Source organism: Capricornis sumatraensis, chromosome 1 (assembly GCF_032405125.1).
Source record: "Capricornis sumatraensis isolate serow.1 chromosome 1, serow.2, whole genome shotgun sequence".
Classification (NCBI taxonomy): Eukaryota; Metazoa; Chordata; class Mammalia; order Artiodactyla; family Bovidae; genus Capricornis; species Capricornis sumatraensis.
The window spans coordinates 173,634,771-173,778,648 of NC_091069.1; the positions used below are offsets into that span (position 1 = coordinate 173,634,771).

The window sequence follows — 143,878 nt, forward strand, 5'->3', positions numbered from 1 at the left end:
TGAATGTATCCGTTGTATGAATATACCACAATTTATTTATCCCTTCACCTGGTAATGGATGTTTAGACTATATCTGATTTTTTGGCCCTTACAAATACAAGTGCTATGAACATTTGTGTCTTTGTATGGAAGTATACTTTCCTGTCTCTTCGGTCAATATTTAGGAGTGGAATGACTGGATTATAAAGTAAATATATGTTTATTTAAGAAGCTGCCAAACTATTTTCTGAAGTGGTTGTCCCATTTCACATTCACACTTGGTATGATCAGTCTTTTCCATTTTAGCCATTTTGATAGTTGTTATGGTGCCTCACTGTGGTTTTAATTCACGTGTTTTTCCAATGGCAAATGGCATGTTTCCACATGTTTATTTGGCGTTCATCATCTTTTTCTGGGGAAAGGTCTTTCAAGACTTTTGCACATTTATTCTTGGGTTCTTTGTTTTCTTGTTACTGCACCTTGATAGTTCTTTATATATTCTGGATTTACCAGTGTTTTCTCTTCACCAGTGGATTACCTCCTTTTTTTCCCTTTGGCCACACCACGTGGCTTGTGGGATCTTAGTTCCCTGGCCAGGGTTTGCACCCAAGCTTTAGGCAGTGAAAGCATGCAGTGCTACACTAGATCACCAGGGAATTCCCAGCCCAGTGGATTATCTTTTAACTCTTTTAACAGGGTCTTTCCAAGAGAAGTTCTTTATTTTGATGAAGTATGATTTAGCAGTTTTCTTTTACAGACTGTGCTTTGAATGTCATATAAAATCCTTGCCTACCCCAAGCTCATGAAGATTTTCTCCTATTCTTTCTTCTAAACATTTTATTTTTATTAAATTTTGTCAAAACATTACCAAATACCATAAATCCATACTCATCTTTTACATTGATGCATTACTTGATTACAAGAAAAAGATGAATATCATCGCTTCCTTGTTATCATTGCCAACTTCTCTAATGTTCTAAATTCCTGCCATAGATTTCAATGTCCACATTCTACTGGGAGTATATTGTGAATTCTTCTGTAAAAAAGGCACTTGACAATAATTACTGATGCATGCTTTGTAAGCCCTAACACACTCACTCTGTCTCTCTGCTGTTAAACTTTCTCATTCTAGTGATAAATTCTAAACTGCTGCCCTCTAAAACTTAACTTTACATTTAATAATAGTCAAATTTCAAGTATCTCTATGTTTGATGTTAATAATAATCGTGGTATCTTGATCCCGAATAATTTTTAACTTATACTTTTTAAAAATTAGCATTTCTTTTCACAGATATGTTTTAGTTGCAAAGTATGATAGTGCAAACAATAAAAGACTTTCAAGATTAAAAGTGTATTACATTAGTGTGAAATTCTGTGGGAATATATAATATTCTGTGGGAACATACCCATTCAAAGGGAAAAAGGAACAATGAAAAATTTCCAATCATTAAAGGAGAGCTTTTCCTGTATTTTTTTTTAATGCTTTGTTTTTTCGATGCTACTGTTAAGTCACTTGAGTCATGTCTGACTTTCTGTGACCCCATGGACCGTAGACCGCCAGGCTCCTTTGTCCATGGGATCTCTAGGGAAGAATACTAGAGTGGGTTGCCATGCCCTCCTCCAGGGGATCTTCCCCACCCAGGGATCGAACACACATCTCATGTCTCAGACATAGAGACATTCAGAGAATGGTTCCTGTGTTGGCAGGAGGGTTCTTTACCACAAGCACCACCTGGGAAGCTCTTAGATGCTATTAGTTACATTTAAAAGAATGGTTTTATTTTTAAATGGCAGTATTTTCAATATGCCAGAAATTACATCCTTTGTAGCACTTTAAGCTGTGATGAAAAAGTTAGATGTCAATGTAAAAATTATAAGGGTGTAACTAAAGTTTTCACAATTCTTTCAGAAAGTATGTTTTGTGTTTTTTTTTAAGGCAATACTACCACTGCTACATTTAACCACCGTACTACCTCTCACAAAAGAACTAGCGGTGGAGGCCAGTGCTGGCTGAGTTCTGGGCGTGCTCCTGGGAGAGGCAGATCCCATGCTCAGAAAGTGGATTTACCTTGGCACATTGACTGTTCCTGGAGGGGCCCGGGCAGCAAACCAAACATCTCAAACTCCTCTTTTCTCTGAAAGGAAATTTAAAGGTGAAGGTCACAGGCCAAGTCAGTCTTATACCCTGTGGGTGGAGACTCTCCTCAGCACGGTACTTGGGAGGAGGCAGGAGGCAGGAGAGAACAACAGCTGGAGAGTGGAGTGTGCCCCCCAGTTAGAGAATCCCACCCTCGCAACCAGCTCAGCCACTTTCTCTGGCATTGCGGTCTGCTCCTTTCTTCTATTGAGGTTAGTCTTAACTGTAAGGCAGTGTCAACCGTCACACTGAAGCTGGATTCTGCTCATCCAGTTAAGAGAACGGAGACCCAGGAAACCTTGGATATTGAGCAGACATGGTTTGATGACAAAAAAGGAACAGGAGTGGTGGGGGCCCTCAGAGGGGTCTGACCAGGTACCTGGGGGACAGGACCACAGTGGGGGGCAGAGAGAAGGGAGCACCTCGGAGATGTGTGCCTCTCTGAGATGAGTGATCACATCTGGGATTTTAGGAATTAATCTAAAATCTCATCACAAAGAATGTAATTATTCTTATAATTTTATGATTAAAATTAAATTAAATGATTAATATTACATATTTAAATTTTAAACTTGACATCACAGTGCAGGAAGAATATTAATAATTGCTCGTTGTGGTCAGCTGCAGTTTTGTGGTGCTAAATAGATGCTCACTTCACTGAGAACAGTAGAGAAACCAGGGATGTTTTTGGATATTATATTTTCCTGGACTTTTTTCTTTTCTCCATTCCTTTTATGTTCTGTATTATGTCTAGATTAAAGGTGATTTGCCATGGATATTATACACACTTTGGTAATATTTTCTGCCTACAAAATGTTGAAGTTGAAAAACTGACATTCTTTTCTAAAAATCCATTTTGATAAGATGTGAATTCCCAAATAGACTTTATTCTTGAAAAGCTCATAACCAAAATGGAATTAAATACCAACATTTAAACATAATGGTTAAAGATTATTTTGTTTAACATAATGAATGATAGATACCAAGCCAGTTGGCAAATATTAGAATTATGATTTAATCAAATCTCTATTTTTCTGCCCTGTATTATTTTAAATTAATGGGCTTCCCAGGTGGTACAGTGGTAAAGAATTTGCCTGCCAATGCAGGAGATGCAAGAGACACAGGTTTCCATCCCTGGATTGGGAAGATCCCCTGGAGGAGGAAATTGCAACCCAGTCCAGCATTCTTGCCTGGAAAATTCTATGGACAGAGGAGACTGGTGGGCTACAGTCCAGAGGGTCGCAAAGAGTTGGACATGACTGAGTGACTGAGAACACAGTTCACAAAGACTATAATGTTCTTCCTAAAGTTATCTAGCTACCATTGTCTCTCAATATTCTTTTAATTGTTTAATTGTCTTGTTCTCTATTCATTTGCTAATTTTAAAGGGCATAATTGTATTTGAACATAAAATTAGCAGCTTTCACAATCATTATAATTGAAGCATTTTACAGTAATAAATATGCATATATAGTTCAATCGACTAATTGAATTTCAACATATGAAGTATAGAGATTTCACTTCAAGATTCATCTAGACATTTATAGTGAGTGTGATCTATTAACAATAAATCTAAATGGTGTGCCCTATGCATGTCACCAGAGTTGACAAGCTGAATTGATATAATGGTAACCTATTAACCACAGCTGTAGCTCAGGCACAAGCTCGGGTGCTTTAAGTGATGAAAAAGTGCACACTTATGTTATTGAATGCAAGTCCGTGTGGCTGCTGCACAGTGAAGCCAAACAATATCAAAACATTGGAACTTGGAGCAGAGAAAGGTTTACTGCAGGGCTCCAGAAGGAGCTGGGTGGCTCATGCCTTAAAATCCCCAAACTCCCTCAAAGCTTTCAGAAAGCCCTTTCCTAGGAAAGGTAAGGGAGATGCATGGTTAGTTGTAGCAAACATCTCGGTGTCAGATCCTTTGTTCTGCAGGTCAGTCACGGTCAGGTAATAATGTTCCTTTACATCTCCATCAAGCAAATGTTACTCTCTGTTCTGACAAGAAAGGACAAGGCCCCAAGACTCAACTTTCACCCTCCAAGGTCCAGTTCTGGTTAAGAGCAGGGGGTCCTTGTGCCTGCCGGTTACCCCGCTGGGGAGCACTCGTCCAGCACCCAATCTGGGTCCTCCCACCAGTGCCCAGGCCCTGGTGAAGAGGCAGATCTCAGCTGGCTGATAATGGGCATGTGCTCTGCCCATGTTACAATTAAACTTCCAAAAGCTGGGGCTGAAGGTCAATTCACAGATTTTTGGCTGAATATCAAGTCCCTTGGACAGCGAGGAGATCAAACCAGTCAATCCTAAAGGAAATCAACACTGAATATTCATTGGAAGGACTGATGCTGAAGCTGAAGCTCCAACATTTTGGCTACCTGGTGTGAAAAGCAGACTCATTGGAAAAGACTCTGATGCGAGGAAAGACTAAGGGCAGGAGGAGAAGGGGTTGACAGAAGATGAGATGGTTATTAAATAGCATTGCTGACTCAGTGGACATGAGTTTGAGCAAACTCCAGGAGTTAGTGAAGGACAGGGAAGCCTGGTGTTCTGCAGTTCGTGGGGTCACAAAGAGTCTGACATGACTCAGTGACTAAACAACAATAAACAAGGTCAAAGGCAAGCTTCCAGTTCAGTTCAGTTCAGTCGCTCAGTCGTGTCCGACTCTTTGTGACCCCATGAATTGCAGCACACCAGGCCTCCCTGTCCATCACCAACTCCCAGAGTTCACTCAAACTCAAGTCCATCGAGTCGGTGATGCCATCCAGCCATCTCATCCTTTGTCGTCCCCTTCTCCTCCTGCCCCCAATCCCTCCCAGCATCAGAGTCTTTTCCAATGAGTCAACTCTTCGCATGAGGTGGCCAAAGTATTGGAGTTTCCGTTTTAGCATCATTCCTTCCAAAGAACCCCCAGGACTGATCTCCTTAAGAATGGACTTGTTGGATCTCCTTGCTTTGGTGACATACAAACACACATTATATACATGTGTATCCATTGTCTACCCTTCATCTGCCTCAGGGAAGTGGGGAACTTGGAGCCCAGGGATCAAGGATGGCAGACTGAGAAAGACATTTCCCCAGGTTCCTGCATGAGGACAGTGGGTTCAGGGTACCTGGTTTCCCCTGAATATGACCCAGCGCCGAGTAGCACAGCACACTCTGAGACAAGTTAGAGATCCCAGAGACGGGGCCCAAGCAACACAGGAACACATGGCTAGCATCAGAGAGGAAAAAGCACCATGTGCAAGAATTTTTCCCAAAGCTCTAGTAATCACAGTAGTTGGTAGGGACCCTTGGCCCAACCCTGACATTACACAGACCAGAAAACTGAAACCAAAGAGGGAAGAGATTTGCTGAGATCACACAGGTGGTGAGAGGTAAAGCTGGAGACAAGAGTCCTTGACAGTCTGTCCAACACCCATTCTCCAACACAATGAATAAGCAGAATGGGTACGACAGGAATAGAGCCTGTCCATTGCCAGATGTCAAAGCAAGTTTGGTCAGTATCCTCTCTGTCCAGGTGACATGTGCTAAATCAAACTAAAATTTAACTTGAATATAGAGGCTTAAATTGTGCTGTCTGACTTTGGAACCAGGTCTTGGAATCCAACCTCTAGTGGGGGAAGCCCGGGTGTACCGCCTCACCTGCCTGACCGTGTGGGAAGATAATCTCTTTGCATTGTTAATGGGCTCCTAACCTTGGCTGCTTAAGGGTTACAGTTGAGCTGCTCAAGGACTGGGCTATGAGACAAGAACTCTGTACTCTGGGTCCCAATAACTGTCCACCACATGGCCAGTGTCTGCCAACAGAGAAAGGAGGCCAGTTTTTGTTCTGAATCTCATCTGTCCTAACAGGAAAAAGGTGCCCAGCTCTATTTCTTCATCCTGGAGAAATGAACCAAGCCCTCTCTTTTTAGGCTCCTACCTTAACCCCACCTTCCCTGATACTTTATTCTTCCAACTTCTGATTCCTTCTGAAATTGAGTGCTCAGGTTTGACCCACATCCACCCTACTAGATGATTGCTGTTCCTTCATCTGCTTTCTGTCTTCATGTATTATGATTTGGGATTACAGATACATCCTAGTTTTATTGAAAATAGTGACAGAGCTTTTGGTTTTTGTTCTCTATATTTTTGGAGTGATGTTGAGATACCACATTTATTTATATTCCCCAAGTCTCTGCTTTGTTTTTCGACATAACTGTTAATTGTACTTTTTGGTTTACTGAATTCTCTAAATTTTCCACAGTGAAAATATATTACTTTAATAAGAAGAAAATGCACACACATACAGTGTTATTTTGAGACAAGAGGGCCCAAGAAGGCTTGGAGCACCCAACCTGGCATCTTCCTCCCTCTTGCTGGAGCTTCTTGCTGAGCCAGCTGAGCCAGTGAAGCCCCTTCTTCTTTCCCACTTTAGCTCCCTGATACTATGCAGCCATCCATGTGGCCTCAAGCACCTGCCAGAGAGCATCACACCCTCATCAGGGAGCACATTTCTGTTTTCCTCAGTTCTGGGCCAGGCTATGAAGTAGCCTGTGCCATCCATGCAAGCTAATTGCATGCAGTGTGGATCCTTTCCAGAGTTATGAATGGTCATTCCTCCAAAAACACAACAGGTTTTATGAACAAAGAATTCAGTGTGTGTATGTGTGTGCGTGCGTGCATGTGTGGTGTGTATTTTGCCATGACACATGGGGTTACCTCCCACTGTTGCCATTCCAGTCCCAGTGGCTGGGCACGCCACAGGAATTCTCCATGACTACTTCCTCCAGACCTGAACCATACCAGGCACATATGAGTGACCCCTGTGAAGCAGGCACCCTGGGCCCTGGAACACTCTTGAGCTTCCCTGTCTCTACAAAGTCCAAGGGAATCCAAAGCCCCAAGATCTAGCACAGACCCCTACAAGCTCTGCATTCACAGGGTGAGCAGGAATCCCCAGAAAGGCTCATATGTCCGCTGAGCTCTGACTGGGCTCTGCCTCAGCCTGAGGCCACTGCTGTCGCCCTTGTCCCGGTGAGCACAAAGTTCTCCAAGACACATGGGCCTGGAATGCTCTTTTCTTCCTCCCCCTCTCCTCCCCAAGACTCTCTGCCTCCTCTTTCCCCAGGATCTCACACTTTACAGCCTATCCTACAAGTAGATTTTGCTGGGAATCCTGTAAGAATTGATCCAGCCAATTAAGTTACGAAATTGCTCTCTAAATTTATCATGTCCATCAGTCTCATCCAAAATGGAAGCACTGATTTCCTGGGCTGAGACTTTGAGGCTATTTTGATTTAATCCAGCAAAAACTACAGCAGGCTTCCCCCACCTCACAGGCTTACTCATTTCTCAGTCAATTTTGATTTATTAAACTCAGCAGTGTAAATACCTCATAAAATACCCCTTATTAATACTCCCCTGCGGGACTCAGATATTTCCACTGTGGAGCCTGACAGTGCTGCTAAGGGAACAGGCAGGCATTTCCTGTTGTACTGCCTTGAGTTTTCTGTGTCCCTACTTGTGAATTTGTTTATCTGTAACCTCTTTTCCAACAAGGGTTTAGGGCAACATGTGTGTGGAGATTTATTCACAAATGGCAACTTATCCTCTATTAAAGTCAAACTCTACCTGGGTCATCTGCCCCACCATGAGAAGACCATCTGTCACCCCAGTGCATTACCCTAATTGATCAGACGATGCCAAGAAGAGCCCACAAACATATGCACAAAGACAACGTTACATTTGGAGACTGGGTATCATCTTTAATTAATCATGCCACAGCCTAACATCCTTTTTGTTGCTGTAGCAGATTGTGATTGTGTGTGTACGTGTGTGTATGTTCCTGAACAGATGAGGGGCCAGCACAGACTCCCAAGCAGGTCTCAGCCAACAGCTACATCGAGCAGCAACGGGAAGGCAGTCTCCAGAGCAGCATGGGGACTGGACTCCCGCCTTCCTTGCTCCTGGGCTACCATTTGTGCACTCTGAAGGAAAGGCTGAGGGATGTGCCAGCCCAGATTAAAGGACTTCTCAGCAAAGATCAGCCTCCAGCCCCTAGTCCCCACTGCCTCTGACCGGAGGGACGTCCCTGGGCCATGTTCAGACTGCTAGGAGAAGGTGGACAGCCTGGGCCAGCCTTGGTCCCCATGTCATACTGGGGCAGCACCACGATGGCCCAGCCCTGGGCAGAGAATCCAGAACTATTAGGGCCATTAGATTAGTTTCTTTCCAAGATAATCGGGATGCGCCTCAGGCCCTTCCTGGGGCCAGCCAGAGAGGGGCAGACTCAGCCCATGAGAGCCACACAGGCCATCATTTCCAGCCCAAACCTAAGAGCCTGCCTTCCTGATGCCTCACACTCCAATTCCCTCACACGCCTAGCAGGTCCACAGCCCAGACATGGCAGGGGAGATCAGCATGATGGTGGGTTGCAAGCAGGCCATGAGAGACCTGGGCTGAGCCAGAACTGCAGCCACGTGCCAGCCTGAAGCCAGCCCTCTCCCCCATGGTCACTGCCAGCCAGAGCTCTCTGAAGCCGGATGGGACCCCTGCAAGGCAAGGCAGCAAGTTCCTGGCCTACTGCAGAGGGAGAACACCAAACTGGCTCCACCGTCCCATCGCCACCTGCTCTGTGCCTTTGGAAGGCAAGGAGCCCAAGTCCCCAGGACAGTGATATCAGCTGTTGGGGAAGCACCGTTGTCCAGGTGAGGCCTCAGGCCGGAAGCTGTGTTTGTTCAGTGGGCTTGGGTAGTAGGTGGTCGTGTACACGTTGGTCTGCTGCAATGGGTAAAAGTTGGCTCTGTCATCAGGGATCAGGTTATTCTTGTTCAGGGTCTGTGGGAGAAGGAAGGAACCAGAGAGGAAAGGGTGAAAAGGAGAGATGGGGCAAGGGAACAGGCCAGAGCAAGGAAGTCGGGAGCCCGGCAATGAGAGAACATTCTGGCTGTTGACACAGTGTTCTATTTATAATACCACTGCCCCCTCTGAGAGCCCATCCCAGTGATGCCCAGCTTAGGGCCAGGACCCCTGCACCCTTCACCCAGCCCCTGCTTCTACAGGAGGGCTCCCACCTTGAATTCCATGGGTGTGTACTTCTCATTCTTGGGGGTGCCCCCACCCTTGTAGTGCAGGTGGTTGGGGGTGGCGGGATGGACGAGCGTGGACTCCTGGGACTGGTGCTGGCAATGTTGGCAGGACAGGTACACCGCCAAGGTCAGCAGCCCAGAGCCCAGGAAGCAGGAGATACCTGTGGCCACCAGGTGGATGAGACTGAACCCTGGGAGAGCAAGAGGCCAGAAGTAAGGAAAGGGCCACTGTGAAGACCCCCCCACCAACTGCCTTCTGAGAGGAGGCTCTGAGACATAAAGGGCTTTCAGGCCAGAGCTATCAGAAACAAGAGGGCCAAGTGGCCTTTTCAGCAGGGACCTGTCTCACAGGACCACCTGTGGCTTGGGTCAGAGGCAGCCAGTGGTGTAGAGTTGCGTGACTCCCCTTGAATACAGACTAGACAACCACTTCTTAGTTGGGGGACAAGGGTGGAACTGCCTGGACTCCCCTACATATGGTCTAAAGCAGTGCAGGACCTCAACAAGGTCTGCGTGTCTAGAGCAAGAAGTAGACTCCAGATTTTGGAGTAGGTGGGCCTCCTCCTTGTAGGGGCGGTGGTGGGTAGAAATACAGCGTTGTGAGCTGGGGCAGGTTCCTTTTACCTGCACAGCTGGTGGCCTCATCTACACTGGAGGCAGGCAGGATCACTGCACAAAGACAAGCAGAGTGGGTGTCAGAGGCAGGGAGGGGAGGGGATGGGCTCTTAGGGCTCAGTATGTCTCTCTCGAAGGACCCCTGGGTCAGCAGTAACCTGTGGGACTGGGACTGGCGACTTTCACTCCCCTTTGTGTCCCCCGGAACCTCACCTCTAAGAAGGGTTGGCCCATCCACTAGATGAGAAGGGACAGAGGCCCAAAGTGTGTGGACGTCCCACTCTGGTGTTTCATCCCGCAACCCCCAGAATAGTTCAGAAGGGGAAGGAAGTTGGGGACTCAGAGCAGAAAGGGTGGGTGTGAAGGTGCTGGCTAGAAGACCCACCGGGAATCTCGCTGTAAGGGCAGGGGCGGCTCTGGCTGCTGTTTCCAGAACAAGCGCTGGGCCCAGGGACCAGCTCCTCACAGTGCCTGTCACGGCTTTGCACTCCGTCCTCAGCGCATGCACTCCACTCAGACCACGGTGACCAGCCTTCTGTGGGTTGTGGGTTGGGATGAAGTTAACTCCTCAGATCTCACAGTGGGGATGGCCAGGCTCCACAGTTGCTCCCCAGATCCTGCCAGATGCACTCAGTACCTGGGCAGGCCTGTGTGGCACACAGCGCCTCCTCCGTGTGCAGCCCGAGACAAATGTCCTCGCCGGGGGAAGGCGCGGGGCTGGTACAGGAACGGGTGCGTTGGTAGTGGCCGCCACCGCAGGAGGCGGAGCACGGGGACCAAGCAGTCCAGCAAGACCAGGCACCCCTCACTGCAAGGCATGGGGTGTGTGAAGAGGGGCCGCGGGTGCAGGCAGGGCCCAAGGCAGTCTTTTCCCCGTCCCAGGTCACTCTGCCTGGGCCACCCCACCCCTACAGCCCACTGTGAGGGAGTGCCCCCTTCCTTCAGGGGAGGCAGGGGAAATGCAGGCTGCAGAGAAGACCCCCAAAACCAACTCCATGTCAAATTAAGCACCTTCTCTGGCTAACCCATTAGGGAAGAGAAAACAGCAGCACAGAGGGTGAGGAAATGCCTGGTCCCTGGGAGTTGCTGCTGTGTCCATTTTCAGGGGCCAAAGAAATTGCTCTGGGGCCCCGTGTGCAGAGTGGGCGGGGAGGAGTGGTCTCCACGCTTGAGCTGAGGCCTGGGGATGCCTGGGAGTTCCCTGGGCGAGAGGTTCCCTGGGCAAGATTCCTTGGTGGAGGGTTACCTGGACAAGCGTGCGGGTTGCAGTCCTGATACTCGGCGGCGTCACCCACGCAGGGCAGGCCACCGTTGCGGGGCTCGGGGTTCGTGCATGTTCTCTTGCGGACGCGGAAACCCAGCTCACAGTCCCGGGAGCAGGAGGACCACGGGCCCCAGGCGGCCCAGCCCCCGCTCACCATGAGCGGGGAGGCGCCCCCGCTGCGCAGGAGATCCTCTACCAGGGCTGGAGGAACAGAGGGGGCTGGCTTTAGCCAAAATGTTAAGTCGCTTCAGTCGTGGAGTAGGCTGCCATGCCCTCCAGGGAATCTTCCCAACCCAGGGATCGAACCAGCATCTCTTACATCTCCTGCATTGGCAGGCATGTGCTTTACCACTAGCGCCACCTAAGCCTTCTCCCAAACCACAACCCTTCCCCGCCCACGCGTCCCCCAGCTCTCACTCCACCTCCCCCTACTTCCCCGCCCCCATCGCCCTGGGGCTGTACCGTCAGTGTCGCAGGCTCCTGAGCCGTCCGCCGGGCAAGTTCGGGTTTCCATCCTCCTCCGGCCAAACTGCAGCCCGTGAGGATCCGGCAGCGGCGCGCGGCAAGTGAAGCGGAAGCGCTGCTCCTGCCGCGCCCCGCCCTGGGTCACGTTCACCGGCAGCCACGGCGTCCACGGCGTGTTGCGCCGCACTTCGGGGCAGGCCTCGGGGTTGCACGTCTTGAACTCCTTCGGGGTGAGATCCGGTGCTGTTTCACAGGCGTGCAGACCCTGGCCTGCCCCTGCGCTCCGATCCCGCCCCGTCTGCCCTACCCGGGGCTGCGGGTCCAAGCATCCCGCGCCCGCCCCCGCCTCGGCCGGACCCTCACCACGCCGCAGCCCGGGCAGGAGTTGCCGTTCTCACAGGTCCGGCGGCGCGACTGCACGCCGCCCCCACAGTTGCTGCTGCACTTGCTCCAGGAGCCCCAGGATGCCCAGAAGATGGGCACCGGGCAAGGCGTGTTTTCGTTACAGAACCTGAGGTGCAGAACGGGAGGAGTCATTACTCCTCCTTTTCCTATGAGAGGTCACTGGGATTGTGAGACTTGGGAAAATTGGGAAAACGAGGGTCCATTGGATCACCCGGAGAATCCAGACCACCTTCTGGGGGGCCCGGGAAGTCGGGGACCTCGGGGCTGGCTTGTCGCGGAAACCTCCAGCCACACCCTAGCTCACCGCTCCTCCCGACTCTTGCCCACGCAGATGCGGCCCCCGTGGCGCGGCGCAGGGTTGCTGCAGCTTCGCTGACGGACCTGGAATCCGATCCCACAGGAGGTGCTGCACAGGGCCCAAGACGACCACGGTGTCCATGCCCCGTTCCTGGTGGGGCCAGAGGGGGCAGAGACAAAGACCCTCTGAGTCCTAGCCTCGCCCATCTAATCACATCTGCATAGATGAGTTCTGTATTGTCAGGACTTGCCATTCACGGGAAATACAATAGCTCCTAACCAAACCATCTCAGGAATGACGTACTCCTGCATTCATTTGTTCATTCCTCGAACATAGACTGAAGCCTTCTTCTAGACATCAGGCTGTCCTCATGGTTAGAGCACAGAGACAGGACATGGCCTCTACTTGCAGGACAAAGGACATCTTCTCTAGAGAAGCAGTCCTTTCCCATCTGAAGCCTTTGTTTCAGCCTTGTTGGCTGGCAGACCTTACAAATTTTGGTTCTACAACTAACTGGGTTTTTTTTAAGGCTGGGCGATTTATCCAAATCTTCTGTGTTTCATCATGCTCTTACCTTTAAAGTAAAGATACTGATTGTATCCTACTCCATGAGGGTGTTGTGATGGTTAAGTTAATAAATGGATATGAAATTATTTTAAGAGTGTCTGGAATTATGGATTATTTATTTTAACCACTTTAGGGAGTCCCCAGGTAGTAGGCGGCTCTCTCTCCCTCTCTCTCTCTACATATATATATAGAGAGACTCATTTAACCCTCCCAACAACCTTCAGGGAGGGCACCGTAACCCCCATTTAGAGAAGCTTAGAGTGATAGGTGGCTACCGCCATCCCATGCTGTCCTTCCAGTTGGGGACTGCAAGGCTTATTGAGGCTATAGATCGTCTGGGAGTGACTCCCACGCCTATCCAGACTTCCTCTTTGTGTGCAAAGCACCACCAGGCAGACACTTCTCTCCCGCTGGCGTGGAGACTCTCCCAGTGCTCGTTTCCTGCCTCAGACCTCAGCCACCTGTCCAGTCTCCTACACAGCCCTGAAGTATTTTCTGTGCCTTAGTGCATACACCTGGCTGGGATGATGCCCCATTTGCTCCATTCCCCTTACTCCATCCCAAGGCCACCGTGGGCAAGCCCTGTATCCTCACATACCTGGAGCAGTTGGCAATGTGAATGGCTGGCCCCAGGCAGTCGAGGCCCCCACAGCGGGGTCGAGGGGAGTCACAGGCTCGGGACCGACACAAGCAAGAGCCTGAGTTGTCCCCATCCAAGTGCTCACATGGTTGCCACGGTGACCATGGGCCAAAGCCCCCATCCCGAGTCACATTTCGCACCTGTGGACACACATTGGGAGCAGGACCCTGTCACCCAAGGCAGGGGCAGGGAAGACACAAGGTCCTAGGGCTGTGGGGACACTGATGGACAGTTGGCCTGAATTCGGGGGAAGAGGTCCCTGGTAGGGGCTACAAAAGGGTGCTCACAGGACATGCTGTGATGTTCTGGGTCCAGAGGCTCATGTTGGAGCTGTCCTCGAGAGTGCTGCAACGCTGCTGCTTTCCATCCCAGCCGCAGTATGGGTCCCGTGCCCCCAGGCAGGCCCTGCCAGACAGAGGTCCGGAGCCTCAAGCCCACTGGACTCCCACCCTCGTCTGCATCCCAAGAATATGCCTGGACACTCCTCTCTGGACACCCCTCTCATCCAGGTGTCTTCCACAATAGTAACTAAGTTCCTTGGCTACTTACTGTGTGCCAGGCATCATTTTAAGCACTTTAACAAGTGTGAATTAACTCAATGCAACAACTCAGTGAGGAAGGTACTGTTAATATCCCCATGTTATATGGAGGAAAACCAGAGCTAACCCTGGACTCACACTCTTACCCTCCAGAGCCCACACACTTAACCAAGAAACTACTGAGTCTGAATACTTGCCTGAGTCAGGGGCTCCACACTGCACATTTAGGGCCACAGGCGAAGATGTGGTGAGCAGAAACCCAAAGAGGCAGTACCTCCCTGCCAGACGCTATGATTATAGTGATGGAAAGGACCTTACAGATGATCTGAATCAGTGGTTCTCAACCCTGGCTGCACATCAGAATCACTAAAGGAGCTTTTTGAAAAGTACTGATACTTGGGCCCATCCCAGACTCCCAGAATCTCTGAGTGGATGGTAGGGGGTTTAAAAGCTTGTGGATGATTCTAGTGGGACCCAGGCTGGGAATCGTGGACATCCATAATACAACCTTTTTGTTAAACAAAGGAAGAAACAGTCACAGAGAAGGCAAGAGGTATTTCCCGAAGATCACACAAATTTTACATGACCGAGCTGGGGTTAGAATCTAGGCACCCCCTACCACCACCACCACCACCACCACCACCACCACACTCTTCCCCTTGCGCTTCTGCGTCCCAGCTGGAGGCTGTATCTGACTTCACACACCCATGGGCCCATGCCTTAAAGCATAGATGCAGGGGACATAATCCAGGGTCACCTGGACATCCACATGCTTGAGCTGCTCAGTGGCAGGGCCCAGAGTCCAGTGCACTAACATCATAAGAATAAGCTCAAACTGGGCTGGGGCAGGGGTCACATCCCAGGTCCCCCTTCCAGGCAGGCTGATCTCGTCGATCTTCAGTAAGCCAGGAGAGGAATGGTTCACACACCGATGCACGCCTCAAAGCCCCCGCTTCTCACATCCTAGGCTCCTCTCTTTCCTTTCTCCTTCTGACTTAGTCATTGTATCCTCTATAGTTTTTAACAACAAAAAATTGTATCTCTACCAATAAGACTTCAAGGAGGGAGGAAAAGAGTATGGGAATTAGGGAATCAGGATGTGCTATCCATTGCTAAGTAAACACAATCTCAGCTTCTGAAGCTGAAGGAAGTTCCCTCCAACACCGAGAGAGCCCACCGCCAATCTCAGGGGATACCCTGGGTCCCTTCTGCCTTTCTTTCCCCAACTCCCACTCCCTCTAACAAGGCCTGGCTGCTCCACAGCAGTGGGCCTGCTGCGCACAATCTAGGAGCGCACTGAGAGTGGAGCAGAAATCGGCGGGTAGAAAGCAGAAGAGGCTTGGGGTGAAGGCGGTGCCGCACGGCAAAGAGGGTGGGGGAGCCCACGCCACGACCTCAGTCCGCAGAGGGATTTTCTGTTGGCCAAAGGCTGCCTGGCACTGAAGGGACACACAAAGGAGTCAAGGGGCTGACGCTTTTCGTGTCTCTAGGATAGAATCTTCCTTTTCTCTTGAAGCTTCAGGGAAAATCACCTGTCAGGGGAGTTCTTTATTTTCGGTGAGTTCAGTAGGCCATATCAGGCTCCAGAGAGAAAAGAAGTTATATGAAGACCTTATAAAGAAGAGAGTGGGGCTCCTCTCCTCGCCAGAGGAGATCAAAGACAGTGCTGTCTCTTGCTCCAGTAACTTATGACCTCATATAAGTGAGACAATGCCTGGGGTTTCAGTGACTGCCAGCCTCGATGATTGCCAGTAAGCACACCATGGCCCACCTGGAAATCCAGAATGCTCATCTGTTGCTATGTTGCTATGTTTCCCCTTTGTTCTCTCAAGGAAAATTTGTGTAAATTATACAATGTACAGGTGCTCATGTTTTCATTCAGGATCAATGGTTTGGTCTGGGGGTGTTTCACCAGCAAATGAGTCAAACTAGACGTCATGGGACTAAATACAAAACATGTGCAAAAGTAGTCCTAGCAACCGGTGCTTTTGAGGTTCTGCTTGCCCGCTGATGTTTGGGCCAAATTTGCTGTGAGCAGATTCAGTCAATCAGAACGCAGTAAAGCCCATTCCTGAGTGTATTTGCCTCAGCTCTCAGAAATGGGTATCAAACTCAAGAAGCACTGACATGGTACTCCACAAGCAGTACAGATTAAATAATAAAAAGAGAACTAGCCATGACTAGTGATTAATAATATGATTCTACCCATCAAAAACAACCATATGCTAGAAGAGAGAACGGATAAGAGTAGAAATTTGAATTGATTTATACAAGGTAAAAACAGAAGATTCTGGAGGAATGCACTTTGCCTCACGCTACTGCTTTCATCTAGGGCCTAACCAGTTCTAGAACAGTTGTTCCCCGTCTTGAGTACAAATTAGAATCTCCTGGGGATTTTTTAAAACAGCTTAAGCAAACAAAACAAAACCCCTCCTATTTCTGGGCCTTCAGGACTGGAGTAAGCCCAGGCACTGGCGCCTTTGAAATATTCCTCAGGTGATTATAATGAATAAGAGCCTTTAGAATCGCTTTTCCAGGGCCACTTTTGTCAGGGTTCCCAAGTCAAGAGATGAGGTATCCTGTATTTCTAACCCATGACAAGATAAAGAGCAAAGAAACACACAGAGCAGATGCTGGCCCCAGCCCCTCAGTCAGGATCCCTCACCCTCAGCCTCTCCTGCACTCAGTCCTCCCAGAGAAGAAAGGAGAGCAGATTCTCCACGGACACACCTGCCCTGCCCTGGCCCAGGTTGCCCGAGGGGACCTGCGAGCCTCCCCTGGCACCAGCGCCTGAGCTCTTTGCTTGTCCACATTTGCTGCTTTCGACCAAAGGCCACTTCAAAGCTTCCAGAGCAGAGAATGTCCTTAAGAAAATTAAAGCTCCAAGCAGAGGAGAGTTAAAGTGTGTCTCTGATGGCAGGAATGGGTGGCAGTTAAGAGTTCCTTTCATAAAGTTAGCCATCAGACCAATAATATATCACCATGTCTTTTTTACTGCAGTGTCTCAAGCAGTCATTACAAAAGGGAACAGGTTCATTCCATGGGCTCAGAAGTAGGACAAAGATGGATGGTGGAATTTACAAGGAGGCCGATTCCAACACCGTGTAGCCATAGTTTCACAATGGGAGCTGTCCACGGTGGAGCGTGGGAGCAAGTGGCCATTACTTAAAATGGCAGTGGAGGGAGCCCAGACCCTCTGCCAGGGAGGGAGGTTGGGATAAGCTGGCAAGACAGGCCCCTCACTCCAGGGCGGCTTGAAGGAGGAAGGGGGCTGTTCTTCAGGCATAAAACACTGCTTCGTAGATCTAGTCAGCATTCATTCCTTCTGCTCCTTCTCCTGTGAGCCCTGGTCTCCCTGTGGTCAGCTCAGTGTCCTTGTCATGCCCCATGGGGCTGAAGTTTGCCTGAGTGAAAGGAGGGATCTAGAGACAAGTCCCTGGATTCTGGACAGAGGAGGGGCCCTGAAGGAGCCTCTGCTTACCTGTCCTCAGCTTCTTGCCAGCTTTGGAAGAAATGAGGAAAAAGGAAAGAAATGTCTATCGTGGAACACAGTAGAACCCTGGGACAAACTGCCTCGCTCCAGCACACATTCTGATACAGTGTGATGGGCAGGTGGCTCCCAGACTCCCGGAGTGCACAGCCTGCTGGCGGCACGGGCTTACTCTGTTCATCCTGTTAACTTCTCATTAACGAGACCACACGTTTTACATCCACCTGCAGCAGTACAGTAGAGTTTCTACTGTGCACACCAAGGCCTCTTATCAGAAGTATTAGATTCCGAACTGACCTCTGTCTATCTCTCTGTCCCACCCGGCCATGCTCCGTGACCTCCCTGTCCCCCGTCTGCAGCACCACGTGCATGGGGAAGCAACTGGCACCATCCTTCCTTTCATCCACTGCAGCCCCCATTACATCATATCTGGCCCAGAGCCACAGCAGCTCACCCTGGCCAACCATCTGCCCTGCAACAACGCTGCTCGCCACTGTCTGCTTGATCTTTGTAAAACACCTATTCACACTGCCCATCACTCTACTCCCCTGCTCAAAGACCACTTCAGTGCCCCCAGTCACAGAATTCAAGTCAAAATCCTCCCTTGGCATTCTTAGCTGGCCTCAATCTACTTTCCAGTCCCACTCCTCTCCTGCACCAACCTCCTCTCAAGGCCAAACAATCAATCAGCTTCAGGATCAGTCATGTGTGGAAGGCCACTTTGCCTGGGGCTGGGTGTGGCCCCCCTGGTGGAGTATAGAAAATACTGGGACACTGGGTTTACCTTCGAGGATTTACATCCCCTTAAAGAATAGGGTATATGTGAAAAGTTTAATAATGACACAAGAGTTAAAGAAGACAAGATACGAGGGAAACACCATGATTCATTGCCAAGCAGTGCTGTCTGTATTCAATGTCACAGATCCTGAGACTCCAGAGAGCCCAGGAGGCTGATGGCCCCTAAATGCATTTGCAGAGATAAAAAAAGGAACTAGGACACTAGTTACCAATGATGACTCACTTGCTGGACTAGGTACTTCGTAAGCATTATTCCCAATCCTTACAGTTTGTTTGCCAAAATTAAATAGCATGCGTCTTAAGTCACTTCCCTGGTGGCTCAGATGGTAAAGCATCTGCCTGCAATGCAGGAGACCCAGGTTCGATTCCTGGGTTGGGAAGATCCCCTGGAGAAGGAAATGGCAATCCACTCCAGTATTCTTGCCTGGCAAATCCCATGGATGGAGGAGCCTGGTGTCCATGTGGTTGCAAAGAATCACACATGACTGAGCGACTTCACATAAGTCACTTCAGTAGTGTCTGACTCTTTGCAACCCTATGGACATAAAATGGGTCCGTGACCTGCAGGAATAACTATTGAGGTGTGTTTGGTGCTTGAACTCCGAACAGTATACTCTTACATACTTTATCCAGCTGATTCTCCAGTACCTCCTGGAGCTGATTTTGTACATGTTAGAGGTGGGAAAGGCAATGGCAACCCACTCCAGTACTCTTGCCTGGAAAATCCCATGGACAGAGGAGCCTGGTAGGCTGCAGTCCATGAGGTCGCGAAGAGTCAGACACGACTGAGAGACTTCCCTTTCACTTTTCACTTTCATGCATTGGAGAAGGCAATGGCAACCCACTCCAGTGTTCTTGCCTGAAGAATCCCAGAGACAGGGGAGCCTAGTGGGCTGCCGTCTATGGGGTCACACAGAGTCGGACACGACTGAAGCAAATTACCAGCAGTAGCAGCAGAGGTGGGAAAACTGAATGTCTGAAGATCTGTTCAGCTATTATGGCCTAAAATGTATCTCCCAAATTCATGCATTCAAGTCCTATCCCCTGGTATCTCAGTGTGTGTTAGTTGCTTCAGTCATGTCTAAATCTTTGCGACCCAATGGACTGTATCTTGTCAGACTCCTCTTTACATGAGAGTCTCCAGGCAAGAATACTAGAGTGGAAAATTAAATTGTTTCATCACAATTTCCCCCTATTTTCACACTGAGAAAGCCAAAGTTCAAAAGGTTCAGTAACTTGCTCAAGATCATACAGCTGGTGGAGCCCAGGTGTATCCAATTCCACCACTCAAGCCCCTTGCATTATACCCCTGTCTCTGCCCACACGTCAGTCAGATTAACCTCAAGGCTTCTCTCACCAACCAGAGTCCTAAGAGAAACAAGTGTTCCAGGCCTTGTTTCATCTGGCCTCCCTCTTCTCACGCTGACAGCCTGCAAAGAACTCTGAGCGCGGGAGGGCTTAGCACGTTTGGTGCTTTGCTGTTGGAGCCCTGCATTAGGACTGAGGGAAGTTTGGGTGTTTGCCCACTGCCTTCCACTCCCAGCCCACCCCCAACCCCACCCCCTGTCAACCCATGACCTTCCAGCCTCCTCTCCAGCCCTCCAGGCCCATCCTCAGGTCCTAGCACCCTCCACCGGGACTGGACAACAGCCATTGGCAGCAGGCATGCCATTTGTCTCCCAAATCTTGAGAACAGATGGGCACAGCCAGGAGGTCCCTGTGTTGCAAAGGCCACAGGAGCCCACGGGGCCTTGGCTATACCAGCTGCAGGCAATTTTTTATTATCTCCATAATGGGGGAGGGGGGGCAGCTCAGGGTAGCCTCCAGTGGTTAGGAGTCTGAGATACATCTGTGTTTGGCTTTGGGACAGGGTTTGTTTCCCCCTTAAACGCCAGTGTCATTGTTGTCAAATCTGTGGATCCACGAGAAGCTAAGGTTTGGAGAACTGATGGCAGAAGCAGCCAGGATGTCGGGTCTCCACTTGGCTCCTCACCTCCACCCTACCCACGCCAGATCTCTCTGCCTCTTCTAAGTGGGGAAGTTAGAAGGGCAAACTTGGGGAGCATAGCCTCCCATCTGCCCTCACATCTGGGTAGTAAGTGCTGTGGTTTCAAAGATAAAGGCCCCTCTCTGAACTGAAGGGACTTGAGAGTAAATCGGCTGGAGATGGCCGCCAGGCCTTCACTATGGGCTTGACAACAGGGATAACAACAGCCACCACCTTGTGCTCAACACATCCTCCTCCTAGGGAGAGTGATAAGTGGTTTGCGCAGATTACCCCAACCAGCTTTCACAAAAACCCTGCAAAGATTTATGAGGAGGAAACCGCGGCTCAGAGAAGTTGAGTGACTTGTCCAAAGGCACACAGTCCGTGACTGCGTCAGGATGCCACCCCAGGGGGACCTTGACTCCGAAGCTCCATCTGTTGGATCTCCAGTTCCCAGGGAGATCGACAGAGATCGGCGCTGGGAATCCGGCTCGCCAGCCCGCCCGCCGTGGCGCGGTGCCCACTCACCCCTGGCTGCGGTAGGCGGCACACCTCTCCAGCGGGACGCGCAGCACGCCATCGCTCAGCCCCACGAAGAGCGCGCGGGCGCTGTGCACGATGCGCAGGCTGCGCAGTGGCTCCCGGCGCCCGGGGGGCAGCACGTGCAGCTCCTCCAGGTAGCAACCGCGGAGGCTGCGGCTCGTCGTGGACAGTGCCTTCAGGATGGTGCCCGACTCTGGAGGGACCAGATCAGGGTGGCCTTGAACCTCAGGGTGGCCCTGGAACCTCGCAGCCCAGTCGCCCACCCCTCCACCCCCTCCCACCCGGAGCACCGGCGGGGCGGGGTGGCCTCACCCGTGCCGATGTAGAGCACGTGGTAGAGCGTATCCTTGGTCTGCACAAGGTCCACCACGAGGTGTGAGAAGCGCACGCTGTCTTGGGTGACGCAAGGCTCCGGTGTCACGGGCTGCACAGCCTCACTCATCAGGAACAGGCGCTGTGCGTCCTGCAGGCTGCGCTCCGTCAGATTCTCGTTGGGGCCCACCTCCGGCAGGGTGCCGCACTGCGGCGGGGAGCCGGTCACACGTGCCCAGCCGCCGGGCTGCCATGATCCCGGGTCCCCTCCTTCTTCCTCCCTACCCAGTCCCTGATTCTCCAAACCCTGCTCCCCACCCCCAACATCCCCGCTAGGGGTCCTGCACTCTCTTCCAGGAAGATACCTCATCTTTGGGAACTAAGGGACAGTAAAGCTGGGAAAATGGGGGAGGAGGGATGTACCAGGAGTGGAGAGGGCAGGGAGATGAAAAGGAGGTTTGATTATCCAAAAGCTGATCATATGAGTGTAGATAACATGTGTCCTGTTATTTTATGCTGTCTCTGTCGGTGCACTCCTCATCCCGCCACGTTGGGCCAAGCCCTGCCTTCCCTCTCCCGTGTCCCTCTCATCTCAAAGTTCTTACCCCTTCTAAACCAAAACTGGAGGGCAACTGTCATTTACTGAGCATGTCAGGTGCGTATCATTCTAGGGATCCTGGTCAGGTGCATGTCAACCCTCCAACGTATCTATGAGGTTGGTGGTATTATCCCAATGTGCCAGATCAGGGTAAAGGGACTCACGGAGGTTGAGTGACTTGCCTAAGGTCACACATAGAGAGGGCTAGATCTGGGTCAGGACTGTATGACTGAGAAGCCTGAGGTCTTTCCCTGCTCCGCTCTGTCCCCTGGGCAGGAAGTTGGACGGATATGAAAGTCAACCATCTGTATTTTTCTTTGTCCTGTGGCTCTTCCTGCTTCTCCATCACACACTGGGGATGCTCATACCACCCTGTCTAGGCTCTGACCAGTCCTGGTACTCAGAGACCTTCTGGGCATCACTACCCATGCTGGGTAGACTGAGAGCAAACTCCTGGCCAGACAGCTTGTGAGTGTGCCCCACACCCCCAGCCCCCCATACTGAGGAGGGCTGAGGTCCAACCTCCCTCCCTGTCAGGAGGTGAGGGGTCACAGTTAGAGATCGCTCAGAGCAGGCCGCCTTGCTCTGCATCCCATCCGCTCTTCCTTTCTCGCTCCACAGTCTTGAGGTTTCCACCCTCTTAGGGAACCCCTGCAGACCTCACAGATGGGCATAGACCAGCAGGGACACATTTGGCAGTTACACTAAGTAGTTGGGCATCAGCTTGTGGCTGATAGTCTGGGGCAGGGTGGTATGTGATGGGAGGGAAAGGGGAGGAGAAGCAGTACCTGGAAATTGGGGATGGGGTTGGCGATGGGGAGCCAGGCAGCCCTGGGGTTCTCCTGGTAGCGAAACGGGCCATTAAAAGCCTGGGAGATGGCACTGAGATTGAAGGCGCAGACAGCAGACGCAGCGATGCTGTTTCTGAAAGGCAAGAGATGGCGGGATGCTGCCTTCTCTGGAGGCCTCGGCACCCTCCCCTAAATCCAACCTCCAGCTGTCAAGTCAGTGTGGCACAGCTCCAAGGCTTACTAAGCACCTAGGTGAGTCTGGGGCCTTCTGTATCACGGGGATCTCACAGAAGGAGGAGATATGGTCCTTATGCTCTGGAAACCCCCCAGGAAAAAAGGAGCCATGGATGAGAAAAACTGGTGGATCCTTCTGTGCTTCTCATCCCCTTCCTTTATTCAGTGGGAGGGCAAACAAAGTCAATGGTTTTCGAACATTTTAGTTCATGGTCCACCATACATTTTATATGACAACTCAGTATGACACACACATACTATAGACATACACATTTGCAATGCGTTTTCATGAAACAATGTATCACCTTACTAAATACATTATCCTCTGATTTTTTTCCAGTCAATTCTGTTTTATTATTTTATTAAAAAAATAAAAACAACAACCTGGTTACCAAACCAGTGTTCTATGCTGCAGCTCAACACCTGCAGCCAGATGACCTCTCAGATCCCTTTCAGTCATAGAAACAAATGTTTCTCTGAGTCTGATGTGGACAGTTTGGAGAGAGGATACCAGTACACCAAATGTTACCAGGCTGTTCTCTGCACTTAGTCCCTCTCCCAAATATGTGCCTTTCACCACCACCACCCTCCCCCCCCATTCCCCCCCCCCCACCGCCTGGTCGCAGCCCCCACTCTCTTCCAGGACACCACACTGTCCCTGCACCATGTCCAGTTTCCTCTAATCCATCCTGCAAGTGGGAGCTGGAGTGACTTGCCAAATGCACATCTGAGCTAGCCCTTGTCCTGCTTCAAACCCTCCAATAACTTCTCCTTACCCTTAGGATATAGATCAATACCCTTAAAGCAGTCTACAAGGCCCTCCTGTCTATAATCCACCCATGCCTGCCCTTCAGCCAACTCTCGTGTCTTTCTCCTCCTCACCCACCAGGTTCCTGCCACACAGGTCTCCTCTCAGTTCCTCAAACATTTTTCCCCACCTTGAAACTTTGTGCATATTGTTCCCTCAGGCTGGAATGCTCCTGTCCCTTCGTTAATTCCCAGCCATCCTGTAGATATCACTTCCTACAGGAAGCCTTCCCTGATTATCACCCCTCCATAGTGATCATAGCTTCTCTGCACACTGCCCTTTCCCTCTGGAGATTTTCTTGCAATTAAAACTGGGCATTTAATAACAACCCTCTCGAGAACATAAGCTCCTTATAGGCAGAGTCAGGTCTGCTCTTGCTCACTGGCCTGTCTCCCACCCTCACCTCCATTTGACAAGAACCTGGGACATGGAGAAGGCACACAATACATAAACAGTTTGTGGTTTATACTAACATTGCTATTTTCCCCTGATGCCTTGCCCGTGACTCCTGCCCTCTGCTCACAGCTGCCTATCTTCTGCTGCTGACGGTGGACTGGTCACTAAGCCCCAGCTGTCAGCGCCCAGCTCCCAGCACATGGCTGTGTCGCATGTCTGTCCCCTAGCTTGGATGGCTTCTCTGTTCCAGCTTCCCTGCTTTCCCCTCCCCCTGTCCATCCCCTAAACCATCCATTCTGTGGCTAATCTGGCTCTCATCCAGTGCTGCTAGCTGGGCCCTAGGTAAGCAAACACCACTCTCTGCATCCTGTATTTCTGATGTCCTTACTGAGAACCCCCCTCAGCATGCTGGACAGCAAATTCATTTCTCGGTCTTTGCTGCCCATTCAGCATTCTCTGTACAAAAGTCACCTGAATGGATCAGCCTATACACAGAAGGAGGCAGTGGAGGACAGACTCATAATCTCAGTGGGGGGTTACCCTTCTAATTCCCAGCCTGTGTTTTCCAGGGCAGTCAGGATTGCGACAAGACTCTGCTGGTTAGATTTAGTGGGATCATGGCGTCCTGAAGTTGGAAGGGTAAAGTCCTCTCTGAGTGTCTCCTGTGGGCAGCTGGAGGACCCTCCCAGGGCTGTCACCCCCTCATCAAAGACAGCCTGCTGCACTTTCATCCCCAGCAAGTTCTTCTTTCATGGAGTCACAATCCAGCTCCTTTTATTTTCCTCACATCTGGCCTAGGCCTGCCCGTCACAGCAACCCAGAACAAGTGCTCACCTCTCAAGAGGCAGTGAGCCACAAAATCCTCAAAGGACCCAGGGCAGAAGGCATGGCCATCCCCATTTTACAGAAAGAGAAACGAAGACAGGGACTTGCCCGAGGCCGCCAGGCTGTGACGGCAGGTCAGAACTGGTCCCTGACATCCAGGGGAGAGTAGGAGGGAAGGCAGGGACTCACACGTTGGTGGTGAAGACCCCGTAGATGAGGTCCTGCTCGGGCAGGTGGAAGGCGCTCTGCAGCTCGTTGTAGTAGAAGGGGACCTCACCCGGGCGGGAGCAGTTGAGCCGGGCCTTCATGAACGTGGTCCAAGTGTCCTCCAGCAGGAAGCGGCCTCCCACATCGTTCTTGCACACGCGGGCCACCCGAGAGTACACGGTGCGTCCACAGTCGTGCTCCACTGCGTTCTCCCGCAGGAAGAAGTATGCAAACAGCCCGATGTCATAGGCTGCAACAAAGTTTGGCTCTGGGGACAGAAGAGGAACAAGGGGTGGGTCAGGCCACGAGGGAGGAAGAAGACAGAGCTGGGAGCACTCGACCACTTCCATTTCCTTAAATGGGCATCCTACAGCCCCCGCCAGCTTGGTGACCTGGGGGCGCTAACCCTGTTCCCGCCCTCAACACAAAGTGCAGTTACAACGATAGTTGACATGTATGACTGAGCACTCACGGTGCTCCAGACACTGCTGTACTTTATATGGATTAGCCCATTGGATCCTCTTAACAAGCTACATACTACATACTACGATTGTCCCCATATCACAGATGAGACCATTGTGGCACAGAGAAGTCAAGCATTTGCTCAAGGTCACACAGCTCATTAGTGGAGAATCAGGGATTCAACTCCAAAGGGCAAGAAACTCCTAATACCATCCCCCAATCTCTTCTTTCCTGTAACCTTTCCTCCTCATCAATTCCTAACTCTCTCTCCCCCCTCATAGTCTGCCGTCCATCTGCTCTGCATCCTCAGGACATCCGAGATTTCATCCAGAGTCCATCTGTGACTTGCTGTGGTCCTTGCGCAAATGTCTGCCCTACCCTGGTTGGGCAGGAAGGAAACTGATGGGGGTCAGGGTGGGCTGGCTGGATTAGAACCAGGGGAGCCCTAGGGCTGGGTCTGCTTACCATTAAGCCACTTGGAGTTATACTGGGCGGTGCGAAGTGGTGGCCGGCTGCCCAGGCTGCGATAGATAGCAGGGTCCCGACCTGAGAAGTCGATGACTGTGGCAGCGTAGAGCTCCCCCTGAGAGGAGATGACGGCAGTGGAGTTGTGGCGTGGGTCATAGGGGCAGCGGGCCACACCATTGATCTTCTCCACCGTCCGGCTGAGGTTCCCCACCTGGGGACAATGGGGAGATGGGGCTATTTTCCTGAGACCCTGGGGCTGCCTGTTCTTTCCCTGGAATTTTGCTTTCTCCTGGGTCCCTGGTCTCTCCGGACCTCTCCTTCCCTCCACCTCCTTCTCATTGCCCCCCACAGTCCCTCTGAGGGAGCAGTCATCATGGAGGGCAGAGGCTGTTCCCAGAGTTAGGACCCTCCAAGGTGAGGTTGAATTTTGATGAACAATGAATAGTTTTTAGCATAAGTATATCCCAAATCTTGCATGGGACATACTTATACCAAAATACTGTCTGTTTTTAATCTGAAATTCGAATCTAACTGGGGATCCTTTTTGTTTTCATTTGTGTGCTGACTGGCAGCTCCATCCTGAGGCTGTGTGCCTGAGTGAGAGAACCTCTTGGTGTCCCCCTCTGTCTGCCCGACCCCATGCAGCCCCCACCTGTCTGCTGGAGCACACTGGGGAAAAGGCATTGGTCCCACACATGAACACTTTCCGGCCAGTGACAATCAGGACTCGCACGTAGTTCTGACACTCCTCCTGAAGCAAAACAAGGGAAGCAATAGAGGGACAAGCTCTCCAACTGCGGAGCTAGGTGTCTTTCCCTCACTCCACTGTGCCACAAATATTCGAGAGCATTGCTCTGCCCCAGATGCACCCCACTCCACAGTGGAGGGAGCATCTGTGACTGTCCCCCTCCCCCACCCCTCCCTGCCAGGCCAGCTCTCTGCCTCACCGCCCACTCAGATGCTGAGGCTGCCTTCTTGACTACACCAGGAGCCCCTGGCTCATCCAGGCTGGGTCTCCCATGCAGGTGGCCTCGTGCCCACACAGTCACCCTCTGTGCCCCCCACCATGGGCCTCCTGCCAGCTCCAAGCCAGGCCCCTGCCTACCAAGGCCACCTACCTCGGTCTTCCCTTTGCTTTGGCAGGAGCGGCGCGTGTCCTCATTGGAGGCCCACTCTGTGGCCTGTGGGAGGAGCACACAGACATCACACAGCCATGTCACTCACAGCCAGGGCAGGCAGTGGCCGGGCTGGAGGAGACCGAGAGCTGGGAGATGGCCAGCCACAGCCTGCAGGGTAAGGTTCCTCTCACAACATCCTTGTGGGCCAGCAGGGCTGCCTGACCTCCTTACCCAGAGACATCCTCTTGGCCCAACACCCTCCACACCTGCTCGGGTCAAGGAAGCCTGGAGTAACAACCCCTTCGTCCCCCATCATCCCCGTGCGGCTCTGGCCTGGGGCCTCCCCCGCCCTTCCTCCCCCAGGTCAGCTGGGGAGAAGTAAGTGGCCAAGGAGGACCCCCAGTCCCACCCCAGGCCCTGAGGAGGAGACAGGAAACATGCCTCAGTTATATACCAGATGTTCCTTAAATGAATGGGAAGCAGAGAGGCTGCCAACCTTAGCTACAGAAGAACAATGTCACCTTCCCACTGCAACCCTGCAAAGTCCTCTATGACTTGCTGCTGGGATGTGGGGGACAGAGACTGGAACCCCCATTCCTGGTTCAAAAGCTATGTGTGCTTTTTTCCTCTTTATCCCACTGTCTCGAGGACCTAGGACTTCCCCTTTTTTACTTGCTACCCTCCGCCCACCCCTGTGCAGGCAGCTTCTTTGTTTCCCTGTAGCATCGCTCATGCTCTATTGTGGAATGATGTTTGGGGGACACAGCTTCAATTCAGGGCCCCAGAGGACATGTCGTGTTCTCAAGTGCCCTTGGCATGAGGACAGAGCTGTCCCCACCCAGGAGGCCTCCTTCCCCTGTGTCTACTCCGCCTGTACTTCCTGAGACCCCTCCCAGCCACTGAAGAGCAACTGGGGAGGAAAGATACCCTTCACATCCAGGCAATGTCAGCCCCGGAGTGTGGTTCGTTACATATTTCTGGGTCACATGTATAAACATGAACTGCCTACCTGTCCTGGGAGAGGGAGCCCTGAACAAGCAGCTCCTCCATCCAAACGAGCAAAAAGAAAAAAAAAAAAAAACCCACCTGCTTTTAATTTCTAACAGAAGCCTTCTAGGCTTGCGGTCACTGTTTACTGAATTCCCAGGGCCTAGGATGTGGGAGGGGAAGGGGTGACAGGAGCTAGAGTGGCAGAGCTGTTCTCTGCTGTCCAAAGTCGCAGCCCCAGTGCCCCTGGGCAGAGGGAGAGCTGACTTTGGCAGACCCCAGATTTGGGAGCTGGGTGGCAAGTTTGGTTGTGCCCCCATCAGACTGATGACCAGGCTGGGCTTATTCTGCCATGCCATGCCTGGAGCTCAGGCCTCTGCTCCCAGACTTTCCTTGGAGAAAGGCAAACGACCCCTGGCATCTGGACACAGAGTCGTGGGCTTCACCTGGACAGCAACAAGGGAGCCTTTGTCATACTCAGCACCCATCAGCTCCCAAACTGAGCCTGATGTGAGAGGAAAGAGGGACATAAGCAAACTCAGGGCCTCTAGGGGCAGAAAAGCACAAAGACCCACATACACTGCAGATGTCCAGGCCTAAAACTCTGGACATTGGGCTTGTGCTGCAGGGGGGCAGTGTGGACAAAGGGGCCTCACTGGGGCCTTGGGGTCCCTGAGCACAGGGGCATTTCAAAAGGGTCAACTTTATTTCTAAGGGGATGGGAATCCCACTGTGAGGGTTGGGGGCTCATGGAGGACAGGTGTGTACAATCAGGTGTTAGACAAAGTCACATGGAGCTGAGCACTGGGACAGAAACTTGACACACCTGTCTCTTCATTTTACAGGTGAGGAAAAGGAAGCTCAGAAAGGTTGAACAGTTTTCCCGAGGTCACAAAGCTGGTAAGCAACAAACCCAAGATGCAAACCCAGACAACTGTAACTAAGCTCTTTTTGTTACATCGTGCAGCCTCTCACTGTGAGTAGGTTTCTCAAGCCAAAAGTTAGAACATATGGCCTGAAAAGAATATGTATATTTATAATGATTACAGCACAGAACTGGCTTGAGTCATTTTATTTATTTTTATTTTATTTCAAAAATTATTTTTATCAAAGCCATGATGCACAGAGTTGAAAAAGTTAAATAGTATGAAAAAATAATTTAAAAGACTCCAGGAACAACTCCTCTCACACACCAATCCATTTCCCAAGGACAATTATTTTAGACTCTTTAATTTTTCTATATAAAGAAAGATGAGCGTGGAAGAATTGATGCTTTTGAACTGTGGTGTTGGAGAAGACTCTTGAGAATCCCTTGGACTGCAAGGAGATCCAACCAGTCCATCTTAAAGGAGATCAGTCCTGAATACTCTTTGGAAGGATTGATGTTGAAGCTGAAACTCCAATACTTTGGCCACCTGATGCAAAGAGCTGACTCATTTGAAAAGACCCTGATGCTGGGAAAGACTGAAGGCAGGAGAAGAAGGGGACGACAGATGAGATGGTTGGATGGCATCACTGACTCAATGGACATGAGTTTGAGTAAACTCCACTCTGGGAGGTGGTGATGGACAGGGAGGCCTGGCGTGCTGCAGTCCACGGGGTGGCAAGGAGTTGGACACGACTGAGTGACTGAACTGAACTGAACTGATTTTTCTATACATGTTTTTAAAAATCCAATTTCTCAAAAATATGTATCAATCTTAGACTTCATCTTCTGACTTCCTGTTACGGAGGTGAATATTTTTTTTCCACTTACCCATCTCCATTCTCTCCCACCCCTCTCCTCTCCCCGTCCTCCCATTATAATTATGTAATATAAATTATTTAATATTTTAATATATTATGCTTTAAAATCAACACCGTTATTTACATCACTATGAAAATTATTCACGGCTACCAACTAGAACCCTATATTTGACTGAATGTAGGACACCTTGATTGTAATATGAATCATTAAGAAAGAAAACATGCTGGCAAATTCCTTTATTACTTACATTTTTAATGTAAGCTTATTGGAAGTATTTTTACTTAGATATATATTTAATCATACATTAATTTTATGCATACAAAAAAGAAAAATGTAAGCAAAATTTACTCAGTATTTTTAAACCTTCTTTGAATTCAGAGTGTTCATCTCTTCTGAGTCACTTTTCTATTCCATCATCAGTGCTCATTTTTTGTTGTTTTGTTTGCTTGTTTTAAACCATCATTTTATGAACTGCCCAGGAAGCCAATGGTGCAGCAATTCTTCAAGAATATTTCTCTTTGGTTTCCAGAATTTTCTTCCAAGTTATTGCCCCCCACTTGACAGGTTGGATGCTGGTGCTTTCTTGATCTTATCAGCAGGTCTCCACAGAAGGTCTCTGACAAACCAAGACTGATAGTCCCTCCTCGTATGATCCCTAAATGGTTTGTGAACTGAAATGTCAGTGGCTTGCTGTTGCTGGATGAGCACACCAGGAATAATGACCAAGTTCATGCCTGTACGGTTAGAGACAACTCCATCAAGACTGCAGTCTGCCAACGGTGACTGTAAAATGCCTGTGATAGAAAGCCGTGGCCTGATTTCAGCCTCAGTAAAATGTGAAAACATATGCCTCTGAGAATCAATGAAATATGCCTATTCTGACAAGGTTTCCATTCTTGACCAACTTTTTGTTTCTCCTGGGCTGATTAGTTGTCTTGATTTTCTTCATTGGCTTGTTTTATAATGTACCTATCACTGAATTTTCCCAAATGTCCAACATTCTCTCTCAATATTATTTGCTAACTGTACACACAAATGGTTCAGATAACCTATTAGTTCCCATTGCCTTCCTCCTGCCCCAACGTCCTGCCTCCTGCCCCAGTATGGACTGGTCCTCCTGTTTGGCTGTTAACCTGGGACTTACCTCCTCTCCTCTCCTGTTTGCTGAATCCCATGTTTCCCTCTTTCTTGAATTATTGGCTTATTTTGGTAGAACACATCTTCAGTATCTTCCTATGAAAAGGAACATGGTAGATCAATTTTTTAAAATTCCTGCATGTCTTATTCATTCTATCTTCATACTTGATTGATTCTTTTGGTATAGAATTCTAAGGTGAAAGTAATTTTCACTCAGAATTTTAAAGACATTTATTTCTCCATTGTCTTCTAGATTCCAGTGTTGCTATTGATAAGTCTGGTGTAATTCTCAGTCCCCATCTTTTGTAGTGACCTTTTTCTTTTTTGCTTTAGAAAAGAATGCTAGAAACTTTTAGAATCATCTTTTTGATCACAGTATACTGAAATTCACACTGATGTGCCTTAGTGCTGGTCTCTTTTGGGAACTCAGTCAACCCTTTCAATGTGAAGACTCATCCTCTGTTTTGGCAAGTTTTCTTATGTTATTTCATCCTTAATGTCTTCCTTATCTTTTCCTCTGTTCTCTTTTTAGTAATGCTTATTAATCCAATCCACTGTTCGCCCTTGCGCACTGATCCTCTGGTTTTCTGTTATTTATTTCTCTCCTGCTTTTCATTTCTTGTTTTTTGTTGTTGTTCTAATTTCTGAAAGATTTTTCTTCAACTTTATCTTCTAATCCTTCAATTCAATTTTTATTTGCCCAGTCACTCTTTAAATTTTCTTTTTTGTTTGTTTTATAAACAAAATAATTTTATATCTCAGAAAACTAGTTTCTAAAATTAATTTCAAAAGTGTTTTCTTGTATTTCTTGCATTACCCCTGTTCTTACAGCTTCCTTCATTCTGGTTGCTTGCTTGTTTTTATCTTTCTCCTTGACTTTAGAGGCTTTCCTCAAATGTCTGGTGAGTTTCGGCTGTTTATATTTAAAAATAAATCACTAACCATCTCCCACTGAAAGGAATCAAGCTTTCTTGGAGAAACAGCTAATTCCAGATCTAGGGCAGGAAATGTACAAGCTAAGCCTAGAATATCACTTCATACCTATAGAAAGCAATAAAAAACCACTAGGGTCATAGTGTCATAGGAGTCAGCTTGAAGAGGCTCCTTACTGGCAAAAGATGGGATAGTCATGAGAGACAACTGCAATAGGTTGAAACATCCACAATGTTTAAAGCCATGAGTCTGTAGCAAAAACAGTAATACAATATAAAATTCACTAATCATCATTGACAGATACTACAAAGTCTGTTCATTATTTGAAAACTTCTGAATAAATACAGAGTATCAAACATTTATCTTATCTTTCTGTACAACTGTTTCATCAGGTAATCAAGCAGTAAATAAGAAGTTTTTCCTTGTAAAAGTAGTCTGGCTAATGCATTGTAACCTAAAGAATTAATAGATCTAGGTAAAAATCATCAATGACTGCTAACACTAAAAAAAATACAGAGAAAATCAGATACTATGCACCTCCTAAAAAAATACATGCTAACATCTCTGAAGTAATTTTGCCAGAATCTAAACTGAATAAAGTCTTCACATCTGAGAATCAACTTACAGATGGTACAGGGAACAGAGGAACGTGTTAAATTATACCACTTGGACTACAGTCAGCAAAATCCAGACTGTAGGGAACTCTAAAGGACAAATGACCAGGTTTCTTCAATAAATAAACTGCACAAAAATAGAAAAAGGAGAAATACTGTTCTAGTCCCATACCCCATTGGTGAGATTTCACCTTTCCTGGAGTCTCCAGATTTGAAGACTCACTAGTTGGGTCTTTAAAGAGAGAGTCTTAGTTTTCCTTTTTTGAAGTGAAGTGAAGCGAAAGTCGCTCAGTCATTTTCGATTATTTGCGACCCCAATGACTATACAGTCCATGGAATTCTCTAGGCCAGAATACTGGAGTGGGTAGCCTTTCCCTTCTCCAGGGTTCCCTTCTTGGGGAGGGGTAAAATGGAGGAAGGATTACTGTGTGGGATGGGACAGGAGATCTGGGTTCCAGCTTCTCAATTTAGATAATTTCAACCATGTCCCCCTTTTAGACTTGTGCCTCATCCTCACATTCCACAATACCCAACAGCCCAATTTCTGAGGCCTTCTGGGGAGTCATCGTGCTTCTCTGCTTTATCTCCCTTTATAAACCGTTCTGCTCCACTGCATCAGTTGTGATTCACTCCATCCACTTTCCACCTCCCCAGAATGCATTTAGTCTTTTCTCTGCTGACATCTCTTTTGTTCTCTCTGTCATTGCGGATCTGTATCTTTTAAAAGTTCCCATTGTCCTTTTAGTGGAATTTTGTGAAGGAGTGGAAATAAGATGTGTATAATCAATCGACCACACAGAATGCTTTAAACTAGGAATTCCAGGATAGCAATCCCTAGTAAAGAGAAACTGCATGGTTTTCTGCTATGGGAGAAAGCAGTCAAGAGAGCCAGGAACTGGATAATCTCCTTATAGATTCAACAACTCCCCTGGACACCAGAGACCACAGCTGAACATGAAAACGTCTGAGCATTAAGTCCACCACTCAGCAGAGTTTAGACTTCAAACAACTCTGGAGCTGCCAGCCTAGTTTGGACAATGTGCAGATAACTAGAAAAGAGCTCAGAATCAGCCTCGCCATCTGCCCAGGCACAAACAAAGCCCCATATGTGTCCTGATGCTTATGTACATCACAGTCCTCATTTCTGTGCTTGCAGGACATGTGGCAGCCCAAGACCATGAATCCGTGGCGATTAGGCCTCCAGCCACGTCATCCCCTGGTACTGCTCTGGCACAGGTGGCTCATGATCTCCTGATTGACAATCCAAGTAAGCTTACCATTCAGCAGCCCCCTGACCCTGTCGACTACTGGCCACCTTTTCTTTCCCACAGCCAGCTTATTAAGTTACACTGAAAGATAACAATCACTGGTGAACTGATTTGATTGCCCCTCCCCCTCTGCAAGCACAGGAGTGCACACACACATACGCACATGCACACACATCCACACTGCACACACATACCCTCCTGTCTCTGCTGCTGCCTGCATCTTTCCAATCTTGCTGCTTGGAGAATTGGGAAGGAAGCTGAGTTTTTCTTTTTTTTTTTTCTTTTTTTTTGAGGAACGGTAGTTTACACAAATTGTTTAATAGGGGTTAGGCACTTAGAAGTCCTTTTAATGGACACTAGTTTGCATAAAGAGTTTGCATTTAGATTTTTCTTTAAGGGATGTTAATTATTTAAACTATCAATAAAACACTGCATTTAAGTTTGGTTAAATCATATCCTGGGGCCACGTGGGAGGAGCAGTTGGCTATAAATGAGAGTTACAACCTTGAGCATACCCCAGGCAGTAAAGACAGTCGAGGAAGCTGGACTGGGGAGCGGGGAGGCCTTGGCCCTGCCTCATCCTGTCAGGAAAGTGGTGGAGCTCATTTTTGGCCCTTAGTTGTTTTGAGCCACTTCTGATAGCAGATGCTGAACATTTATAAAAAAGGACCCAAAGCCCCAGGTAGGGCAATGGAGGAGGACTCAGTGAAGTCCAGCTTTTATGGTCAAAAGGCAGGGCTTTCTCATCAGAGGACAAACAAGGAGACCAGAGGCTGTGGTCTACCTCCAGCCTGGTCAAGGTGATGCTGGACGGCCCTCTCCAACTTCTCTGTTGTTTCCTCTTCTTTGTGACCAGGTGGGTCCCCCTATGGTGGGGAGGTGAGGATGTGAACATGAAATGCATTCATTTATCTCCTAGGTTCGATTACAAAGAATCCAATCTGAACTCCTGGATTCAGGCCCCTAAGATACACCCTGGGAAGGTGGTAAAACCAGTTCCTGGTTCACTTGGCTGGTGCGCAGGACCCTTCAGAAAAGCCCCTGAGGCCCGGTCCCTGCCTCAAGCATGAGTGATGGAGCTGGCAGAAGATACCTTCCATGGTGAGACCAGATCACCCAGAGCTGAATGAACCAAACATCAGGCCTCAGCATCAGGCTAGACAGTCCTAACATCTGGTAAGGTAGGGGACCCAGGTCCTGCAGGTCAGCTGTCAAGGACACCTGGGGAAGCCAAACCAGTTGGGCAACATCTATAAGGACTTTCTTAACATCCTAGAGCAGTGCTTCCTAAATCTGGCTGCACATCTGGGAGCCTATAAAAATCCCAGTGCCCAGCCGCACCCTAGAACAGAATCTCTGAGGATAGAATACAGGCGTTAGTGCTTTTTTAAATCTCCCCCAGTGATTCTAGTGGGCACCCAAGAGAAAACCAGTGTCTAGAGTCAGGCTAGCTCCAGTCAACTCCTGGTTTATGCTACTCAGCTCTGCAACCAGAAGGCAAAAGGTACCACTGTGGTCTAAGCCTCCGCTAAACCCTCCAGGGTTGTCTCCTTCCCAATTCTAGGGGTCACCTTCACACAGAAAATAACATGCCCCGTCTTCTCTGGAGCTCTGTGATGCTGTGTCTGCCACCTGAAGATCAATTCCTGTCTTCTCTCCATCCCCAGTCTGCTGCCTTAATTCAAGTCTCCCCATCAATCACCTTACTGCAGTTTCTCCTAACTAGCTCCTCCACTAATCCATTCTCTGCAGGACCAGGTGATTGGAACACTAAACATAATCATATCACTTTTCTGATTAAACCTTTATACCTTCAAAATAAAATATGGATCCCTCTGAAGAGCCTCTGTGGTGCAGCCTCTCTCATCCTGGGCCTCATCTCCCATCGTTATCCCACACCCACCCTGTGATCCTCCCATACTGCCCCACTCTGTGCTTCATGCTACTTCACATCTCTGTGTCTCCTCCTTAGCTACCTGGCCAACCTCTGTCCTTCTAGCTCCAGCCCAAAGGCAGCTCTCTGGGAAGACTTTTCAGACCCTGCTGAGCTGAGGGCTCCTTGTGCCTCGGCCACCACTGCACCCAGTGTGCCCCGCTCCCTACATGCCTCCCACAGCACTGTCATTATTTCTGTGCATCTGTTTCCCTTTCCTCACTTGGCTCCCAGAAGACCTTCATTTACAGACCATGGGAGCTTAATAAAAAGCCAACTGCCTGGGCTCAGGGAAGGACCCCTGGATCTACTTCCTCCCACCCACATTGGACCATTTCTGCACTGGCTTCCCCTAGACTCTGGCCTGTGGGGCTTGGCATCTTGGCTTCATTTTCCATGAAAACCACTTGGAACCTAGGCTCTGGCTGGGCTCCTCTGACTGACCAAGCTGGCAGGCCGTGGGATGCTGCCTCTGGGAATTTACTCTACCTTGCTTTAGCCCAGGCCCCAGGAACATATCCCATCCAGTAAAGGAAATCATTTATAATTTATGTGCTTGCTCCTTGAGGCAAGGACTGAGCGTGATTCCCCTTTGGATCTCAAATACTAGGACTGGACCCAGTGTTTAGTAGTTATTCAGTAAATGTTTACTAATGTTTATTATAGATAGATAAATGGCATTTCTTTTCCATTTTCTCTAATTCTTCCTGGACTCTCCCTTCTGAAGGTCACTTTTTTTTTGCTCGCTTATGCCTCCTCTGTGGCTACCACCTGCAGTGGCCCTGGGAGTCTAGAACAGTTTCTAGAAGAAACTAGACCAGAATATCACACTAGCTCACCAAGGAGTTCTCCCCTTCTCCAACTTCCCTTTGTAGTGAAACGCTATACTAAATAGCCCCATATACTAACAACCATTCTCTAATTAGATTTTGTGTATCACTCATCATGTTTTTTTCTGGCTCTACTGTGAGCCCTAGAGGCCAGAGATCAGTGTGTCTATAGCCCCTCTGCCTCCAGCTCACTTGTGATACACAGTAAGCACTCAATGAACGCCCCATCACTGGAGACCAGCAAGCCTCCCCTGGACACAGGAACTGAAGCTTTCAGGTGAAGAGATGGCCTTCCTTTCTCTAGAGTGTTCAGCCCCTGCAGAGATGATTTGGCATCTGTTTCTCAATCTGGGATAAATGTTCTGGATCAAGGATTCCCATTAAAATGCCTCCCAAAGCACTTAGGGAATTATGCTTGGGGAGTCCTTCTTGGCAGCAGATAATAAATCAATCACAGCTCAGTGAAAATGCTAAGCTAGAATGGGACCACTCAGGCCAGGCTAAGAAAGCAACCAGGGACACCCTCTCCCTCAAGGCCCGAATGCAGACACCTTCCTGTGGATTTAGGCTCTGCACTTAGAATGACCAGCTGTTCCAGTTTGCCCAGGACTGAACTGCTTCTAGTGGAAGTCCTGCATCCTGGAGCCCCTCAGTCCAGGAAAACAGGAGCCCCCAGCTCCTGTCCTCACAATGCAGGAGCCCTGTGTGTGCCCCTATGTTTACGTGGCCGCGACCCCCACTCCCAAATACCTTCCCAGCTGTCACCCCGACAGCTAGGGTGAGTCCACAGCCGCTGATAAGAGCACAGCATTCCTGTTTTCAACCCTAGAGGCTGAATCTCACTCCTTGTGCTGCCCTGGCCCCAGCCCCTAAACACCAGGGAAATTACAGGGAGGGGAAGCAATGTACCTGAAGGAGGGAGACATTGGCAAGGCTGAGTCTGAAGAGGTAGTTCCTGTGAAAACAGAAACAGAGGTCGTAAGTCAGGCTGGCTTTACAGGCAGGTCCCCAGGAAGTGGCTTTCTGGCTCCTGCCTCCGGGTGCCAGGACTGGGTGCCAGGACAGGGTGCCAGGACTGAGTGTCAGGACTGGGTGCCAACTGCAGAGAGCCGATGGTGGGCCAACCCCAGGGAGAGCTTTACCTACGTTAGCTCATTTAATCTGCACAGCCATCCCGGAAGCAGAGAGAAAATGCCATGTTACAGATGAGGAAACAGCTGGGGTAAATGGACCAAGTCAGAGAGACAGTATGTGGAAGAGGTGGGATAGAAATCCAGACTCATGCGCCCCTGGAGGCCCACAGGCACTGTGGGTGGACCTGGAGGGTGGCAGGACCCCCAGGTCAGAGAACCGCATGGAAGTGAATACGGGCTCACAGAGTAGACCCTGCTGCAGAGACAAGGAGAATTCCACTTGCTGGGGGTCTCCTGAGGGCCTCAGTGTCCACATCTGTAAAATGGAGACAGTAACGCCTGTCTTCCTTATTTCATAAGACCCATGGAGACAGGAATGGTGTGATGCATGTTAAAAGGTTTATTAATGTCAAACAGATATAAAGTAGTGGTTTTCCCTAAGAATTTTCTTTCCTTCTTATACCTTCTTTTGGCTGTTCCTCTTTTGGTTCCTGAAGTTTTTGGAATAACTGCTTTAGAAAGTTTTGGCCTACCTATGCTGTGCTGAGAAATGAGAGGAAAGGTTGTGGAGTGGGCCAGAAACAGAGGGAGTGGCCCCTGCTGAATGGATCCAGGGGGCTGAAGAAGATGCCCCTGGCTCCAAGCCCAGGACCCACTCGACTGCTTTGCTGTCCTGGTGGGCCTGGCCAGGGGATCTTGGCTTCAGGCCTCCGACATCCCTCCCCAGGCTCCTCGCCTGCACCCACCCGCCCAGACTGGAGACAGATGGGCTCCAGCTTATGGCTCTGCCCCAGCTGTCTGCTCAGGTAACACAGGCATCTGCTCACAGCTTTAAAAAATTAAGGGAAACACTGCATCACTTTATACATTTTTATCCCATCAAAAATCATTCATCACAACTCGAAGTTTGCTCTTCTGGAAGATGAGAACAGAGAGAAATCTCTATAGCCTGACCCACCCTAAACCCTTTATGGAACAAGGCGGGGTATAAATGAATAAAAAATTTCCCTACCCTGAATTCCAGAGGCCTAGGGTGTCCCACAGAGAAGTGGGAAACTGTCAGGCAGAAGAGAAGGAGGAAGGAAAGATGATCCTAGAAAAAGGGTTCTCTGCAGGCATAACCAGGCCAAGTAAGGGAGGAGGAGCGGACCAGGGAGGACAGTGTGAGCACAGGCGGGAGACTTAACCCTCCCAGCTTTCTGGTCCAGACAGTGGGGATCATCCCAGAACCTACTGCCTGGGGTGATTTATTGTGAAGATTAAGTGATTTATTACATGTTTCACATATCTTGCAGGCTTCCCTGGTGGCTCAGATGGTAAAGAATCTGCCTGCAGTGCAGGAGACCTGGGTTTGATCCCTGGGTCGGGAAGATCCTCTGGAGAAGGGCATGGCAACCCACTCCAGGATTCATGCCTGGAGAATCCCATGGACAGAAAAGCCTGGTGGGCTACAGTCCATGAGGTTGCAAAGAGTCAGATACAACCGAGCGACTAACACTTTCACTTAGATATTTTACCACATATTTGATACATAAAATAGTGCCTGAGACATGCCGGGTACAGAATGAATGGCAGTTTTCAAAATGCTTCCACAAGGTTCAGAGCAAAGGCATCAGGATTTATGTATTTATTTGTTTATTTAAGGTCTAGTTGATTTACAATATTATAGTAATTTCAGGGGTACAACTTAGTGATTCAACTGTTCAAAATATTGGCTTTATTTCCCTGCACTGTACATTATATCCTTGTAGCCTATTGTGTACATGGTAGTTTCTCTTAGTCCCCTACGCCTTTCTCGCCACCACCACCCCTGCCTTCTTCCCTCTCCTCACTGGTAGCCACTAGTTTGTTCTCTATATCTGTGAGTCTGTTTCTGTTTTCCTATGTTCATTCAAGTTATGTTTTAGATTGCAAATATAAATGATAACTTTCAGTGTTTGTCCTTCTCTGTTTCACTCAATTCAAAGGCATCGGGATTCTAAAAGCTACATATGTAAAACTGGTACACCCTGAATCAGGTGGGAAAATGGCATTAGTGCCAGCTTCCTGGCTGCAGTGTTGTACTATGGTTAGGCAAACTGTTACCACTGGGGAAAACTGGGTGAAGGATATAAGGATGGGATCTCTCTATTATTTTTTTAGAACTGCAAGTAAATCTACTATTGCGTGCACACTAAGTTGCTTTAGTCGTGTCCGATTCTTTGAGACCCATGAACTTGTAGCCCTCCAGGTTCTGCTGTTCCTGGGATTCTCCAGGCAAGCATACTGGAGTGGGTTGCCATTCCCTCCTCCAGGGCATCTTCTTGACTCAGGGATCAAACCCACGTCTACTGAGGCTCCTGTGTTGCAGCTGGATTCTTTACCGCTGAGCCACCTGGGAAGCCCAAATCTACCATTATCCTCAAATAAAAAGTAAAACAATGACTCTCTTTGCTAGGAAAATAAGGTTCATACTCTTAGATACTTGTACCTGTAGAGATTACCTCAGAGAGGACACACAAACTCATACACAGCATGCCTCCGGTGAGGGGTCCTGCCTAATGTACTCGGGGGGCAGCTCTGCTTTTCCCTTTTGTGCCTTCTGAATGTTATATCGTAACACATATCTGATACAAAATAATAATTTCAAAATAAAACAATAAAATGCATTCAACCCTAGCTTCTTTTTTTAAATTAATTTATTTCTTACTGAAGGATAATTGCTTTACAAACCCTAGCTTCTTAATAGCCCTGTCATGTTGGCAGCCCAGAGACTGTAACCCAGACTTTATAGATGAGGAAACTGAGGCTCACAGGTCAAGGTCACCCAGGACAAGAACACAGCTCATCTGGTCCAGAGCTCTGTCCTTTACACATGGCAAATGAAGGGGTGGGCCCACTCAGGAGAGCCCCAAAGTCAAGGCTGGTCAGCTACAGAGTGCAACCTGGAGGTACCCAGCCCCTTGGCCGTCCTCCCTTGCCCCAGACCTGCACAATCAGAACCCCCAGGGCAGAGAGCTTCTGAGAAACACCAATGCAGCTGGAGGTGGTAACGTAGGTTGGCAGAAAACCTCGAACCCTGGGGTTCTAGGGGGCCTAGATTCTAAACCCAGACTCTTGTTATCTTGCTACGTGATCTCAGGAAGGTCACTTTCCCCTCTTGGGCCTCTGCTTCCTCTTCTTTAAACTGAGGGCAACTGGATTAGGCCAGTGATTCTCAAACCTCAGTGTGCACCAGGCTCAGCTGGAGGGCGTGCTAACACACGGGCTGCTGGGCCCCACCTCCAGAGTTTCCGATTCATCAGACAGGGTCCGAGAATTTGCATTCTAACAAGTTCTCCAGTGGTGCTACTGCTGGTCCTATTGGAACAGACCATCTCTAAGCTCTTCCCAAACAGAGCTGATGGTCAAAGATTTTGTGAGAATTCTCTCCTCCTAATCCACTCTGCAAAGTTTCCATAAGTTCTTCAAGAGTGTATTATCCCTAAATACTGGACCTGGGCCTTGGGGCTAACTGATATGGCAACCAGGAGGTCCTTCATAAAAGCACACGGCCTATGTCCCCTGTCCCAGGTGCAGGCAGCCGGCCGGCCAGCAGGGGGCACCTTCTCCGCGTGGAGCTCCCAGGGAGGACACCAGCTAGGTAGGTTCTGGCATGATTGCTGGGATGCAGGCTAGGAGGTTGACAGCAGGCATTCTTGCCCTTAATAACTGCCAGACCCTGGGGAATGTGGCTTGCTGAGATGTGGTGGTTACTTCCTTGTCACTCCCCCCAATGCTGGGGGACAGGCATTCAGGCACAGAGAGAATGTCTGGGAGAGAGGGACAGAGACCCAGGATGAGGGGTTGCCCACAGAGGATCATCCCAAATAATATTCCCTCTGCTCAGTGTACTTAGAATCCATCCCCCAGTCCTGGCCCCAACCCTCCTGTACCTCATTACCTGGCTCCCACGATGAGCTGGTTTCTGGAAGGATCCAGAGCGAGCTGGGAGAAATCTTGGGCTCCAGGGTAGGTGAAGTTAGAGACCCATGGCTTCAGATCTGGGGGAGGGAGAGGCAGCCTTTCAGTTACTGTTGGACTAGGGGCTCCCAGCTGCATCAGCACTGGACCCAAGAACAGAAGGGCTGCAGTGAAGTGGGGGCACCCTGGAGATCTGGGCTCCACCTGCCCACCTCTGTGAGCAGACAGCTAGGGGACAGGGAGTGGGGGTGTTGTCACTGCTCCTGCTTTGCTCCCTAGCTCAAAGAAGGGCTCCACCCATCCCTAGCTGCACAAAGGAAACCTGCAACCATTCTTGACTCCTCAAGACCCTCACCAGCCGCACCAAAGGCCTATCCTCTGAAATCCAGCCATCTTGCCCCTGCACCCTATCCCCCCCGGCAAGCTAGCATCATCTCTTGTCAACATCCTAACTGGCACACCTTCCACTCCTGCCCCTCCAGCCCATTTCTCGCAAGGCAATCAAGCCATCTTTCTAATATGCAACTCTAGTTGGGTCACTCCCCAGCTTAGAACCCTTTGATAGTGCCCAGTTTCCTCCGGGAAGTCACAACTCCTGTGAAGGCCTTCGGTTTCTGGCCCCACTGTCCTCCCAAGTAGAATGAATTCCTGGCGCATCAGTTATCCAGTGATCCACTGAAAGAATGACGCTTCAGCTTATACATTCCTTCTCAAACCCTCTACCCCAGCCACCCTCAACCAGTGCACATCTCCAGGTCTATCCCACAAGAGCTCGAGAACCTTTGCAATTCTATTCTCCCTCAGTGCAACAGCTCCTAGTTGTCCCCATCCTCACCCCACCTCCTCCAAGAAGCTTTCTCTGACTCCCTCACACAAGGTGATAGGCTCCCTAGACCTCTACTTGACTGCCATCAAAGCCCCTATCTCACTGGGTGTCTAATCTGGTAGTTTGCCCTAGGGGACAAGGAAGATCTTGCTTCTGGGATCTCTAGCCTCTGCCTAGCACCCAGCAGTATTTGACTAAATGTATGAATAATTGTCAACTGCCTTTTGTACAAGAAGACTCAGGTTTTCAGACAAGACTCCACAGAGGTGGAAGAAAGGGAGGATGGGTGGACAGTGCCCATCTCTGTCTCCAAGGAGGATCATCCCAGCCAAGGCCAAAGTCTCTCATGAGGACTGGGTGGGCAGAGGAGACCTTGCAGCCCTCTGGATGGATGGGGCACTGGTCATGGGAGGGTACATCTGGGGAACAGTGCCCAGATAACTTTCCCTCCAAATGGAAGCTCACTTCCCCCATCCGGGCTCACAGCCCCTTCATAGCTTTCTTTCAGCCTCTTCCTCATGGATGCGAGGGAACTGACTGGTGAAGTGAGAGTGCTGTGGGCAGAGGAACTTTCACACTGGTAGGGTAAAGATGATGGGGAAATGTGAGGAGGCCCTGAGCTTCCTTCCTCACAGTGCATTAGTAACTGGCTCCCAGAAGGCCCAGGGGAGAGGGGAAGGTGTGTGTGTGTGTGTATGTGTGTGTGTGTGCAATCCAAGGGAAATAAATCATTGCTCATTATCCCTCCAACTACAGAGTAAAAGCAGCCCTTCATTTCTGCATGACAGGCAAACACTTAATCGCTCCCTGGAGCACTGAAGGTTTTGCAAGTTGGATGTTTTTCAGAAAACTGTGATATGCACCACACAAAAAAAAAAGGAGAAGAAAGAAATTCTGCAGCAAAATGAAGCAGACCCTTTGTGTCTGCCTCTGCCCTCAGCATGTGGCTATAGACTGGCATGGGCCATCATGAAGTTGCAGTGGCATTTGGGCAATCTCAGTATAGGGAGTGGATCTGGAGCCAGCGAGGCTGGGTTTTCAGTTGATCCAGGGCCACTCTCAAAAATCCGGAAAGGATATCATAGTACCTTAGAGACTAAGCCAAGGGTCCTTCGCCTCCAGGAAGCCTTCCTGGATTATAACCTCTCCACCCTGATCTTATTTTGTTCTGTGTTCTCTCTACCCTTCCAGTTCCATTCACATTGTATGTTTTTGTCGCTCTGAATGTGCTCATCTGTTTTCGGGTGGTGTGTGTGTGTGTGAAGGGTTTGCCTTTGCCAGCATACTGGGTGCTCTCCAATAAGAGCAACAAGTTGCACTTTAATCCCCTTCTTCCCTTCTGACAGGGATGTTCCAGATGCTGAACAGAGGAAAAGGTGGCATGACTGGTCTGCAGCAAACCAGGAGAAACTCCATCTGGAGGTGGCTCAGCTCAGCCTTCATTACAGCCCTTTCTTGAGGTGAGGGGAGAGGAAGAGGAACGGGGCAGGATCCAGGATGACAGTGGGAGGTGGGTGGAGGAGGGGTGGCCCCTTCCAGTTTCTGACCCTCTTCCTTACCCGGAAGTGACTGACAAGGGCAAGAGGGAAGGGGCGAGGGAGGAGATGCAGCGGGCTCAGCGTGGTGATCCTGGGGGAGCCGTCTTGGGAAGGGAGCCAGCTTCCTCTTATTAAACAGGCAAAGAGGACCAGAGGGAAAGCTGTCGTTAAAACACCAAGCACGTTCTGAGCACCGTGTGCAGTGAAGGCTTTGGATGGCGACTTTAAGAGAAAAATGACATTCTCCATGACGCGCCTGTGATTTTAATTATAGTCAATTCAATTACCCGCTTTGTGGATTAACCACTGTTAGTGTTAACCCCATACTGGCTTCTCCCTGCCACCTAGAAAGGCCAGGCTGTGGTGAAAGGAAGAACATGCAGGCCAGAGAGAAACACAGGTGGAGCCCCTGAAAAGAAACCAATAGGAGAAAATTCAGCCTTACAAAACAAAAACACGGCTGTCAGATTCTGCAAGTGGCAGCTCCTCTGGGGGTATTTAGGGGTTATTCACAGATCAGCCAGGTGTCAGGGCAGAGGGAAACTCAGAGCTACAGGGTTAGAAGCTTACTGATCAGTCAGAAGTAAAGTGTAACATCTGAGGGGGTCCTGGAAGCTGGGGCTTGGTGCTGGGCTGGATTATGGCAACTGGAATACGGCATCACCCAGAACAAAGTCACCTAATATGAATGGAGTCCCTAGTGCGTGCCCTGCAGAACTAAGGGATGGTAGGGGGGCGGTGGACAAGGGGACCAGCCCTGGCCCAGGACTAACTGCGCTGGGGGACCAGAAGGAGTGACATTTAAGGAACAAGAAACAGGAGTACTCAAAGGAAACTCTCCTTCACCTCTGAGGCCCCACAAAGTCCAGCACTGTGCCTAGAGTCAGGTATTGGGTCTAGAGTTGAAGAAAAATTTGGCGAATAGACAGGAAAACTCAAAATTGTCAGAAAAATGGAAGGGTTGAATTTCAGGGAGACCAGAAGGCCTGAGGAGGGAAAACAAAGATGACTCCACTCTCTGGGGCTGTCAGTCTAGGATGACAGACTGGCTCCGTTCTCCTGGGACTCAGGGAATTCCTGTCACTCCACGCCAACTGTCTGTGTCACTCCAACCTCATTCCTTCCTTCTGAAAGGAGGTGGGGTGGGAAGTCAGTTTCATTCAAGTACTTTACAGCTGAAGATCAGAACCGGTGTCCAGGAAGCCAAGTTCTTAAGGAACACGTCTTTACATCTCTCCACCCTCCTACCATCACACCCAGTTTGTACCAGTACAGACCAGCCTGGCTGGGCAACAGGGATTCCCCTGCTCTCCTTCCACTGTCTCTGCTCCCAGATCCAACCATGCCCCAGCAAAGCCCCTGAGAAGAAAGGGTTCATTAGGAGCTGCCACAGGGGGGTCCTCATATGACAAGGCCACCCTCAGAATCCTGGTCCTTGGTCCTTCCCATCAGCAGCAGCCACCAGCATGCCAGGAGCCATCAGAAGTCTGAGGGTGTGCGTGTGTTTTGTAGGTTTAAGGACACTGCTAATTTACTTTAATCCACTTAAGCCTTCAAAGCCTCGATCCGAGGTCCAACAAGACAGCACAGAGAAGACGGCTGGAAACCCTCCTCCCTGAGCAGGAACCAGCACACAGCTGGGAATCCCGCACATCTGAAAGGCCCCCAGCCTCCCCAGCTTGCTGCCCCAGCTCCTATCCATACTGCCTTCCCCACCCCCCAGATCCCATGCCTGCCTCGGTCTCATGGGTTCATTTCTCCACTCTGGTCTCTATCTTGCCCCATAAGCTGGCTGTGTGGAACCTCACCGGATGGGCTGCCAGGGCACCCGAGGCTGGAGCACCTGCCCTCTGCCCCAGGAAGTGGGAAGAGCCCCACATGGGAGTCTGGAGGCCAGCACTGAGACCCAGCTCTGACAAATCCCTCTAACCGTCTACACCTCAGCCCACCCGTTTGTAAACAGAGATGAGTTCTTGCCCTGCTGTGCTACCAGGATTATTGTGAAGAGGAAAAAGCAGATAGTTTATCAAGCTTAAGAACCTGGGGACCCCTGAGACCACATGGGTGATGGATCCTAACACCCCTAGTGACCCCCAAACTGGCTAACAGGTCAAGGGAGAACATGCAAGATGCTCTGGTATTTGTTTTATTTTTAGATTATCATCAAATGTATATCCTCATTTTAGAAACTCTTATCGAGAACTTATGGACCCCCCTCAGAATGTGTCCAGTGATTCACAAACCCCAGCTTGGGAAAGACTTTAACAGGACACTCTCACACCCTCCCTTGACAGGAGTGAGGAGTCATCAAGGCCCCTTTCCCTGGGGGCTTCCGGGGCCTCAAAGACAGGCATCCCTGTAGCCATCTTAGAGCAGAAGGAAGCTTTCGAGATCTCTAGGCATTCCCTCATGTGTGAGTCACCCTCATTCTTCCCCGGGGAAGCCAAGAACCAGGGCTCATGCTGCCAGAAGAGCCACAGCTGAGATGACCCACCAACCCCTGGCCACCCCACCCTGGGCAGCCACAACCTCATTCTCCAGCAGTGGAATTCCAGGGAAGGACCCCAGGGAAACATGGAGAAAGTGTTGAAGGAATTGTCCGCAGACAAAATCAGATCCTCGAGCCCACTGCTACCCATTCCTCTTACACCTACCCCCAGAGGAAGAGTCTTCGTACCCTACAGGAAATGACTTCCAACATCCAGAGAGACCCTGCAGAGGGCCTGCCTACGTCCTTCAGGACACAATTATTGCAAAAAAGGACCCAGCGGGAAGTGGCTCTCACCTGCAAAGGCCACGATGGGGTGTTCCCTCAGGGAGCACAGCTGCTGCTCACCGCTGGCTTCACCGGCGACATCCTGGGAGCAGACGAGGTGCACTACAAGCAGTGTGACAGCCAGGGGTCCGGGGAACACCATGGTGGGCCCCTCTGTGGTGCCGGCTCCTGAAGGCAGGCTGGGGGAAGACCTGCAATGCAAACGCTCACTCTCACCACGCTCTCCCTCGGCAATGCCCACCTCTCCCAATTTCCTGTGTGCTTGTCGGTGGCCCCACAGGATTTGTTTGTTTGTTTAAATACAATTTATATTTTATTTATGATACTTAAGAGTTTGCTCTGCTCCAGTAATGTAAAGTTATAGATCATATCTTGAAAGCTAATTTCCCTTGTAATGGTATTCTGGACAAAACTGACAAATTATAGAGCTTTTTCTAAATGATCCCAAATGGTTTAAAATTTATTTTAATGATAAAGGTGGTATCTTAGGGATGTTAATAAATGGAGTTAGGACAAGTGGGTAGCCATTTGTAAAAAGATAAATTTAGATCCATAACTCTCACGAACTAGGGAAAATTTCACTGGATGAAAGATTTAAACGTTAAGGATAAAAGCAGAAAAATACTAGAAGAAAATGTGGGCAGAATTCTTTATAACCTTGGAGTGGAGAGCCATGACTCAAAATCCGGAAGCTATTAAACAAAAGACTGACAAATTTAACTACATAAAAATCATGAACTTCTGCAAGCTCCTCCCCAACCCCCCCCACAAAAACCAAACATCCATCAAAATCAAAAGGCAAACGACAAACAAGGGAAAAGATTAGCAGTCTGTGGCAGACACAAGGAGCTAATATTCCTAATATATAAAGAATTCCTGAGAATCAAGGGGAAAAAGGCGACAATCCAGTAGAAAAATGGCAAAGGATATAAATTCAAACAGGGCTTAAAAATATGAATGACACTATTCTCATTCATAATAAGAACAACTCAGATTAAAAGTTGAACTGAGGTAAGGCTGCTCACCTATCAGTTCTGCACACATTCAAGTGAGATGACAACTCTTGGGGGGCAGTGGGAAAGGGGTGCTCCTAGGCTGCTGGTGTACACGCATGCTAAGCCACTTCAGCTGTCTCCAATTCTTTGTGATCCTATGCACTGCAGCCCACCAGGCTCCTCTGTCCATGGGGATTCTCCAGGCAAGAATACTGGAGTGGGTTGCTGTGCCCTCCTCCAGGGGATCTTTACGACCCAGGGATGGAACCCATGTCTCTTGTGTCTCCTGCCTTGGCAGGCAGGTTTTTTACCACTACCCCTTACAACGCTGGATGGTGTACAAAATGATACAATACTATGGAAGGGGACCTGGCAACATCTGGCAAAGCAACAGAGGCATGACCCCCCTTTGACCTAATTCCCTGGAGTAAACCAGTGCTACTCGAACTGTGGTCCACAAGCTGTGACCACACTGAGGTAAGATAAATAATTTGGATAGTGTTTTTTAAAACCGTTATAGTAATGTGACAGGGTGATTTTTATGTCTATTGGATCTAATAACAAAATATGTGGACTTGTATTTTGCCTAGTTTTTTCTTTCAATTCACTTAAGAAATTTGCTTTGATTGAATTTTATGTAAGTATCCATCTGCAGCAGATTGCATAGTGAAAAGTAAAACCTGCTCCTTCACCACAGTTAGTTAAGAAACAAGAATAGGTGACTGCTGCTGCTGCTGCTGCTAAGTCACTTCAGTCATGTCCGACTCTGTGCGACCCCATAGACGGCAGCCCACCAGGCTCCCCTGTCCCTGGGATTCTCCAGGCAAGAACACTGGAGTGGCTAGCCATTTCCTTCTCCAATGCATGAAAGGGAAAAGTGAAAGTGAAGTCGCTCAGTTGTGTCCGGGACACCTGCAAAGTGACTTATACACGAGATTATTCCTTGTGGCTTTTTTTTTTTTTAATGACAAAAGACAAGCCACAACCAAATATTCAGCAAATGGAGACTGCTTAAATAAGCCATGGTGCATCTTAGTAATGGAATATGATACAGCTACAGATAAGAATGGGGGTTGGTCTTCAGATTTTGTTATGGAGGAGTCTCCAGGTATATTAAGTGAAAAAAACAAGGTGCACAAGAGTGTAATAAATATAGCATGCTACACTTTGTGTAAAAAAGAGGGTAGAAATAAGAATATATATTTATATTTGTTTATGTTAGCATTACAATACAGTGGAAAAATAAACCCAAACTAATTTTTTAAAAAAAGGTCACTTAAAAGTAGCAAAATGTTGATCCAGGTGTCTCAATATATACTTTTTTATATAATAGTTTCACCATTGAATATTAAATGTGCTTAATAATATCTATTCAATTAAAAAAGCTGGCTTAAAGCTCAACATTCAGAAACTAAGATCATGGCATCTGGTCCCATTACTTCATAGCAGATAGATGGGGAAACAGTGACAGACTTTAGTTTTAGTTTCTTGGGCTCCAAAATCACTGCAGATGGTGACTGCAGCCATGAAATTAAAAGACAAAGTAGAAAAACTATGACCAACCTAGGCAGCATATTAAAAAGCAGACATATTACTTTGCCAACAAAGGTCCATCTAGTCAAAGCTATATGGTTTTTCCAGTATTTATGTATGGATGTGAGAGTTGAACCATAAAGAAAGCTGAGCACCAAAGAATTGATGATTTTGAAATCTGGTGTTGGAGAAGACTCTTGAGAGTCCCTTGGACTGCAAGGAGAGCCAACCAGTCTATCCCAAAGGGAATCAATCCTGAATATTCATTGGAAGGACTGATGCTGAAGCTGGAGCTCCAATACTTTCGCCACCTGATGTGAGGAGCTGACTCATTGGAAAAGACCCTGATGCTGAGAAAGGTTGAAGGCAGGAGGAGAAGGGGACAACAAATGATGAGATGGTTGGATGGCATCACTGACTCGATGGATATGAGTCTGAGTAAGCTCTGTGAGTTGGTGAAAGACAGGGAGGCCTGGTGTGCTGCAGTTCATGGGATCGCAAAGAGTCAGACATGACTGAATGACTGAACTGAACTGAACTGATTCAATAAAAATTTTAAAAATTAGTGTTGGTTCCCTAAAACTTCTAATACACAGAGTTGCCCAAGAGTTCCTCTGGAGCCTGACTCAGACACTCTGTATCACTTCCCACCTCTCTCCTTCCCCAGTCCATCCAATGTGTCATCAAGTCCTGCTGACGCCACACCCTTTACATGTCCCTAACGAGAATCCCATGGACGGAGGAGCCTGGTGGGCTGCAGTCCATGGGGTCGCGAAGAGTGGGACACGGCTGAGCGACTTCCCTTTCCCTTTTCACTTTCGTGCATTGGAGAAGGAAATGACAGCCCACTCCAGTGTTCTTGCCTGGAGAATCCCATGGACGGAGGAGCCCGGTAGGCTGCAGTCCATGGGGTCGCAAAGAGTCGGACACAACTGATCGACATCACTTTCACTTTTCATTTTCATGCACTGGAGAAGGAAATGGCAACCCACTCCAGTGTTCTTGCCTGGAGAATCCCAGGGACGGGGGAGCCTGGTGAGCTGCCGTCTATGGGGTCGCACAGAGTCAGACACGACTGAAGCAACTTAGCAGCAGCAACCCACTAAGTGGCCTCCTTGGTGTCACTTTCATTATCTATGAAGTGAAAGGTTGAACTAGATCAGGGATTCCCGGCTGCAAATCGGAATCACTTCCGCTGGAGGTGGAGTCCTGGGACCAGTAAGTGAGTGATCCCCAAGCTGATTCTGACAAGTCTCCCCAAGGCTGAGAGGCCCCTGGGGTTCCTTGATGCTCAAGATCCTTTTTACCCCTAATCTCTCCTCTCTCTTCCCTCCTCACTGCCTCTACTTACTCCAGGTTTGGAAAACTACAGCAGGATGTCTCTTCCTGTTTCCTCACCTGTGTGTAAAATAAGATAAAACCTATCAGTGCATTGCTGCAAGGCTTCCAGGAAGCATCCCTGTGACCACACGGTCCTTGCACCTTTACCCTGCCCCATCCCACACCTCACAGGTCATTAGCCCCCAGAGCACCTCTTTAATCTCAATCTCAGGCTCAACTGGCTGCTCCTTCCCAGGAGAGCCTGGCCATCTCTCTGAGCAGAAACCCTCTGGGCGGGAGATTTGGCCCAAACTTACTCCCTGGAGCTAATTTTCATACAGCTGTTCACAGAACTTATTCCTCAGTGCTAAGCTGGGTCCTTCCTGCTGCGAAGGGAGTGGCACTGCTCTCCTGTCCCTGGTGCCAACATCTCCTTTCCTTGACACTGATTTCTGGCCTCAGGAGACTGAGGGATCAAGAGGCAGGGCCAACTCTAGAGCCAGTCAACCTGAGTTCAAATTCCAGCCTTCTCCTTACCAGCTGTGCAACTCTGGGAAAGAATACTTAACCTCTCCCTGCCTTAGTTTCCTCAAATTGGGAGTGAGAATAACAACATCAACTCCCTCAGCATCTGTAAAAGCTAGGGAGTTACAGGTGGCTGTACCTGCGGGTTCTGCATCTCACCAACATGGATGGAAAATATTCTGGAAAAAAATTCCAAAAAGTTCCAAAAAGCAAAACTTGAATCTGATGTGCCCCCAGAAACTATTTACATAACATTTAAATTGTATTTACAACTATTTACATTTCATTTGCATAATATTAGTAATCTAGAGATGATTTAAAGTGTACGGGAGAATGTGCATAGGTTATAAGCAAATACGGTACACCATTTTCTATAAGGCAGTCGAGCATCTGAGGGTATTGGTATAGGGACTGGTCCGGAACCAGTCCCCCATGGATGCTGGAGTGTACTACCTCTTAAAGGCATAGAACATAGGCCTGGCAGACAGTGAGCATTAATTAGAGCTATTCTGGTGCCCTGAGGGAAGAGGAGCAGGAAGGCCTGGGAAATTCCCTCATGTCCTTGGGCTGGAGGCCTTCTGTTTTCTCCCGTACTCTTTTTCCTTCTCCTTGCTGTGGGCCTGGACTGCATCAGGGGCCTCCTTCCCTCTGGTCAATAGGGGACACAGGCAGAAGATGGGGAGGGGGAGGCGTGGGTGGGCAGGAAGCAACAGAGTGGGTGGCTGCATCCCCCCACGGAAGGTCAGAGCTCCTTTCCTACAGCATCTCTGCCTCCAGGTTTCAACATCACTCCCTCCTTCCTCCCTTCAGGCCTAGGGATGTACCATACCCCTGGTTATCAGCCCCAGGGTACTGCACAGTGAGCCTTCCCATATATGGTTCCCCAAGCGCTTCCCACCCTCTATAAACAGTTCCTTTATTAAACTGCCCTCGCATGTCCCAATTTGCGTGTGCCATCTGTTTCCTGTGGGGACCCTGGCTGATATTAACACCTAATTGGCGATGTTCAATACATATGCAAATATCATCCTTTCAGACTTTAGCTGGGGCTTTTCTTCTATCAGACTTTAGCTGGGGCTTTTCTTCTATCGGAGAAGGCAATGGCAACCCACTCCAGTACTCTTGCCTGGAAAATCCCATGGGCGGAGGAGCCTGGTAGGCTGCAGTGCATGAGGTCGCTAGGAGTCAGACACGACTGAGCGACTTCACTTTCACTTTTCACTTTCATGCACTGAAGAAGGAAATGGCAACCCACTCCAGTGTTCCTGCCTGGAGAATCCCAGGGACGGGGGAGCCTTGTCTCTGGGGTCGCACAGAGTCGGACACGACTGAAGTGACTTAGCAGCTTAGCAGCTTTCTTCTATCAGCTCCTCAGGACATCCAAGGCAGTATGATAACTGCTCTCCCCCCATTATTCCCAACCCTCCCCTTGTCCGATGGTTCTTTCCCAGGCTTCTGTGCCACCCCGAGTCCCCAAGCACGGCCCTCTGTGTGGCCAGATTCTGGGTTCCTCCAGCCTGAATTAGGCGGACATTCTGGGGCTTCCCAAATAGTGTTAGTGGTAAAGAACCTGCCTGCCAATGCAGGAGACATAAGAGACTCAGGTTCCATCCCTGAGTTGGGAAGAGGAAACGGCAACCATTCCAGTATTCTTGCCTGGAGAATCCCAAGGACAGAGGAGCCTGGCAGGCTACAATCTACAGGGTTGCAAAGCATCGGACATGGCTGAGGTGACTTAGCACACACACATGCTCTCCCCTGGACCCCGGGCCTAAAAGCACCTAATTTCTGCAGCAGAAGTTCTGCTCATATTATGGTTTTCATGTAAATTTGTCCTCCAAGTCCCTCCTGAATGCATAATTACTTGGTGAACATCACTGTGGCCACCTGGGCCCCAGCACAGCACGCCTGCCGCTTGAGGAGCAGGGAAGGGTACACAGCACAGGACTGAGGGTGGGAGGGACGGGGACCGAGGACAGGACCCAGATTCTAGATCTCCTTTGCTCAGGTGAGGGAGGAGGAAAACGGGAGAGCGAGTGGAACAGCTTTCAGATATGGGAGAGCACACAGACCAGAGCTGCCCAGAGACAGGCAGCCTGAACACTCATTAGGGAGGAGACAGGAAGAGTCTTTGTTGAGGTGAGTGTTTCAATCCTGAGGATGCGCGGTGGTGGAGATGCTGACTTCAGGAATCCCACAAGGGCCGTGCCCAGCCTATTTGTCCGTCACCTTCAGGGACCTCCTCTGCCCTTGGCAAGAAAGCCAGGAGACCTTAAGAGGGGTTCAGAAGAGGGACAGAAGGAGCCCAGAGGCAGGGAATGGTGTTGGGAGTGCACACAGCCAGGGCTCCATGAACCAAGGCCCGAGGACATCAGCAGGGCAGGGGCTGCCATAGTGAAACAGGAGAAGGTGGTCAACCTCTGGGTCACAGAGGGTTACAGGATCTGACTTTCTGAGCTCTTTCTAGATACCTGGGGTTGGGGCTGACTTCCCAACTCCCAAGAAGCCCCCATCTTTGGAAATGATCTCTCCATCCACATATCAAAGGGATAGGCCCCCAGCAGGCTCACACGTACCCTATCCCCACCCCATCACAGCTGCCTGCACCAAGGGAAGACCAATCAGATGCTCTCCCCAGCCATTTGGGCATACAGTCCCTACCCCAAGCCTAGAGTCAGGTTGGTCATTGTAGAGGGACATGGAACACTAATGGCCCCATGGAATGCCGTCTCCCACCCATCCTGTGGGCTGAGAGGAGCAGAGATGATCTGAAATCAGAGACCAGAAGAGAGCAAAGACTCCCTGGGATGCTGCCAGCCTTTCAGTTCCCAGTTCTAACCCTTTCCTGAGTGAGGTCTGTGTTCTACTTCCACGAGCCGCCCCCTCCCAGATCCTTGTAATCAAACTCCCTGTTTTGCCTGGAGTCATGTCAGATAAGGTGTCACCTACTCAGTATTGTCTCCTCAGTGTCCATTCTCACCCTCCTTCTTCCTAAAGGAGCCTGTGCATCAGCAGGGGTAGGGTGGGGGCAGTGTGCCCTGCTCAGGTCCTGTCCTGGTCTTCCAGACTGAGTGGCCCAGTGAGACACTGGAAAGTCGCCTGGGGCCTGCAGGGAAGTGGCCCAGAAGGCTCCCTTCCTGCCTGACCTGTAGGTATGGGCAGCCTTGCAGCTTTAGGTGACCTCTAGCCACATGTTAAGGATCATGGTGCAGAAAGACAGATGAAATCTGGGCTGCTGCTGACAGAATGAGCCCTGCTCTGCCTACCTCCAGGCTTCTTTCCCATGTTCGATCATCACACTTTGGGGTCTGTCCCTTGTCTGTAAAATGGGGAGAGTAATCCCTCCCTCACAGAGTTGCTGCAAACACTTAAGGAGTTATTTTATCTAATAGGCTTAGATCAGCACCTGCCACAAAGTAGGAGATGTATATGTGCTCAGTTGCATCCGACTCTTTGCAACCCCAAGGACTGTAGGCCACCAGGATCCTCTGTCCATGGGATTCTCTAGGCAAGAATACTGGAATGGGTTGCCATCTCCTCCTCCAGGGAGGCGCTGTATAAAAGTTGGCTATTGTTATTATTATTTTTGAATAATTCACTCCTAATTTATTTAAGCCCTTGTTTTTTAGGTCTCAGGTACCATTAACCAAGCACCATTCCTATTTCACACAATTGGATTTCTCATGCCTACAACCCACATGCCTAAGACAATCAGGAATTTCTATTTCTAATATGTTTGGGTGGTCTGACATTAAAATAATCATAGGATTTCTCCACTGGCAGTGTGTAGTGGAGGTCATGTCACCTTCCTGAGGCTTGCAGAGTTCCACAGAAAGCCCAGAGCTTGGGAGGCTGCCAGACCTGGGTGCAAACCTTAGTTTTGTCACCTGTAAAATAAGGCTAATATGTCCTTGCTTTGGATAGAATGCTTGTCACCACGCTCCCAGAACTAAGTCTGGCACAGAGCAGGCCTTCTATGAAATCCATTTGTATAAATGTTTCATGTACATAAAACACTCACCTAGTCACCTAAGTGTCTTCCAAGGTTCTCCCTGCATTTGTTTATACATACTTCACTGGGCATTTGCTGAATGCCTACTACGTGCAGTTTCCTATATAGATAAAGGAAGTGAGGGAGGTGGAACACCCACAGTACAAAGGCTTGGTCCCTGCTTTCGTGGAGCTTACGGTTCACTAGGGGAGAGGAGACAGTCTCCCGAGGAACAAGCAGTCACCAGGCAGAGACAGTGACCTGGTCCTGGGGTCTGGATGCTAAGGGGGCACAGAAAGCCTGTGCTTCTCCCTGTCTCCAAGTGCGTGTCACTGGCACTGGGTGGGGTACTCTAGAAGAGGGGGTTGGAGAGCAGCACCAGCAGACTCCTGCTATTTGGGGGACCCTCTGTGACGAGGAAGGCATGTTCCCAAAGCCTTGGCCAGACATTCTACTGTTTTCTTTCCCGCTGCTGCCCCAGTTCCCTGTGGTCCTCACTATGGGGTCACTGTAACGGTGCTTGGAAGCATGTGAATGCATGTTTGTGTATGTGTGTGTGTGTGTGAGAGAGAGAGAGAGACAGAGAAAGAGAATGCACACCCACGTGGGCTGCCCCTTGAGGACTCCTCGCCTTCATGGGACTTCTCCAGAGCTCATTTTCCCAGCTCAGACAGTGGGAGGAGGATTAACTACAACTGTGGGAGGGGATGAAATTGCTGACTGAGAATGAAGGAAAGAGAAAAAAGGGCAGAGGGCCAGGCCCAGGGTCCAGGAAGGACCGCAGTCCTACAGGGACCTTTGCTCCTCTCTGGGGAGAAGGATGAGGGACACAGGGGTGGAGATTGTGTGTGTGAGCTGACCCCCTACAGAACCCACACTGACCCCCCAGCACACTCCCTGCACAACCATGCCCTCCCTGCTTGCAAGGCCTGCTGTCCAGACCTGCCTCTGGCAGGAGAAGCTGAAAAATCACACCGAGGACCATCAAGTCATCCATCATTCCATTCAGTAGGAGGATAAACAGAGGTGGGTGTCCCAGCTCCCCTGCTGCTTATGGTCCCACAAAAGAGAAGGAAGTATGAAGAGGAGATGAGCAGGAAGCAGAGTCCAAGGTGCCCTGGGAAAGGGAAGTGAGAGGATGCCAGTGGGATGGAGGTCTAGACCCTCTATAAAAGGAGGAACTCAAATAGGGCCTTCAGGAAAGAAGAGGAGCTCTCCCAGCCATCGGGGAGAAGAGCATTCCAGAACGTTGAACTGGTAAGGGCAGAGGCAGAGACACGGCCGTGGTCCATCCTCGCATCATCTAGCAAGGCTGGAGAAGTGGGCAGCAAGAGACGAGTCTGGAAACGAAGACCGAGGCCAAATGAGGGAGACTTCAGCACGAACCTGTAGTGTCAGGAGGTTTTCTTCCACTGAAAAGGAGGATGTGTCGATAGTTTGGAGCAGTGGAAGGATGTGGTTGAATCTGTGCTTTGGAAAGGTAGGTGCCAGGGGCAGCGGGAGGGATGGGTTACAGCAGGCCACCTGTCTGAGAATTGGAATTGGGTACCTTGTCCTCTGAGAGAGCCCAGCCCATGCTCAGAGTGTGTCTGGGTCTCAGGCCCACTAGCACCTGCCCAACTGCAGGGTCGCAGCCTTGGAGAGAAGCCAGGAGGGGCTGGAGGAGCGAGTGGGAGGGGCGTGGGTCACAGAGCTGAGCCAAGGCAGCAGTGGTGTGTGTGTGTTTGGTCCCTTCAGTCATGTCCACCTCTTTGTGACCCCAGGGACTGACTGTAGCCCACCATGCTCCTCTGCCCATGGGATTCTCCAGGCAAGAATACTTCAGTGGGTTGTCATTTCCTCCAAGGCAGCAGTGGAAACCATTCAAATTAATGCTGCAAGTTGGTTGTACCCAGAGTGGCAAGGGGTGTCTTTTGACTGCTAGAAAAGGTATAATCAGAACGGAAGAGACCCTGAAAGATGATGGCTTGAATAAACATGGCTGCCGCCTGTTGAGAATGTGCCAGGCACTGTGCTAAACGCCTCCCTCCAAGACCTCATGGCAGTTTGGCAAGAAAGTTGCACGATGCCCACGGGTCACTATGCTCAGGTGATGAGAGGAAACAGACAAGAGCAAAACTGAGGCACGCATACCACCAGTTGATAACAGAGTGATCTGAATCCAGGACTGGCTGCTGCAGCCCACCTCTGGGTCACTCCACACACCACCCTCCCTCGAGGAGAACTGGCCCCAGCCCTCCCTGTATCTGCCGAGCCCTGGCTCTGTGTGCTCTCTAAGCAACCTTCAGGGTTTCATTTGGTTTCCTGAGTTGGCTTCCAGACCAAGGAGAGCGCTTTCTGGTTATAAATTATTGAGCTGACTTTCTGCTACAAATCAGTCTCCTGTGAGTCTGGCTGTGGGGGCCAGTTTTTCCAGATCCTGAATGACTCTGGAGAAAGGCATTCCAGAGGTTGGACGGTCAGGGCAGAGCCCCACCCCTAGGGCTCTGACAGTAGCCTGGCAGTGCTGGGTCCAGCCTTGACTGGACGGCCAGGGGCCAGGGTGGATGGGATAAACTGAGAGACTCCCTTCTGTCCCCACCACTGCTCAGCCTTTGAGCCCTCGGGGACCCTTGGGGAAGGGGGCTCGGCTGGTTCTCCTTCCCCGGGTTCCTCCCTCCTTGCCTGCATTCAAAGTCTCCACTTGGCTGCTTGCCTGGGAGAGGAGGAGAAAAAGAGAAGAAAAAGAAAAGAAGAGGAAATAGGGGGAACCAAGAGCAGGAAAGAACACCATCTGCCTGTGGTTTGGTGTGGAGGGGAAGGCATGGGGGCCGACCCCCCTCCCATCCAGGATCACAAATGCCATCTTCCCACCCACCCATCACTCACCACTTGGGGGGCAAAGCTTAGCCAAGCTCAGCACAATGATAAAATTGAGATGCAGATTCCTTCCCATTGCTCTGAATAGAGCAGATTGGATACGGATTTCCCCCTTTTCTTCCCATTTAGACCATCTGGGCAGCTGGGGCCCCAGAGAAGATTGGGACCAGGTGGGGGAGGGGCAGAGGTTTCCTAGCACTTTTCAGCTCTGAAACCTCAGGGTGAGGGTAACGGATGCCACCCCCCACCGTATCCCCTTCCCTGGGGCAAGTTTGTTCTCTGTATTCTGCTCTCCAGGCTGGGCGGGGCTAGCTGGAGTCGCCTCTCCTCTGTCCTGGCAAACTCCAAGTGGTGCATTTGTCTTCAGGGTCTGCCGTCCTTCCTGCAGGCCCACCCACACCCCTTAACTGCAGATAAACCTATGGGGAGGATGGAAGGGAAAATGCGATCATAGAAAGTTGATAGGAAGGGCTATTAAAGATTGCTTTAAACCTGAGGAAAGTAAAGCTTGGGGAAGAGTATCCAGCTTAAGGTTAGGCAGGGAGCTGGTGGGAAAACCAAGACTAGATAATAACAACAACAGCAACAACAAAGACCATGTTATTTTGTATCAGGATGTGTTCTACGCTCTTTGTATTATGCCATTTAATCCGTACAATAACCCTACAAAGTAGGTACAATTATCATGCCTATTTGCCCATTTCATAGATGGGCAAACTGAGGCACAGACCTGCTAAGTAACTCGTATAAGGCCAAATTGGTAGAAGTCAGACCCAAATCCAGGCAGTGGGGCTCCAGAGCCTGCCCCTCGCTCGGTCTCAGCGTACCACCCAGGAAAATGGCATTATTTGACAGACCCTTAGGAGTGGAGCTCAGGCTGCTCCAGTAAGCATTTGCAGATGGGGAAACTTATAAAACACAGCCCACAGCCATTCTGTATTTATAATCACAAAATCTAGACTTGTTCCTCTGAACAGAGTATATCAACACAAAGTTAGAACTGGAAATAAGAATAGAAAGGGAATATTTACATCGCTTGGCGAAAGAAGCAAGTGTGAACCTCGTGAGGAGATGGCATGTGGCTGGATCCAACACCGGAGGAGAGAACCTGGTGCTCAGGGAGACGCCACGAATTAGATCCAGGACCCTGCCTCATGGTTGCACCGCAGCTTAAATGAAATAAGGTGAGTAGCATGTTTGGTTCATACCTTGTCGGAAAAGTAATATGAAAGGTGGTGGTGGTGGTGGTCACCCTAAGGTGGTAAGGTCATGAGTAGGGGTTTTTTCCTGTCTCTCAGACATTCTGTAATATTTAATTGTTTTCACATGGAGAAGAAAATAAAGGAGACTTGCCTACTTTAATTGCTGGAATTAAATGCTAAGGATGTTGCCAAACACAAATCAAGCTTATCTATTCATTAGAGCAGCCTCCTTTTTCTCCTCCCCGTGGGCAAGCTCTTTCCATGGAAATATTTTGCTATCAGATATTCAGTTGCTGTATAAAATGAAAACTGCATTTGAAAACATGCCTAAGCTCAAAAACAGCCCACGAATCCAGCTAAAGGCCTGGGTTTCCTTGGGGTTTCAATGGCAGATCCACTGCTCAACATAAATCTTTGTGGGAAGGGTCCCTTTCACCTCACAAACCACAGCATGGTTCTGAGCATATGGAGAGGCAGTTCTATAACCTAGAGAACCCCGACAGAGAGGCACGGTGCTGCTGACGGTCGCACAACAGCGTGAATGTTCCTAACGCCACGGACTACAAAATGGTTAAATGGGGTTGATAAGAATGTACAATAGTGCAGCTGCTATGGAAGATAGTGTGGTGGTGCCTCAGAAAAATACAAATAGAATTACCATGTGATCCAATAATTTCCCTTCTGGGCACGGGCATACTTCATTGGATTGAGCTTTGCTTTATTGTGCTTCAAAGATTTTTCTTTCTTTTCTTTTTTTACAAATTGAAGGTTTGTGGCAAGCCTTCCTTGAATAACTCTATCAGTGTCATTTTCCAACAGCATTTGTTCACTTCATGTCTCTCTGTCATATTTTGGTAATTCTTGGAACATTTCAAACGTTTTCATTATTATTATATTTGTTACGATGATCTGTGATCAGTGATCTTTGATGTTACTATTGTTCTGGCATTTTTTAGTAATACTTTAAATTAAGGCATGTACAGTTTTCTAGACATGATGCTATTGCACACTTACTAGACTGCAGCACAGTGTGACTACAACCCTAACACGCACTGGAAAACCAAAACATTCCTGTGAGTTGCTTTATAGCGATCTTTGCTTTATCGCTGTAATCTGGAACTGAACCCATAACATCTCCGAGCTATGCCTTTATGCACCTGTGTGCTAAGTCACTTTAGTCATGTCCGACTCTTTATGACCCTATGGACTGTAGTCTGCTAAGCTCCTCTGTCCATGGAACTCTCCAGGCAAGAATACTGGAGTGGGTTGCCATGCCCTCCTCCAGGGGATCTTCCCGACCCAGGGATGGAACCCAGGTCTCCTGCATTGGCAGCAAGTTCTTTACCAGTAGCGCCACCTGGGAAGCCCATGCCTGTATGCTGCTGCTGCTGCTGCTGCTGCTGCTGCTGCTGCTGCTGCTAAGCCGCTTCAGTCATATCCGACTCTGTGCGACCCCACAGAAGGCAGCCCACCAGGCTCCCCCGTCCCTGGGATTCTCCAGGCAAGAACACTGGAGTGGGTTGCCATTTCCTTCTCCAATGCATGAAAGTGAAAAGTGAAAGTGAAGTCGCTCAGTCATGTCTGACTCTTAGTGACCCCATGGACTGCAGCCTACCAGGCTCCCCTGTCCATGGGATTTTCCAGGCAAGAGTACTGGAGTGGGGTGCTGTTGCCTTCTCCGCCATGCCTGTATATATCCCCCCAAAATGAAAGCAGGGACTCAAAAAGATATTTGTATACCCATATACATCACAGCATTATTCAAAATAGCCCAAAGGGGAAGCAACCCCAATGTCTATCAAAAGATGAATGGATTTTTTTTAAAAATGTGGTATATAATGGAATATTATTCAGCCTTTTATAAGGAAGGAACTTTTACACGTATACAACATGACGAACCTTGAAGACATATGCTGAATGAAATAAGCCAGACACAAAAGGACAAATATTGTATAATTCCACTCATATGAAGAATAGTCTAATTTACAGAGACAGAAAGTAGAATGGTGGTTACCAGGGGCTGGGGAGAGGGGAGAATGGCGAGCTGCTATTTACTGGGTACAGAGCTTCAGTTTGCAAGATGAAAAGAGTTCTGTAGATGGGTGAAGGTGATGGTTGTGTTACTGAAAGGTATGTGTGGGCGGTCTGGCTGCTTACCGGTCAGAAGCCAGCAAACAGGCTAGGCTGGTGGAAAGAAAAGTTTGCTTTATTTCAGATGCTGGCAGCTGGGGCAGAGGGAGGGTGGTGGATGTCTGTCCAAAGGCTGATTCCCCCACTGACAAACAGGGGATGAGAACTTTTACAGACAGAAGTGTGTGTGTGGGGGGGTGTTTACATGCAGAAACAGCACAGCAATCTCTAACAGTCGTCTTCAAACGGGCAGTGATCTGACCAGCATCATCTTGATTGTTTCAGATGAAGTTAATCTTCAGTTCCAGGGTCCATTTGTTCCCATTGTTTTGCGATCAGTTCCCACAATTGTGGCAGCTCGTGTCCTGAGTCCAGTCTGGTCATCATGTAGTTAACTTCTCCACTGGGTTTTGGTATCTATAACTCAGAGGATATGGCTCAGAATATTATCTATAGCCCTTGAGAAAGAGCTAAATGTTCTTGACCATGCTTAATGACTACATTGTTATTATTATTAGTCTCCTTTGACTGTTTTCCTTTGTTTCCACATTTCTCACTTCTCTGATTAAACTTACTCTTTGACTGAAGTTTTCCAGAGGGAAAAAGGCAGGCAGAGGACATGGTGAGTGGGCAAGGACTATAGGGTCCTGCTCCATTTCAAATGCACAACAATGTGAATGTTTGTAATACCAGGTAACAGTACACAAGAATGCTTAAGATGGTAAATTTTACGTTGTGTATATGCTACCAAATTTTTTTGAAAACAGTTTCTAAAATCCTCAGGATTGAAGAGGACCAGGAGACCCCAGGGGGTGTGCTGCTGACCCCCCAGAGGATCAGGTCTTCTCCCGCTCTCCCCACAGTGTGGTGCCCACTGCCAGACCCTCACACCCCTCAAGGCATACTTGCCCCTGATCAGTGAGTGAAGTGAGCCCCCTACTGTCCATGCGCACCCTGGTACCTGGCTGGGGCATCAGACAGCCCAGGCTGAGGTGTGGGCCACAGGGTTAGATGGAGACCCAGGATGAGCTGAAACCACTAGGGGGCAATTTCTGGTGAGTCTTTGGATATACAGTAAATGAGGCTCTCTTTTGAGACAGGTTAGGTGTGAGGACAGACGTCTGGGTGGACTGTGTGCTGGCTACTGTCTTTATTTCCTGCTGCTGCTATAAGCAATGACCTGGTGGCTTCAAACAACACACATTCATTCTCTCCAGACTGCAGGTTGGAAGTCTGACACGGGTCCCCCTGGGCTGAAATCAAGGTGTGGGCAGAGCCACATTCCTTCCTGGAGGCTCTTGGGGAGGATCCGTTTCCTTGCTCTTTCCAGCTTCTAGAAGCAGCCCATGTTCCATCTTCAGAGCCAGGAGCCCTGCCTCTCTATAGCCCTTCTTTGGTAGTTACACAGTCGGTCAGTCGCTCAGTCGTGTACGACTCTGCAACCCCATAGACTGCAGCATGCCAGGTCTCCCTATCCATTACCAACTCCCAGAGTTTACTCAAACTCGTGTCCGTTGAGTCAGTGATGCCATCCAACCATCTCATCCTCTGTCAGCCCCTTCTCCTCCCATCTTCAATCTTCCCCAACATCAGGGTCTTTTCCAATGATTCAGTTCTTCGCATCAAGTGGCCAAAGTATTGGAGTTTCAGCCTCAGCATCAGTCCTTCCAATGAATATTCACGACTGATTTCCTTTAGGATGGACTGGTTGGATCTCCTTGCAGTCCAAGGGACTCTCAAGAGTCTTCTCCAACACCACAGTTCAAAAGCATCAATTCTTCAGCACTCAGCTTTCTTCAGGGTCCAACTCTTACATCCATACACGACCACTGGAAAAACCATAGCCTTGACCAGACGGACCTTTGTTGGCAAAATAATGTCTCTGCTTTTTAATATGCTGAATAGGTTGGTCATAACTATTCTTTCAAGGAGTAAGCATCTTTTAATTTCATGGCTGCAGCCACCATCTGCAGTGATTTTGGAGTCCCCAAAATAAAGTTTCTCACTGTTTCCACTGTTTCCCTGTCTACTTGCCATGAAGTGATGGGACCAGATGCCATGATCTTAGTTTTCTGAATATCAAGGTTTAAGCCAACGTTTTCACTTTCCTTTTATACTTTCATCAGGAGGCTCTTTAGGTCTTCTGTGCTTTTTAAAGGGTGTTGTTATCTGCATATCTGAGGTTATTGATATTTCTCCCGGCAATCTTGATTCCAGCTTGTGCTTCATCCAGCCCAGCATTTCTCATTATGTACTCTACATATAAGTTAAATAAGCAGGGTAACAATATACAGCCTTGATGTACTCCTTTCCTTATTTGGAACCAGTCTGTTGTTCCATGTCCAGCTCTAACTGTTGCTTCTTGACCTGCATACAGATTTCTCAGGAGGCAGGTATGGTGGTCTGGTATTCCCATCTCTTTCACAATTTTCCAGTTTGTTGTGATCCACACAGTCAAAGGGTTTGGCATAGTCAATAAAGCAGAAAGAGGGGGGCGGTCCTAAGATGGCAGAGGAATCAACAGGGAGACCACTTTCTCCCCCACAAATTCATCAAAAGAACATTTAAACGCTGAGTAAATTCCACAAAACAACTCTGAATGCCGGCAGAGGACATCAGGCACCCAGAAAAGCAACCCATTGTCTTCGAAAGGAGGTAGGAAAAAATATAAAAGACAAAAAAAGAGACAAAAGAGGTAGGGATGGAGCTCCGGCCCGGGAAGGGAGTCTTGAAAAGAGAGAAGTTTCCAAACACCAGGAAACACTCTCACTGCCGAGTCTGTGGCGAGCCTTGGAAGCACAGAGGGCAACATAACTGGGAGGAAAAATAAATAAATAACTTAAACCCATAGATTACGAGCCCAACGGTAACTCCCCCAGTGGAGAAGCAGCGCAGACGCCTGCACCCGCCACTAGCAAGCAGGGGCTGGGCAGGGAGGCGCGGGCTGCATTGCTTAGAGTAAGGACCAGGCCTGAATGCCCCGAGGGCAATCTGAGGGAACTAACTTGGGCTAGCAAACCAGACTGTGGGATAGCTACCACGAGAAAAGCCCTAACTTAAGACACTGCAGGCCCACTCACAGAACAAAGAACTGTACAGAGCTAGTCGGCCACAGACCATCCCCCTCCAGTGACAGGCAGCCAGAGCCGGAAGGGGGCAAACGCAGCCCCAGAGAGACATTATCTACCAAACTGCAAGCAGGCTACTTTGCTAACTAAGACTTCTTGGGGTTCTGGACAGTCAACATCCGCCTGAGAAGGTGTGCCGGTTGTACACCCAGAAAACCGAGTGGTAGGGACAGGGGAGGCGATAAGTCACAGTGACCGTGCCCGCCAAACACCTCATCACCTGAGCTGCTCGGACCTGGGAAGGGCACAAAACGCAGGCCCAACAGACTCTGCGCCTCTGAGGATTACCCGAGTGCCTGAACCTGAGCAGCTTAGACCTGGGAGGTGCATGCAGCCCAGGGCTGGCCTTGGACGGTTCCCGGCAGAGCAACCTAGAGCCTGAGCAGTGTGGGCAGGGAGGGCACACGCTGCGTGAGTTGGGGCAGGCCCAGTGTGGCTGAGGCACTGCGAGCACACGCCAGTGTTATTTGTTTGCAGCGTCCCTCCCTCCTCACAGCACGACTGAACAAGCGAGGCTTAAAAAGTGTCCACCACCACCCCCTTGTGTCAGGGCGGAAATCAGACACTGAAGAGACCAGCAAACAGAAGAAGCCAAAACAGAGGGAACTGCCTTGGAAGTGACAGGTGCACTAGATTACAACCCTGTAGTTAGTACCGACTACATAGGAAGGGGCCTACAGATCTTGAGAAATATAAGCTGGACCAAGGAACTATCCGAAAATGAACTGACCTCACACTGCCCAAAACAACACCAGAGAAAGTCCTAGATATAGTTTTACTATTTTTATGATCATTCTTTTTTTTTTAATTTTAAGTCCTCTATTACTCTGTTAATTTTCATTTTTATAACCTGCTTTACTTTGAAAAAAAAAGACCCTATTTTTTAAAGCAAACTTCATATATATATTTTTTATAATTTTTGTGACTTTGTTTTTTTTTCTTTTTTTTATATTGTATTTTTGAAAATCTAACCTCTACTCTAGATTTTTAATCTTGGCTTTTTGGTATTTGTTATCAATTTTGTACCTTTAACAACACAATCTTCAGTACCCATTTTTACTTGGGAGCGAGATTGCTGGCTTGACTGTTCTCTTCCCCTTTGGACTCTCCTTTTTCTCCACCAGGTCGCCTCTATCTCTTCCCTGCCCCTTCTCTTCTCTACCCAACTCTGTGAATCTCTTTGTGTGTTCCAGACGGTGGAGAACACTTAGGGAACTGATTACTGGCTGGATCGGTCTCTCTCCTTTTGACTCCCCTCTTTATTCTCCTGGCCAGATCTGTCTCCTTCCTCCCTCTTCTCTTCTCTGTATAACTCTGTGAACATCTCTGAGCGGTCCAGACTGTGGAGTGCACATAAGGAAGTGATTACTGGCTAGCTTGCTCTCTCCTCTTTTGATTCCACCTCATCTCATTTGGGTCACCTCTAACTACCCCCTCTCTCTTTTCTTCTCCATGTAACTCTGTGAACCTCTCTGGGTGTCCCTCACTGTGGAGAAACTTTCCATCTTTAACCTAGATGTTTTATCAATGGTGCTGTATAGACGGAGAAATCTTGAGACTACTGTAAAAATAAGACTGAAAACCAGAAGCAGGAGGCTTAAGTCCAAATCCTGAGAACAGCAGAGAACTCCTGACTCCAGGGAACATTAATTGACAGGAGCTCATCAAATGCCTCCATACCTACACTGGAACCAAGCACCACCCAAGGGCCAACAAGTTCCAGAGCAAGATATACCACACAAATTCTCTAGCAACACAGGAACACAGCCCTGAGCTCCAATATACAGGCTGCCCAAAGTTACTCCAAACCCAGTGACATCTCATAACTCATCACTGGACACTTCATTGCATCCAGAGAGAAGAAATCCAGCTCCACCCACTAGAACACCGACACAAGCTTCCCTAACCAAGGAACCTTGACAAGCCACCCATACAACCCCACCCACAGCAAGAAAACTCCACAATAAAGAGAACTCCACAAACTGCCAGAATACAGAAAGGCCACCCCAAACTCAGTAATATAAACAAGATGAAGAGACAGAGGAATACTCAGCAGGTAAAGGAACAGGATAAATGCCCACCAAACCAAACAAAAGAGGAAGAGATAGGGAATCTACCTGATAAAGAATTCCAAATAATGATAGTGAAAATGATCCAAAATCTTGAAATCAAAATGGAATCACAGATACATAGCCTGGAGACAAGGATTGAGAAGATGCAAGAAAGCTTTAACAAGGACCTAGAAGAAATAAAAAAGAGTCAATATATAATGGATAATGCAATAATTGAGATAAAAAACACTCTGGAGGCAACAAATAGTAGAAAAATGGAGGCAGAAGATAGGATTAGTGAAGTAGAAGATAGAATGGTAGAAATAAATGAATCAGAGAGAAAAAAAATGAATTAAAAGAAATGAGGACAATCTCAGAGAACCCCAGGACAATATTAAACACTCCAACATTCGAATTATAGGAGTCCCACAAGAAGACAAAAAGAAAGACCATGAGAAAATACTTGAGGAGATAATAGTTGAAAACTTCCCTAAAATGGGGAAGGAATAGCCACCCAAGTTCAAGAAACACAGAGAGTCCAAAACAGGATAAACCCAAGGCGAAACACCCCAAGACACATATTAATCAAATTAACAAAGATCAAACACAAAGAACAAATATTAAAAGCAGTAAGGGAAAAACAACAAATATCACACAAGGGGATTCCCATAAGGATAACAGCTGATCTTTCAATAGAAACTCTTCAGGCCAGGAGGGAATGGCAAGACATACTTAAAGTGATGAAAGAAAATAACCTACAGCCCAGATTACTATACCCAGCAAGGATCTCATTCAAATATGCAGGAGAAATCAAAAGCTTTACAGACAAGCAAAAGCTGAGAGAATTCAGCACCACCAAACCAGCTCTCCAACAAATGCTAAAGGATATTCTCTAGACAGGAAACACGAAAAGGGTGTATAAACTCGATCCCAAAACAATAAAGTAAATGGCAACGGGATCATACTTATCAATAATTACCTTGAACATAAATGGGTTGAATGCTCCAACCAAAAGACAAAGACTGGCTGAATGGATACAAAAACAAGACCCCTATATATATTGTCTACAAGAGACCCACCTCAAAACAAGGGACACATACAGACTGAAAGTGAAGGGCTGGAAAAAGATATTCCACGCAAATAAAGACCAAAAGAAAGCGGGAGTTTATCAGATAAAATAGGCTTTAAAACAAAGGCTGTGAAAAGAGACAAAGAAGGACACTAAATAATGATCAAAGGATCAATCCGAGAAGAAGATATAACAATTATAAATATATATGCACCCAACATAGGAGCACTGCAATATGTAAGACAAATGTTAACAAATATGAAAGGGGAAATTAACAATAACACAATAATAGTGGGAGACTTTAATTCCCACTCACACCTATGGATAGATCAACTAAACAGAAAATTAACAAGGAAACACAAAATTTAAATGACACAACAGACCAGTTAAACCTAATTGATATCTATAGGACATTTCACCCCAAAACAATGAATTTCACCTTTTTCTCAAGCACACACAGAACCTTCTCCAGGATAGATCACATCCTGGGCCATAAATCTAGTCTTGGTAAATTCAAAAAAATTGAAATCATTCCAAGCATCTATTCTGACCACAATGCAGTAAGATTAGATCTCAATTACAGGAGAAAAACTATTTAAAATTCCAACATATGGAGGCTGAACAACACACTGCTGAATAACCAACAAATCATAGAAGAAATCAAAATATGCATAGAAATGAATGAAAATGAAAACACAACAACCCAAAACCTGTGGGACACTGTAAAAGCAGTGCTAAGGGGAAAGTTGATAGCAATACAGGCATACCTCAAGAAAAAAGACAAAAGTCAAATAAATAACCTAACTCTACACCTAAAGCAACTAGAAAAGGAAGACATGAAAAACCTCAGGGTTAGTAGAAGGAAAGAAATCTTAAAAATTAGGGCAGAAATAAATGCAAAAGAAACAAAAGAGACCATAGCAAAAACCAACAAAGCCAAAAGCTGGTTCTTTGAAAGGATAAATAAAATTGACAAACCATTAGCCAGACTCATCAAGAAACAAAGGGAGAAAAATCAAATCAATAAAATTAGAAATGAAAATGGTAAGATCACAACAGACAACACAGAAATACAAAGGATCATAAGAGACTACTATCAGCAGTTGTATGCCAATAAAATGGACAACTTGGAAGAAATGGACAAATTCTTGGAAAATACAACTTTCCAAAGGGGATAATAGAAAATCTTAACAGACCCATCACAAGCACAGAAATTGAAACTGTAATCAGAAATATTCCAGCAAACAAAAGCCCAGGTACAGATGGCTTCACAGCTGAATTCTACCAAAAATTTAGAGAAGAGCTAACACCTATCCTACTCAAACTCTTCCAGAAAATTGCAGAGGAAGGTAAACTTCCAAACTCATTGTATGAGGCCACCATCACCCTAATACCAAAACCTGACAAAAATGCCACAAAAAATAAAACCACAGGCCAATATCACTGATGAACATAGATGCAAAAATCCTTAACAAAAGTCTAGCAATCAGAATCCAACAACACATTAAAAAGATCATACACCATGACCAAGTGGGCTTTATCCCAGGGATGCAAGGATTCAATATCTGCAAATCAATCAATGTAATACACCACATTAACAAATTGAAAAATAAAAGCCATATGATTATCTCAATAGATGCAGAGAAAGCCGTTGACAAAATTCAACATCCATTTATGATAAAAACTCTCCAGAAAGCAGGAATAGAAGGAACATACCTCAACATAATAAAAGCTATATATGACAAACCCACAGCAAACATTATCCTCAATGGTGAAAAATTGAAAGCATTTCCCCTAAAGTCAGGAACAAGACAAGGGTGCCCACTTTCACTACTATTATTCAACACAGTTTTGGAAGTTTTGGCCACAGCAATCAGAGCAGAAAAAGAAATAAAAGGAATCCAAATTGGAAAAGAAGAAGTAAAACTTTCACTGTTTGCAGATGACATGATCCTCTACATAGAAAACCCTAAAGACCCCACCAGAAAATTACTAGAGCTAATCAATGAATATAGTAAAATTGCAGGATATAAAATCAACACTCAGAAATCCCTTGCATTCCTATACAGTAATAATGAGAAAATAGAAAGAGAAATTAAGGAAACAATTCCATTCACCATTGCAATGAAAAGAATAAAATACTTAGGAATATATCTACCTAAAGAAATGAAAGACCTATATATAGAAAACTATAAAACACTGGTGAAAGAAATCAAACAGGACACTAATAGATGGAGAAATATACCATGTTCATGGATTGGAAGAATCAGTATAGTGAAAATGAGTATACTACCCAAGGCAATCTATAGATTCAATGCAATCCCAATCAAGCTACCAACAGTATTTTTCACAGAGCTAGAACAAATAATTTCACAATTTGTATGGAAATACAAAAAACCTCGAATAGCCAAAGCAATCTTGAGAAAGAAGAATGGAACTGGAGGAATCAACTTGCCTGACTTCAGGCTCTACTACAAAGCCACAGTCATCAAGACAGTATGGTACTGGCACAAAGACAGAAATATAGATCAATGGAACAAAACAGAAAGCCCAGAGATAAATCCACACACCTATGGACACCTTATCTTTGACAAAGGAGACAAGAATATACAATGGAGAAAAGACAATCTCTTTAACAAGTGGTGCTGGGAAAACTGGTCAACCACTTGTAAAAGAATGAAACTAGAATACTTGCTAACACCATACACAAAAATAAACTCAAAATGGATTAAAGACCTAAATGTAAGACCAGAAACTATAAATCTCCTAGAGGAGAACATAGGCAAAACACTCTCCGACATAAACCACAGCAGGATCCTCTAGGACCCACCTCCCAGAATATTGGAAATAAAAGCAAAAATAAACAAATGGGACCTAATTAAAATTAAAGATCTCTGCACAACAAAGAAAACTATAAGCAAGGTGAAAAGACAGCCTTCAGAATGGGAGAAAATAATAGCAAATGAAGCAACTGACAAACAACTAATCTCAAAAATATACAAGCAACTCATGTAGCTCAATTCCAGAAAAATAAACAACCCAATCAAAAAATTGGCAAGAGAACCAAATAGACATTTCTCCAAGAAGATATACAGATGGCTAACAAACACATGAAAAGATGCTCAACATCACTCATTATCAGAGAAATGCAAATCAAAACCACAATGAGGTACCATTTCACGCCAGTCAGAATGGCCGCTATCCAAAAGTCTATAAGCAATGAATGCTGGAGAGGGCATGCAGAAAAGGGAACCCTCTTACACTGTTGGTGGGAATGCAAACTAGTACAGCCACTTTGGAGAACAGTGTAGAAATTCCTTAAAACTCTGGAAATAAAACTGCCATTTATGACCCAGCAATCCAACTGCTGGGCATACACACTGAGGAAACCAGAATTGAAAGAGACACGTGTACCCCAATGTTCATTGCATCACTGTTTATAATAGCCAGGACATGGAAGCACCCTAGATGTCCATCAGCAGATGAATGGATAAGAAAACAGTGGTACATATACACAATAGAGTATTACTCAGCCATTAAAAAGAATACATTTGAATCAATTCTAATGACGTGGCTGAAACTGGAGCCTATTATACAGAGTGAAGTAAGCCAGAAAGAAAAAGACCAATACAGTATACTAACACATATATATGGAATTTAGAAAGATGGTAACAATAACCCTATATGTGAGACAGCAAAAGAGAACAGATGTATAGAAGTCTTTTGGACTCTGGGAGAGGGAGAGGGTGGGATGATTTGGGAGAATGGCATTGAAACATGTATAATATCATATAAGAAATGAATCGGCAGTCCAGGTTCAATGCAGGATACAGGATGCTTGGGGCTGGTGCACTGGGATGACCCAGAGGAATGATACAGGGAGGGAGGTGGGAGGGGGGTAGAGGATGGGGAACATGTGTATACCCGTGGCAGATTCATGTTGATGTATGGCAAAACTAATACAATATTGTAAAGTAATTAGCCTCCAATTAAAATAAATAAATATAAAGGTAAAAAAAAAAAAAGGCAGAAATAGATGTTTTTTCTGGAACTCTCTTGCTTTTTCTATAATCCAACGGATGTTGGCAATTTGATCTCTGGTTCCTCTGCCTTTTCTAAAACCAGCTTGAACATCTGGAAGTTCATGGTTCATGTACTGTTGAAGCCTGGCTTGGAGAATTTTGAGCATTACCTTACTAGCGTGTGAGATGAGTGCAATTGTGCGGTAGTTTGAGCATTCTATGGCATTGTCTTTCTTTGGGATTGGAATGAAAACTGACATTTTCCAGTCTTGTGACCACTGCTGAGTTTTCCAAATTTGCTGGCATATTGAGTGCAGCACTTTCATAGCATCATCTTTTAGGATTTGAAATAGCTCAACTAGAATTCCATCACCTCCACTAGCTTTGTTTGTAATGATGCTTCCTAAGATGGGAATACCAGACCACCTGACGTGCCTCTTGAGAAATCTGTATGCAGGTCAGGAAGCAACAGTTAGAACTGGACATGGAACAACAGACTGGTTCCAAATAGAAAAAGGAGTATGTCAAGGCTGTATATTGTCACACTGCTTATTTCACTTTTATGCACAGTACATCATGAGAAACGCTGGGCTGGAAGAAACATAAGCTGGAATCAAGATTGCCAGGAGAAATATCAATAATCTCAGATATGCGGATCACACCACCCTTATGGCAGAAAGTGAAGAGGAACTAAAAAGCCTCTTGATGAAAGTGAAAGTAGAGAGCGAATAAGTTGGCTTAAAGCTCAACATTCAAAAAACGAAGATCATGGCATCTGGTCCCATCATTTCATGTGAAATAGATGGGGAAACAGTGCAAACAGTGTCAGATTTTATTTTGGGGGGCTCCAAAATCACTGCAGATGGTGACTGCAACCATGAAATTAAAAGACGCTTACTCCTTGGAAGAAAAGTTATGACCAACCTAGATAGCATATTGAAAAGCAGAGACATTACTTTGCTGACTAAGGTCCATCTAGTCAAGGCTATGGTTTTTCCTGTGGTCATGTATGGATATGAGAGCTGGACTGTGAAGAAGGCTGAGTGCCGAAGAATTGATGCTTTTGAACTGTGGTGTTGGAGAAGACTCTTGAGAGTCCCTTGGACTGCAAGGAGATCCAACCAGTGCATTCTGAAGGAGATCAGCTTTGGGTGTTCTTTGGAAGGAATGATGCTAAAGCTGAAGCTCCAGTGCTTTGACCACCTCATGCGGAGAGTTGACTCATTGGAAAAGACTCTGATGCTGGAAGGGATTGGGGGCAGGAAGAGGAAGGGATGACAGAGGATGAGATGGCTGGATGGCATCACTGACTCGATGGACATGAGTCTGAGTGAACTCTGGGAGTTGGTGATGGACAGGGAGGCCTGGCGTGCTACGATTCATGGGGTTGCAAAGAGTCGGACAAGACTAAGTGACTGAACTGAACTGAACTGAAGGCCCACTTGACTTCACATTCCAGGATGTCTGGCTCTAGGTGAGTGATCATACCATCGTGGCTGGGTCATGAAGATCTTTTTTGTATAGTTCTTCTGTGTATTCTTGCCACCTCTTTTTAATATCTTCTGCTTCTGTTAGGTTCATACCATTTCTGTCCTTTATTGAGCCCATCTTTGCATGAAATGTTCCCTTGGTATCTCTAATTTTCTTGAAGAGATCACTAGTCTTTCCCATTCTATTGTTTTCCTCATTTTCTTTGTACTGATCACTGAGGAAGGCTTTCTTAACTCTCCTTGATATTCTTTGGAACTCTGGATTCAAATGGGTATATCTTTCCTTTTCTCCTTTGTTTCTCGCTTCTCTTCTTTTCTCAGCTATTTGTAAGCCCTCCTCAGACAGCCATTTTGCTGTTTAGCATTTCTTTTTCTTGTGGATGGTCTTGATCCCTGTCCTGTACAAGGTCATGAAACTCCGTCCATAGTTCATCAGGCACTCTGTCTATCAGATCTAATACCTTGAATCTATTTTTCACTTCCACTAAATAATCGTAAGGGATTTGATTTAGGCCATACCTGCATGGTCTAGTGGTTTTCCCTTTCTTCAATTTAAGTCTGAATTTGGCAATAAGGAGTTCATGATCTGAGCCATGATCTCAGTCAGCTCCCAGTCTTGTTTTTGCCGACTGTATAGAGCTTCTTCACCTTTCGCTGCAAATAATATAATCAATTTGATTTTGGTATTGACCATCTGGTGATGTCCACGTGTAGAGTCTTCTCTTGTGTTGTTGGAAGAGGGTGTTTGCTATGAACAGTGCGTTCTCTTGGCAAAACTCTGTTATCCTCTGCCCTGCTTCATTCTGTACTCCAAGGCCAAATTTGCCTGTTACTCCAGGTGTTTCTTGACTTCCTACTTTCACATTCCAGTCCCCTTTAACGAAAAGGACATCTTTTTTGGGTGTTAATTCTAGAAGGTCTTGTAGATCTTCATAGAACTGTTCAACTTCAGCTTCTTCAGCATTACTGGTCAGGGCACAGACTTGGATTACCGTGATATTGAATGGTTTGCCTTGGAAACGAACAGAGATCATTCTGTCGTTTTTGAGACTGCATCCAAGTACTGCATTTTGGACTCTTTTGTTGACTATGATGGCTACTCCATTTCTTTTAAGGGATTCTTGCCCAGAGTAGTAGATATAATGGTCATCTGAGTTAAATCCACCCATTCCAGTCCATTTTAATTCACTGATTCCTAAAATGTCGATGTTCACTCTTGCCATCTCCTGTTTGACCACTTCCAATTTGTCCTGATTCATGGACCTAACATTCCAGGTTCCTATGCAATATTGCTCTTTACAGCATCAGAGTTTGCTTCTATCACCAGTCACATCCACAACTGGGTGTTGCTTTTGCTTTGGCTCCATCTCTTTATTCTTTCTGGATTTATATCTCCACTCATCTCTAGTAGCATATTGGGCACCTACTGACCTGGGGAGTTCACCTTTCAGCGTTGTATCTTTTTGCCTTTTCATACTGTTCATGGGGTTCTCAAGGCAAGAATACTGAAGTGGTTTGTCGTTCCCTTCTCCAGTGGACCACATTTGTCAGAACTCTCCACCATGACCCGTCCATCTTGGGTGGCCCTACATGGCATGGCTCATAGTTTCACTGAATTAGACAAGGCTGTGGTCCATGTGATCAGATTGGTTAGTTTTCTGTAATTTGTGGTTTTCATTCTGTCTGCCCTCTGATGGTGGAGAAGGAAATGGCAACCCACTCCAGTGTTCTTGCCTGGAGAATCCCAGGGACGGCGGAGCCTGGTGGGCTGCCATCTATGGGGTCGCACAGAGTCAGACATGACTGAAGCCACTTAGCAGCAGCAGCAGCAGCCCTCTGATGGAGAAGATAAGAGGCTTACAGAAGCTTTCTGATGGGAGAGACTGACTGAAGGAGAAACTGGGTCTTGTTCTGATGGGTGGGGCCATGTTCAGTACATCTTTAATCCAATTTCCTGTTGATGGGTGAAGCTGTGTTCCCTCCCTGCTATTTGAATGTGAATGTGAAGTTGCTCAGTCCTGTCTGACTGACTCTTTGTGACCCCATGGACTATAGCCTACCAGGCTCCTCCGTCCATGGGATTTTCCAGGCAAGAGTACTGGAGTGGGTTGCCATTTCTTTATCTGGGGCCAAACTATGGTGGAGGTAATGAAGATAATGGTGACCTCCTTCAAAAAATCCCATGCATATACTGCTACACTCACTTCCCCCAACTCTGCAGCAGGCCACCACCAACCCACGCCTCCGCTGGAGACTCCTGGACACTCCCGGGCAAGTCTGGGTCAGTCTCTTGTGGGGTCAGTGCTCCTTTCTCCTGGTTCCTGGTGCACACAAGGTTCTCTTTGTGCCCTCCAAGAATCTATTTCCCAGTCCTGTGTAAGTTCTGGCAGCTCTGTGGTGGAGTTAATGGCAACCTCCTCCAAGAGGGCTTATGCCATACCCAAGTCTGCTGCACCCAGAGCCCCTGTTCCTGTGGCAGTCCACTGCTGACTCGTACCTCCACAGGGGACGCTCAAACGCAATTCTGCCTCAGTCCCTGTGGGGCCCCTGGGGCCTGGTGTGCACAAGCTTTGTTTGGCCCTCTATCTGGGTCTTTTATCCTCAAAGCCCCACAAACCACACAGGCTCCTGACTGGCTCCCAGTCTGTGACCCTGCACGTGTACAACAAGGACAGGCAGCTCTGAGCCCTCATTCCCCCTTAAGACCCCACACACCTGCCCAGTTTTCTCTTCTCTCCACATCAGGTCTTACCTGGGAAAGCTCTTCTGCTTTTAAGGGACTTTGTGACGACAATGGGCCCACCTAGACAGTCCAGGATGTGCTCCCCCTTGAAGTCCTTCACTGAACCAAGTCTGCAAAGCTCGTTTGCTGCACAAGGTGACACCTCCACGTGTGCTGCCTACCACACCCATGCTATGTAGTCACTCAACATGCTGCAAGCACCGCTGGCATGAGACTCTTCTGTGCCTGAATTTCTAAAGAAGGAAGAGCGGTAGCAGGTGAAAGATCACCACCAAGTCACGGCCAGTCTTGGCGAGGAAGAAAGAGGCTACTGCAGAGGGGCCAGTCAGGGAGCTCAGAGGCGGAGCCGGTGGGGAGAGAGGAGCAGGGACGGGAGATGACTCGTGCAAAGAAGGGGAGCAGCGGGTTTTGGGGGGAGGGTTCGGAGAAGGCAGTCACAGATGCAAAGGGGAGACTGCGGGAAAGATCTTACAGGTGAACCACACTTCGGACAAAGAAATTCATGAGCACTGGCACAAAAGTTTTACCAAAGAGGGATGATTATTCACTGCCCCAAAGGATTTTCCAAAGCACTCTTCAAGTAATGAGTTCCACTGTGTTCTTAAAATAGGATTTACACCCAATTTTTCAGTCACACATAAAGGGATGCTTGTAAATCTATGGAGATGAAGTGAGACCAGTAACATCTGCTGCCTTCTGTGCTGGTGGTGTCAGAGGGAGTGGGAAGGAACCGCAGGCTGGCGGGGTGGGTGTTGGTGCCTGGGGAAGGAACCTACTTCCAGCAAGGGGGCAGGGCTCAGCCTCCACGTTTCAGTTCAGTCGCTCAGTCATGTCCCACTCTTTGTGACCCCATGAACTGCAGCACGCCAGTCCTCCCTGTCCATCACCAACTCCTGGAGTTTACTCAAACTCATGTCTATCGAGTCGGTGATGCCATCCAACCATCTCATCCTCTGTCGTCCACGTTTCCTCCCGCTTTCAGTCTTTGCCAGCATCAGGGTCTTTTCCAATGAGTCAGTTTTTCGCATCATGTGGCCAAAGTATTGGAGTTTCAGCTTTAGCATCAGTCCTTCCAGTGAATATTCAGGACTCATTTCCTTTTGGATTAACTGGTTGGATCTCCAACCAGTCCTGCGTTTCACATGTGCACAATCCAAGGGCAGAGAGGGGAGGGGACGGAAGCAACAGGTCGAGTTCTCAGACTCCAACGCCCAGTTCCTCCTGCCTCTCCTCAGATCTTCCATGACAGCAGACCTGTGAGTCTGTGTCAGCAGCAGGAGTTGCCTTGCTCCTACCTGCACACAGCCTGCTTACCCATTCCTGGGACAATACTGAAACTTCCAGTTAGGGACAGCGAACTCATCCTAAAGTTATTATTAAAGTTAAAATAATAGAGAGAAGACTCCAAATGCCCTGAAAGGGGTGAAACTGACATGATGTCAATGGCTGATTTCCCACCTCTTTGGGGAATTAGTGAACATAGCAGCACCAGTAAGAACAAGGGCTTTGGCCGTTTCCCTCCCTCCCTTGGCCACAGAGACTGCAGGAAACACCTTGGACTGCAGAGCCTGATTATTTAGATGACAAGTACCGTGAAAACCTCGGCCCCCGTACCCACTTCTCTGTCATTACCCCGTCCAGGTTCTTTGTAACCTTTCCCTTGGCCTGAACTCTCATTTCCCGTTCTTTTCCCCAGATCTGTAGTTCTCCAAGTTTCTCCCATCAATCCCCTCTTCTTTCACTCTGACAGATCTGGGTGGTCCCTGCTTCTTCCTCTCCAGGGTTTCCACTCCCCACTCCAGCTCCATCAGCTCCCCCCGTCGCCAGACCACAAGGCCATCTCTGTCTCAGTGATACCCAGGCATTTCTTCCACAACCTGCCCCAAATGAAGCTGTCACCCCTGTCCATTAACCTGCTCTTCCCACGTGTCCCATTTGTATCAGTGGGATCCCTCCCACCAGGTATCGAGACTCACACCTCAGCATTCCCAGATTCCTTCTCCCTCAGCTCCCACATCCAACCCATCAAGTCCCAGCACTCATACTTCAGCAGTGGATCCCAAGCCCAGGGCTGGCGAGCCACACGCGAGACAAGAGCACAGGGAGCGGGCAGGGGGGTGGAGGATGCACCCCCATCTGGACAGGACAGCTGTGACTCAGCTAGCCTCGTCCCCAGACTGTTGCTGCCCCAGGATGGGGGCCCACATCTACTCGTTTCTAAAGTCTATGCTTCTGTATTTATGGGAAGTTCCTTTGTTTTTAGGCAATTATTATTTGCATTTTTGGAAATCCCTATGTACGCCAAACAAAACACGTCTGTCTGTGACCTCAAGGCTCCTCGCCCTCAGACTCTCCCCAACTCTTCCTTCTCTCTGCCCCCCGTGCCCGTATACCAGTACATCCTTGCTCCCTCCTGGTCAGAACCACCTTCTCGGGGCCTCACTGGGCCATTTTCTCCATCTTTCCTCTGCTGATCTCAGGCCCCACTGAACCAATGTCGGGCTTTTCAGCTTTAGAGTCAGGCCCTCTGGTGGTGAGGAGAATGTGCTCTGTGCTTAGTCACTCAGTTGCGTTTGACTCTTTGCAAGCCCATGGACTGTAGCTCACCAGACACCTCTGTCCATGGGGATTCTCCAGGCAAGAACACTGGAGTGGGTTGCCATGCCCTCATCCAGGGGATCTTCCCAACCCAGGGATCAAACCCATGTCTCCCACATTGCAGGTGGATTCTTTACCATTTGAGCCATGAGGCTAATGGCTTGGGTGAAAGAGACAGAGAAGAGAAGGCTGATGCCACTCAGAGTGACAGAGCCATTAATTAACAAATTTAAACATCTGGTGTTTAATTAACACCTTCCCTCCTCTTTCATCCTCCCTCTCATCTTTTCCCAGAGGGGCTCCCTGGTGGGTGAAACTGAAGCAGAAACCAGGCGGGCAGAGGTGAGAAAGCGGGAAATGGGATGGGAGGTCCCGGCTGGAGGCAGGGCAGGGGAGGGGACTACAAGGGAGGGGAGGGGAGTGACAGTCCCCTTATGCTGAAGAGGAAAAGGATGGGCTGGGAAGAGGCAGGTGTGTGTTTCAGCAGGAGGCGCTCAGATTCATCCGGAAGTTTCTGAAGCAGAAGCTTGGTGCCTAGGATGGCATGAGGAGGTCCATGGCTCTCCTGCAGCCACACTGCTGGTTGCCTCCTTGATAGTCACTTCCTCATCATCCTCAGCAACAAACCCCATGAAACACAAAGTGGCATCATTCCCAGTCCCAGGTGAGATGCTTCCCAAGCTCCCCTGCAGTTAGGGGTGGCCTGTGTGCCGAGTTCTGACCAATGTGAACTAAGCTGGCAACTACAGATTCTGGAAAGTGTTGCTATCTTTACAAGAGAATAGACTCAGTTGGCGTCAGCCCCTTCCTCCCTGCCATGCAGAAAAATGTGATGTCCTGAGCTACAGTGGCCATTTCCATACCCTGAGAGGATAGGTTCCATGCCCTCCCAGGGAGGAGGATACAGACTGTCCTGATGCTATCATGTCACTGAGGGAAGACCAGCAGCTGCTGCCACCTCCAAACCTCTTGTTAAGTGATTAAATGAGTCCTTATGTCTAAAGCTATTTTAAGTGGTGTTTTCTGTTTCTTGAAGTTGAAAACATTCCTAAGTGGCACACTCCCTCCTATAAAATCTCTTCTTTCCAGGGAGATAATGAGCTGACCAGTTTTAATTAGGGTTACGTCAAGAGCAGACACTGCTGCTCAGAGCATTTGCCAACCTAGACTGCCTAGGATGTGGGGTGAAGGATGGGACAGCTGACAGCAGCATGAGCTGCATCTGCATTGGACCATGAGCTCCGAGGGGAGCCCTCTCATCGCTGCCTCCCCAGTGCCAAGCACAGAGCCTGCCATGTAGTGTGAGCTCAGCTGACTGTACTTGTGAATGAATACACAAATGGATGGATGTGCCGGTGGCACAGGTGTCCCCATGACAACCAGCTGGCAGGAAGGGACTGTCTAGCAGCTAGCTTGAATCTAATGGATTCAAGACCCACCCTTCTCTGAAGGCCATCCTGGAATCCCTCTCCCCTTCAGAAGCTCCCGCATACCCAGTTCCTTCTATGCCAACCTACCCTGTTATTTGGCAATCCATCAAATGTCCCCATTGGTAACATACCTGGCTCCCTGATCAGACTGAAAGGCTCTTGGGCAGATGTCAAGATCTTTTTTCCCCAATAAACTGCCTTCAAATATTCTCTGGTCAATATTAAAAGTCTGAAAATATTCCATGTCAGTGAAAAATTCACCAAAGTCAATTTAGAGTGCTCCCTACCAGAAATGATGCCATTAACATGTTAATGTTAAACATTCTAACATATCCCTTTTAATTAATTCTTATGATTTCCCCAGCTATTCATTTAGTTAAAACTAAAAACACATGACCCAAAATAAACCAAAAGTCCTTGTTGGTACATGCTGAAAATTACTCATATTTACTTTGATACTTACATTACCTCTAACACCTAAATGGAAATATTAGAATATTAAAATAAATTTGTTGAATAGCCTTGTTTTGGCAAAATCCTTTTAAAGCCCCCATAAAACTTCCAGTGTCTTGAGCACAGAAGATAGTTGATATTTTCATTTGAGGTTGATACTTTGGAGAAGTGCTAAGAGGCTGATGATTTAAGAAGTTGCCCAGAAAAGAGTTCCCCTTAAAAGGGATAGTCTCCTGATATCTACAATACATGTGAAATTTTACTATTAGACTGATTACTTTGACTAGCTAAGTCCACCTTAAAGTAAAACACTTAACCACCTGAGCAACAGTTTCTATAATGGAAATAATACAAACAAAACCTTCTGGAGTGCCCTTGTGAGAATCCGATCAACATGAAAATTCATTTTAAGAATGCTTATTTAAATAAGCATTTAAATGTAATTAGTCAAGGAAGAATTATCCCAGCAATTAATCACTTTTGAGTGCAACCTTAGAACAGAGAAGAATCTTAGATTCCCTGCTTCCCAATCATCCCACAAATGACCTCTATAAGGTCTTCAGAAACATCTGAGGAACTTCTTGAATTTAATTAATGTGGTGCTTTGTAGGAGAGAAAGAAGAGGGGAAAATGTGCGGGTAGAAGCGCTCTGTAGCAGGTGCTGTCGGTGCCCTGCCAGACCCTCATTTCCGGGCCGGTGTACCCATCTCCCAGCGACCTTCCCCAGAGGCCAGCCGACATCCTAAGGCAGTCTCCTCAAGGAGACAGCCTGGAGGACTAGCAGGCCACCACTGACTGGTGCAGGGGTGTGAAAGCCCAGCCCCTTCTCAGTGTAAGGACTTCTGCTGTGCGGTTCTCACTCCAGGGCTCTCACTGGGGTCAGGCAGGCCTCCCTGATAGCGCATCGTGCCCTGGGTCTGTCCTCTGCTCTGTCCTGCTTCCCTCACGCCCTCTCAGATCCTTCATAAGTGCACTCCTAGCCAACCATCTACATGCAAATCTCACTCAGGCTCTGTTTCCAGGGAACCTGCCTGGAGGTTCTGCAATGCCTTGGCATTGCACAGCAGGACTGCTGAGAAGACAGGGGAAGAAGTGAACAGGCTGGTGCTGGTGTGTGTGCTCAGTAGTGTCCGACTCTTTGCAGTCCCACAGACTGTAGCCCACCAGGCTCCTGTCCATGGAATTTTCCAGGCAAGAATACTGAAGCAGGTTGCCATTTCCTCCTCCAGGGGGTCTTCCCAATGCAGGTATCAAACCCACGACTTTCGTGTATCCTGCATTGGCAGGCAAGTTCTTTACCACTAGCGCCACTTGAGAATGGGACCAAACGGCACTATTGTCTGGCCTAGGGCTCTGCCCCCTCGCCTCTAGGCCAAGCACAGCATGGGCCAGGCCAGCCCACAACCCCTCTGGGGCTGGAGCCTTGAGCAGAGCTGCTGCCTGCACCTTCATCCCTCCCGCCCCCCACCCCCCACCCCCGCCCCATGCTCTCCTAATCTCCAAGGCCCCACACATTTTTCGAGAAAGTTGTAAATCCAAAAAGCAACTGGTCTCCACTCACCAGATTATTAGGATGGGCCCAAGGCAAGTTCAGGCTCACAGACTCACACAGAATTAGCACAGAAACGGTCTTGGGAGGCAGTGTAACTCCCCGACACACTTTAATCTGGATTATATGTCTGCTTCTATGCTCTCCCCTCTCATTATAATTCTGATAATTACGGTCTGATCTGTTCGGCTGTAAACCATTTACACAGCTAGACAGAGTCAGAAAAGCACGGTTGCCAATCCCCCTTCCGGGGTCCTTTTCTCAGGGCTGGTCTCCCCAGCAGCAATGAACCTGAGTCAGAAGGGATGATGGTCCTGGGGGTGACTTGCAGTGGGTACGCTGGAGATTGAAAGGGTGCTAACTCTTGAGAGTCCCTTGGACTGCAAGGAGATCCAACCAGTCCATTCTAAAGGAGATCAGTCCTGGGTGTTCTTTGGAAGGAATGATGCTAAAGCTGAAACTCCAGTACTTTGGTCACCTCATGCGAAGAGTTGACTCATTGGAAAAGACTCTGATGCTGGGAGGGATTGGGGGCAGGAGGAAAAGGGGATGACAGAGGATGAGATGGCTGGATGGCATCACCTACTTGATGGACATGAGTTTGAGTGAACTCCGGGAGATGGTGATGGATAGGGAGGCCCTGCAATTCATAGGGTCGAAAAGAGTCGGACATGACTGAGCAACTAAACTGAACTGAAGTGAACTGATGCCTCTAAGCTTGGAGGGGGGGAGGGCAGCTGTTTGCATTCCAAACTCCCCACCCCCACAACACAACTGGAAACATCAAGTTTGGTAAGATAAAGTGAAAGTCACTCAGTCATGGCTGATTCTTTGTGACCCCCATGGACTATACAAGTCCATGGAATTCTCCAGGCCAGAATACTGGAGTGGGTAGCCTTTCCCTTCTCCAGGGAATCTTCCCAACCCAGGGATTGAACCCAGGTCTCCCATATTGCAGGCAGATTCTCTACCAGAGAGGGCAGAGGGAAATCAGGGAAATAATGCCTTGTGAGGACACGTGGAGTCATCCTGTCCATTCCCCCAGGCTCCAGCTGGGACGGCTCCTCCCCATGCCAGGGCAACTGGATTTGGAGACAATAGGGGTCACTTCACATCAACCACACCTCCTAGTGACCACATAAGTGCTGTTCATCAGTGTCAGAACATTCCTGCATCTTTTCTGCACCATGAACCAACACTTATCAAGGGCACTAATAAATGTCAACGGTCTCAAGAATTGGGGGAGGATACACTTAGCAGCAGCAGCACACTCTCTCTCAGCCTTCCCCTGTGGCTCTGCAGTGAAGGATCTGTCCGCAGTGCAGGAGCTGCTGAAGGTGTGGGTTTGATCCCTGGGTTGGGAAGATCCCATGGAAGAGGGCATGGCAACCCACTCCAGTATTCTTGCCTGGAGAATCCATGGACAGAGGAGCCTGGAAGTCTACAGTCCATAGGTTTGCAGACTCAGACATGACTAAACAACTTAGAATGCATGCACCCACACACACTCTCTCGATCTCTTTGGGGAGAGAGAATTCTGTGGTCTTCTGCTGAATTAATGCTTACTTCTGAACACATTTTCCTCACCAATGATCCCAACTTGCCAAATCCCAAATACCAGGTCTTCTGGAGATAATACATGATTCCTACTCTTTAATAATTATATCTAAGCTTTATTGTTTTCTTTATTCTGTGATAGGCAGTATGATCCTTACCATATGCTGTAAAATAAGATTTATTGTCTTTTGACAGCTAAGGAAACTGAGAGGTTGGGTTGCTTTCCCAGAGTCACCCAGCAAGTGACCCAGCCCAGATGTGGCCTCATGTCCATTCAAGGCTAAAACCCATGCTCTTAGCCAGCTGGTTTCCCACCTCCTTACAGGGCTGCTGGAGAGCCGATTCCTCCAGGAAGGAAGGGGGGATTGGTGGTCTCTGCAGCTGTGGAGGTGCAGAGCAGGGAAGCTTCCTGGGCCTTCTCCTCATCTTTGCCCCAAGGCTGTCTCCAGCTCAGCTCCTCTCTCCCGGCCTGGAGCGTCTTCTCTACTTCCCATCCCATACTGGGTTCTGGATCCATCTTTTTCAGCTCTTCTGCTGCTATCAGGGCCATTGATCATTATTTTCTGTTCCAACCTCTGCAGTGGGAGCTCCCAGCTGCACTCACATCCTGCTCCACCCCTCAGACCTCACAAGCCCTGGGTCCTCCCAGTGCGCCCCCCTCCCCACTGGAGCCCACCTGTATTTATACTCAGGGGTAAGTGAAGTCCTCTGTGCCTCTCTGAGTTGCTCACTGCAGCGGGACTTGGTGCCACCGACACCCTCTTCTTTGCATTAGCGTCGCTTTCCAGTCACTGCTCATCAGCTGGGCCAACAGCGGGGGTGGCAGAGAGCAGCGAGGCAGATAATCCAAGGTAGCCGGGAATGTAAAAAATCATCTCTATTTGGCTGTGGAAGGTATTTTTGGACTTACAGTTGAATGTGGGTGTGTGTGATGTGCTGGGAATTCACAACACTTCAAACCAAATCCTGAAGCGAAACCAGCAGGACCTGACTGCTGCTTTTAGGAATTAGAAAATCATCTACCCGTTCTACTTCCTGCTGGGCCAGGGAGCTCAGTGACATTCAAGATCAGCTAAAGCAGAGCTGCTAACTGAAATACAGGTCCACACCATCCCCTGACCTAGAGCCCCGACTGCAAACTTCAAGCTGGATGCCAACAGGGGCCAAGCAGCCACGTGAGCAAGGCCAGCTGGGGTAACACAGGAAAGCATGCACCGCAAAGCTAGGACTGGAGCCCCTCAGAAGGGCACAGCCACTCCTCGAGGCAGCTGCAACTCAGCTCCAGCTGATGACAGGAGCCAAACAAAACACATCTGTGAAAGAATCTGGCCCACTGACAACTGACAACTGGTTTGCAACTCCATCCCTGGGGTTCTCACACTTCAGCCTGCACCAGAATCTCCTGGAGGGCTTGTTAGAGTAGATTGCTGTGCCCCATCCCCAGGGTTTCTGATTTGGTAGCTCTGAAGGGGAGTGCTGGAATTTGTATTTCTAACAAGTTCCCAGGCAATGTTGAGTCCAGGACCACACTTTGAGAATGACTGTTCTAGCCTAGTGGCTATACGACAAGGGCATTTTATGGTTCCTTACATTTAGGTACATGCGAAGTCACTTCAGTTATGTTCGACTCTCTGTGACCTCATGGACTGTAGCCCCCCAAGGCTCCTCCATCCATGGGATGCTCCAGGCAAGAATACTGAAGTGAGTTGCCACGCCCTCCTCCAGGGGATCTTCCCAACCCAGAGATGGAACCCACGTCTCTTATGTCTCCTGCTTTGGCAGACAGGTTCTTTACCCTCTTTACCTTTAAAATGCAATATCCTTCCTGTGTGAACTCACGAGGTAATCAGGTCCTTAAGAAGTTGAGAGTCGGGTGTACAACGAAGAAGGAAGCACACACCTTTATGAAGTGTCAGCTGTGCCTAGGAAGCGTTCTTGAACAGTATCTGCTTTAATCACGGCGGCGTTTCCGTGAGGGAGGTGTTACTGCCCCCACTTCACTGCTGAGGAGCTAGGGCACAGAGTTGTTCATGACTTGCCCATGCCACACAGCTAGTAGTGACAGTTCTGGGACTGGAATCCACATCGGCCTCACTCTAGTGTCCATGCTTTTGCCAAGCCATCAAATTCCACAGAGAAACAGGCCCTCTCTTTAGAACACACCTTCTTTCTGGGGGCAGAGCAGAATAGCCTCCTCTTTAGGGGTCCTCTAAGTCTGTTCATTGGGGCCACTCTCACAGGAAGCCAGAGGACATGGCAGACATCCTTTGTCACCTTCCAAAAGGAAGGATCAACCAAGACCTGGTCCCTGGGCACTGCCCAGAGGCTATGATTCCCAGAAGACAGGACAGGGCAGCTCTGGGGCAGAAATGGCCCTCTGAACGCCTTGTGTAGGAAGCCACAGCACCTTAGTCCTGGGCAATATGGCAGAGCAGGATGGGGGAATTGTCTGGTTAATGTCTATAAACTCCTAAGGGCAAGAACTGTGTCTGTTTTGCTCAGCCTTGTATCCCTAGCTCCTAACATAACACCCAATGTGTAGTTGACACTGAATTATTTGTTGAATGAGAATGACTGAATGATGGAACAAAGGGTAGGGAATCTTTGTTCTTAGCCAAAGGGACTTTGGATAATGTGCCCACTCATGACTGAAAGTCTAGACACTCATAAAGCAGCCAGCCTTGAGAAAGAAGATGTGGCAGGTGATAATTCTGTTCAAGGTAATGGATCGGAAATGTTTTTCGAATCCAGTGTGGGCTGAGAAGCAAAGATATTAACAGGTCTGCCAAGAGCTGACAAGAATAATGTCATGTTCACCTCTGGATCCCCAGCCCCTATGCCTGTTAAATGAATGAGTGAGAGCCTCCCATCCTGGATGCCCAGTGGGGGAAGTTCACTCACTGCTGGGAGGGAGCAGTGTGCCTCTGCAGAGGAGCTTCCCTCAGGCTTTTAGGCAAGCAAGAGAATGGGGTGAGAAGCACACGGACTTGAGTGGAAAGGTCTGGCTCCTGCTGAACTAGTCAACAACACCCTCAGCGGGAGCAGTGCCCAATACTGTGCTCTTAATCATGGGGCCTACTGCCTCCCTTCTCTTTCAATGAGGGATAATAGCAACAGTGACAACAACAACAACAATAGCACCAATAACAGCTACTGTATAGACTTGTGATAAAGACAAAATGCTTGTGACAGTGGTGGCACAGTGAGCATAGTAAGTGCTTAAGTCCATAGACTGAGTGAATCTATTGAGGGACGAGCAGCGGCTGGGTCACTTCCCAGTCTGGATAGGCTTGAGAAGAGCCTCTCACCTTTCCAGGCAGAAAGTTCTTCCACTGTTCCATCTGCCTCCCTCCTACTGCAACGTCAACCCTCCTATTCCCCTCTCCCTGGTGGCGGGCTAGGATGGCAGTTGCTGAGACTTTTCTATGACACTGGTTCTCCAGTACTTCCAGGAAACCAGCAGTAACGACGAGATTGGCTGGAGTCACGCTTTAATATCGTGTGTGCACTGACTTAATGTACGATTTGTCCAAATCAATGTGATTCTAAACTACATGGTAATATATGGAGTTGCTGCTCCATCTGCAACACGCCAGCCCTTTTCCTTTTCATCCAGCACATTCCTGGTCTCTCCCCTCACTCCTGATCAATCCCTTTATTGTCTATGTGCAAAACTCAGCCTGGACCAGTCATCCCCAGAACTTGAATCAAAGAAAAGTTGTTCTTGGACTATACACTATTTGGGATTATCTGTGCTATGGTCTGACTTTATTCAGCTCTTCGCTTAATCCACTAGCTCCAGACAATCCCAGTGATGCTCTTGGGTGAACAGGTCCAATCCTGGGTGCAAAGAGGAAGTGAGAGTGGTTGTGAAGCTGGCTTGGATGCAGTTGAAATGACTCAGCAGAAAGGAGCGTGTCGGGGTGCATGCATAGCTCCTTCCCTTGATGGGCTCTTGAAGGTCTTCACAATCATGACCCCATCAGATCTCCTGTGAAGTCTGCCGGCAGGTTGCCATCCTTTCATTCAACAGATGAGAAGTTGGAGGACCTGAAAGTGGCCCCAGATCCAAATGTCCAGATGGGGAAGTTGACCCAGATCTGCCTTCACCCCTGCATCCAGCTCCAAGTCAAGTCTTGGTTCACTCTACCTAAGGCTTCAAGCAACTTGAGGCTGGGAGTCTGAAACTGAGAGAGCCCCTACCGACCTAGGACAGGTAATTCAGAGTGTCTACATACCTTGTTTCAGAAATCCGGGAGCTAGAAGTGGTTGAATCCCAAAGTGTCCTGAAAATCCACTCTTTGGGGAGTGAGCAGCATTGAGACTAAAGCAGGAATGAGAAGGGATGACTGCTCATCTCAGTCTAGGTCTCTGACTCCCTGACTTCCCTCTGTGTTCAAGTTATATTTTATCTTTCTCTCCCTTCCTACCCCCAGCTTCCCACTCAGGGTGCCAAGCAGGCATGTGCCTCCAGACTCCTGAGAGGAGCCAGCCAATGAGCTGCCAAGCTCAGGGTACATGGGTTGGTCCAGTCCAGCTTTGGAGACGAAGCCAGCTGAGGGCAGGACCCCAGACCTCTGAGGACAGGATCCCAGACCTCTGAGGGCAGGACCCCAGACCTCTGAGGACAGGATCCCAGACCTCTGAGGGCAGGACCCTAGATCTCTGAGGACAGGGCCCAAGACGTCTGAGGACAGGACGCCAGACCTCTGAGGACAGGACCCCAGACCTCTGTGCTGCAGCTGGGTCTCCTCCCCTATCCCCAAGGTGAGTAGGGCAGAGAAGGCTGGCTATAGAAGGTTCTGGAGTCTGCCACTTTTCTGTTGGAGAGAGCAAGAAGGGAAAGAAGTGAGAAGGGAGGAAGGGAAAGGAAGGAGGGATGAATAAGGACAGGGACTAGAAGTGAACAAAGAAAACTCAATTGTTCATCTGTTGTCATGAATGGAGGGATTTTTTTCTCCTTTTGGTTTGTTACTGCTCTTACGATGGTATTTGGACAACAAATAAAACAGTGAGGGGCTAAGAGGCTGGAGTCTATGCTGGACTTGTGTAATGCTGCAGACATAGTGGGCTGCAGATTCCCAGGGCAGGCAGACAGCTTGGAGTCCAGCACAGGGCAGGAAGGTGAGGAGGTGGGGAGGATCCTGGGATGTCCCTAATCCCTCCAGGGTTTCCTCCTGGAGGGCTGAGGATTTTGTCACCAGGCTTAGTTCCTCTTGATCTGGGTCCTGCCAGCTCAGATTCCTGAACTTCCAGAACATAACTGTGTCACTACTCATCAGGATAAGGTCACAGGCCATCTGGGAGATGACTGCCATTCTCCGAGCATGTTACATCAGTGCCCAGGTCCACTTGGCAGCAAATAGTTGGCTGAGGGAAGAAAGGGCTCAGGCACACGATCCCCCACCTGCTCCCCACACGCACCACGCTGCAGTCCAGGGAAGGAGAAGGCTCACAGGTGGTTGAGCGATGGGGCGGGTCCTGCAGGTCCTGCAGGTCTCCCATCCAGCCCCAGCAGGTCTTTCCAGGAACTGCTCCCATTCCCCTCTTTGCCTGCACAGGCAGGTGAAAGGTGGGTCTGAAGAAAGGCCAGGCAGGGGCTGCATCCCTACCAGTGCCTCAAACGTGCAAGTGTGTATGCGCACTGATCTGTGCATATGCACAAGCCTGAGGCTCAGACTCATCTCATGGGGTTTCTCCTGCAGGTGCATAGCGTAGGTCCTCGCTGCTCCCTCAGCCCTTAGCAGCTACGAACTACGCGGCTGGTCCTTCTAATTTGAGGGTGGGGGGCAGGGCACGTGCTCAAGGACCTTCCAGGTGGACAGGCCTTGGAGCCTGGTGGGGGGCAGAAGAGAGCTTTAGCCTTGGGCCAGGAGATGAGAGAAGAGGAGGGGGGTCTTTAAGAGAAGTACAGTGAGTGCTTTCTGACCCGGTATCAAAGCAGCCTTTAGAGACGGAAAGATGGTCAAGCTCTGACAAAGCCCTTCCAGTGCTTAATGAATGTCTCTCTTGAAACCTGGTCATCAGTGCCAAAGTCCCTTAAGCTCCACATTCATGGAGCTCAGTTATAATAAGAATGACAGCTCACAGGCTTATTATTTGCAGGCAGTTTTCTACGAGGACTTTATTACTCACCCTGCAGGTCTTGTCCCTCCCCCACCCACCTCCCTTTCCATAATGGAACTGCCTGGGCATAGACCGGCCATGGTCGGGGCCAGTTGGAAGAGCATCTGAAACACAGGAAACCTGGGGAGGTGCCTGGAAGTGTCCTCTGATAGAAGGGAGAGGGAAGCAATATCGTTTTGCTCCTAGAAGCTTTAGTCAAGTGCTTGCAGGTGTGGTCTGCCGGCAGCTGTGGGGAGGACTGGATGGGAGGGACGAAGAGTGGGTGCAGGGTGAGGGTGGGGGAGGGGTGGAGGGAGGCACAGCTGGGCCCCTGTGTGCCAGGAAAGCAAACTCTGCTGGCTGATGGTGAAGGAATGTAGGGAATGCTCCCTGTCCAGCTGTGCCTCTCCTGGCTCAGGCCTCAGCCTGGGCAGGGGAGGTACTGAGAAAACTGATGACTACCCGCAGAGGTGGGGACCAAGGCAGGGACCTGCTGGCCTCCTCCCCTAGACCACCCTCCCTGTCTTTGTGTGAGTGCTCACACTAAACGCACAGCCCTGCGTTCACATCCCAGCCTGGGCACTCCTTAACCTCTCCATCAGTCGGTTTCCTCATCTGTGAGACCACGCAGGGCAGTGTAAAGATGAAATGTTTGCAAAAGCACCCAGCACCGGCTGGCACTTACAAAGCACTCGGTAAATATCAGCCATTATTTTATCATCGTCATTAGTGCTGTGATTATGCGGACCCTCCACAGCGCTCACTCCAGAAGCTAACAATAGCCTCCGAAATCTGCTCCCTGTCTTTCATCTCTCCTCTCCAATCTGTCCCACACAGAGCTGCCAGAACAATAGTCAACATCGATGATTTGGTCCCATTATTCTGCTGCTAAGCCTCCACTAGCTCCCCAATGCCTACATGATCAAATCCAAACGTTCTTTCCATCTGGTACAAACTATTCATCCTGCCTCCTCCCCGGCCATTCCCTCTCCATCCCACCTCCTCAACTCATCCCAAATCTCACTACCCCTCAGGCACTTGCCTACCCCTGTCCCTTTGCTTCTGCTATTCCTTCCACACAAAATGTCCTCCCCTACAAAGGAAACCTCCCATCCTTCAAGGCTCATGCAAATACCTACTCTTCTGTGAAGCCTATTCTGACCCTGGCACAGCTAACAGCTTCCTCTGCTTATGGACAAGGCACCTGGTTTATCCATCCTGTGTTTGGCTGTGTGGGTGAGGGCATGCATTCATGTGTGCTTAGGTGTGTCTGAGTCTTTGGGATCCTACTCACTGTAACCTGCAAGGCTGCCCTGTCCACGGGATTCTCCAGGCAAGAATACTGAAGTGGGTTGCCATACCTACCCTCCTCCAGGGGATCTTCCCAACCCAGGGATGGAACACGAGTCTCCTGCATCTCCGGCATGGCCGGCAGATTCTTTACCCACTGATCCACCAGGGGAGCCTTGTATGTAAGGGCAGTGCTCCTCAAAGTGTGGTTTTTGGACCAGCAGCATCTGCATGCCCTAAGAACTTGTCGGAAATGTAAATTCTCAGGTCCCACCCCAGAGCTACTGGATTAGAAAGTCTGAGGAGGACTCTGAAGAACCCAGACTCTGAGCAACTCTCCGTTGGGGAACCATGGGGATAAGGTACCCATACCCTTCAGGTGGCTCCTGGTACATACAGAGAAGTGATGGGTTAGATCAGATCACCTGGGTAGCTTTGAAAAGATACTGCTGCCTGCAGAGTTCCTGACTTGATCGGTCTAGAGTGGGGGCTATGTATTCACATTATTCTCCTCCAGGATTTTATAAGTATTTTCGAGCATATAAAGCAGTTGAAAGATTGTAGCGTGAACACCTGTATACCCACCACCTAGATTCCATCATCAAAACATTTTGCTGTATTTGCTTTTCACATATGATTCATCATCCTTCTACCCATGCATTCATCCATTTTATTTTTTGATACGTTTCAAAGCTGGAGACATCACATGCATCACCCAAAGACATGTTAGAGCTTTAAAAGTCCTCCAGGTGTTTCCACTGTGCAGCCAGGGATGCTCTGACCTCAGTTGGGAACATGTGCCAGCCTCCTAGCCTCAGTTTCTGCTGTGAAATGAGGGTGGTGATTATGTTTGCTCTGGTTCCCCATTGTCACAAGGAAAGAAAGAGATCACACCTGATAAAGCCCTTTGTAAAGGGCTTTGTAATTAGCAGGAAACAATTGCTCATTTCATGGGTTGTCAGATAAAATATAGGATGTCTAGTGAAATATGAATTGCAGATAAGTGACAAATAATTTTTTAGTATAAGATATCCCAAATATTACATGAGATATACTTATGCTAACATATATTTCATTGTTTATCTGAATTTTAAATTTCACTGGGCACCCTGTATTTCTATTTAAGCCTGACAACAGGAGCTAAACCCTGTCCTGTGGAGGGCAGCAAGGTTGGGACACCCCACTCACAACAGAGTCAGGGCAAGGTGATGGCACTTCTGCTCTGCCCCGCCAGCCTCTCTAGTACACTGGAGCATGTTACTGCAGAGCCAGGGCTGATGGGAGGGGCCAGACAGGGGTCTGCATGCTTTCATCTGCCCAGGTTTGACTGTGATGGACAGAGCCTTGCATATAGCAAGCCAGTGCTTTAGTCAGGATTCTCTAGACAAACAGAACTGTAGGAATTATATAGCTATCTAGTCATATAAATCTGCAGGGTAGGCCGGCAGGCTAAATGTCCAGGAAAGAGCAAATGTTGTAGTTCAAGTCTGAAGGCCATCACATGGCAGAATCGCCTCCTGCTCGAGGGGAGGTCAGTCTTTTTTCAATTCAGGCCTTCAACTGACTGATGAGGCCCACCCACAGGGTAGAGGGTAATATGCTTTCTTCAAAGTCCACCAATTTCAATGTGAATCTCATCCCAAAACATCCTCACAGGTTCAGGATGGGGAACATGTGTATACCCATGGTAGATTTATGTTGATGTATGGCAAAACCAATACAATATTGTAAAGTAAAAAAAAAAGGGAAAAAAATATTTTGCTGTCATTTTGATAAATCAAAAATAAAGAAACATCCAGAATAATGTCTGACCAAACATTTGGGCACTGTGGCCCAGCCAAGTTGACACAAAATTACCCATCACAGTCAGCAAGTCTCAAACATTAGGGCACAAAAGTATCACTTGGGGGAACTCATTAAAATGCAGATCCCCAGGCTCCACCCAGAGATTCTGATGCATGGGGTCTGGCACAGTGCCCAGGAGCCAGCATTTTAACCATTCCAGATGGTTCCAATCCAAAAGCTCCATGGGCTCACTTTGGGAAGCACTGCAGTTGGACTCAATAAATATTTGCTGACTACAGGAATGCTGAAGACAGTGTTGGTGGGAAAGGGTCCAAGCTAGGGCTGGGCCACCCCTGCAAAACTGTGTCCTGGGAGCTCTGGTGTGGGTGTAGTGATAGAAATGGGGAGCCTGCCATCCAGTCCTGCCCCTGAAGGGGATCCACACCAATGTCTGCAGACAGACGTAGGGGATGGAGGACAACACCTGTGCCTACACCAGCCCTGGCGCTAGCCCAAAGGGCAAACCCCTGAGCCTCTCCTGACCCCACTCAGATCCTGAAGTGCCCCTCTCCCATATGAGTGGAGTCGGTGGACGTGCTCGGCCTCTCATGAGCCGATGAGATCATGGCTCAGGAATCTGTGTGCAGTCAGTTGCTCCTGAAAAGAACCGCTCACTCAGCTGGGGAAGCAAGCAGTTGAACGTTCACAGGCCCGTGGGGGAGGCAGAGCATGGGCTGCAGGGGACCCACAGCATCCCAGACACCAGCCAGTTAGCACTCTTCCTTTCCTGCAGAAAGAGGAAAATCGATCCAGGACAGCAGAAGCTTATATGACATAGCCTTTTTGTTAATGGACTCTCATGGACCAGGGGTCAAAGTTATATCCTTGAAAACCGTAAGAGCTAAATAGTACCAGCCTGGGAGTGGAGGGAGTCAGGAAGAAAGAGAAACTCAGTGGTTGGTTAGGCTTCCCTGCCAGTCCCGGCATCACCCCATAACACAGAGTTAGCAGGGTGGAGGCCTCTGCCAGGTGGCCTAAAGAAGAGCTCTGCAGGATAGAGAGGAAAGCGGGGCTTCCCGCTGGAGGCCCTAGGTGCTGTGCGTGTGCCTGATGCAGAGAACATAGGTGCTCCATAAACGCGCGTTCAGCTCAAATGGGTGCAGGACAGGAAAGCAGGCTGACAGCTGCTCCTTCTTCCAGACCCCTTGGCCTCCAGTACTATGTCTTGCAGCTCAGGGCTGCTCTGTTTCAGACACTTCAGTGTGACCACAAGGCCACCACGCTCCCTTCACCCCAGTCATTCTGACCAGGTCCTGTCGACCTTCCTCAGCCAGCCCTGAAATTGATCACACAGTGGCTGGATAGGGGTTCAGAGGCAGATACGGGGTATAAAGCATATCTTGAAAAGAATGGCTAAAGGACTGAGGCTCTGCAGCCTGGAGGAAAAAAAAAAAACAAGAATATCAATGGGATGGGGGCGGGGAACGGTGGTGTCAAAGATCCTCAAGACTCGGAAGGGCGATCACCTAGAGGGGATGACCAGGGATGCCTGGAGATGCCCGTCACTCTACGCATAAAGCGGGGCAGAGGGCACGAGACAAATCAGAACTGAAGCCGAGGGGCAGGAAGGATGGCCCACTCCATCTGAGAGCACTCAGGCTGCCTCCAGAGAAAACAGCAGCCGGCCCATAGCCCACCACCCCCTCAACACCTATTATGGCTTGTCATCCATGAGCATTTCCACGCTCTCCCTGAGTCTATTTCTATATTTAGCTTATGCCACCTCTGGGGGTTATGAGTTCCATATAAGTTTACTACCTGCTGTGTAAATAGCACTTACTTTCATTTGTGCTAAAGCTGCCTTTTGCCAGCTTCAAGGGTTGCCTGCTACCACGTTCAGATTTCAGAGACTTTGGAGATGAAGTTCACACGCACTTCAGCCACAGCCTTAACAGGCAGAGTGGATTTCCAGTCGAGATGGCCCCACCTCACACTTCCTTCCTGCTGGAGACTGGGTAGACCGTCAGCCTCACCTCAGACAGATGATCCTTTACAGAAGGAACAAGGCCACACATCCTATTTCGCCCAGGTCAGAACCAAATGGCAGGCTGTTTCCAACACTCTCAACAATAACCCTGGCCATTTGGCTGGTCTTTCTGTCCAAACCAGCACACCAGACCAAACTTCAGGCTGGCAACTTGTGGACCTGACTTTACTTTTTTTCCCCAAATGTGTGGCCTTACACATGACAGGGTGGTGGGGGGTGGATGGGGGAAGTGAAGTTGGGGCTTCCCAGGTGGCTCAATCCGGTAAAGAATTCACCTGCAGTGCAGGAGAATTGGGTTCAGTCTCTGGGTTGGGAAGATCCCTGGAGAAGGGCATGGCAACCCACTCCAGTATCCTTGGAGAATCTGATGGACAGGGGAACCTGGCAGGGTACAGTGCATAGCGTTGCCTTTGGTTCATTTGGTTGCCTTTGGTTCAGGGTACAGTTTAATGTCTGACAGAGAGTCGGACATGACTGAGCGAGTGAGCATGCAAAGTAAAGTTGACTCTTTGTTTGGCCCTACCCACCAGCTGACCTGACATTTCATCACCTGGAAGCTTTTGATGTCATCTACATTTTCCAGTGGATTCCGCTATCAGCTACCCACTCCAACCCCCATTCCAGCGGATTCTGCTATCAGCTACCCCACTCCAACCCCCATGCAAACATGCATTGTCCCAGGATGAGTCACTGAGCTGTGGACCCATGGAGCCCCGGAAGGTCTCCCTGTTCAAGGTGTGGGATGCTGGCAGGGCATGCCCACCCTCCCTGAAAATCTCAAGGCCAGAAGAAGACCATGCCTTCAGGCTAACAAGGCAGAGAACTGGCTCAATTATTATAATTTAAAAAAAAAATTAATTTGACCACCCCAGGTTTCAGTTGTGGCGTGTGGGGTCTAGTTCCCTCCCCAGTATCAAGAGTCCAGAGTCTCGGCTCCTGGACCACCAGGAAAGCCCCTACAATTTTTTTAATTGTGGTAAAATATACATAACATTAATTTACCATTTTAACCATTTTTAAGTATACAGTGGCATTAGGTACATTCACACTGCTAATACCACCACCAACCATCTCTAGAACTTTCATCTTCCCCACCTGAAACTCTGTACTCTTTCAACACGAGGTCCATTTCCCCTCCCCAGCTCCTGGTGACCACTGTTCTGCTTTCTGTCTCTATGGATCTGGCTACTCTGGGTACCTCGTGTTAAGCTGAATCACTCATTACTTGTCCTTTTGTGACTGGCTTATTTCATTTAGAATAATGTCCTCAAGGTTCGTCTGTGCTGTAGCACGTGTCACCAAATAATCTTTTAGGGCATGTCACCGTGTGGCATTTTGTGGGCCTGGTGAGTCAGGATTGGACAGTTTCAGCAGTGGCCCCATAAACGTGGGCATGTGCACACACTTGGTTCCTGCAAGTCCAGGAGTGTAAATGCCTCATGCTTGCACTCTCCCCTCCACACAACCTCCACAAATCTCCGAGGGCTGCTCTCCCATGGATTAGGAGTAGATCTCAGACCTCCTCCAGTAGATGCCACGTGCCAGCAGAAACACGTGAAGAGCTGGTTCCACTGCAGAGAGTTTCATTGGGCAGGGTGCAGTGACCTTGCTGGGCAGCCGATGGGCCACCTCGTGGGATGGCTGCCTGTGCAACAAGGGGAGGGCCTGATGCCAGCCTGAGACCCTGTGGAGCCAGCCCGCCCTGGACCACTTGTGAAAACCAGCAGAGGAGGGCTCTGTGAGGAAATCAGGTCACCGAGTCCCCCAGGGCACACCTGGCCTGTGAGTTAGCGCTAACCGCCTACTGCCTTCCCCTCCTCCACTCGACTGTTCCCTGGATAGCACACGCCAAGGGCAAGACAGAGTGCTGGGGTCTGCAAGGAGGAGAGGCCAAGCAAGGACTTCCAGGGAATGAGGACAAGAACTCCGAGGCTGTCAAACAGGCAGCGCATGGCATCAGCGGCTGGTTTTCGGAGCAGGGACAGAGAGTATTTCTGGAGCAAGGAAGTCTCCTCCTCCAAGGTGGTACCGGAGCTCAACAGAACCCTGGCAGTAGATTCAGAAGAGACAGGAAAGTGAGGTGTGATGGTCGAAGTCAGCCAGGATCCAGTGTGACGTGGAGGGACAAAGAGGTCTGAGTCAGGACTCTGGGTACGATTCCAAGCGCTTTGCACTTAGATGTGTGACTATGGCAAGTTACCACGTCCTGCAGGCTGCTGTTCCTTATATCAGGAGCAGGGCTGCGGTGATGGGAGAGGAGGTTAAGACTGTGCTATGGAGGGCCTTGAATGCATTTAATTCAGGGATAAGCTGGGAACCATTCACTGTTCCAGAGAGAGACTCATCATACGCCTTTTAGCCACAGGCTTGTTGACCAGGGAGGGGAGGTGGGCTCCTGACCTATGTCCCTCCTGTGAGGTTGGCCTGGTTAGTCTGACACCTCCAATTTCCTAGTTTCCCACTTCAGGAATTCCTTCCAGTGAGTACATAACCCCTGGAAGAGGGTTTCCTCTGGCTCCTAGAAGTGCTTACAGCCCCCTCCCGGCACTCGTTCACAAAATCAGGAACTGTGAACTCTAAATAATTTATAAACATGTTAAATAAGACTAGGTCTAGCCTCGATCCCTGGGGAGCTCACTGTTAATACTTCCCTCATTTAACATCAGCCTGAGCCAGACATCATTAGGAAGGGAAATCTCCCTCTCTCTCTTTTAAAAATCATGTAGCTTAAATGGTTCAGGATTATTTGCGGCTTTGAATCATTCCTGCCACTGCTCCTTCCCATTACGGGGATAATTAAGAATTGACGATGGTTGGCAAAAAGCGTTAGACAGCCAACTTTTTATTTGGTTTTTCAAGTGCCCCAGCCCTCCCTGCTCACCCCTCAGTCTTCCCTTTCTTGTCCCTGCAGCCTCACAGCCCAGGTCCCCCGGGGCTCCCCCCACGCAGGTCTGCTGCCTGTAAACACACTCAGGGCCCCATGGAAACCACACACTGAATGGAGGGAAAGCAGGGACACCATTCACTTTCCTCTTATTCCACTGCCCCATTTCCTCCAGGCACCTTGCCTGCTGTCCCTTGGGCCTGGGGCCAGAGTGTGTTTGTTCGGCTGCCCTGGTCACCCGGGAATGGGGTGGGCTCAGATCCCAGACCTGTCCCCCAGCTGGTCATTCTTTCTTTCAAGAGTCACTCTCTCTGACCAGCTCAGGCAGGATTAGAGGCTGCAGGAGGAAGAGCGTGCCTCCCATGGCAGAAGGAGGGGTCCCCGACACTGGGAAACCTCCAAGGCTAGCCAGTGGGATGAGGGGTCCCCCTATCTCCATCCCCTCAACCACAGAAGCTCCTTCATCTCCTGCTGATCAAAGGCCAGGGGCATCCTGTCAGCCTAATTCTTTGAAGGCAGCCCTAAGACTAGGGTGATCTTCCTTTTCCTGCCCCCAACCAGAACTGTGTCTAAGTAAAAACTCCTAGAAATTCCTTTTGCAGTCTAATTTAAACCTCTTCTGCTGCAGGTTCCATGAATCATGGTTTGTTCTGGGTTCAGGAAGCTGAGGCTCTATGTCTTTTGTGTAATAAATCATCATGGAAACAAATGTAAACCATAAAGACACACAGGAAGTCAAGCTACTTTTTGGGGGAGATTGAGATTAGAATACAAAGAAGCTTCTAGAGCAACTGCCAAATTCTCTTTCTCAACCTGGGTGGTGATATAAAGTGGCATTAGGAAAATATGTATTTTGTGGTTTTCTATATTTGTTTTATAATATCTCAGTTAAAATTAGAAGTAAAAAATACATCATCAGAGTGTCACAAATGACCAGTCAGCTGTGTCATTCTTCAGGGTCCTCTCTCCTGAGCTCTTCTTTGGGTTGAACAACCCCACCTCCTTCAGCATTTCCTCCAAGTTCAGGATGCATGAATCAGATGGTTAGTCAAGTTCTCTGACATTTGTCTAAAGGAAACAATTTGGGCCAGGTGCCGCCGGGCCACTTAAAAGAGCAGAGAGCTAGGACTGCCTTGAGCTTCAAAGAACAGGCTGCATGACTGTTTTGTGCTGGCTTATTAATAAAGTCGGTACATAGAGAGAATTTGGCCTGACACTGCCTTCCATGGTAACCTGTAATGAAGTGGGAGGAGGCCCATAGCCCTTACCTACCCCTGATGGTTGCAGGTACTGACGTTTACCAGAAAGAACCTAAGAATTTGGCAGGATCTGTTTGGCCAGGATCAAATCATCTCAGCCTGGCATGAAGTAACTGCTCAATAAATGTTAGCTTCTATTTCTCACTCCATTACCAGTGCTGTGAAGAGGAGAGGCGTGGCTGGTAACATGGTATATCAAGGGGACAAAAGGAGGAGAAGAGAGGGGCAAGGGCGGGTCACCTTCTGGTTTGGCCTTTAGTAAGATATTAATTCATCAGCCTTATTTCTGGTCCTGCTGTGAAGAGGAGTATATATAAACAGCTGGCAAAGCTGAAAGAAACCACCCTTACCAGTCTACAGTGGTTTGCTACAGAGGGTTTGCCAATAATTCTCCAACGAACTCCCCCACCTCTTCTCATTGGTGGCCTCCCCCAAGGGGACCCATAGTTCTTTCACATAGGGCCATCCCCAGCTTTTGAAAACTGCAGAGATGAGTCCAGTGTCTCAGAGTGGACCCTCCCCTTGGGCCTGCTCGCCCAACCACCCCACGTCCATAGGTAATAAGAAGCCTGCCAAGGTGTTTAGATCACCTCTACAACTCCCATTTGCCCCACAGATGGACTCATTATCAGGAGAGCGTCTGGGTTTGCTCTCTTTCTTCGTCACTTGTCAGTTGGGGACCACTAATCCGTCCACGTCCCTTGATGTCCATCCATCTGTAGTCTTCGGTTTGGACCTGTGTCTTTATCACTTTGCTCTTTTCCTCTAGGACACTCTTGGGCTCCCCTGATCCAACCCAAAGCTGTGGTAGAATTCTGGATACACCATAAATTTTTTTCAAAGAATAATGACAAAGGAAGCTACAGAGGAAAAAAGAGAAAGGTAGATTTTATTCTAAATCTCTTCAATATAGGAGATTCCCCAGACACAAGACTGAAAATGTGAAGGCCCTAAAAGTACATCAGAGAAACAAAAATGTCCCCCTATATTGGGGGACAAAGACTTCTTTGAAATATATGATTTCAAATATATTTCTTTACTCTGAAACTTTTTCAGAATGAATAATGTGTTTAGTTTGGGGTATTTTGTATGTTCCTAAATCATTTCTAAAAATTATGCAGTAAGATTTTATGTTAAACAAGTGACATCAATCTTTTTCTTGGCATATAATGATGTACCTTGTTTGACATTCCTTTCTAAATCACCTACAGAAAAATCAGTGGTTCCTAGGAATCCAAGTACATTTCCACTTATAAGAATGGAGGAAAGTAAAATAAATTACTTCAGTCAAGGATAGGGAAAAGTTTTGTCTTCAGCAACCCAAGTTTTTAAACTATTGGGTCTAGGATTCAGAGACAGATCTGTGGAGGGGTGAGAAGGTCATAGCATTTAATAAAACTACTAAACACACACAAAACATGACCCAGCAGGCGGCGGGGTTTGGGTTTAGAGGAAGATGGGGACTCCCAAGCAAATCCCTCCCCCATGATGGCCACACCATTATATGGCTCCAATCTGTTCCCTAAGTCTCCTCCTGCATGAGAAAGAACCAGACCATATTTAGGAAAACATGGTGCAAACCAAGAGATAAATTAACATGTGAAAGAAGAGAGAAACTTGTCTCAGTCTAGGCAAATCTTCAGTTTTTAGGACTCTGGAAAGACCATAAAAATGAAGTGTTAGAAGAATCAAAAATGACTCAAGGTGATGGCTCAGAGAATGAAGCTGATTAGATAAAGTTCTTTGGAGTGAATTGTGTTCAATGAGATTTAAAGATTTCCCTCTCCTTCCTTTCCACAATTCCTTTTCTGAAAATAAGTGCTTTTCTGTTTCTCGCCAACACCAAGTCCAGAAAACATAATACTGTCCTTTGTCTTACCCCAAGTGTATTGTAGATGGAGTCTTCTGTTCAAGTCTCTGACTACCTCTTAAAAACCGTCAGAAGAGAAGAGACACTAGACTTCTGAAAGAGCAGGCGCTTTTATAAGGGGAAACTCGGAATTATTCACAGAATACACTGTAACATATAATTTGATATACTCAACAAGTTAATCTTATTTTTAAAAAATCAATCACATACAACTACTTTGATATTTTGAAACAAAGGGACATCAGGCCTTGTGACAATCACCAAAAACTTTTTTACGTTCATTTTCTTTCTAATATTTGAAAATCAATCTCTTTCCAACCCTCCCCACCCCCTGCCCTCAGGGTGCCTCTAAATTTCTGAAAGTGTTTAAATCCACAGTAAGACACTCCTGGTGCTCCCCAGAAGGCAGGAGAGACAGGATGTGGCACTGGGAGGTGAGGAGGCTCCAAACACGTGTGTGTGGGTGGAAGGGGGCCCTGCATGTTTCTGTGTGTTGGCCCTCCCCCTCAGTCCTGCACTGCAAATAGTGGTATAAGGGAAACGAGGAACACACACACACACACACACACACACACACACACACACACACACGAAGGGACATCCACTAAACCAAGAAAAAAACTCAGCTGAGGTTAACCCCATAACCCTGCCTTTACTCCACCCTCTCAAAAGAGATTTCAAATTCTTTCCCAAACTTTGCAGCACTTTCCATGAGAATGGGGATGTTCCTGCATAAAACATGAGTTTGGGAGGGCAGGGAGCAAGCAGGCTTGGGAGAGCCTTGGGGAGCTTGGGGGAGTGAGCAAGGAGAACAGAGCCAGGGGGGAAGGGAAAGGAGGCTGTTTTCTCAGGCTGCATTTCTTGCAGGCTCCTTGGAGACCAGAGAAAGGCCGGGAAAGGTCTCAGCTGGGGCCGGGCCACTCACAGAATCAGTGGAAGGCGGGATGCTGAGCCTGACCTGATGGAGAGGAGGACTTTCAGGAAACTGATGCAACCTTCTGAAGCAATGAAGGACAGAGGGTTTGTTGGGGGGCGGGGGTAAGGCCTGGAAGGAAGAGGAGGGAGGCAGGAAGAGAGAAGGCCCTTATTAAGCACTGAGGACCATGGCACTGTCCCGCTCTAGACGGCTGGTTCATGGAGGTCAATGGCAAAAGTTCTGTTTCTTCTGGTGTCATCACACAATCCAATCCAGCGCTGGACCTTTGCCATGCTGTTTTGTGAATGACTGCAGGTGGCCAGACAGGATTCTTAGTCTGTTATCAGCACCCCAGCGTGGAGGATTTAGGGGTCTGCAAGGGGTCTTCTCACTGGGAAACAGGTTATTAGTATTGCTTGAATTAACCCAGCGATGGGCTAAATGCCAGCAGCGGGAGCGAGATGTTAGGGCATTCTGTTAACAGAAGAGGGAAAGAGGCCTCTTCTGTTAAAGTCTCTGGGCAGTGCTCTCCCCAGAGGATCCGAAAGGGCAGGCCTGTTCATGCTGCTGCGGGAGCACGTGGGGAACATCAGGGTGGGCAGCCTGCAGGCCGCGGTCCTCAGTCTCTGGTGGGCACTGCAGGTGCCCTGTACCAGTCACTAGATCGCTGGCCCACCTCTGCGGGCTCCTTCCTAATGCACCTGGGATGGAAGCTTTCTTGAGTCTCTTTCTGGAAAAAGCCAGGGTATACATAGCGGCTTTGGTTTTGTTTGGCATTGTTTTAAGTTTCAGAATTGAATGATGCCCTCAGGATAACTCACTGCTCCAGAATGTAGCTACTGCATTTCTGCAAGTCACTAGTTACTGCAAGGTGGGTGATGAGACCAGCCATAAAGCGGCAGTCAGAAGGGGACCCCCTGAGATGTTCCAGAGCTGTGGTCCTCAAACCTCAACTGCATTGGCATCACCCAGAGGATGCGGTAAACACAGGTTGCCAGCCCCCAACCCCAGAGTTTCTGACTCTACAGTCTGGGGGGAGGCCCGAGGGCCTGCATTTTCAACAAGTTCTCAGATAATGCAGCTGCTGATCCGAGGACCACACTGCGAGTTCCCCTGTTCTGGAGCACCCCGTCATTTCATCTATGAGGAACAGGCCTTGGGGCTTTAATGGTAGAGCCAGGTACAGCTGTCCTTCACATTGGTACAGGATCCCTGTGGATACCAAAGTCCAAGGATGCTCAAGTCTCTTATATATCAATACAGTGGTGGAGTACAGTAGCCCCCAACCCCCGCACCATTTCCAGGTTCTATGTCTGTGAATACAGAAGGCCCACTGTACCACCAGCCCCCTTCCCAGAGCTCCTCCCCGACCAGAAGAGGAATGTGTGGACGAGAATCCAAGAGGAGAGGAAACACACCAGAGGTTAAAATCACACACACCCTCTCTCCATCCTGCATCTATCCAGGTAGGACCTACAGAAACACCAGCCACCTGGGGCCCACTGGAGGGTCCGGATTGGCACTGGGGAGGAAATGATCGGTCCCAGGACAGGCAGAGGGCAGAGGAGGGGGAGAAGGCGAGAGCAAACAGACTGTGGAAAGCAATTAACCCAGAGCAGAGAATCTGGGGCACTGGGGAGGAGCCTCCTGCCAGCCCTGGGGGGCAGAGATTAACAAGACCCTCCAGGACTTGGCAGTTTGGGAGCTGCCCTGATGCTTCCAGCTGCGACTTGACCCCACATCTCAGTTATCTCCTGAAAGCCCTGGGGTGGGGCCTGGAAAGCTCTGCTGGGAGAAGAGCCAGAAAACCAATTAGTCTGGACCTTGACTGGGCCTCCCCAGCTGTGTGGGGGCCACCACGTTTCCATCAGCCTCCCTTAGGCTGGGACTCCTCAGAGAGGGCGTCGTCTAGCACCAGGCTCATAAGAACTCAATACAAGTTGGACCAAGAACCGAATGCAGCCCTCCAGCTCCTGCAGAAGAAGGCTCTGCCTTCAGTGTGCTCCCCAGTGGGAGGGACATCTGCTTACATGTTCAGGATGAGTCTCCCAGGCTGAGAACAGCCTGATACTAATTGGCAGGGATCCCCTTCTCCAAATGCCCCCTCCACCTCTCTCTCCTTGTTCCATTAGGGAAAAAACCATTTCTGATCAGCACATGTTCTGACAAACTTATTCCCCCTGCTCGGGGGCCTGGGCTGGAACCCCAGCCCTATTAGAAGTTCTCTTGCCCACCCATCCAGTTCCCAGGCTCAGAGCCCACTGTTACCCGGCAGACACAAGGGCTGCTGGGGGGCCAGAGAGGGCTGTGAGTTAGCATCACTGCCTGATGCTGCCCAGGTTCAGTGGGGAGAAAGGCCCCAGTGCAGAGCTGCACTATGGCTTTCTTCCTGTAAGCTGACCTCGAACCAGCCCAATAGGGCTCCCAATGGGCTTCCTGGTCTGTGCCTGGTCTCATGTACACAGGTTTGTGCCCTCTGTGAGAACACACAAGAGCCTCTGGCCTGCTGAATGACCTCCATGTCCCCATTCCACATTGGGTGAGTCTCATGTCAGTCCTGGAAGTTATATAACCCCAGGTCTGGCCCTGCCCATGGCCTCTGTGTTCGTATGTGACCAGCCAGCCCAGAATTAAACTGACATATGTAGGTGGGAACTCAGCTCTGTCTGGGACCATGAAACTGCAAACCTCGGCGCATTATCACAACACTCTAACTTCAAAAGCTGCAAATCACAGAGCTGTTTATTGCCCCAAAGCTGCCCATATAATGAGATTTATCTCCCCTTCTCTAATGCACTTCCAGCTCTTCAGAGAAAACTGCTCCTTGAGGGAGATGGAGCCAGGGAAAATGTGAAAGGTCAAAGGTTCCCAAAGAGTTGCTGGGAAACCAGATCTGTGTCATTGGGTGAGAACACGGAGACTCAGGGACTATGGTGAGCACAGATCCTGGAGGCATTGCAGCCACCTCCTCAGCCCTGCTCTTTAGAGGTCGTTTGTTTGGGGACTGTAAATTTACCTGCTGGAATCAAGCATCATTAGGAGATAAAATTTGCTGCAAATGGATCACACAAGGCGCTTTAAAGCCCAGCAGACTGATGAGGTGAAAATTTGCTGGTTTGTGCCACCTGAAGCACCTCTCTGCTCTATCCCACAAATCAGGATTTGACCATAATTCTCTGCAACACGAGGCTTCTTGTAAGTCCCTCCTCTGTGCTGGCAGGGCAGGGAAGTCTGCCTTCTAGCTCGAAGACAAATTCCAGCAGAGTAGATGGGAGGCCTGGGGGTGGGGGCTGGCCCTGCCTAATCAAGGAGAAAGCAAGGGCACTCAATAGCCAACTTCTCCACCTGCTCCCCAAACTCACTGTTGGACAAAGGGATGCAAGTGTTTCTCTCCCCCTCCCCACACTGGCTCCTGACTACATTTCAGGTTCTGAAACATCTCCTCCTCTGTGAAGCCCTCCTGGAATAATGAAGAGCAAAGCCACCACAACCCCACAGGGACTCTGATAAACAAGAAACTCAAGAGGCTGCTTCTCCTCCTGTTGGCTCTTCCTCAGATGCGTTTTGCCTAAAAGGACGAGACTTAATCCAAGCAAGGCGTGGAAACCTCTGATGGTTTTATTTCTTTACTGGCGCATAACAGGATGTCTCTCTCACTCTACACACTCCTCAAAGACGGGCTCACCTCATTCCAGGAAGCTGCAAGCAAGTGCATGTCCATCCCGTCCTGGTCTTGGGGACAAATGTCAGGAGGAAAGAAGAGTGTCCTGCAGCAGGGTTTTCCTTCCCAGACCTCACCCCCCATGAAAAGTGAAGTGAAAGTGAAGTCGCTCAGTCGTGTCGGACTCTTTGTGACCCCATGGACTGTAGCCTATCAAGGTCCTCTGTCCATGGGATTCTCCAGGCAAGAATACTGGAGTGGGTTGCTGTTTCCTTCTCCAGGGGATCTTCCCAACCCAGGGATCGAACCCGGGTCTCCCGCATTGCGGGTGGACGCTTTACCGTCTGGGCCACCAGGGAAGCCCATGGATGGAGCCCTATTCTGGCATCCCTGAGCCTCACCCCCACATGCGAACCAGGAAGACCCGGAAGGTGGTACAGACCAGAGAGAACTAGATGTGATCCGCAGCCTAAACTGGATGGGAACACGAGAGAGAGCACAAAGCCCAGGGCTCAGGGTGTCTGCACCCCCAGGCTGGGGATGGGTATGCGTCAGTTGGCCACACTGAGACCCAGTCCTGTGAGGCCTAAGGAGAGACGGTAGAAGCAGTGGCATTAATGGGAACCAGCATTCTCAACTGAGGTAGCTGTGCCCCCATCTAAAGACACTTTTGACTGTCACAAATGAAGGTGCTACTGGTAGGAAGAGGTCAGAGATCCTGATAAACATCCTACAAGGCACAGGACAGGCCCCTATCACCAAGAATTATCCAGCCCCAAGGTCAGTGTTACCCCTGTTGAGAGACCTGCCCTAAACCCTGCTGCTCACTACCACAGCCCCCCTACCATGCCACGATTTTGGAATTGTAAAATCAGAATTCTCAAGTAAGTCAAAATCGTGGTCCTCTGTTCCTGTCTGGATGGCATCAGTGATGCAATGGACATGAACTTGGGCAAACTTCAGGAGATGGTGAGGGACAGGAAGGCCTGGCGTGCTGCAGTCCACGGGGTCGCAAAGAGTCAGACTGGGCGACTGAAGAAAAACATTCCTGCCTTGGGTTTTAGGCAGTCCCCAAAGGATCAGGATATATTGGAAAAGTGGGGTGCACAGTTGTCCCCTACATGAACTTCTGGAAGGTTGAAGATATTCCCCAAAGGATCTGAGAAGTCATCACGTTCAAACATACTGTATGAAACTTACGGAGATACAAGCAAAGACTGTACAATCACAAGGGAGCAGAAACCGTGATGGTTGACATGTTTGGAGTGCTATATAGATGGGCATTGCTGTGAGTTACAGGGAGAGTTAGGACCCAGGCAGGAATCTAGGAAGCACGGCTTCACTGGGTGATCAGCAGCCTCATGGCCTTCTCATTCCCAAAGGAGCCCCAACCGAAAACATAGCCATCACCATGGAGGATGACGATGCAGAGGATCGTTTAGAGGAGGGTGAGGATGCAGAGGACAAAGCTAGGAGAGGGTCCTGCAACCCAAGGGCTGTGTCTCCCCAGCCTCACTGTGCACATCCCAGGGGAGGACCTGCCACTGTTCCAATGCCCTCTCCTGGCAGAGCCGGCAGCAACCTCGCCCTCAGGAGCCCACAAGCCCATGGGTCCAAGTGGAAGGACCAGAGTGGCCCCAGGATGGTGATGTCGGAGAGGGAGGAGGGGACAAGCCACACAGGGAAAGAAAAGGCAGTCTCACTCTGTGCTCCCAGCCCTTCAACCAGCAGCACTTTGGCAGCAAGAAGGCAGACTGGCCCCAAAGCTGAAAACACCTGTGAGGAGCGGGCATGTCGGCTGCCATCCCCCAACACGTTCTGTGGCACATCTCCCTACACCAGTATGGGGAGGCTGGGAGAGAAGTTTCTCCTTCCAGGGTCCCCTTACTCCTGAGAAAAACACCTGCGGTCCAGATTCCCTAATGCCCATGTCCTCCTCCAGGCTGACCCTGCTCCCCAGAACTTCTACCCCATCAGTTGGCATGGGGTAGGGAAAATTAAGGTCTAGTCTCTAAGAATACAGTTGAAGATCTGGTCCACTGTGGCTCACCTGGGCACAGCCAGTGAACTCACAAAGGGACATCTGTCCAAGTACTCACCACTAGCAGCTCCACCACAGGCTCCCAGAACTCCAGACGGCAGCAGCAGGAGAAGCAATACTGGGAAGCCCACATTGGCAGCCCAGCGGTCATTCAGAGCCCGGGGAGCCCCAGGAATGGGGCTACCGGCACATCCGGCTCCCACGCCTCAGAAAGGGGCTGGGGGCTTGCTTGGGTTGATGAGTCCCCGCTAGTGTTTCTCAGTCCAGGGAACCAGACTGCTGCTACTGTGTTCAGAGAGAAGGCACTTCCCTGTAAAATCAGCCCGGGCTGCTGCATTCAGGTTAGTGAGAAAATATCTGCGTCCAGCCTGGCGGCTGCGGCAGCCTCCTCCAACTGCAGGGAAAGCAGGACACGGCACAGCCGATCGTCCCTCACACTGCCAAGCCTCACTCCCAAGCGCCAGGCAAAAGCGCTGGAAACGGCGCGAAGTCCCAGCCGTGACACACCGATCACCAGCACCTAGGCTGCCTGCCGTCCAAACCCCGGGCCACCCCGCCGAAGGCTGGCTCCCTCTCTGAGTTTCCCCAAAGGCAGCTGAGGATGCTTTAGGATGTTCTATCCTTATGGAGCAGACCGCTCATTCCAGAAATACTCCAACTTTGGCTGGACCAGACAGCAGGGGTGCAATGCTAAAGCCTAGCTTACTTAGAGAGACAGACACCTTCCAGAGTCTGTGTGTGTGTCTGTGCGGCAGGGGTGAGCAAGAGGGAGAATGTAAGAGGACTGTATGGGTGTGAAAGTGTGAGAGACTGTGTGTGCATGCATGAATGTGAGCATGAGAAGTCTGAAGTGTGTGTGTGTGTGTGTGTGTGTGTGTGTGTGTGTGTGTGTGTGTGCGCGCGCATGCGCTGAAGCCATGTGTGAGAGCCAAGCGCATCTTCCCGAGGTGTCTGGCCCCCTCTCTCCTCGGGTTTGCGATGGAGAGGTGGGGGGATGGGTGGTGAGAGACTCGGATTCCAGAGCAGGCAGGAGACACTCTCCCCTCCTCCCCTGAGGGTGATAATGCCACCCTCGCTCCTGCCGCCTCCACGGCTGCTGCTGTCAGCCGTCAGCTTCCTCTGCTGAACACTCTGGGTAACAACTTTGGAAGCAGCAGTGTTTCTCCAGAGTCGGCAGCACGACCCCTCCTTTTCCAGTCCAGATCCTTTCCTGTCCCCATTTTGGTCACTGTCTTCCTTCCCCGTTGTTCCGAGGCACATTCTCCAGGAGGGGGACAGGAAGCAGCCCCCCACCCCACCTGCCCGACATCCCTCCTTGCTACCCTCCTGGATGTCCTAGCTGGGGGAGGATAAGCGAGAAGGCAGGAACCGGCATGAAGGATCTGACAGAGGGAAGAGTGCTCTGGAGAAAGATCACTGTCAGGCTCCGCCACCCCAGGCCAGAAGGCTGTCAGTTTGGCCTCACAAGGTGACACCCTACGCGGCTTGGTGTTGCAGGGGTTAGGCAGAACCAAGACTTTAAAATGTATTAACTGAGTGATTCTGAGCAAACTGCCACACCTCTGAGATTCAGTGTCCTTATATGAAAACTGGGAACATTAATGTCTGCTTCATAGGATGGTTCTGGGGATCAAGTGAGGAATGAGCAGAGGAGACGGAACACAAACAAGGCGATCCAGGCTGGAGAAGAGGACCTTGGCAGGGGCTGCGGGAGTCACAGGGGAGAACAGAATCCCTCCCTACAGAGGAATGTCAGTTTGGAGTTTCCTGAATCGGAGCCCAGGGACCACTGCACAGCGGCTGCATCAGCACCAACAATCAGAAGCCAAAATGGGCACAGCGGCTGCATCAGCACCAACAATCAGAAGCCAAAATGGGCACAGCGGCTGCATCAGCACCAACAATCAGAAGCCAAAATGGACAAACTGAGACCTAAAGAGAAGACAGCCAAGTTTCTCCAGAGACCAAGAGGGAAGTAAAGTGATGGCCCACACTCCACCAGGACACCCTCCACAACCACCCACCATCTCCCATGGAGATGACGTAGGGGGAGGCACAGCCCAAGAGTCTGGGCCTGCCGTCAGCCCTGAGGCAGAAGAGGCTTAATCACAGCTTGACCAGCGAGCTCTCACTTCCTACCTGGAACTGGCTTGCCTGGACTGCACACAGTTTACATCCCGAAGCCCCCTCTGGTAGAGGAAAAGCTACGAGGGCATGGCGCCCCAATTTAAGAGGCAGGCCTGGCTCTGCTGGACAGCAATGGGGAGGGAGAGCACTGACAGGGTAGAGAGGAGGTGCTGGTCATGAATTCTCAGGCCAGAACCTCAAAAGGGGCAGCCCAGTATTGTGGAGAGCGCCTGGCTGGGGGAGCCAGGAGGCTTGGGTTCTAATCCCCATCCTGCCAACACCTGGCTGGGCTGCTGGCCTTCTCTGGCCCTTTGTATCTCCCTTTTGACATGAGAATATATTGGTGGGCTTCAGACTTTCTTTTCAGCAGCAGAATCCATTTTTCCAATGAAATCTTATCTAGAACATCTAGATCAGATAGAAACAGAAGCACACTGGTGGGCAGGGAGCTGGACTCTGGATGCTCGGCCTCTCTCGGCAGCTTTCCAGATAGTTAGGAGGAACCCCAATGCTCCCCAGAGCACAGAATTAAACTACGGTACTAGCAGTCTGAGGCCTTATACCGCTCTAATGTCAAGGCTTTTTATCCTCAGGGGATGTTAAATAGACACCAACTTGGATGGGCACCAGCTGGAGGGTGGAGCAGGAGAGGGTCCCAAGGGACGGAGCAAGCCACCCCTTCCCCCAGAGCACCTGTTGGGCCTGTGGACTCCACAGCAGAGGCTGCTGAAGGCGGGGGCTGTGGATACAGATGGCAGAAGTGAGCCCAGCTGGGGCCCGGGCTCCAGGGTGACAAATGTACCACACAGCAAGGCCAGATGGATGCCCCTGCCTTTGGCACCGTGGCTCCTCGAGGAAACACTGGGCTGCTTTTCATACCACAGACCGTTGCAGGCTCCCTCTCTCCCCTGCTCAGCCAAATCATAAATCTAGCCTGCCAGGGGCGCTGGCTGCCCTGACCTCGCCTGGTGCGTCCTCTGTCTTGGCCTCGCCTCATGCCAAGATGGAGATCCAGGCACTAGCAGCAGAAGGAGGAGGCGTATGTAGAGCTGGGCCCACGTGAATTGAGGGTCCTGGCTTGGCTTGGTTTTCCAGAATGTTCTCCATCCAAAATTTTCTCCTTTTCTCTCTGAATCCTTTCCTCCTGTTCAGGATTCTGCCAGGGGCTTTGCCCACGACATACCCACCCCCCTCCACCTCGGAACCCCACACCAGCTATTCAGCCCTTCAGGAGTTTTAAGTCTGACAGAAATCAGGAAGTTCTATGAGAACTTGAAGCCCAAGACTGCCTTCTCACTGCTGACACCCACCCACCCCCCAACCTAAGAAGGAAGCCAGAGGGCCGCTCCACCTGTACCGGCCCTCTTGCACTGTTATCACCCAAAGGAAGGCTCCTCAGCCCAGATGCAGACACAGCCGGCCACGGGCAGCTGCCCCTCCCCTTCACGGAGGGGGGATTTTATTTCTTCCTTGGTCTGTCCTCAGCCATTTCTTTCTCACTCCCACTCCGTCTCCTCTATCCACATTCCCTGGAAAGGGAAGGCTCAGAAAAGCAGCTCCCCCCACTCCCCACTCCCAGAGCCTGCCTTGCCTCTTCTCGGTGCTTTTCTCACGAATTCAGCACATTACTCTCCATGGCAATTTATGGCTGGTAACCTGCTTGCTTACCCCACAACCATGGGGAGGGTGTCCTCAGCTCCCTCTTTCAGGGGTGGAAGCTGAGGCCCAGAAGGTCTGACTCGTTGGCAGCAGGTGGAGACCAGACCCCCGAGCTGTTTCTCACTTTATCATGGCTCTCTCTCGCTTCTCTGCTTCCTCAATTTTCTCTCTTCTCTGTCTCTCCTCTCCTCTCTTCTCCCCTTTCTTTCTGGCATCTCTTCTCAACCCTTCCTCTGCCCCCATCAAAAGATCTCCTCCAGACCTACTGAGTTCTGAGCAGAAGGGGACCTCAAGACCACCTTACCTCCGTCAGTTGGTTTATGAGGTTGAAGAGGCCACATTACTTGGCTGGGTCCCCAGGCCTTTCCCTTGCCTCCACTGGGGCACATGAGAGGTTGTGGGAGGCCACGAGGGGTAATGGATTTCTTAAGTCATCCTGATTTTATTATTTGGAGCATTTCTAGGGCAGAACCCAGACAAATGCTCGCTGGTGTGCTCCCTTCCTCCCTCCCTCTGCAGCCAAAATGCGGCATCTCTGCATAATGCCTGCGCCCTATTTCACTTAGAAGGAAAGGTCAAGGTTGTGCGTCTCTGCAGCAAAGTCTCTGAGAAGTTCCCCTGCTCCCTGAGGCCTTCACTCCCAGGCCCAAAGGCCCTTCCTCTCCCCCGCACTACACAGAGTAGGTTTCTCTCCTTGTTGGGTCTCACCCTGGGACAGAGACACTACCCCCTCCAGGCTCTATGGCTCACTCTGTCTTGCCCTCACATTCCCCTTTAGGGCATCCCCCACTTAGATGCAACCCTAGGCAGTCAGCACACACTGTTTGGGAGCTGCTATGCTGGGCACCACTGTGTCAGGCACAGTGATAAGCTTGGCTGTACCCAGCGGTCGGAGGCAAGGCCACGGTCTGTCAAGAAGGCTCCTCACAGGCGCCTCCCTGGGGCCCTCCACACACGGATGGCACACCCCTGCCCCCACAGTGGCCTGATGATACACCCCTGCCCCTACAGTGGCCTGATCTCTTCCACTCCCAGGGCCCAACCCCCACAAAGCCAGGGTGGCTTTGCAAACCCCCTTGGAGTGCTGTGACCCGAGAGGCCTATTTGACCCCCGAGTCACTCAGAGAAGCCGGCAGAGGCTGGGCAGGGTTGGTGGGGGAGGACAGGCCAGGTGAGCAGAAAGGCTTTGGCACCAAAAAGCCTGGGCTGTGACCTGCACTATCATTCCTCGACCTCACCATGAGCAAGTCATTCCTTTGAGCCTTCATCTGTGAAATGGGAGACAGAAAAGTTCCAGGCTTATGGATTTCACCAGGTGCGAGAGGATTACACAAGAGCACACGGGTGAATGTGCTCTGGAGATGGATGGAAGGCAGGGGTACGGCTCCCCAGGTCTGCAGAGCCACCAGTATTCCACTCTCTGCAGGCCTCCAAGCCTACCCTGCAAAGTGACTCATTTTGTTTTAGGAGGGTGCCACCCACATTCCTCTCTGTGTAGCTTTGTTCTTGACCCCTGGCCTCCTTGAGCCCCCAGGTAGGAGCCTGTGTGTCTCTGCTCCCTCTTCCCAGGGGCTCCAATAGGTGAAAACACACTCCAGCTCTCATCTGCTCAACTCATTACACGAAGTGGAGAGATTTACTCCCGAGGCCTTCATTATCACTTAATTGTGTTCCCACTAAAAACTCATTAATTAGCCATTCTAAAGCTGTCAGCACATTTAAATAGACTCGTAGACCTACAGACTTTTAGAGTTGGAAGAGAACTTTGGCTAATCCAACCTGTTTAACCCCCTCATGTTAGAAATAGGGCAAGTGAGGCCCAGAGAGGTTAACTGACTCAACCAAGGTCACACAGCAGGGTAGTAACAAACCTGAGGTTAGAAACCCAGGTCACTGAGTTCCAACCCAGAAACCCTCCTTCCCACTACAGCACTTTCTGGAAAGAAAGCAATGTCACCTTTCTCCTTCTATTATCTATCTTTTTCCCAAAGGAACGATTCTAGATTAAGGTATGACCCCAATTGGAAGAAAATATAAATATGGAATTTTAAGTAGATTAAAAAAAATAATGATATATGTACCCGAGGCATATGGTAATCAGCTGTCACATGGGGCACTGTGCCTCTTGGAGCTGAGCACAGCAATGACTGCTGCACCCCCCTGCCTGGGGCGGAACAGACATGCGCACTGGACCCAGAGAGCTAGAGGCGGGCCCTGTGGAGACCTGCAGCATCAGGCTAATGCAGACTTTCAGCCCCCACCTGGACATCCCAGCCCTGGATCACTGGAGCGGGGCCCAAGAATCTGCATTTTGAATATGACAGGCTACAAGAAACTCTAAAAAAGACAGACACAATCGTGGAGACTGAGAGCAAAGGAGAAGTGAGGTCAAGGAGACTGCTAATGAAAGAGCAGGGGAACAGCCCTCCAGAAGCAGCTGATGGGGCCAGCGCAGGAGCTGGGCTGAGGGCGGCGTGAAGGAAGTACAGGCACCGGGCAGGCTCAGGCAGGGGAACCAGGTGAGCGAGTGCCCGCTCCGGAGCCAAGGTCCTCAGGCACAGCGGTCATGAGGCAAGTGTCTGCCAGGACGAGAGTTTCAACCTGAGGCCCAGGCAGGAAGCGCCAGTGGCTCCGCAGCACTCCACGCGTACCGGGCACTGTCCCGAGTCCTCATGGATGTTAACAAATCCAATCCTATTTAAACTCTGTGAAGTGGGGGCACCGTTGTCACCCCACACCGTGATGAGGAAACAAGCTAGGAAAAGGGTCACAGGGCCAAATCAGGGACCGGGACCTACTCTGACTCCCCCAGACTGCCTCCTGCCTCAGGAAAAGATCAGAAGCTCGCCGTCCAGCCTGAGGTGCACAGCACTTCTCGAGGGGAGTTGATGGCATGTCCTGAGGGATGCACCTTCTCTGTGCCTGGAATCCCCGCCCTCTGCCACCAAAGGACAAGAGGGTTCCCAAGTCACCTTGACAACAAGACACCGTGTGTGCAGCAGTGGGTCAGGAGCACCAGGAGTGCCACCTGGGTGAGAGTCGAGGTTGGAGTGGGAAGATGCCCCGAATCCCAGAGGCTGGCTCTGCAAGGGGCTGTGCTGGGAGGGAGCTGGCCAGACCACAGGAGGCAGTGCCTGGGAGGAGCAGGGTGGATTCTTGCATCTAAGACCCCTTCAGAGCCTAGCCTACTGGGCTTCTGCAGGGGCGGGGCGGGATTGGGGAAGGGGGATGCTGAAGCAAAAAGAAAAGGAGTGAAAAGCCATTAACTCAGATATCCTGCAGTGCAGGAGACCCCGGTTGATTCCTGGGTCAGGAAGTTCCCCTGGAGAAGGGATAGGCTACCCACACCAGTATTCTTGGGCTTCCCTTGTGGCTCAGCTGGTAAAGAATCCACCTGCAATGCTGGAGACCTGGGTTCGATCCCTGGGTTGGGAAGATCCCCTGGAGAAGGGAAAGGCTACCCACTCCAGCATTCTGGCCTGGAGAAGTCAATGGACTATATAATCCATGGGGTCGCAAAGAGTTGGACATGACTGAGTGACTTTCTCTTTCAGGTACCCGAGGCGTGAAAGGGAAAGCCCAGGTGAGCCTGAATGTGGGATTTGCCCCGGCTGCCTGCAGCTGCCCTCAGCACCTCCGTATTCTCTTGCACAATGGCAACAACTGCCTTCAGCTCTCAGAATTTTTGGACGGTGAGTTTCTCTGCAGAGGGCTGGGTAGCAATAGGAGTATCATGGAGAAAAAAAGAAACAAGTCTGAGAACCAAGTCACAGACTTTGGAGAAGAAACAAGAAACTATCTGCCCTCCACCCCACTACTGTTTATTTAAAACCCTGGTTGCTGATGTCAGAAAACTCACCAAGGGCTGCAGCGGTCCTGGCTGTACTGGGAGAGCCCTCTGTCTTCTTTCATAGGGACTGTCCCCCCACCTCCTCATCAGATACTCCATCAGAGCGGGGTGGGGAAACTTCAGACCTTTCTCTCACAGTATTCAACATATCACTGCGGCCAACTCTTCTTGATTCCCACCTCTTTCCACAATTCCCAGGGACCAAAAAGCCAGAATGCATTTGTAATATGAGTTTGCACAACATAAGATAAGTTCTCACCCACTCATTGCCTTAAGGGCCCAGGCCTGACATGCCCGCAATTCAGCCTCACAGTGAGTGGCCAGGAAAGGTACTTAAGAGGCAGGAGCGAGCACAGATAATCCAGAGAGCAGAACACTAAGAGGCGACAACATTCCTCAGGTATTTACTGGGTAACACACTCCTTGGAAAAGTCTGAAATCTACTGGATAAGGTAAATGCTGGATGTTGTGCATCACACAAGAACACTGTAAGACATAATCCTTGCCCTCCAGGAAATGAGATCTATTGTACATACAGTGTTGTTTTCGAAAACAATGTCAAAATAAGTGTTCTACACAATAATTTCTATTGATGTTTGGAAGTGAAGGAGAGATCAGCTCAGTAACAGAAGGCAGAGGAGAGGGAACAAGCTGTGCATCCCAGCCAAGGGGCATTAGCGAGGCCCTGACGGGAGAAATTCAAGCGCAGGAAAGGTGTGAAAATGGGTTAGGTCCATAGGGCAATGGGGAGGGAGAAGCAAGCACAATTCGACAGCATCATTCTTGGGGCTCAGTGCTGAGTCCAGGCAGACAGGCATCATGGATGAAGACAGGGGTAGAGCTAACCTTTTAACTGTGTTCTGTGAGCTCAGTGCTTTGTATACTGAAGTCCATGTTTTTGATATGCATGTTGTTGTTGTTAATATTTCTGAGGGGCATGCATTCTCTCAGAAGCAGACCTACTTCAGAGCTCCCAAATGCCTATATGTGGATAACCATCGTGAGACAGGTCCCAGGCAAAAAACAGTCAAGTTTCACACTCCCTTTTTAGCAGCAGAACTGGCAAGACCAGGTGGACAGAGGCAAATTCCTGCTCCTCTTCCACTGGAGGGACCAACCCAATTTGAAGAATAAGCACCAATTATCTAGGTGAGAAGCTCAAGCTTTAAATCCTGAAGAGCTTTCACCTGATGGCAAATCACACAACTTGGGGTGGCAGCAGGAGGGAGACACAGCCCCATCCTGAGACCTGACCCCCAGGTTCAGGTCGTTTTGTTATTTACAGTTCTTATTGACCATCAGATCCCCTGTTTAGACGTCTTAGAAGAGCGGCTCCTTTTAAAGCACTTATTTGAAAAGAAAGTGCTTTGGCTGCCATTTCAAAATTAAATTCATTAAGAACTAATTATAAAATTAAGCTTCATGTAAACCTACTGACCTTTGGCCTTCTATCTGTAAAATGATGACCCGGCCCTACTTATTTCATGAGATAAGGGTGAGGTGGCGTGTTGTAAACCGGAAGCACTGCTAAACATGCCCTGTGTTGAGAGTGTGTGGTGAGTCTTTAACAGACCAACAAATCTGAAGAGCAGAGAGCGACAGGAACACATAATCGCCAACAGGAAGGAGAAAGTGCTGCAGACGCACGCAGACTGCCGAGTTCTGGTCAATTTAACACTTTTTTTTTGAATGTCCAGTAAGTGCAAGGCACTGTGAAAAGTATGGGAGACACAAAGGTAAATGAAAAGCAGTCACAGCCACCTGAAAACTCCTGGAAGAAGTAAGCTCCCACAACAAAATCACAACCAAACTTCTGAGAAACCAAACCAGAGTTAACAGAGGATGCATACTAAAACAGGCTTCACTCAGAACCCATCCACTATGTCATGTATTTGATACTTATCCCCTGGTGTGCTTTTAGTTACCAGTAACCCCAAACCCAACTCAATTCAAAGGGGCTTAAACCCAAGAAAATATAATAATTCATGAAAGGAGGTGTTTGTTGTTGAGCTGCTAAGTTGTGTCCAACTCCGACTCTTTGTGACCCCATGGACTATAGCACGCCAAGTCTTCCACTGTCTCCCAGAATTTGCTCAAATTCATGTCCATTTATTCATGTCCATCGGTGAGCTGTCTAACCATCTCATCCTTTGCTGCCCCCTTCTCTTTTTGCCTTCAATCTTTCCTGGCATCAGGGTCTTTTCCAATGAGTCAACTCTTCACATCATGTGGCCAAAGTATTGGAGCTTCTGCTTCAATATCAGTCCTTCCAATGAGAATTCAGGACTGATTTCCTTTAGGATTGACTAGTTTGATCTCCTTGCTGTCCAAGGGACTCTCAAGAGTCTTCTCTAGCACCACAGTTCAAAAGCATCAATTCTTTGGAATTCAAGCTTCTTTATGGTCCAATTCTCACATTCATACATGACTACTGGAAAAGCCACAGCTTTGACCATATGGACCTTGGTCGGCAAAGCAATGTTTCTGTTTTCAATACACTGTCTAGGTTTGTCATCCCTTTTCTTCCAAGGAGCAAGCTTCTGGTTCAAAAATACCATCCAGCTCATGGTTCTTTCCATCTCTCCACTCTGCTAGCCTCTGTAATTCCACCTCTTTCTCTGCCATCCCCAGAAGGCGTTTTCCTAAAGAAAGATCTGGAAGTTAAAATTCAGCTGCTGAGCAATCAGCTATGCATCTTCTCATAGCTATGTGTCTTCTCCCACAGGAGAATGACTTCCTGTAGGGCGCTATTGCTAGTGAGGAAGAAATTTCCCAGAAATCAGCTGAGAACCTCTCTTCAAATTCCATTTGTCAAAATTTTGCCATTTCCATTTGTGATTCAACCACTGACAATGGAAGAGAGTCTCCCCTTAAACCAATCAGGCTTGCCTCCTTGGGCTGAGGTCAATCCCAAATTTCATTGCTGCTACTCCAGTGAAATTTGGGTTAACTACAGGATGCCCAACTTGGTTATAAGGACTTTAGCAATCTATTTTCCAAGCCTCTATAATGAAAGCAAATTAAAAGTGAAATTTGCTTTAGGCAGGTACATTTTGTCTAGCAAAACAGGACATCAGTCAGCAAGAAGCACAGCTGGAAAAACTATAAAACAGACACAAAAACGCAAAACCTCAGGGGGCCATTTGGTATAAGCAAATCGTCCCATAAGCCCCAGTGAATTATAGCCTAGTACATTAATTAAGGTTCCTAACACACCCCTGGGACATCAAGAAAAGGTTACATTTATGCTCGTGTGACTCTGTTTAAAAAGGCAGAGATGCGTGTAATACATTTTACAGAGAATCACAAACGCAGTGGTTGACAGTTTTTAAGTGTTGTTGCTTAAAGGGACAAATGGTACACTAGTTAGAAAACTCTGAAATTTGGAATGACGCACCCCAGCTTCTCTGAAGAACCGAGATTAAATGTGCAGATTGCAAATGTGACACACCCCATGCAGTTAGATGTCATGGCTGGTCTCCCCCCGGCTCCCAAACGCTGATGGAAATTGATTGCCCCGCATCTCCAGACCGGGTGGCGGCTTGCCAATGCCAAACACTCTAGTAGGTGTTTGTATCAGGATGTTTCTCATCTCAAACAAATATTTAGATTCGCAGCCCCACCTAGACCTATCAATTCAGAATCTCATGGGTGTGCCCCAAATTCTTTCCTTAAAGTTCCCCTAGGAACTGTGATCATTAGAATTTCTAGAGGAACTTTAAGGAGCTTCCCTGATAGCTCAGTTGGTAAAGAATCTGCCTGCAATGCAGGAGAGCCAGGTTCAATTCCTGGGTTGGGAAGTTCCCCTGGAGAAGGGATAGGCTACCCACACCAGTATTCTTGGGCTTCTCTTGTGGCTCAGCTGGTAAAGAATCCACCTGCAATGCTGGAGACCTGGGTTTGATCCCTGGGTTGAGAAGATCCCCCGGAGAAGGGAAAGGCTATCCACTCCAGTATTGTGGCCTGGAGAAGTCCATGGACTATATAGTTCTTGGGGTCGCAAAGAGTCGGACACGACTGAGTGAATTTCACCTTCATCCTCTGTAAGAAAAGCCCTCCAAATGGGAGAGCCAGGCCTCGTGGACCTTTCAGAGGGCATGACTTATACTCCTTCTTGCCTTCAGGGAGAGCAGCACACAACACCAGAAACAGTGGAAGCTCTGGGCACACACCCCTTCCGGGGACAAGCACCATTGTGCCCCCCACCTCTCCAACAATGAGGACAGGTCACACGCCACACAGCAAGAACCACAGCCAACCTGCCTCTCAGACCCAGCTGCTCCCCACTCAGTCTCTTCCTTCCCAGAACCTTCTAGCTCCCCAGACCCCAACCCAGTAGCACAGGGTCTAGGGAAGGGGGCAATAACAGCTTGACAGACACAGTCCCACTCCAACCAGGAAGGACTTTCTCTGTCAACTACTAAAGGCCATCACTGCCAGTTCCTGGGCTTTCCCGGTGGCTCAGTGGTAAAGAACTTGCCTGCAGTGAAGGAGATGCAGGAGACACGGGAGACTCGGGTACAATCACTGGGTCGGGAAGATCCCTTGGAGGAGGAAATGGCAACCTACCCCAGTATTCTCGCCTGGAAAACCCCATGGACAGAAGAGCCTGGCAGGCTATAGTCCATGGGTTTGCAAAGATTTGGATATGACTGAGCATGCATGTGAAATGACGACACCCATTTCTACCTCACAGGCTCTTTTTGTAATTGACTCCCCACTCCATCCTGTCTCTCTTCTGGATGTTCTTCATCTTATGTCTAGCCCCAGTCTGTTCCAGTGCAACTGGCTGAGGGTGGAGGAGGGGGAGGTAGAATAGAGACTCAGGACTCCGTGGTCCCTGGAATTGACTCTTTTCATCTTTTTCCAGACAAGGGAGAAAGCAATGTCCTGACTTGGAACACTCAACCAGTGAGATGAGCTGAGCCACTTCTCTGGCTCCACCCAGAGCCACTGTATGACCTCAGACATGGCCTTCAACCTCTCTGAGCCTCAGCTCCCCTTCCGGGATGGAAGAGGCTTGTCTTGGCTCAGCTTCCCCATTTCTTGTGAGGTTTTGAACCTATAGCAAATGTGAATGTCCTCCATTGGAACGCACTGGTCACTCATGAAGGACCACTGTCCGTTAGGCTCGGAGCTTCTCCAGCTGGGAAAACTGACCCATTCATCTTTGTGTCCTGTGTGTCTGGTGCTGGCAAGTGTCTCCTGAGGAATGGCAGGGAGTGCTACACGCACTGAATGAGGAAGGGGAAACGGGGCTGGCTGGAAAAATGAAGAAAATCTGGGATAGAAGAAATTCCCCCTCTCCTATCACCCTCCAGTCTTCAGAAACTAACAATGGCCCTCAAATAGCAGCCCCTCCACCCCTGATTAGATAGGTCACTTTTAAATGTTACTCTGTGAAAGTAAAGTGTTTGTACCTGTCATGTCAGAGTCTTCGCAACCCCATGGACTGCAGCCTGCCAGGCTCCTCTGTCCATGGGATTTTCCAGGCAAGAATACTTGAGTGGGTAGCCATTTCCTTCTCTAGGGGATCTTCTCGACCCAGGGATAGAACCTGTGGGTCTCTTGCATTACCTAGCGGATTCTTTATCATCTGAGCCATCAGGGAAGCACCGAATGTTACTCTAGCTCCCAGTAGAAAAGAATGTTATTAAAGCTTTTCCATGCCAATTTAAATAAAATACTGAACATATTCAACCTTTAAATGAAATAAAAATCCCTTTTCATTAGCCACCCTCTAAGTTGCTAGCTTGACCTGGCTGGTGCCACACGGAATGCTGAGACTGGGAGTTTTGAAAGTGTGGAGTAAGGGCCTTGGAAGGCAAGGCCTTCCTCTAAAACCTCCTTGCTTTGGTTTCCTGGAGGAATAGGCACTCAGGAGGATGGGAGAGCCAGGGTGACAACTGGGTATTTTTAAGTGAAGTGAGGACTTGTTCCTCCACGCTGAGCAGCTCCAGTCCTGCGAACCCACAGAACAATCATTACCCCCCACCCCACCCATCGGCTCTGTTCCATGTACACCCCTTCCACCACCCCCGTTCTCAGACAGAAACACAGCCTCTCAGAAGATGAAAAGGGCAGCTGCCTCTCCCCACACATGAGCCCTCCCACTCCAGGCCCAGCTGCACGTTCAGTTATTCCTCCCGTTGCATCCCCAGCCTAAACTATAATAGAATAATTGGGATAAGACATAAAGGAGAACTCCCCACCCAGAAAGGCATGAGGAAGCAGAGAGCAGTAATTGTAGACATGAAAGAACTCCTACAATGTTACCCTTGCCCTCTGAGCAGGGGGCAAGCTGGCAAGCCTGAATACACTCTGGGGCACATCCACAACACACACACACACACACACACACACACAGAGGTCTTGTTCTTGTTCCTTCCTTCCTGCCCACTCAGTGTTAGGCCTGGAGCAGGGCTTTGCTCCCAGGAGCAGAGGGTAGACAGGTGCTCTCTGGATGGCCCCACATCCAGGGGCATCTGACCCTCTCCTTACTCTCCCGGGACATCTGCCTTCTCCACCTCCAACCTCACGCCAGAGCTCTGTGACATCTGCTAGGCACTGCTCAATTTAAAACCTTGCTTCTCCCCCTCATAATAAGATACCAAGTCAAGTACAATCCAATTTCACAAACATCTAGTCTGTGCCAGGCAGTGGACTAGACTAAGAAAAGCCACAGAAAATGTACAGGCTACTGTCGAAGTATAGTTTTCAAAATGCTGTCATATAAATATAATTTAATTCAGAGTTCCAAAGAGAGTTTGAAGAATAGGGGTTTATACAATCAGTAAGAAAGGAATGCAGAAATGAGTTTGTGAAGTGGAAACAATACTGGTTAATGTCCTACAGGGCAAGAAGTAAAAACTTTTGAAGTTATCTTCTCTATTAGACAGAAATCATTTTGCGTCTTTACTGGTTACAGATCTCTGTTTCAATCTACATGTTAATCTACATGTTAACATCTAACATCATACAATCTGGCTCTTAATAATAAGTTGAAAGTCAAGCAAAAGTACATCCTCCAGGAGAGTTAAATAACTTTGGGGACCAGATAGGCTGCAGTAGAAGTCGCCAGGACATGGAGTTGGTCTTTTTTTTTTTTTTGCCTTGTTTCCAAGCTTTGGGTCCTTTTTCTTATCACATTGATCCTTGCCCTCGAGGGGCTTCCAACACCTGGTGAGCCAAGACTGCCACACACAGAAGAGTGAAACAGTCCCAGAAGAATACACTGTTCGTTTCCTTAGGCTTGACAATAGCACTGTGTTTACATACAATGTAAATACATCTTAATCAGTTGAGATGCACACTGAAGTATCCGTAGATAAAACTTGGCACCATGTCTGGGATTTATTTTAAAATACACCAGCATAAATAAAAGTTGAGGGGGAGAATAGATGAAACAAGATGGGCCAAATATTGATGACTGTTGAAGCAAAGTAAGGGATAAATGGGAATTTGTGTATTCTCTCTGCTTTGGGATATATTCAAATTTGAATTATTCAAATTGAAATAGTTAAAACAACATCCTACCACATGTTATTTAGCTTCTCACACATTATAAGATCCACTCTGTTCACTGTTTTTCCTCTGCCTCCGCTGCTTAGGATATGAACTCCATGGGGGCAGGACTTGCCAGTTCTTTCCCATCCTGAGGGCTAGAAGAGCATTCAGCCCCTGTAGGCACACTGCAGGTATCTGCTAAAGGGTTGTGTGCGAGGCCCTCCACTGCTTGGGGCCCAGGAGAAGGGGTCCGTGCACCAGGCAGGCTTGTCCTGGCCCTGACGGATGGAGGGCATCAGAACAGGAGGGGCATGCCTGAGGGAGTGCAGAGCATGAGAGCAGGGGGCAGACTGGTCAGGAGCAAGCCGAGAAGGACAGGGTGTCAGAAATGGGGGGGTATCCTGGGGGACCGAGCCCTGGGAACTGGCCACTGGACTGAGTGACCAGCAGCCCTCAAAGAAAGCCACCGGGAAAAGTGACAGCAATCAGAGGCTAAGAGACTAAAGTGTGAACCGGGCAGGGAGGTGACATGGAGGCCACAGGCAGAGACCACACCCTTGGAAACCCGGCAGATGAGACGAAAAGCAGAGAGCAGCCAACCTGGTTGCAGTTTTTTGGAGAAGGGTCTGTTTTAGAGGCCAGGGGAGAGGCGTGGCCATCTGAGCCGCAGTTGAGACGTAGACCCCCAGGGCAGGGGTCTCCCTCAGTTGAGACGTAGACCCCAGGGCAGGGGTCTCCCTCAGTTGAGACGTAGACCCCCAGGGCAGGGGTTTCCCTGGGCCCTGGGTTCAGGAGCTGTGGGGGTGGGGGGTGCTGGGACCTCCAGCTGGAGTGGGACTATGGCTACCCAGGACTTCAGGCGGGGGCGGAGGATGGGGGTGAGGCAGGCACAGTCTGCGCACCCCCACAGGTGCACCTTTGATGTGGCTCAGGCCTCAGGGCAGAGGACCCCCGAGCTCCCCAGTGCTGTCCCCTGCATCGACGTCACCCAGTTCTCAAGGAGGCTGCAGGAGATGTGGGCCCGTGGTGGGGCCATCGGTCTGCGGACAGAGCGGCTGGCAGGAAATCAAGGCACAGTGCTGCAGCCCCATATGAAAGGCAGTTTTTACTCAGATGCCTCTCAACGCGCCCACGCTGTTCTCCACTCTCCGGGAGGGGCTCCCACTTCTGCTACTTTCTCTCCTATTTCCTTACTTCCTCTAGGGGAAGAACACACAGCGGGTGTGTCTGTAAGGAGAGGGGCTGTGGGCAGAGGGAAGGGTCCATGTTATCTCTGCAGGTTCCAATTATCCAAGCATCCCCTGCAGGATGAGGGTCCTGTGGACAGGTCAGATGTGAACACAGGGAGCCCAAAATGTGTTCCTTCAGCCTTGACACATCATGCCCCACCCCACCCTGTATCTAGAGATTTACCACCTCCGTTCACATTTATATTCATCTGTGTGAGAGAGACAGAGATGAGAGAGATGTAGCCCCATGGATACAAAGGACCTACCCATGTCCCCTGCTCTGTTTCCAGGCACTGAGACTCACCAGTGACCTTGAAATCCTGCAAAGGTCAGGATTCCCTAGGATATAAAATACCCCCACTAGGGGTGTAAAATCAAGGATCCCTTTCTGAGAGCATGCAGCATCCACACTGTGAAAAAGTGATCAAAGGAGGGGAAAACCAAGATGTTTTCTGATTTTAGCTTCCTCAAAACAACTGAACACACAGACTGTGTGAGGCCCAGGTGTCTGGCACTGGGCTGGGCAAAGGACACAGACTAACTGGGCCCTCTCTCTTTCCTGAGAGTGGAGCTCCCAGCATCATCAGGGGACTGATGTATTGAAGGTCAAGGCAGAAGGTGCCCTGGGCTCTGTCCCTGATGTCCATGAGCCTCACCTGGGCAGCCCTAAAATTCACTGATGCCTGGATCCCACATGGACAGATGGAATCCCCCTTCGATGGTGGGCTCTGGATTTCAGGAGTTTCCAAAGTCCCCCCAGGTGATTCTAATATGCTGCCAAGGAGGAGACTCACTAAACCAGAATCACTAATCCCCAGTCTCCGGGATCTAATGCCTAATGATCTGAGCTGGAGCTGCTACAGTAATAATAGAAGTAAAGTGCACAATAAATGTAATATGCTTGAATCATCCTGAAACCATCCCCCACCCTTCCTCGGTTCAAGGAAAAATTGTCTTCCACGAAGCCAGTCCCGGTGCAAAAAATGTTGGGAACCACTACCTTAAACCACACATCCCCATGCGAAAGGGCACAATGAAGGAAAATAGGGGTCAGGGCCCGGGGGAAGTGCTACCAGTCTAAGCCACCAAAGCATGGCCCGGAGGGTATTCAGGCAGTAACAGCCATCCCTGTAGCCACCTTAGCCAGGCCTACCCAGAATGAGGAGCGAATGGCTTGGGTTCTCTTCCCTGTAACCTTGACCTCAAGGCTGGAAAGGACCAGGAGACTTTGCTGGCCTGGCGCTCTGAAGCACCCTGTCCCTCTTTCTGAAACTCCTTCCGAGTTCCATTCCTGCCTTTAAAAAACCACTCCGTGTGCCAGAGGAATGAGAATGGACAGCACCCTCCCCACCCATAGATGTCCAGGGAAGGCTGAGGCCACAGCTGTAGAGGGTGGGCACTTTGGGTGGGCATCTTCAAGCCCAACCTCAAATAGGTCTGGAGAGGAGAGGCAGAGCTTACCCAGGAGGAATGAGGAAAGTGGACAAAGTGGCTAGCTCTGCCTGACATAGGACAGGGAGCCCTCAGCAAGGCCAGAGTTCCAGGGCTCCTGTTTAGGCATGGCAGCCAGAGTCTCCTGGACAGCCATTCTGACAGCAGGTGCCATGCAGTGTGCTGGGACAGGGCTCGGAGGTCAGAATTGGAAACAAGGGTTTGAAACTGCCTCTTAGTAGATGTGTGGTCCTGGACACATTCTTTCTGGAGGATTTCTTCGTCTCTAAAATGGGTATAACAGTATCAAATTCAGAATTTTTATTGGTGTAAGAATTAAGTGTGATAATGAGCTGCTGAACCCCTTCCTCCTACAAGCCCTGACCTGTCAGGGCCGCAAGGAAACAGAGAGAGCCGGGGAGACATAGTGTGACCTGGGGCCAGTTACTTAACCACAGAGCCTCAGTTTCCCCAGCCATAACATGAGAGAACAAGTCTTGAGCTGGTCCCCTGGGGATCAGGGAACATGTGTTTGGAGAGCAGAGCTCCAGGCACACTGAGCATCCAAGTTGTGGTCGCCCCAGTCCAGCCTCCTTGTCACACATGAGCAAGCTCAGTGTTGTAAGGGTCCAATGCAGGGAACAGTGGGACCTCTGGGGCTCACACTCGGTGTTGATTTACCCAGATGCCCTGTGTACACGGGAAGACCGGAGATGAAGTCTGGAGTTTTGGCCAAGAACAATGGGAATCTGAATGCAGACTGGGATGGGAGGGCAGGCCTCCACAGAGCAGCTGACTCTTAGGCCTCTGTGAAATAACCCTTCCCACACCACTAACACACACATGCACACACAGCCCATGACAAAGTTCCATCCTGGAGGCTCAGAAAGTGCCCAGGATACAGGCTCCTGACAGACGTGCAGGGAGTGGTCACTAGAGGGCTCAGAAGGACATCGAGGCTGCTGCCCTAGACCTGGGAACCAGTACAGGGCTGCAGAGGGAGGGAGGGAGACCACAGCTATGGAAGGGTGGGATGGCTTCCCATAAAAGCATCTCCATCGCCCTGTAGGATGAAGGATGATCCAGAGAGACCCAAAGCCTGGGTCTTAAACAGTCACAGCAGTTATGGACAACGTCCCAGCAGAAAAACACTCATTCCCCAAGGCTTGAAACCCTTGTTTGCAACCTCCCCTCCACCTCCTGATGTATTTCCCTGGTTCCGTCTGGCCCTCCTGATCTGTGGGAGCCTTTAGGCAGGTACGAAGGAAAAGGAGTACATCAAGGCTGTATACTGTCACCCTGCTTATTTAACTTACATGCAGAGTACATCATGAGAAACAGTGGGCTGGAAGAAACACAAGCTGGAATCAAGATTGCCGGGAGAAATATCAATAACCTCAGGTATGCAGATGACACCACCCTTATGGCAGAAAGTGAAGAGGAACTAAAAAGCCTCTTGATGAAAGTGAAAGAGGAGAGTGAAAAAGTTGGCTTAAAGCTCAACATTCAGAAAACTAAGATCATGGCATCTGGTCCCATCACTTCATGGGAAATAGATGGGGAAACAGTGGAAACAGTGTCAGACTATTTTGGGGGGCTCCAAAATCACTGCAGATGGTGACTGCAGCCATGAAATTAAAAGACACTTACTCCTTGGAAGAAAAGTTATGACCAACCTAGATAGCATGTTGAAAAGCAGAGACATTACTTTGCCAACAAAGGTCCGTCTAGTCAAGGCTATGGTTTTTCCTGTGGTCAAGTATGGATGTGAGAGTTGGACTGTGAAGAAGGCTGAGTGCCGAAGAATTGATGCTTTTGAACTGTGGTGTTGGAGAAGACTCTTGAGAGTCCCTTGGACTGCAAGGAGATCCAACCAGTCCATTCTGAAGGAGATCAGGCTTGGGATTTCTTTGGAAGGAATGATGCTAAAGCTGAAACTCCAGTACTTTGGCCACCTCATGCGAAGAGTTGACTCATTGGAAAAGACTCTGATGCTGGGAGGGATTGGGGGCAGGAGGAGAAGGGGACAACAGAGGATGAGATGGCTGGATGGCATCACGGACTCGATGGACGTGAGTCTGAGTGAACTCCGGGAGTTGGTGATGGACAGGGAGGCCTGGCGTGCTGCGGTTCATGAGGTTGCAAAGAGTCGGACACGACTGAGCGACTGGACTGAAGCTACTGAGAGAAGCCCATCACCAGCTGGAAAGAGTACTTGCTTTGGGTTTCCTGTAGCCTGGCCACTTCACCTGTATACAGCTGTGCAATATTAGGTAAATTTCTTAATTTCTCTGAAGACTTTTCCTCATGTGTAAATTGGAGGCTGATCTCTCCCTGATAGTACTCTGCTGCTGCTGCTGCTGCTGCTAAGTCACTTCAGTCGTGTCCAGCTCCATGCGACCCCACAGACAGCAGCCCACCAGGCTCCTCCGTCCCTGGGATTCTCCAGGCAAGAACACTGGAGTGGGTTGCCATTTCCTTCTCCAATGCATGAAAGTGAAAAGTGAAAGTGAAGTCACTCAGTCGTGGCCGACTCTTAGCAACCCCATGGACTGCAGCCCGCCAGGCTCCTCCGTCAGGGGATTTTCCAGGCAAGAGTACTGGAGTGGCTCTAGGAGCACTTAAATGAGAGGCTGGCAGATAGAAGCGCCTCATCCATGGTATTTGTATTTGAGAATACAAAGCAGATCCCCCTAGAATTAATCCCTGGCAGCTGGAGGCATTTATCCACTCCTAGGGCTACCTGTGCCTTCTACTTTGAGCCCCTACATGAGGCCACCACACAAGCAGAAGGCTTAATTCACAGCCAGGAAGATTTTCCCAGGCAGGAGGCTAGGGCAGGACAGAGCAGGGGACAGTCACAGGCATCCCCCTCTCATTCCTATCCCACCCAAGTCCCAGACCTGGGCAGAGACTCCCTGGTCCTGCCCTCTCAAAAAGAGCAATTTCTGAAATGGAAACCACTTCAGACGTTGAGCCCAGTAGGACGATCTCAGAGTAGTGCTCTCTCCCAGCAGGACCGGGCTGTGCAATGTAAGCAAAGCCACAATTTACTGAGGAGGGTCAGCCATCTTGCCAAGAGGAGCTCATCACTGCCACTCACCCTGCATCCGAGACGTGGTTCTTAGAGGTCCAGTGTGCAGCAGACCTACCCCCACCCGCTTACTCCCGCCTCCACCCTAGCCCGGAAGATCTCTAGCTAAGTCATGCCAGAGTTGCCTTCCATCAGCTGTTTTAGCTTCTCCTGCAGTTCACACTTTCCCTGTATCTAATGTAAATCCTTCCTCTACAGATTGATGGTGGGAGTAAATCCTTCCTTCTACAGACTGATTGATGTGAGTTAGGACCTCATGGAAGGTGCCCTGAGAAGTGTCCTTAGAGAAGGGTAGAGCCCTGAGCCCCACCCAACCCCCCAATTATGAAGAGGAGAAGCTGGGAGGATCCTGCAGGATAGAGCTGAGGATGGGGTCGTCATGACAGATGAAGGGAATGCAGGAACAGAAAAGCATGCGGTCCAATAGAGGAGAGTGCAAGCCAGGAGACAGTGCCTGCCTGGGCTGGAAACCTGGGCATTGGCTTCCTAGTTACCTAATATCTCCCTGTCTCAGTCGCCCCATCTGTAAACAGGGGTGTGCTGTGTTGGTCACTCAGTCCTGTCTGACTCTTTGTGACCACGTGGACTGTAGCCTGCTAGGTTCCTCTGTCCATGGAATTCTCCAGGCAAGAATACTAGAGTGGGCTGCCATTCCCTTCTCCAGGGGGTCTTCCCAACCAGGGATCAAAGCCAGGTCTCCTGCACTGCAGGCAGATTCTTCACTGTCTGAGGCACCAGGGAAGCCCCAAATAGGGGTAGTAAAGTCAGACCTACTCCTAGGGCTTTCTTGAGCTAAGATACATACCAGAGTGTTTTAAGTGACCTGGCACATTAGCTCTCAGGAAACTCTAGGTAATCCTCACAACCCTCCATCCTCTTCTGCAAATTGCTCAGTCCTAGGGCTTCTTCCTCCCCCATCTGCTCAGGCTCACTCACTCTTTTCCATTCTAACAGCCTAGCTGCATCATGGCCCCCATTCCCGTGTGCAGGGCCCAGGCTGTGACCCCAACTTCTCCCCACCCTCTGCATCAGACTCTGGCTGGCCAGTCCCCTCTGTACACGGACTGGTTTGCTGGGTACCCCCAGGCCCCAGGCACTTTTCCAGGTTACCTACTTTACTGAAAGGGACACGTTGGATTTGGCCCCCATGACTGCACGGCTTCCCAGGTGGTGCTGGCGGTAAAGAGTCCACCTGCCAGTGCAGGAGATGTAAGAGACACATGTTCGCTCCCTGGGTCAGAAAGATCCCCTGGAGGAGTATTCTTATCTGGAGAATCCCATGGACAGAGGATCCTGGCAGTCTGCAGTCCACAGGGCTGCAAGGAGTCAGAGAAGACTGGAGTGACTTAGCACGTAAACACACCACAACTGCACTCTCAAGTAGGTTTGATAACCGTTTTACAGATGAGGAAATTGAGCCTCAGAGGGGAGAAATACTTTGCCCAGTCACCCTACGAGGAAGTGGGGGAGCTGGCACCTTGCAGCCCTCCCATGCCCCAGCCCCTTGGTCACACACCTCACCTTTGCCCAAGTACCTCCCCTCACAGAGTCACAGAGCATCAGAAAGGAGAGGAGAGACTTTAGGAAAGAGAAACGTGGGGAAGAGGAACTGGGAAGGGGAGGAATGCTATACGGGAACTAAGATGGCATCCAGATTCGGGGGCTCCTCTGGCGGGCCCTGCGCTTCTGTCTTCGGCTCCTGTCTTCTCCATCAGGGAGTGGGATTCCATGGAAAGGCGCCTCAGGCACAGGAGGCCCAAGCTGGAGGCTGGTGAAAAACGTTCCAGCTGCTCCGAATGAGTTCAGGCTACTGGGCCCAGCCACACATCCCAGGGAACATGCAAATTAAGCCCAGAGCAGCTGTCGATCTTGTGGGAATCCTGACAGGATTCTGGCAGGCATGAGAGAGGCTCACTTCCAGAAAGGGGTCTGAGCTGGCTTTTGCAAAACCAGAGCGAGGAAAAGTCAAGGTGACTTGAAAATTCCTGAAGAGACAATACAGGCAGGGTGGTGGGCACTTGGAGAAAGCAGCTGAGACTACAGGCAGTAAGGAAGTCCTGTCGGGCAGAGCTCAGCTCCTCCACTGACAGGGCCACCAGGCTGGTAAGTGAGGGAAGCAAGGTTTACCCCCGTAGCTGATCTTGAAAACACGTGACATGCTCTTGGTGAAACTGTTGCAAGCAAGCAAAAGGTGGCAGAGCTAGTGGGACGTGTAGCCAGTTGCACAATCATAGGTACTCAAGGGTACTCACCACATGGTTCAAGGCCGCTTGGAGGGAGGGGTCCAGGTGAGTGCTGGAGGGCTTTGACCTGTCCCACCCCAATTCACATAATTCCTGGGATCAACGTACAGGAAGCTTAAACTGAGAGTAACACCAGATATACTCAGTGTCAGACTCTAAAATATGCTAATCAGCAAGAGAGGTGGGCTGAACTCAGACAATAGAAGTTAGGAGAAAACGTAGAGTCCCAAACCTAAGAATGAAAAAGCCACAGCACTGCCATGGGCTGACCTGTGCCTAGCACACCCCCTCCCAAAAAACCTCGTGTGTTCAAGCTTTAACCCCCCAGTACCTCATATGATCTTATTTGAAAATAAGGACTGTTACATATGTAAGTAAGATGAGGCCATACTGGAGCAGAGCGGGCTCCTAAATCAGTATGACTGGTCAGCTTAGAAAAGGGGGGAATTTCAAGACAGGCACACAGGGAGAAGGTTATATGAAGATGAGCATAGAGATCAGAAACACGCTTCTAAAAACCAAAAAATACCACTGACTCCCAGGAAACCAGGAGCTAGGAGAGAGGCGTGAACACAGTCTGCCCTCAGAAGGGGTCAACACTGCCGACGCCTTGATCTCAGACTTCCAGCCTCTTTGGCTAGGAAACAATTCACTTCCGTTCCTTAAGCCACCCAGTTTTGGTATTGCTATGGCAGCCCCAACCAATGAATGCAAGCAGAAAGACAAAAATGTGGAGATGGGGCTGAGTTGCAGATTATGGTAAAGAAACCTGGAGGTATTGACTGGTTGTAAATTTAACAAATGTCAGCGGGGCTATGCAACTTCTAAAAACATCCAGGGCAGACTTGACACCACATTAATGGATGGGGTGGTAGGGTGGTATCTGGATGGGGTATGCTGGCTGGGCCTCACCCACAGGACCAGACTTGGTTCCAGTGACCTCAGTTTATGGCAAGTCAGAGGATGTTCTGAGTCCTGTGCCCAGAGCTGAAGAGACAAGTCAGAGGAGGTCTAATGGGAATGGGGGAGAGGTAGAAGGGAAGTAGTCTCCAAGGTTGGAAAGGCTGTGCCACTGGAGTGACTGGTTTACCTGGAACAGCCACATGGGGAAGAGATGGAGCCCATGGGGAGAGACAAAACTTTCAGAGAAAAAGAGGAACTTTCTATCAGACTGGTTGGCCAAAAATCAAATAGGCCATCCTGGGGGGAGATGAGCTCTGTCTCTGATGAACGGAAAACTCCACCAGTCACTGGAAAGGGACTGGGAGAGATGACCCCAGAAACCTCCAGCTCCAAGAAGGGCCCACACATGTTCTCACCAGCGAATTCAGGCTTCTTACCTACCTAAAGTCAGGGACTACTGTGAGATGTTTGGGCCCTAAGACCTTTCATTGGTGGTTTTAGCAGATAACGGTGCATGCCGAGGGCAGAAAGTCTAGACTCATAGACCTCAGAAGGTCGGGGTTGGCAAGACCCAGGTCCACTGGAAGGAGGCACCCACACGTGCTCACAAGGACCGGGGTCTTGGATAGGAGTGGGAAGGAAAGTGGCCTTGGCTCTCCATTGTCCAGGAGGGAGGGAACTGGTGGTCCAAGAGTGAACGGACCCCTCATTGAGGGAGAGCCATGCTGGTGGGCACTGTGAGGGGATACAGAGGAGTCCATATGCAGGCTTCTCTTTGAGGGGCTCGAGGAGAGCACCAGGAAGACAGGCTTCTGTAGAAAAGGCAACTCTGATGCTGATAAGACTCTTCCAAGGATGACCTGGCACTAATGGCAAGGTCAAGATATACATGAACTTTGCCACGTCCTTTCATTCTTTTTTAAACTTTTTGTTGTTCAGTTGCTCAGTCGTGTCCAACTCTTTGTGACCCCATGAACTATAGCATGCCGGGCTTCCCTGTCTTCACCATCTCCCAGAGTTTGCTCAAACGCACATCCATTGAACGGTGATGCCATTCAACCATCTCATCCTCTGTCGTCCCCTTCTCTTCCCGCCCTCAAACTTTCCGAGCATCAGGGTCCTCCCTCATTCTACAGCACAAAAAGGAGGCTCAGGGAGGGAAACCTTCAACGCAAAACCAGTCAAGCTGGATTTGAACCATAGTCTGTCTCATCCCCACACCCATGCTCCTTCCAAGGTTCTACACTTGCTTCCCCAGCTGAGGACTGTGGGTTAGTGCCACAAACATCCAGCAACAGAAAGAACAGCCCAGAGTGGTTGAAAGCAGTGTCCCAAACTCCAGCACAAATCACAGTGACCTGTGCTAAAGCACAGGCTGCTGTGCCCTGCCAGGGAATTGTCAGATTAGTAGGTCAGCTCCAGAACTGTTGCACTCCTCACAGCTTTCAGGTGAAGCTGATGTTGCTGGCCCGGGACTTCGCTTTGAGAACCACTGCTCTGCAGTATTCAGGAAAGGAGGCGGGTATGCTCCAGCCTCAAAGCCACAGAGAGACAGAGGTACACTGCCAATTCAATCATGTGTCTCTGGGCCAAGAGTTCCCCAACAGCGTCCCGGGCAGCAGGATTGCCAGCTGGTGCCGATTCACTGGAACCCATCTGGTTGGGAAGATGCAGACTGTGAAGGATCCAGCTTCCTGCACTTTCCACTCTGGAGCCTTCTGGTTCTTCCAGGCAGATTAACTGTGTTCTGTTCTACAGGAAGCCCTGTTTCTTCTGCAGTCAGCCACCATGACACCCAGGATTTTCTCCCTCCCTTCACTAAGCCTTTCATGGCTGGATTTCCCAGCCCCTCCTGACACAGAATGCCCTCCAACTGATCATGCTTGAGTTGATCAGGGTCCTCTCTAAAATCTACATGCAGACATGAGGACATAACGACCAGGAAGAAACCAATTTGGACCTTGCCTGTCTCTTAGTGCCATTCAAGATAGTATTGTTTTGAGCAACCCCATCACCCTGTCGGCTCCTATGAAGCCTGTGTCCAATTAAACCCCTCAGATGTTTTTCTCAGGCTGTGCAGCCAAATCAAGTCTCCCCCCACCCGCACCCCCATTATGAACTTGAGTAATTAATTTCTGCAATCTAAATGCAACTTTCCATCTGCCCCTGTTAAATTTCCTCCTGTTGGTTTAAACCCAGCATTCCAGGCTGTTGAGATCATTTTGAATATTTATTCTGTCTTTTATAGGAGCTGCCCATCACAGCCTTGTCATCAACAAATCTGAAAAGCTCGCTTACTCCAGTTTCACCCGAATCATGGATAAAAACGTGAAGCTTCATTTTTCAAAGCCTCACCTGCCACAGAACATCATCCCTTTCGGAATCCCTAATCATACGATCATACTTCCCCATTTCAAATTTCTTACATGCTAGGGAGGGTCGTGGGCATGGCATCTCTTTTCTTGGCCATCATTAATGCCAGGCTGATGTGGGATCTGTCGTCTACACATTGTCACGTCACCAGCTAATTCTTGGTCACGGTCAGAAGCAAATCAGGACAGTTTTGGCTGCTATTTCTCTACCTTCTGGGCAATGACAATGTTATTGTCACTGAGGTAAGAATGCAAAAATGTACCCAATCCTCCACTTTAAGCAGTATTTGACATCCAACAGAAGTCAGGCTTCTCTCCTGCCATCATTACTATAGCATGCCTGCCTCCTTGACAGCTTTATAAGCCATACTGTGAAATAGCATCCAGATTCTTCCGACTGGGTGGGGAAGCTATCACAGGGACATGTTATAACTTGGACTTGCTCAGCTGTAAGACATGCTAGGATCTTGGCAACTGGTTGGTGAGGACACAAGAAATGTTTTCTGAAGTGGGTACCTGGAGAGAGGGGTGAGGACAGAATCAAGGAAGTCAAAAGGAAAAGGAAGACGTGACGAATAGCATCCCCACTCTTCTGCAATTTGTATGTGAGCACTGCCCTTCTTATTCTGGAGAAAGTCACAGTGTGTGTACACAAGATGCTGCTGGAGCATTTGTGAACAACTTGTGGTCACCATAAGCCAAGAGTGAAAAACAGTGTATGTAGTGGTTAAGAGCGGAGAAGGCAATGACACCCCACTCCAGTACACTTGCCTGGAAAATCCCATGGACAGAGGAGCCTGGTAGGCTGCAGTCCATGGGGTTGCTAAGAGTCGGACACGACTGAGCGACTTCACTTTCACTCTTCACTCTCATGCATTGGAGAAGGAAATGGCAACCCACTCCAGTGTTCTTGCTTTGAGAATCCCAGGGACGGGGGAGCCAGGTGGGCTGCCGTCTATGGGGTAACACAGAGTCGGACACGACTGAAGTGACTTAGCAGCAGCAGCAGTGGTTAAGAGCGTAGGCTCTGAAATCACAGTCTAGGTTTAAATCCTAGTTCTACTACTTACTTGCTGTGTGACCTTGGGCAAACTGTTTTCTCTCTCAAAGTTTTTGTTTCCTCAATGGGAAGTGGAGGCAGAAATAATATGTGCATGAAAGGCACATGAGGATTAATACAGATAAAGTGTATATAAAGTTTAGCAGACTGTCTGGCACATAATAGTCATCTTGAAATAACCCGCCCTCCCCCCAGTCCATGGAAAAATTGTCTTCCACAAAACTAATCTCTGGTGTCAAAATGGTTGGGGAGCACTAGAGTAGAGGCAGGAGAGTCTTGAAGCTCACCTGAACAAGTGAGGCAGCGATCTGTGGAGCTGGCCTGGAGGTGGAGCCAGGCACAAGGCTGGCTGTGCCCACAAGACTGCCATGCCCACTGACTGGTCAAGGGCTGTGGCCTTCAGCTCAGATCGGAGCAGCCACTCTGATGCCTCAGAAAGGTTCATGGTTTGTTTTTCTAGCTCTGAATATGAAAAAGTTTTATTGCTCTAGGAAGTCAGTCAAAAGTTGTCTAAATGGGCCATGCTAAAAAGAAGCATAAATATTCTACTTCTAGAAATCTGCTCTGAGGAAATACTCATCAATGGGGACAAAGATTTATAGACAAGGATGTTCACTGCAGCATTATTTATAACAGTAAAAGATGGTTTACAACCTAGATGTCTAACCCACACGGGATTTGTTAAATAAATTACGGCACATCCATAAAATAGAATACCCAGCAGCCATTAAAAAGCCCATTTGAGAAGAATACTTAAGACAGGGAAATCATCACAATATGTGATTAAATGAAAAGGGCTTGCTACAAAGCAACACAGACAATACAATCACAATTTTGTTACATACATATCTAGAAGGAAATGCCCCAAGATGATGAATGAATATGCATTACTTTTATAAAAGCTTTTTAAGAAAAAAATCACAAAGAAGTTATACTACAAGGGAGCTCCCACAATCAGCTTATAATAGAAAGTCATTACATTCAGAACAGGAACACAAACAGTAGCTATGATCCAAATGCCAGGAGCTCTAGCTGGTACCTGACTGTTGTGAAGGACTGAGGGCAAAGAGAATTGGCATGCCTTTGGCGTGAGGCCAGAGAACCTAGGAAAGATTTAGGTCAGTGGCTCTCAACCATGGTTGCCTTTCAGGAGCTTAAAAAAAAAAAAAAAATCAATGCCCAGCCTCCAACCTTGAGGATTCTGACTTAATTAGGGAGCTGGTCAAGTATATTTTTTCAAAGCATTCCCAGGTGATTCTAACAGGAATTAGTGTTGAGTGGGACCAAGCTACTGTATACAAGGGTCACTTGAGCCTTGCTCTCCAGACTGAGGCCAGCATGTGAAGACTCACTCTGGAAGCTAGAGAGATGCTAGAAGGGAGCAGATGGCCCCAAGGCACTTGATCTCTGCAGGAAAATGACCCTTGGCCTTGGGGGACATTCACAGAAGTGTTCCTTTGAGCTGGTCTGCTTGGGAGCTTTTACCACAAGGACACTGCCCTTTGTTCAGACTCTTGATGGGGCCCAGGTTTCTAGCTGACTCCATAAACTCAAGTGGCTCTACAAAAGGAAGAGAGAAGAAAACTAGATCCTGGGAAATCGACAGGAATTTGACTCTGCAGAAGTTGGAGCTAGTGGCATTTTCCTCTTCTCTTCTGCTTTTGGGCAGAAACACACCCTGGCCAACAGAGCAATGTGTGAACCTTAAATGCAGCCTGCTTTGGGTGGATGAGCCTCTTGGGGGGTGGGGCTCCTAGTTTCCCCCAGGCGCCTTGAGGGAAGAGGAGCAGAGGGAAGAGGCTGCTAGAAACAAAAGTTTGTATTAAATGATAAGATCTCCCCAGCTTCTCAGTGCAGGTATGGAGTTACTCAAGGCACCAAAAGAAGAGAAAGAAGAGTCCTGGGTCGGGTGCTTTGCACACTGAATCCACCCATCCCTGAATAATTAAGGGCCAACTGTAGCTCTTTTGTACTCCTGTACTCTTTTAGAGCTCCTGGGTAGGGGGCTTCAGGACAATGACTAGGGCAGTATGGAGGGTGTTTTGGCTCAGGTGGACCAGTGGGGATGGATCTAAATTGCTACCCCACTAACCATTTCCCTGAAGTTGCCTCCCTAGGGGCAGCCTCATGTCAATTCTGGCAAAGAAACAGAGCCAAGGGTAACTCATACTGGATGATCAAATTGTTACCATAGCTTTGCAATGCATTGCATCTGTGTTTCTATGTGAATGTATGAGTATATTACATATACACATATACTTACGATATAGATTTGCCTTCCACATGATGTCTGGCTAAAAAGGACAGTGCACTTTCTGAAGATCCAGGCAGTCAGGTGGATTACCTGGGTGTAACTAAAAACTAGCCTGAGACTAAACATTCCCCACAAATAGCTCACAAAAAAAGAAGGAGAAGAAAAAAGAAATGAACCACTCCTGGAAAATCAAGAAGTGACTAATCTCCCTTCAAGATGGGGAAGCCTCCCTCACTTCCAACCCTCCCTCATTTCTAAGCATTCACCTTTGGGAATTTAAACCTATCTCCTCTAATTTGATCCTCAGGGGATGGCGGAACAGATGGTCACCAGCCGCCCTCTTGTCACAGTCCTTCCTATTACAGAAGAGGCCAGAGACGTTCTTGGTTCACATGCAAAGATATTCTGATAATATCGACAAGGCTTCAAATTCAAAAGAGTTCCAGGTGCAAGTCTGATTAAGTCATCCTTATTAAACAGATCAATGAGGGCAGTGTCATGGTGGGACTTGGCACACAGCATTGCCTTTAAAGCTCAGGGAAAGCCCAAAAGAATCCTTGTTCTCCTGTTCCACGTCAGAATGGAGGACGATGCAAAGCCCAACTGTTGGCAAGTGTGCTCAAGGTCAAACTCTCCCGTCCCTGGTCACCATCCCTCCCAGGTCACTTGTCATGCTTTACCCACTGTGTCCAGTTGCAAACTGGAAAGGAAGCCTTTTTTTTTTTTTTTCTTTTCCCACTCTGGAGGTACCAAGTGTAGTCATAGCTGTAGTCCCGACTAATGTCAGGATTCAAGAGTACATTCTGCAAGGTTTGGTGTTCATCTCTCATGCTCACTAAAGAAAAGCACTACAGCAAAGGGAAGAAAACGGACATGGCAGAGCCACAGAATGTTTGGCACCCCATTCCCTTTCAGAACTCTGCTCCCAGCTGGTACTTGCTAGCATTCAAACCCGTTATAGGGGAATTTTTTTTTTTTTTTCAGAAAAAAAAGCCCTGGAGGAGATTCCTCCATCTAAGGCAGAGAATGGCACACATAAAGATCCCTTTCCAGATTACCCAACAAAGAGCCATCTCCTCAGCTAAAGCAGATGTCATCAGACCAAAAGTCAGAGAGAGGGAGGTTCATAAAAAGTGTAGAGGTATGCCAGTGAAATCCAGGTGTTGCTTACACAACCTCTAAAAAAAGGGCTCAGTTCAGTCAATCCAATGAAACTCCATTAGTCAAAACACTTGCTTTGGCCTCTAATCATACATTTAAGACACATTAAACTTTGTCATAAATTTAAGACCAACTTAGTGATGCCTAAAACTCAAATGCAAAGATCTGAATGTGAAGAAAGCTCATTGATAAGCGGCAACTATTTCCAGCACAACACAAACACACATAGTCACTGGATGATGAAGATGGGCTAGTGATCAAGGTGACTGGTTAAGGCAAAGGATGATCCCAAGACTGAGGTTCAAACACTGATGTATAAATAACCAATATGCCCTCTCAGTAGTTCTCATCCTCAGATCTTCAGGTACCTGGCTTTGCCTCTGTACACACCACAGGTATAAGGCAGGTGTTGACAGAGGTGTTCATTCCCACTTGTTGAGTGAGGAATCTGAAGCATGGAGAGGGGACCTGGTACTGAGAGAAGAGCTAAGCTGGTGGAATCCCAGCCCTCTCAGCACCCCCCCAAACCCCAGACCCCAAGTCCTTTGGACAACTCCATATTCACTCTCAGGTTACTTAAACCCACAGGAAAACACCCACAGTAAATTCTATCACAGCAATCAGGCAATGCTAGTAATTAGTTTCTCCTAGTCATGCTGATTCACCTCCATTCCAGAGATCAGAGACATTATCTAATGCTGTATCCATAGCGTCTAGTATCTGGCACATAACAGGTGCTTGATAAATAGTGACCTTGTGACTTCACTGTCACTGTTGGTCTCATTTACCTTGTATCTACACAATAACAAAGTCAACACTTGAGGACCATGGGGGAACATCTAGCTGCTGGGGGTGTGGGTGGTGGGGCACTGGAGCTCAGCCCTGGGTCCTTTAAGGCTATTTAACAAGGAACTATGCACTTCTAATCAGGGATCTTGTCCTTTGCCTTCTGTGTCCATCCTACCACCTCAATCCTCAGTGAAAGTAGTGAATTAGACCTCAAGGAACTCATCATCTCACAGTAGAATCCTAGAGGGCCCCGAGAGTGAGGGTGAGTTGGGGGCCCAGCAGGTGACAGGTAGGACTAGGCTGCGGGATGTTCCAGTCAATTCCCAAAGTAGGGGGAGCTAGGATAACATGTACACAGAGAGATGAGATCACTTATAATTGTAATTCCTAGATCTGTAGTCCTCTAGCATTATGGGTGATGGAATGGCAGACTTCCTCTCTCTCTCTCTAACATTTTATCCCCCTTCTCTTGGAAATCTAGATTTGGGGCAGGGTACCAGTGAGTTTTTGCAAGCTACTTCTTAATCTGCCTCTCCGTGTTTTTCTAGCTGTGAGGTCCAGTTCTCAGGCTCAAGTTCCCCTCTTCTCCTTCTTCAAGGTCATCAATCCTGGTTCAGAAAAGGCGAGAGGCCACTTTTGAATGTCAAGAGGAACTGGGGCGGCGGGACTGGGTGAGGGTGGGAGAGAGGTTGCGGTAAAGGAAGAAATGGAAGAGAACAGGCTTGAAGATGAGGGAAAGTGCAGGTGGAGAGGACAAAGAGGCGGGCCAGAAGGGCCAAGAGAGAGAAGCCGCTGCCAAAGTGGTGGGGATGGGAGGGGAAGCGGGGATGTCTGAGAAAGGTGCAAGGAGATTGGATTGGCCAGAGAAGGTAGGATCGTGGTGGGGTCTAGACATAGGCAAGCTTCCACCCTCCCAATCCCAGTTCCGTGGGCTCAGTCACGGTCCCGGGGAAGAGCGCATCCCGAGGGTTGGCAGCTCTTCCCCGCTCCGGCCGATCTCACATCCCCACCGCGGAAAGCCTGGAGGGGGTCGCAGGAGTGGGGGGCAGAGTCGGGTCATCACCTCTCCCCATCCAAACTCGGGGCCCACAGCAGTTGGGCACGGCGCGGCGAGGCAGACGGAATAACCCAAGCACTGGGCACCGACAGAGGGGTAGGAGGCAACAAGGGCGCTTCAGGTGGCTCCTCCTGGTTGTTTAAAGTTTGAGGCAGGCGAAGCAGCCGGCTCTGTCCTCGCTCAGCCGCCCGCCCGCGGCTCCGCGAGTCCTGGTGTCCTCGGCTTCGCCGTCATCCTCTGCCCGTCCTACGCCCACTGCCCTCTCGGCTCCCGCCCGGCCCGGGTCCCCATCCCCTCTCCTGTCTGCATCTTTCCCTGTGCCCGAGCGCCCCCCACTCCCTCCCTCCTCGCTGGATCTCCGCCACGACGTGAGCGGAAAGTGAATGGGGAGCCCAACCACAAAGACAAATTACCATGAGAAAAATAAATCAGGAAATCGCCGTTCGCGTCCCGCGTTCCCGCCGCCGCACCCCTTTCTGAAAGCCTAGGCGGGGGGCTCCGGGACGGCTGCGTCTGGGGCCTGGCGGGGCCGAGTTAGGGCTCCGCAGGGCCCTGCCAGGGCAGGGAGTCTGGGAAGAATCCAGCGGGGACCCCCGCAGGCGGCGGCAGAGCGGGGACGTCCCCGAGCGCGAGATTTCGCACTCCGGGCAGGCCACGCTCCCATGCGCCTAGCTGCCCGCACTGTGCCCCCGCCGGGTTTATTCGTCCGCCCTCTCGGAGCCTCCATCTCGCCGCCTCGGCCCCGTTCTCTCCCAGCCTTTCGATCGTCCGTCCCCTCCTTCAGGCCCAGCCCCGGATCCCCATCCCGGTGTGCAGTCTAGACGCACAGATCGCGGCCGGGCCAGTGCCCCGGAGCCGGAGCCGGCGGACCGCGTGAGTGCGGCAGCACGGTGGGCGCCCCCGCCGAAGTGGCAGCGGGCTGCGAGGAAGCCCGGGGGCTCCCTCCCCTCGGCCCGCAGTCTCCGCAACCTGGTTCCAACTTGCCAGCGCCGCTGGGCCCCTACCCTTCTACCCACCCGAGTTGCTGAAGTTTGCAACTTGCAGCCCCAGCCCGCGTAGGCGAAGCGTTCGGGACTCCAGGGACTCACCTCCGGGTTGCTGGCGCAGGTGCCGGGTTCCAAGCAGCTCCCGGTTCCCGGCGGCGGGGAGCGGCAGAGAGGAACCGGGAGGACTCGCGGCCCGTCTGGGAATGGGGCCGCCGCGCAGGAATCGCCCTCGACCCTCACTCGGCGCTCCAGTGCAGCCGCGACCCGGGTCCGCGCCGGCCACGCTCGGGTCCGCCAGCAGCGGTCCGACGCGCCGCCGACGCGCCCGGCTCCGCCGAGCTGGGCTCGGGCGGCAGCCCCCGCGCTCCAACTGGCTCCCGACCCGGCGCGCGGCTGAGAGCAGAGAGGAGGAGACCGAGGGGGCCGAAGGAGGGAGGGAGGGAGATGCGATGGGGGAGGAGTTGGGAGCGAGGGGAGAGAGGGAGGGGAGCGCTAGCGAAAAGGAGGAGGGGGCTGGAGAGGACCTGCCCGCGGCGGGCGCGCCACCCGCCAGCCCCGTGGCGCGCGAGGAGCGCGAGGGGGCGCCCTGCACCTCCGCGTCCCCGGGATCGGCCCGGCTCCCGCCCTGGGTCTGCCAAGTGTGCTTACCCGGAGGATAGTAGATAGAAGTCGCTCTCCGTGGTCGGCGTTCGAGCGGCGAGACACAGGTTCTTGGAGCGCTTGATCCCTTTTGCCACATCCTGCCTTACCGTCCTCGGTAAGCCCCGTCTCGAACCCGGCTTAATGCCGGGGAGTCTGCCCACCCAACAGCTGGAACCTCAAGAAATTCTCCCTTCCCCTCAGCTCCCCAATTCCGCAGCCCTATCAGCTGGAGACGATTTTTCTGCCTGTGGTCTAGAAGAGGGAAAGGATCTCGTACACAACAGGGGAAATCTGATATTAAAAATGCAGTCGAAGGCCATGAGGCGAGGCTGCTGGGCTGGACTGGAAAACTAGAATTGGCTTAGAAGGGTTATCTTTACAAGCTGCACGACCTGGAGAGAACCTCTCTAAGCCTCAGTTTCTTCAGCTGCAATACTAGGCTTGGTGAAACCTACCGCTCCTGAGCGGGTTGAGTAGAGGCTAGAATGAGTCTCATAACATCAGGAACATTGGGAGGGCATCCAAGAAATTAACGAGCCGGAAAGGCGGTGAGGGGCTCTCAACTGAGGAGGGAAGGTTGAGTGGGACCACACCGAGCAAGGCTGAACTGTTTACAAGTGTATCCTAGTGTTTCTGATGGCTAGAAAACCGGAGGGAAAGACTGGGAGCAAGCTTCAAATCCTGTCTGCCCGGCTGCAATAGGGATGGAAGAGAGCCCTCTGCTGAACAAAGAAAGGTATTTGGAAAAAAAAAATTTTTTTTTTTAAGGTGACCTAAGAAAAGAAAATGCAAGAATGAAGGATAAAGACAAAGACCCTGAAAAATTAAACCAGGGGAAGTGTGATTTTAAGGGCTAGCCAAAGAGAACTGCGAAATCAAAATGGATAAGCTGGAAGAAGGAAAACATTAAATGACTTTCTAGAGTATGCCAGAAATTGAAGAATTAGAGTGAATCATTTTACTTAACAAAATTCTGGATAAAGGAAATCCCAGGTACAGCAGAGAAATGGAGACAGTAATCAGAGAGGCATCCTCTCTTTCTCTCTCTCTCTCTCTCTCTCTCTCACACACACACACACACACACACACCCCTCTGAACCAAGGAGAGAAGCAGTTTGGCCAGGATGATGGGAAAGAAAAAAAAAGAAAGAATCCTGGAAAGGCGTTTATGAGATGCTGCAAAAAGGGACACTGCACAATCTCAGAAATAATGCCTTTCTAGGGCAACAGGAATGCTGAAATTCATAATGTGCTGAATGGAGAGGAACTTGCAAAGGTAAGACACTGGACAGGAGGAGGGAGATGCAGACGAGGGAAAAAGGAAGGGAATGGGCATGTCATGCATACTAGTCTAACACCCCATCCATTTAATTAGGGGTAGAAATCAAGTCAGAAGAGGTTAACGCAGGGCATCGAGTCCAAATCCATCATTTTACAGACCAGGCAATGAGAACTAGAGGGGAAGCATTTGTCCCAGAGTTGCAGGCTGGGGTGGGGGCAGGTCTCTTGATCCTGCTTCCACTACTGTGAGTGTGTCCCTCCCACACACCCCATTCCCATTTCCTACAGAACTGTGGGGACTGCTTTGTTATCGCAAAATATAAATGTGTGTGAACTATAGACACCTTTTCATTAATATAAAAATATGAAAATATTCTCTATATAGCAGGGAAAAGATATGAGTAGAAGAGTTTCCCATTTGTCTGTTGGGAAAGTAGACAAAGTGCCTTCTGAGCCATGGTCGGCAGCAGCCCTCTCCTGCTGCTGCTGCTAAGTCGCTTCAGTCGTGTCCAACTCTGTGCGACCCCATAGACGGCAGCCCACCAGGCCCCGCCGTCCCTGGGATTCTCCAGGCAAGAACACTGGAGTGGGTTGCCATTTCCTTCTCCAATGCATGAAAGTGAAAAGTGAAAGAGAAATTGCTCAGTCGTGTCTGACTCTTTGTGACCCCATGGACTGCAGCCTACCAGGCTCCTCTGTCCATGGGATTTTCCAGGCAAGAGTACTGGAGTGGGGTGCCATTGCCTTCTCCAGCTCTCTCCTGCAAGGCAATAAAAATCTTGTCCATGCTTCACCATAGTCTCTCACCCTCCCTCTCTTTTCCACTATGTTTTGATTGTTTTTTCCTTTTTCCCTTTTCACTATTGCTTCATGCTTCTTCCTAGCTCCCCCTCTCTACATTATGAATGAGTGTGAGAGAGGGCTCAGTGCAGGAAGAGAAGAGAGGAGACCCCAGTCTGGGGACATAGCCTGGGAATCCTTCATTTTCAAGGGAAGCAGGAACAAGAAAGGGAAATACCCAAGAGACACAGACAAAGGAGCAGAGATGCTT

General features: G+C 49.3%; 1 protein-coding gene and 1 non-coding gene across 2 annotated transcripts; one reads left to right on the forward strand and one right to left on the reverse strand.

The window, feature by feature from the left end:
- Positions 1-8,718: 8,718 nt before the first annotated feature.
- On the reverse strand, positions 8,719-59,059 carry SEMA5B (semaphorin 5B). The gene is made up of 22 exons (XM_068968484.1): positions 58,935-59,059; positions 46,690-46,871; positions 41,521-41,620; positions 37,375-37,420; positions 27,017-27,079; positions 26,551-26,649; positions 25,896-26,109; positions 24,951-25,236; positions 22,496-22,631; positions 21,110-21,317; positions 20,783-20,990; positions 13,728-13,845; positions 13,399-13,580; positions 12,240-12,383; positions 11,894-12,041; positions 11,528-11,753; positions 11,048-11,266; positions 10,439-10,609; positions 10,187-10,336; positions 9,811-9,855; positions 9,172-9,377; positions 8,719-8,935 (listed from the first exon to the last, which is right to left on the reverse strand). The coding sequence occupies exons 1-22, from the start codon at positions 59,057-59,059 to the stop codon at positions 8,777-8,779; spliced, it is 3,435 nt and encodes a 1,144-aa protein (XP_068824585.1). The 3' UTR covers positions 8,719-8,776.
- On the forward strand, positions 18,576-18,647 carry TRNAC-GCA (transfer RNA cysteine (anticodon GCA)). Its single transcript has one exon. It is a non-coding gene; the product is annotated as a tRNA-Cys (tRNA).
- Positions 59,060-143,878: the final 84,819 nt, after the last annotated feature.

What these genes read in the sequence shown, in the direction of transcription:
- SEMA5B (XM_068968484.1), bottom strand. Translation starts at nt 59,059, where the DNA reads ATGAGGCAGGGTCCTGGATCTAATTCGTGGCGTCTCCCTGAGCACCAG. An exon ending in ACCCCATCCCCAATTTCCAG is followed by an intron (nt 21,318 to 22,495) that starts GTACTGCTTCTC and finishes TCCCCGCCGCAG; the next exon opens with TGCGGCACCCTGCCGGAGGT. An exon ending in CCTGCCCGGGCTGCGGCGTG is followed by an intron (nt 11,754 to 11,893) that starts GTGAGGGTCCGG and finishes CTCACCCCGAAG; the next exon opens with GAGTTCAAGACGTGCAACCC.